At 44.1% G+C, this 142,403-nt stretch overlaps 3 protein-coding genes and 2 long non-coding RNA genes across 6 annotated transcripts; 3 read left to right on the top strand and 2 right to left on the bottom strand.

Annotated features, from left to right (window-relative positions):
- The first annotated feature begins 23,412 nt into the window (after nucleotides 1-23,412).
- PARD6G (par-6 family cell polarity regulator gamma) lies at nucleotides 23,413-84,405 on the top strand. Its single transcript, XM_048073542.2, has 3 exons — nucleotides 23,413-23,597; nucleotides 33,519-33,741; nucleotides 81,554-84,405. Exons 1-3 carry the CDS (start codon nucleotides 23,526-23,528, stop codon nucleotides 82,411-82,413), a joined length of 1,155 nt encoding a protein of 384 aa, XP_047929499.1. The 5' UTR covers nucleotides 23,413-23,525; the 3' UTR covers nucleotides 82,414-84,405.
- Nucleotides 57,230-68,628, bottom strand: LOC136790149 (uncharacterized). Its single transcript, XR_010829573.1, has 3 exons — nucleotides 68,499-68,628; nucleotides 57,970-58,090; nucleotides 57,230-57,366 (listed from the first exon to the last, which is right to left on the bottom strand). It is a non-coding gene; the product is annotated as an uncharacterized lncRNA (long non-coding RNA).
- Nucleotides 84,215-85,411, bottom strand: LOC125183969 (uncharacterized). The gene is made up of 2 exons (XR_007166883.2): nucleotides 85,170-85,411; nucleotides 84,215-84,820 (listed from the first exon to the last, which is right to left on the bottom strand). It is a non-coding gene; the product is annotated as an uncharacterized lncRNA (long non-coding RNA).
- A 60-nt stretch (nucleotides 85,412-85,471) lies between these two features.
- On the top strand, nucleotides 85,472-95,756 carry BLOC1S4 (biogenesis of lysosomal organelles complex 1 subunit 4). Of its 2 annotated transcripts, XR_007166882.2 has the most exons (6): nucleotides 85,472-85,747; nucleotides 85,940-86,011; nucleotides 87,071-87,172; nucleotides 87,907-88,041; nucleotides 91,475-91,725; nucleotides 94,800-95,756. XR_007166882.2 is itself a non-coding variant. In XM_048073543.2 (5 exons), the coding sequence occupies exons 1-5, from the start codon at nucleotides 85,493-85,495 to the stop codon at nucleotides 91,568-91,570; spliced, it is 660 nt and encodes a 219-aa protein (XP_047929500.2). In that variant the 5' UTR covers nucleotides 85,472-85,492; the 3' UTR covers nucleotides 91,571-92,416. The 2 variants fall into 2 exon arrangements, 1 of the variants encoding a protein (XP_047929500.2); XM_048073543.2 differs by lacking the exon at nucleotides 94,800-95,756 and having other exon boundaries at nucleotides 91,475-92,416.
- Nucleotides 95,757-102,330: 6,574 nt separating this feature from the next.
- On the top strand, nucleotides 102,331-126,036 carry GLIPR2 (GLI pathogenesis related 2). The gene is made up of 5 exons (XM_013181199.3): nucleotides 102,331-102,515; nucleotides 114,086-114,194; nucleotides 116,306-116,409; nucleotides 124,756-124,833; nucleotides 125,866-126,036. Exons 1-5 carry the CDS (start codon nucleotides 102,503-102,505, stop codon nucleotides 126,024-126,026), a joined length of 465 nt encoding a protein of 154 aa, XP_013036653.1. The 5' UTR covers nucleotides 102,331-102,502; the 3' UTR covers nucleotides 126,027-126,036.
- Nucleotides 126,037-142,403: the final 16,367 nt, after the last annotated feature.

Genomic DNA, 142,403 nt, shown 5'->3' with positions numbered 1-142,403 from the left:
TGAACAGACTAGACCAAAGTAAGGGAAGAGTATTTTCACTGGAAAGATGATGAATTCTTCTAACTTTCAACCATATAAGTGGTAGAAGAAAAATAATGCATGGTACAAAGCTCATTCTCTGAAAAGGTCGCTACTGTTTGGAGAGAAAAAAAAAAAACAAAACAAAAAACTAATGCAAAGTCTTGGGATTTGAGTTTTTCTATTCATCTAATTCAGTGGAGCATTTTTCCTCTTTTAAAAAATTATTAATATTCTGACTGACGGAAGAAAATGCACCTCAAAGTGCATTTCTCAAATTGTATTGTACGCTTTCTCAAAATATATTATCTTTACATATATTTGTATATGCACATATACTCAAATGCCCAGTAAGTGCACTTTATAACACACACATATATATACACTTCAGCATGCTTCTAGAGGCACAACCACAAGGAAAAGCCTCTCGTTTCCTCACCAGCAATTTATGCCTTTGACGTGCTTCTAATAAAGCCAAATGGTCCAGAAGGTTAAACGCCAGTTCTGTTGGAGTCAATGCTGCTTCTGCCATTAATTTCTTGCAAGGCCAGATCTGTGCTCTACAGACTGGAATAATGGAAAAGGCTTCAGCGGCGTTCCAGTGTGGGCTGATACCAAGCAATCTGTGAATCTTCCCCTCCACCAACCCTTTCTGAGTACTCCTATGACTTAACAGCTTGAAAGGATCATCTGTTATTAGAAAAAAAAAATATTGAACTAATAATGTAAATTGCCACTGCTTGTGCCTTTGTCTTGCATTTTCTGCTAGCGCAATATATCAAAATTAGATATTTTCCTTATTTGCATATCATGTTAATTGGACACTTTCATGTAATGTATTAAATATGACACACTAGCTTTATCTCTAGGGGCCAGAGCAAACATCCCCAGACTGAGGGCAACACAGGGCACTTTGCAAACTGCCTGAATCCAGGAGTAGTTTGGAAAAATGCTGCCATGTACCCAAGAGTGTTAATCTAGTTCTGCCTGTTTTTACCTTCCCTCCTTAGATAGGAACATTTTGGGATGTGTGGGGGCGTTGTTAGAAATATTTTTGCTGCACATCCTAATTCCTGAGATGTCTCCCGTTAGCTTTTACGCAGAACCAGGAGAGTTTCCCTCCTCGCTGTTTTCTGAGAGGCCTCGGTGTTGTGTTTGCCTGTGGAATGCAGGGTACATCTGCTCCACATCAAAGCTGATTAGGCATTTCTCTACCCTCTGTCATCCTGTATTTTCAACTCACTCCCCTCTCTTTCCGTAGTTTTCCTTTCTTTTTTTCCCCATTCTTGGCAAGTTTCAAGGACACTGAAAAAGTCACCATTGCATGTGTTACAAAAACAAAGAAGAATAAGTCTTTGTTATTTGAGGATCATTGGAACAATTTCTGATGACTGCTCGGCACCCTTGCACGTGGCCTGCTTTACTATTACTGTTATTGAGATAATTTCCAATATAAATTCTCTTCATCCACTGTTTATTTTATCAGCTTTTGGTGAGCTTTGCTGCAGATCTCCAGATGGATCACAGTTTAGATTATGAAGGTACCTCTAACCCTGCAACAGCAAACTTTGGCCTGTGAAAAGTAATTTTTTCTTCTGTTTACAGTTCAGAAGGTGCCAAAATCCACAAAAACGTGCAACAATCCTCAACAAAAGTTGACTCATCAGCATACCACGGGGTTACTAAAATGACATGCCGCTGAGCCCTCCCCTCACACATCACACAGCATCTTCTCTGAAGAAGCGTGTCCGCTGATTTTTGCTGTATTATTTTTTTCAGGGATGGAGACAAAGGGCTATTCAGACTCTAGCCTAACCAGCCTATGCAGCAGCAAGTGGCATGGAGTACATTTAAAACGTCAGATACATTTGTCACTGGGTCTGGTCCTGGGTTGTGGCCACCCAGCCGTCTGCCTGGGCATGGGGGATCACACCCTGCTGTAGGTGCTGCTGGGGCTGCGCTTGTGTATCTGGGGGCACTGATATCTGTCCCACCAGGGATGCCAGCGAGCATTGTTCCTTCCTATGGTACAGCAAAATGTGTAACAGCTTTGAGCATCGTTTTTGCTGAGCTAGGAATGATTTGGCTTCTGTGATTGGCACACAGGTAATTAGAAAAGCTCTGAGCATCCTCCCTAACGGGTCGTCCCTGCTGAAAGCTGCGGTGTGCTGGCTTGTGTTGTTCTCTGTGTTTTCATACGAGCCTTTCAGTAACAGAACTCAACACTGATGGTCACAGCAGGCCCATATTTTGGTCTGCTTGTAAAATGCTCTAAAAAGCACAATGTCTCTTTCTTCTTCTCTTCATGCAAACCAGCATGCTCATCCTTAACAAAGTCCCAAAGGACTTCACTATTTATCCAAAACTCCCTTACCCTTTATATGGATTCTGGCTACCCCTGCTGGCTCACACAAATTCTCAATACCTGAATTTCTCTTGGTCAACAGCCAGATCTTTCAGGCGTTGGCATTTTGCTGTGCTCAGAGGATGCCTTTGGAAGAAATTTGCTGTGTAAGGTGACAACGTCAGTAAATATCTTGAAGAGGTGAGAGAGGAAGACACAACTTTAGTTTTATGCAATGTCTTGGATTAGATTTTAGTACAGGAAGCTCAAGACAAAATGCCCAGAAGGGTCAAAGCTGGACAATACTTTGTCTTGCCCACCTTGTATCTTATTCAGACTTTCTGATTGCTAGCTCAGCAAATGGACTTGAACCCTGGTCCATTCTCTTTCCCTACTGTTGTCCTCTTGCCTGGGAATGCCACCCACCAGTGTGACATTTGAAAAGCCTTTAAAAGCTGACCCAGTGTGGCAAGTACCATTGCAGTGCTGTACAGCTGCCATGGAGCAGATTTCTTTTTCCTTCAGGATTCATCTGTGGTGTGCTTTTTTGTGATTCCCACCTGCATTACATTTTGTACCTCATTTTTCAGCCTGCTTTTGTTTTTGAGAAAACATAAATGCTTTGTGCCATCGCCTTGCTTTTCCTGTCTATCATTAGAGCAGCAGTAGCAGGTGGGATTCTACCATGGGCATTCCCTGAATCTCCTCTGCAGTCCTCACTGCTCTGCCTCTGGGCTTGGGGAAAGTAAACCCTCCTGTTCTCCTTTGCCCATGAAAAAAACATTTCAGTTTTAATTTGCTTTTTAGGTTGTTCTGCTCTCCATCCACTGCTGGCTTTGCAGAGCACAAATAGTTAGAATATGCCATCTATGGGCCTGAGGAAGGCTTGCAAGCTTTAATAATTGGTTATATAAGGCAGTTCTGTTCTTTAAAGAGGGAGTCAAACGATATATTTCGTTAAGAAAGCAATGGTAATTATTTGGAGGCAACTCCCAGGCCTCATCTCAAAACACTCCCATTCTAAACATAAAACTACACAAATGCTTCCTGCTAAAAAGCAGATACTGATTGTGTCCTGTTCAATAGCACTTCACAGCAGGAAAAGACAGAGGGAAACAAAGCTCACCTGATGAGATTTTTTTTGTTCGTTTGTTTTGTAAAGCATCAGTATGTCATCTATATGGATTAGCAGTTGATTTCACCCAGCTGCCGCCAACAACCTGGCTGCTGAGCCACCCTAAGCTTGTCTCAGACCACAGCTGTCCTCTCTGTCACTCTTCTTAAAGTCATGTTCAGGGATAAATGGGGCTCATTCAGCTGGTAGCACTGTTTAAGCTGAATAGCATTGTGTTTGGTATGAGGGTGCCAGAGGAAGGCCTTGGGTACAGCTAGCAGGTGTCCCGTGTGAGCCAAGCTTTTCCTGAAAGTGCCCTGCAGGATGAGCAGTGAGAAATCTCGGTAAGGGTATTTAGCCAAATCTGGGTAGCAGTGAAGTGTTTAGGAGGGGACGTGGCCGGATTCATATCACACAGACACAGAATCACACAGAATCGTCTAGGTTGGAAGAGACCTCCAAGATCACCCAGTCCAACCTCTGACCTAACACTAACAAGTCCTCCACTAAACCATATCACTAAGTTCAACGTTTAAACGTCTTTTAAAAACCTCCAGGGATGGTGACTCAATCACTTCCCTGGGCAGCCCATTCCAATGCCTAACAACCCTTTTGGTAAAGAAGTTTTTCCCCAATATCCAATATTCATGATGTTTCATGCTGGCGCTTCCCAGGAGAGCAGGTTCCAGCCTTGTGCCAAGGCATGTGCTGGAGCAGCAGGCCGGGCTCCAGGCACGCGAACCGGTCAGCGCTCCATGTGGCTCATCAGCCATGTGTGTGCTTTTAGCCCGAGGTAATCGGAGTCAAAATGAGTAACTCCAGTTGGCCCTCGATGAGGAACGGTTAGCTCACCAACTGAAATTACATGAAATTCGTCTTGGGCTTCGAGCAGGCAGAGGGAGGCTCGCCCCGTAGGGTCAGGGGCTGTGGTGAGCTGGTATCGCCTCCAGGCAAGCCATTTCCCTCACCGCCTGGTGGCCCAGCTCTGCCCTCAGCCATACATGCCCCTCAAAAGGGACACAGCATGGACTGTGAGAGTGCTTTTTGTCCCATTTTGTGTAGCAGCCCACGGGATCGGACCCTGCGAGACAGCAACTACTTCGGCCAAATTTGGAGCCTTCAGGGCAGGCTCTGAAATTTATATTTAGCACCTTCTGACAAGAGAAGGGACATTGTCTGTCCAGCACCTCTCAATAGAAGCAACTTACTTAGGTTTTTAAACATCCTAGGCATTCAATTCAAAGACGACAGCTGTTACTGCCTCCTCGGAGGTTGTCTATCAACAGCATGTCAAGCAAAGCATTTCCAGGAAAGGGGTTGTTGCTTTGCTTTATAGCTTGCCTTAAGCCTATGCAGTGTGTTCACCGAGGCCAGAAAAGTCATTCCCAGAACAAAAGCACACACAGAAGTCCCCAGATCCTCACGTGGAGCCAAAATTCTGAAAATGCACACCCTAAAAAACATTACACAGCCACACAGTAGAAAATGCAAATAAGTCATGAGATAACCGATAGCAGGTGCTTTACTATGGACACAAGACACCAAGAATAAGCAAAGGAAGGGGCCCCAGGCCATAGACACTCAGCCTGACCATGTCACAGGCATGAGCATCCTCTGAATTAAATCTGCAGCCACTTTCTTGACTAAGGCTCACTTTCTCTGACATACTGATGTGGCTCATCAGGTGATCTCTCAGAGCAGAGGTGGTGCAAAGCCCCGGTGTCCTCCACAAGGCTCTACATTATCCTTTGTAGTGATGCTGTCTTTGGGTCAGTGACCTGGAGAAATACTGACTCACTCAGTTATAGTGATTAAAGAGAGAAACGAGACAGAAAGGTGGAGGTTTTAAGGTATGTGAGAGGTTTCTATAAACAGTGAGCTAATCTGCAGGGGGCAGCCACTCTGCACTCTCATTTAATGATTTCTGAATAAACATGTTCTGCAGCAAGGTGTGATACTGATTCTCCCAGAGTCGCCCCTGGTACCTGCTCACTTGCTTGCCACAGACACCAGTGCCATTCAGCTCATCCCATAAGCTTACAGCTTCTCCACCACCTTTGGTGTGCTGCTCCCTCCTTTTGTGTCCTCAGATGCTGGCAGTGTCTAATTCACACTGACTTTCTGCACAGCCTTTTACTCAGCTCATATGCATATCCAAATATTCAGCTTTGTCTAAGCTCCTAGCAGCTCCCCTCTGGGCTCATATTACTTTCTTTGCATCCCTGTCATGGTTCCCACTTCTCAACAGCATCAAATACATACTTTTCCAAAGCCCTTTCGTAAATAAATAAAGAATTTATTTTAATTATATATATATAATTATGTATATAATTATATATATATAATTATAGAGGGATAAGTCTCCCTCTCTGGCTACCTTTAGGACTCTTGAAGATCCTCAGTGCTGGACTCTGAAGCCTTTTGCAGAGCCACCGAGAGGACTATGTGTGTCTACTGCTTGCAAATTAAAACTGAAAAGACTAAAATGCTAGTTACTAGCTATACTAAAATCAGTGCCAGTGCTGACCCACCAGCTTCCTCCTCATGGTATTTTGTTCATCCCTGCAAGGACTGTTAGCATCATGTGTAAGAGCAAGCTGCAGCTCAAGGAGCTCCAGGAATAACCACAGGGAGATTCTGAGCTGCGTGTGTTCCCCCTTCTTGGCTTTCCCCAATGGTAACTCACAAAAGGAGGAAAGAGGGTCCAGGGAAGATCTCAGGATCTATTCACAGCAGTCACTAACAACTGTTTGCTCAGACCTGGGACTCAAGAGCCATGCATTTGGCTTGAAACAACATTGAAACACCCCCAGTGGTGGAGCTGCAAGGGATGAACATCATGCTGTCGCTGTGTTATGTGGTTTATGCACCAGTTTAGCACCAGACTGTGCTCCTGCAGAAGCCAGAAGTAACTGGCTAAAAGGGATTCCCCATGTGTCAGCAACAGTTTCCCCTTCTTTATCCCAAATTTGTCAGATTGTGTAGTTTACTGCAAAACTCTACTTTTTAAATCTGCAGTTGCTAGAGGTCATGGCTAGAGTACTCCTGTTTTTTTCTATTATTCCAGGTGCATAGTAATATTTGGATTTCATTCACGGATAAACATAATTCTGGCACATGTGTTTGAAGTAAACATCCCAGCATTTAGGTTTTCTTATGCTTAATTCTAGTATTTTTCCTGTGGGTTGTTTTAAGAACACTGAGGAGGGCAAAGTCATAGTTTAATAGTTACTGTAACCTTTCCAGGGACAGAAATTAGGTAGGACCCTACACGTGTGCTTTTAGGTGGGGTACAGGAAAGAAAAAACAAACAAACAAATAAATAAATAAATAAAAGAAAAAGCTAATGTTTGAGACACTGAAGATTTTTCCCCAACAGCCCACCTGTATCCACTCTACATGCATCCTTCCAGATGTATGCCCTGAGTCTGATGCATGTAAAGCATAAATCTAAACCATATGCTGCAAACTGTTGGGCCTGGCAGTCTAAAATATCCAAGAGACCACAGGACAGAAATCTCATTACAGCCTGATGGCTGTTGTGCAAATGCTTTAAGTTCATATTTTATCCTGACTCTAACAATCAGGGACGTCAAATTGGGAGCAGAGCGCTCGTGTTTCATCCACTTGGCAGGAGATGGCTGTGCATCACGGCGCGTTCGGCTCTCGTGTGTTTTGCTGCTTGATTTGTGGCTCGCTCCCTTCTCCCATCCCATTGTGGCAAACGCGAGAGAAATCCAGCATTTCCAGCTGGCCGAGAAATATCACACAGCTGATGAAACTGCAGTTGATTAAAAGAGCAGTCCTTGGGCGTGCAAAGCAATTAATGCATTCGGGAGGGCAAAGGAGGAGTAACAGCAGCTGGGACATGGCGAGCCCCCAGGGTGATGGCTGGGCAGGGCAATGCTGCTCGCGGCTCTCCCCTCCTGCAATCCCAAATCAGCTGGATCTGGGACGTGGAAATGGAGACACAAAACTGGGGGGGGGGGGGGGGGGGGGGTTAGGGCACTACCACAAATGAGGATTTAATTTCATCTATTTTGACATGCAGCCTGCCTCAATTCAGAAATTTTACAATTACAGCCTTTTACAATTCGGAAATGTGGACTTTGGTCAGACAGTGCTTGCCACCTAACTCCGGGCAAGCTCTGACTCCTTTTGTTATTTCTAGATGAATAAAACAGTGGAAATACCGGTGTATGTGGAGGGATTACACACAACCTGTGATTTCAGAAGAGCTATGTCTTCGTCTGGTCTTTGTGGAGAAGTTTTGCTGCTTTGGAAGCTCTTGGATATCTTCTGCTCAGGGTTCAGTGGATCCAGGCGATACTCAGGGTCTCCCAGCTCCTGTGCTGCGTTCTCCATTCGCTCAGTAAGTTTTACCAGGTGTCAGAAACTCCAAAATTGTCTTTTATCCTTACGCACAAGGACAGGCATCACCTGCAACACGTGCACCTTCTTCTGAGTAGGAAACGTCCCACTTCCCTAGGCTTCTGCCCACCCTTTCTTCCCACGCTGTGCTGCCTGAGCTGGAGCTGCCCCACGGAGCCCGGTTCACAAACCTGCAGTGTGCTCGGTGGTGGGTGACTCCAAGCCCCTTTGACACATCGGTGCAAGGCCATCACCGGGCAAAGGATGAAGCCTTTTGCCTCAGGCGTGCAATAAAGCTCCGCTCAGCAGAGGCTGGATGTCCCAACACAGTCAAGGAGAGATGGGCTGAGAGTTAGTTACGTGCTTGCATACGTCTACAGAGCAAAACACCAGCCTTTGCCAACATGTAACAAAGGGCATTAAAGAATTTCATGAACACAGCTTCAGTGAGAGCACGCATAGAAAGTACTGGAGTAGGCGAAATTGGGTAACGTCAATCTCAGAAAAAAAAAATATTAGTCCAAGTGCCCATTTGAAATTAACAGCAATGTTGGTCAAAAAAAGATCTCCTTAAATCCTCTGGAGTCAACAGAAAAGAGGCTCTGGCACTGAAATGTCTGCCAGATCAGATTTCACCGCAGAACGGGAAGGTTGCTTTTGGATTTAAAAGGGTGGCCCATACCAAAGCAGGGTAACCCAAAAGCCCTTTTAAAACGTAGAGCTTCTTTTTCCCTATGCTCCCAGTCTTGGAAAAATAAAAAATAAAAAATATTTGGTGGGTGGGAACCTTTGTGCAAATCGTGCCTGGTGCTCTCCTCCCTCGGGCCGCCGGTGCAGGGAGGCAGGAATTCCTCTGGCACGTCTGCGCCGCGAGGCTCCGGGAATTCGCATCCTCCCCGAGCCTGCTTTAGCTCACTGCCCCGGCGTCTTGGCACCCGCCGCCTGTCCGGGAGATAAGAGCGCCTTCACAGAACCGCTTTTGCAATTACCCACCTTCTAGGTTTGCTTCCCCTGACCTTTGGAGGGATGCGCGGGCTACGTGCCTTTGTGCAGGAGGCAGGCTTTCTGCGAGGTGGCTGTTTCAAGGGAGCAAATACGGCCTTTTGGTAAATACCGCGTCAGGCCCGCGTAACTCGCAATTTATTTCTAACAGTCCTGATGCACACCGTGGAGGCCAGGGCTCGTGTTGCACAAGAACATGAATCTAAAGCATTTCAGAGCTGTGAGTGAGGTGGATAGCCACATTTTTAGCAAGCTGCAGAGCAGTTGTTGACTTCAGCTTTCTCTTAAGTTTCATGAAACATTTTAAACTGTTCAGTGCTTAGAAGAAAATGATAAATCACAGCAGATGAGCAGCCTGTGAATTATTCATTAAGCATCTGGCTTTGGCACTCGAGACCCAGACTGGACGCCTAGGAACGAGGACAGAAAACTGCTTTGTGATGTTGAGCGTATCAGTTTGTCCCCACATGCACTTAGACAAGTACTTGAAGCCTCCTTCAAATACTTCAAAGCCTTCTCATTTCACATGTCCCCACAGGGCTCACCTGGACTGGACGGAAAAAAATTTCTGCTCTGGAATCTTAGAGTGCAGCTTGCATTAACAGATTAAAGCTGAATATTTTATACTTAAAAGCAAAGAAACCAGCTCATTCTTTTTTAAGTCCTATTGGGTGTTTCCTGGCATTTTTACAGGCCCGAATGCTTCTTGAAAATCTGGCCCTAAGACCTTTGGTGGAAGCAATAGAGACTCCTGCTCTGTGTGCTTAAGACGTGGAAATGATCAAGGTCCTTTCTGTCTGCTGTAGTCCCAGACAAAGCCAGCAGCATTTACTACATCCTGAGGCAAAAGCTGGTATACTAATACCAAACACACGAGTTAAAAACAGTTGATGACCAAGCTGTAGAGTACTTGCTTCACTCTGTGCTTTATGGATAAAGAGACATAGCCAGGTCTTAGCCTAAAAAGCTCTAATGTAGCACAGACTGCTGATGGGGCTGGGAGCACAAGCTTCATCTGACCTGGCTGGATTTAAACATCGATTCTTCTTGGTGGTGGACGTGTTTTAAAAGCGGCAGCTCCCCCAAGAAGTTTCCCATGGTTGGAGAGCCAGCTTTCCTGAGAGCAAGCGTAACAGCATTGTGAAAATCTGCTTTTCCTCTTCACTTTTCGGAAGGGCAGAATAAATCAGAACCACCAAAGGGGTGTTACAGAGCCAGTGCACACGAGTGCACGGCCAGACTCATTTAACATTTAGCCATCACTGAGCTGTTCCTCCTTTCTCTGAGCAAGTAAAGTGCTTTGCAGCACTGTATCGACCCTCCCACGAATAATCCAGAAAGCTGCACTCTCTGCTGAGCCCGGGGGTAACTTCATCAGCACTCACGACGTCTTATTTGAATTACACGTAAGGCCGGGTGTTTAAATTACAGGAAGACTTTGTGTTTAAGAGTTTCCGCATCGTGCTGAGGCTTGGGAAAAAAAAGTAAGGTTTGACACATAATAAGGATTGATGTGCTACTTCAAATGCTGGTGTTACTGGAAAGGAAGGAACTTCCACAGGAAGAGCAAGGGAAATTATACAGGAATCAATAAAGGCTGCTAAAAATAGCGTTTGACTTATCTTCCGTGTGAGTCAAAATACCCTACTCAAGGGATGCATATGCTATATCTTGGCTGGTACATCCAGACTGCTCTTAATGGGGCACGTGCTGTCAGGATTTCCTCAGAGTCAATGGATAGAGACCAGCGTCTCTAGAGGACTGTTCATCACACTTACCTAAGGAACTGCCAGCCAAAAAAAAAAAAAAAGAGAGAGAGAGTGCCGTAGAGCCTACCTTTTCCCTAATTACCATCAGTTTCACATGCTTAAAATCAAGCATGTGCTTAATTACTTTCCCGGAGAGAGCACGGAGAGCTGAGTGCCTGGCGGGACTGAACTGCTAGCTCGGAGGAAAGCAAAGAAATAAGCAAATATTCTGGATGAACCTGACAAGCAAAACAGGGAAACGGGGAGAGCTCGCCCGCAAGGATGACTAAGTTGCAGGCTCGGAAGTGTAATAGGTCCCAGGAGAGAGAACATGATTAGTCAGGCAATTTACAGGTAATATGCTTTCATCATTTTCTCTTTAGCATTAATTTTCTCCAACGTCGGGCGGGAGCTTGCTCAGGAGGGAGGCAGCGGATGGGGCTGGGGTGGCGTGGGGTGGGGAGTGGAGCTCAGCCCCAGGGTCCTGGTACCCCAGCATCGCTGCTGTTAGCAAGGGGCTAGCGAGGCATGGAGCAAATGTCAGGGACAGTGACGGGCGTGCGGCTGTCATTTGAGAGAGGGAAGGGTGTCAGACCACTTGCTTCACATTGGGGAGGCTCTTGGCGTTTCTACACCATGGTTGTTACATCTGACTAGCCAACTCGATCAATTAGATCCGTTTTGAGCCTGTATTTATGTGAACACTGCTAAAGAACAGCAGATTACCCGACTGGAGAATACATTAGTACCCAAGGTCGTCCTGCAAAATGTGAGAAAAGATGGCTTGGGCACAATTAAGGAGGTTTTTGCTTCTAAGGCTCCATTAAAGCCTACTACACAAACTCTCCTCAGGGCTCTCTACACTCCTTAACAGGGTTTGTGTGAATAGATTGAGAGCAGTACAAGGCCCTAAATTTGAAGATTATAGCCTGTAACAAGTCACAGAGAGTTTTTAGCATCGCCCCTGTTAATCAGCAGCAGGCAAACATGTGCAAGAAATAATACCCTCCCTGCGTGCCCCCACCTCCAGCTTCCCCATCTTGCAAACAAAAAACTGCGAGAGCCAACAGATCTGTTCTGGCTTGTTTTATTTCACTTGATGTTTATTAAAATGCTGTGTTTGCAGTTTATATTTCTTGGCACGCTGTTGTTTCAACGACAGTTAAACAAGAACAGCAGATAGACCGAGAGGGTAGCTAGTTCCATTCAAAGTTTTGGAATGATCCTTTCAGTCTTATAGTCATCGGTTGCATTATCTTTGTTATTTATTTGCTTTTGTTTTACTCGCTTTGGACGGCAAAAACGAGCTCAGCTGTTTCCCTTTGTTCTCTGCTCATTTCCGCTTTCAGTTTCTCAAGTACCAGCAGGACGAATACAGCAACATCCACGTTAATCTACCAGAAACAAATGTCCGCAACCCAAAGGAATTGTCTACGTGAATGTTTTAATTCAATAGCAAAAGAAAAAAAAAAAAAATCCTGGCATTCAGCACCCCACATCCCTGTATTGAACCTCTCCCACCCACCACAGAGTGAGCCCTTACCCAAACTGCCTCCCAGGGAAGGTCCCTGGCCCAGGACCTCTTTGGCAGATGCTCTGTGGCCTCAACAAAACCCGTGCCAGGAGCTATGTGAACAGTTTAGCAATGCTTTGCAGTTGTTCGGCAATCGGAACAAAATTGTTTAACAACAGCATAATCGAGAGCTGTCTCCTGGGAATGGTCGCTGGCATTGTTCGTGGCTGGGTGCCTATATTGGCAAATTAGCGTCTGCCTGTGCCTCTCCTTCCTGCAGCCTGTGTTGAAGCTCAGTCTGTGTCTCCTGCCCTGGGTCCCAGCCTCATCCTCCTTGGTCCTAGCGCTGGGTGTTCATAGCCAGGCACCACAAACTTGGTGTCATCTGCAAACTGCGTGAACTGCATAAACCTCATCCCCATGCTCTGTCTTTCAGATGATCTGATTAAAGCATTGACTACAATCTGCTCATCCGCTCACTTTGAGTGTTCTTGATAAAAGAGCCCTTTTTATGAAGAGCTGAGCACACACCATTCCCAGGCAAACCATAAAACCTTTTCCTGAACTCAGGACCCAAAGTTCAATTGACTTCAGGGGTACACAGCTGGGATCACAGCCGTGTGGCTGCTTTGCCTCCCTGAATACAGGGGTGCCATCCCGTGGTCACGATTCGGGCCCCAGTTGGGAAACATCAGATATAAGACAGGCTAATTCATCCTCTGTGAGCCATGCAAGGCTGCTTCTGCTCTGCCTACCTGCTGGAACCAAGCTGAGATGAGAAGGCAGAAAGCTTAGAAGGCTTCCTTCCCCGTATCCCAGCAATGATAGCATGTTTCGCATCAGGTTTCTTATCGGAAAAATATACTATACCTGTGTATTTTATTTGGATGGAAGATTATTTTTTCTGACTATTTCATCTTCATATTTTCTTCCCTCACTTGTCAGCTTCTTTGTTTTTTTTTTTTGGTCGGCTCTGGGAAATGAAGAGTTCTTCCCTCTGTATCACTGGAAATGAATTAACAACTATTCCACATGAGCTTTCTCTGTTCTGTCAAAGGTGGAATCAGTAGGCAGATACCTGACAAAGGTCAGTGAAATTTTTAATCCTGTTGTATATAAAACTGGGTGTACTTCCAGAGCAGGCTCTACTGCCTGTCAAGAGCTCCCTCATCCTCGCTGGGAGCCCTGGTTATCTTTCTGGTTCTCTGCTGGGAAATGCAGGCTGCCCATCTTCTTAGCAGCTCTTCTGACAGTAATGGAAGTTGCACGGAGAGTTAATCACTCCTTGGTAGACCTAATATAGGCTAATATAAATATGCTAAAATAAGGCAACATGTTAACCACAGGAGAGCTTTCCCTTCCCCTTAAAAACAGAATTGGGAATGTTCTATACCACACTGCCCCAACAGGTAGGGACATGGGAAAAACGGTCAGGAATTACTAGAACTTGGCAGAACAAACAGAAAGCATTTGGAAAGTGGCCTGTGACCTGAAGGAACGAAAACCTTGGATTCAGGCAGTGACAAAATGATGTGCAAATGCAGATGGAGAAGAGAAGGTGAAGTCTGAGGTGATATGATCTTAAATGCAAGAGGAAGTCTTCTCATGGAGTGGGGCCTGGCTTTGAGAGCTCAGTGTAAAACCTGAGGAGGTGAATAGGGTCCGGTCTGACGTCCTACCACTGATGCTGAGGATGACATGAAAGAGCTGAACGACAGGTTGCACTCAGTCATGAACAAAATGCCAACACAGGTGCACTACTCATAACAGAAGAGCTCAGTCCAAAACGGGAAGCCCAATGCTTTTGATCCGAAACTTAACACATACCATGAATGAAACGGGCGAGGGGGAAATGCCTATGGCTTCCTTTTCTGGGAAGCGTACTCATATCACAAAGCTGAGTTATTCCCAGCTGGGGAAAGAATGAGGTGAGTTGAAATCGCCCACACTGAATGTGGAGAAGAGCGACTGTGGGGAATGCCGAGGAAAATGCAAGGGGCCACGCAGGTACCCATCCCCACTGGGACACAGGTCTGAAGTTTTCTGTTCAAAAGGGTGAAACTGGGTGAAATCTGAAGCAGTCAGGGAGAAGTGTCTGAAGCACAAATTCCTGTAAGGGAAAAAAAAAAAAGAGAGAGAGAGAGAGAGAGAGAGAGAGAGAGAGAGAGAAGGACTCTTGGCCTGAATTTGATGTTCTTTCTACACACAGGTTCATTAGCAGACAAAATTGTCCTGCAGGCAGTGGAGGCTCTACTGCTTCACATTGCTTTTCCAGCTTCTTTGACAGGAGATAATGACTTGCCAATTGTCTTAGGCTTGTTAGCAGTGTAATTTCATACATTTTAACTTTGCTATTGCTATGTCTGAGGCCCAAATCCTGGCTCACTAGTCCATGTGAACTAACTCTTCCTGTTGTAAGAAAACATTTGGCAGTGTATTAAAGGGAAAAGATACCTTTGGAGATTTTTTTTTTAATTTTTTTCCAGGAACTTTCTTCAGTCATTCACCTTGAAGCTGATTTGAATGGGGAGGCTTGCTCCTGCAACCTGGCAGCTGCCTTAAAAGCTAACAGGTTGTAGGGTAGTGCTTATCTTCTCAGGAGCATTCAAGTCACGCACGACGAGCTCAGTGACGCAGAGTTCACTGTTCTTGTTTTATATTTATGCCTGTCACATACTCCTTCATTTCATCTATTTCCAGAACACCTACACTTGGTAGCGCATTTTCTGAAAATAATTTGGAATAGCAAAACCAGACTTTTCCCATGAGACTCCCAAGGAAGAAAAATGTAGGTTTTATCACCATTAATTCTTAGCTGGCACGATTTTCTAAGAATTATCGTTTGCCTATGAAGTGGTTTTGAGGCAACTTTACAATGCTACTTAAAGCATGCTGCACGTTACACCAGACCTCACACCTTTTTTATGAAAAGAGAACAGTAGAATCCAAATGAAGGATATTTTGTACTTGTGTTGAAAACTCCATCTTATGCTTCCCAGTTCTTGTATCATGATAAAGCGTTAATTATTACCCCTTGTTCACCTTCTTGATTGACTTAACAGCTATATAACCTCTCCAGCTTCTCCTCTATATTTTCCATGGTGTGGTACAGAACCTGGATCATACCTCTGACCACTTTTGGTGCCTTTTTCTGCACCTTTTCTTGTTCTGCTGTGCCATCTTTGAGAGATGGGACTGGAACCACGCACCTGATATTCCAGACAGATGTTCCCTGGGGGTTTATACAACGATGTTAGTGGAGCTTCGCTCTTCCCCTCCTAATAAACCCAAGAGTCAATTTGTCTTTTCAACTGCTGCTGGATGCTGAACCAATGTCCCCCAGGAGATGGCTGCTTTAGAAAACAGGCACTATGTCTCTGCAGGGTAATTACCCAAACTGCCTTATGTCGTCCTTGCAGCATTACGTATTTCATACTGCTTTGCATTAAAAATATTTATTTATTTATTTATTTATTTAGTACAAGCTTGCCAGCAGAAACTAACAGAGACCACCTGCAAAACCCAGCCAATGCACCTGAAATGGGGCACTGAGTGTCCAGGGCAGCTGCAGTTAACAGCCTGCCTCATGCTCCTGGCCTTTGCTGGCATAAGATCTTGTCTTCACTTTCTTACAGCACTGCCAGAAGTAAGTGTTCGAGCTGAAATCTTTCCCGGGTGCCTACCTCAGGCTAGTTTAGTCTTGCTAGGAGTTGATTTCATTTGGGGATTTTTGTGGTTTGGAGGGGGTTGTTTGGTATTTTTTTCTTTTTCATTTTTTGACTCAGGCAAAACAGCTTACCCATTGCCAAGGAGGAGGCTAGGGAATGTACCTCTTATCCATATTTGAAGAAAATAAATTATTTGCCCTTTCTTTTGGAAATTATTTATGACAGTGGGATTTGCGAAAAAGACTGTATTTTTGCGTATAATTGTGCAGTGTTTTGTTGAGGAGGAGACTTCTGGCATCCCCACTGGCATGCATCTCTTTTTTTTTTTTTTTTTGTCCAAACTCTTAGCCTCTGAGGAGTCCTAGTTTGCACAAGCTTCTCAGTTTTGAATGGTTAAATTTGTAGAAAACCCTCCCTGAGTTAGGCATGCTTAGCTCCTCGCAGGTCATGCTGGGCACAGACACCTGAATGGGGTAGGAGACCTATCACACATGTGAACCCCAGCTAGACCCAGCCTTGACAGAAAAAATCTCCAAGGGTTGCACTGGAAGAAACAACCATCAGGGTGAGGAGGAGGAATGAAGAAAAGCAGAGGAAATGGGGCAACTCCAGGGAAACGGCAGGAAAACCAAGGTTCACCTTGATGCAAAGGACTGATCTGTGCTTTGATGAGGGGAGCTGTTGTTTATAGGGTCCTGTGTTGTTCAGTCCTTCAGCAGGACCTGAGCACATCAGTGCCTGGCTCCAGCCAAGTGAGTTTCCAGCCCTTACCGAGAGCACCCAGGCCGGGCTCCCTCCTGCCTGCCAGCGTTACCACCTCCAGCGCCTCAGATCGCAGCAAGCTGGATCCCTGCTCTGCAGGTAGGAGTTTTCCTAACCAGTTACGAGTCTGAAATATGGAGCAGGTCAAAACCAAATACCGTCATTCCTCCTCCGACACACACACAAGAAAACAGCAACCAAAATCAGTCAGCATTTTGCTGACTCCTCACAATCACCCGGTCTCCGGAGACTGTTTTCTTTTGGCACCCAACATCAAGAATAACGTCAGATCCTAGCCAGTCATGTGGCGCCAGTGTAGAGTGAACAAAAGCCAAGGCAGTTATGGGAAAAAGGCCATTGTTCCAAAAAAAAATTTAAATGATGTCACTCTCCCCCTTAACAGCATCAATAAAATATCCTTTCCAATGGCGAGTGCTTCTTTCCGCAGTTGCCTGTGGTGAGTGTACAAGGCAAGGACTGGATTAGTGTGCTTCACAGAGGCTAGATATTTATCACAAAACACCACATTTCAGTAAAAAAAATCCCTTCCCCCTTCAATACTGAGACGACCAGCACCGTCCCTTGAAGTTGGCGTGAGACGTGAGGGCCTAGGGACAGCAGTGAAGGCTGGAGCAGAGTGTGCATCTTCTAGGAGGGAGGAGAATCAGTTGTGCGCCTCGTTACTGTACTTCCACTTGTTAGGAGTCACCATTTGCATTATGACATCTGCTAGAAATCTTAATTATGGGTTGCGGCCCCACTGGAGTAGGCCCGAACAGATGTAAGAGTTATGTTTCTAATTATCTTAACACCTTTCCAGCAGGGTGTCATAAGCACAAGTTAATTAAGCCCCGTGCTAGCCCTGTGATGCAGAGATAGAAGTATTTTTTTTCATTCTGATTTACAAAAGAAGAAGCTGAAGGACCAGCTCACACCCACCACCCTGTCCTGAAGCCCAAACCCTCTCCAGGTCCTTCTGCCTTAACCACTAGGTGCCTGCTCACCTGGCAGAAGATTTTTACCTCTTGTTGATAAAATTAGCAAACCACGTCCTATGCCCCTGCTGAATCTTAAGAGGATTTTCTTATGAAGATGAAAAACATGAGGAATTTCAACATTGCCCACATTTCTCCCTACCATGGTGACCAAGAAATGTCTCCAGACCAGGCTGCCCCCGTTCAAGAGCTCAAGAGCCAGCCATTGCCTTGCAATGGATGCACTCCCTCGTGCCCCTGTACCTATATAAGTCATTAGTCAGTTTATCAAAGCTTACTAGATATCTCACTCTCCCTCCAAACCTTCACAGGAAAGGAGAAAACTTCATCCCCTGTCTTGGAAGACATCACCCTTCCAGCCCTCTTGCCACCCACCTGTGAGCTGGGTCCTTCAAGAGCCACACAAGTATTCCCTGGCTCCTCTAACTGTGGGGAAAGGGCTGCCAACAGCGAGTTCTGGGGCAAAACAGGCTTGGGGGGCGTCTGCTCCTTGCCTCTAGGCAAAGTATGCACACCAGCAAGGGCAGCGAAAGGTGCTACAGCTTCCCAGCCAAATAGTGATCTCTTTCCACTGGCAAGCATCCGCTGAAATTGCATTTCATTTTTCAGATCAGTTTCTGGAAGTAAAAATGCAAGAGCAAAACTTTAGACTTTCCAGAGCTGTTGAGGGGATCTTGAGCAATAGGATGGAGACGTCATGAAAAGGTCTTTAGGGTGACCCAAAGCAGACACACTGAAATTCAGATAAGCAGAATTAAGCAATGAAAAACCTTTGCCTTGAGTTCCCAGAAGTCTTTGTTAAGCATAACTTGCTGGTGGTGATAGTGATGATAAAAATCCGAGGCACCAGCCCTCAGTTTGGAGGAATCTCATAAATTAAATTCTCCCTATTTCACAGTCTTCTTATTGTAAAGTCTCTCTGGTAAACTGACCTATACCTACAGTGCTGAATGCAAGCACCTTTTGTTTAGAAGTCTTCAAGCTATCAGGGGAAAAAAACTAGGAAGTCTGTTTCAGTCAAATTTTGATTTTGAGCTTAATATTTTTATAGTATATTAATTTATGGTGGATTTAGAGGAATTGGCAAAATTGATCTCAAAGACACCTAAGTTTAGGAACAAGTGCTGTAGCACCATACTGCTCTGTAGCCGCTGTACCAGTCAAAATAATATCTAAGAAAATACACCTTGACAAACGTGTGAATTATTATGAAGCCTTTTTTACTAATGTCTTGTATTTTGAAGAAAAACTTGCCATGGAAAACTGAGGCTTCTTTGTTGAACTGCTCACCCTGGTGAGCTAGAGGCAGACCCGTACTTAGGGGGAATGCTGTTGAACAGATGGGATCACTGTTTTGCACATGATTCTGGAATGCAATAAAATTGTTTGGTTCTGGGAAAGAGTTTTTCCTCCCATTATACCACCAAAATGGCCAAAAGGCCTGATTCTGAAAGCCATACCCCCGCAAGTAATCCTCATTCATGCTTCAGGAAAACGTGAATTATGAAGGAAAAAAGAAAAAGCATAGGAACATCACTTCTGCAGAGACTTTTTTTTTTTTTTGTATTAAGAAGGTGCAAAGGGGAGCCTGCTCTGGAGGAAAACAGATACAAAGAGCCTAAATGCATGGCTAACAGCAGAAACACAGCAAGGAAAGTAGGTGAATGCCTCACAGCTGACAGCCTGTGATGAATTCAGCAAACTGGGCTGGAGAAACAGTTTCAGGGATGTTCTGTGAGATTTCCCTCTTCAGCATCGTGACCCAGCAGTCCTTAATACTTCACATCCCTTTTCGCCTCGCAGCGGATGGTAGTGCAGGATGAAGGTTAGGACCAGAGATTACAAAATCGGGCCCTTTATCCACAGAGGTCAGGGAAAGCCACTTGGACGAAAGGCTTACAGACAGATTCCTGGCTGGTATAATTCGTCCCAGCCCCAAAAAAGTCGCAGCGAGGCTCTGCTGCTTTGCACCCACTGAACATCTGGCCCTCAGCCTGTGGGAAGAAGGATAAAATGTGCCTCATGCTTCATGCATTTCTAAGCAGCTGCTTTGAAGGACTCCTCACATGGGACTGTGTGCTGTTGCTGAAAGCTCTGGAAAGGATCGATTGTGCACAAACATTTCAAAACTTCAGCGTTTACAGGGCATGAATGCAGGCTGGAAGAAATCTCTAATGTAGTAAGCCGCTTCTTGGTAAATCTCTCTGCAAATCAGGTGGGTGAGGAAGAGATTATGTCCAGTCCCAGACGATTAAGAGCTTCATGATGCCTTTCCATGCAGGATCTGCTTCACTAGTTCTGACAAGATCAGGTGGTTCCTGCCTGGTACAGCTATGTGCAGTGGTCTGGCAAACATTGGATGGATTTTGATGTGTGAATATGTGTGACCTCTCCCTCTAATTGTTTTTTTTTTAATCATTTTTAATAATCAGGAACCTAATCTTTCAGTGTCTGTCTTTATCTTAACATGGTAACTGCTCTGGCAGCTCTGCCAAAGAAATCTTGCAAAGAACAGACTTAAGAAGTCATCTGGTAATATTTTTTTGGTAAGAAGTTTTCAGCTGCAGTTACATATTTTAGGGATTCAAATCAGTAAGCGAAAGTCAAAATTTGTATGCTGTAGGACTCCCATAGCTACAACAGTTCCTTGTTATTTTTCCTTACTGTCGGGTGATACCTCTTCTGAGAAGGCTTGACCTAATAGCTAGACATGATACCTTATACATTTCTTAAAGACGAAATTCAGGAATATAGGGTTAGTTTATTTATTTGTTTCTTTATCTTTAAGTCACTTTCCAAATGGAAGTTTTCAGAAATTATACTCTCATTAAGGTTTTGGTTGTTCCTTCCAGCTAACTGCATCCCGTGCCGGGCTGAAAACCTCTGTGTTTTTATGAGGAACTGAGACTGAGCTAAGGTTGTACTCTCCTACCTTGTTACCAAAACCCAGCTTCAGCTTCCAGGACTAAAAAATATGCCAGACAGCATTCCTATGAGTTAAACGGTTACCCAAAATAGAATAAACACAGTTTGTGACTGAGAAGAATTGCAGAAGGATGCCACAGGGCTGGTTTCTCTGTTCACCAAGCATGTTAGATAAGCACTTGGACCATAAGCAGAAGGAATTGCATCCTTAGCCGTTTTCTCATACTGGCATTAAATTTTAAAATTAACAGTGCTGCTTTTCCTTCGATTTATTTAATTTATGAAGATCTGGTCAGCTTATGTCCTTTAGGAAAATACAGCAGAAAAGTTACTCCAGTATCATTGTGTTTTTACAGCCTATTCTAACTTAAATCACAGCTTTCACAGAGGAAAGGTGCTTGGGAAGATAAAGATGATGTCATCTACATAAATTATTTGATAGTACAGGACTAATTAGAAGATGTATCCTGTGCCAACTTATAATTATGCTTCAATTTACTGGAGAAGTAGGACCAACTATAAGAAGGGACAAAGTGAAGCATAGCATTATCTTGGGGGAAGAGAATCAGGCAGACACTCCTGCACACCAGGCCTGTGATAAGTAGTGTCTTTAAATCAATTATTAATTTGGGAGATTACAAACAATTGGGGATTAGTGTTCAGGAGAAGAAATGAAAAGATGTTGATAGCGCAGAGCAGCGTCCCGGAGAAATGCTGGGAGCTGTAAAGGCAAACATCCATCTCCACCCTCCCCGGTGGGTGCTGCAGTGCAGCTCAGCAGGTGAAGTCTCCTCAGCTACAGCTCTGACCTCTCATCTTGGAGTATGTAATAGCACTCAAACCTCATGCAAAAGGTTTCCTCGGCTTATTTTATAGCAAAGTCATGTAAGAGGTTTCCTTGATGCTTCACCGTCCTGGTAGAGAAGAAGTGTGGGTTTTCCCCACCCCTGAGAGCAAACAGCCACCTCTCTTTGCTCTTTTTCCTATTAAATGAACACAAGGCTCTGCAAGGCCTGAAGGCAAAAGTTCTTAAAAGGGAAGAAAAAGAAGACGTTCCACCAAGAGGGCAGGGACGGTGGAACAGCAGTGGTCTCCCATCCTGGTGTGGCCATCGCTGCCCCATGGGCAGCCTCCTGTGCCATGATGCCCCCCGCCATCGTCTTCTGCAGCTGATAAAGTAAAAGCCATCCCTGCTGTGGCAGGGATGCCGCTCCATGCACAAAAAGCAACAGTTTTCATCCCCACTCTTCTCCACTTGGTGCTGTGCTGGGGTTTGCTTTGCATTTAGAGAAACCAGAACCAGTCTGGCACTGCAGCAGTTCCCCCAAGCCCTCAGGACTTGCTGTTCATAACTCCTGCAAATACAGTGCGGGGAGAGGGGGGAGATGAATCCTCAGATGTGAGCCTGGGGTATTTTTTACCTCTCAGAGCACGTAGATGACTGTTGTTAGCACTGACAAGGCATGCAGCGAGTCAGTGAAGTCCCTTGCACACTGAAAAACACAATTTAATCCCTTTAGGTCAGAAACAGGGCAAACAAATTACTGGTTACCAAAACAGATGAAGATTTAAAGAAATAGTTAAGGGAACGTGATGCCTTTGGCTGGTGACGACAAAAAAAAAAAAAAAAAAAGGTGCCTGAGTAACAGCAGTTAAATTAAAACCATCTCGGTGGCTGAAACGTGGCAGGAGTTCGAGGAGGAAAACAGCTGGTAGGAGCAGCAGCTCCCACCGTGATGTGGGGCCGGGCAGCCCCGGAGCACACACATTTTTGGGTTCCTGCTCGTCGGTGGAGACGAAGTCACCGCTCGTTTCTGAAGCTGTCCTCGTCGGGCCTGAGCTCTGCTCGGGAGGTAAGGGTTTAAGCCTGAAAGTAATTTGGAAAAGTAAAAAAAACTGCGTGTCTCAGCAAATTTTAAGAAATAGACTGAACTGAAGCTTGGATCAAACCTAATATATTCTGTTAACTTATAACATTAATGTGTTTTTCTACTAATTAAAGCATACAGTCAGGTTTTCATAGTCTGGCCTTCTACCCACCTACTTTAGCCTCACCAGTGAGCTATCCAGAGACCAGTCATTATCTGGACCAGACTGGGGAAAAACTGCTCATCTTAATTTTACATACTAATGGGTATTTAACTCAAATTGGATTTCATTTGACTAAGACACTTGTATTTCAAAAGTCTGTTCATTTTACGTTTGAAGTCACGGAGATCTGAACAAAAAATAATTGAAATTAAAATGTTACTCGGGCTCGTTGACACATTTTCTTTCAGGAGGAAAAAGCGATCAGCTGAGAAAAAGCAAAAGAGAGGGAATTTTGTTGAAGTAGCTTCAAAGACAGGGCAGATGAGGAGAGGGCCGCGTATTCATGTGGTGGGAATTGACGGGGCAGGGCGAGTGGAAGTCCTCTCAGTTCTCTGTGTCGTGCTTTGGAAAACGGGTCTTTATTCTTTATGAACCCAGCGTGGCTTTTATGTCATCACGAATATTTGTTTTTTGGTTCACTTTTTGGGATTCCCCCTGTGGTCACAGACAGCTCGGTAGGCATTATTAGTTTCAAAGGTGTTTATTAATCTGGAAGGGATGGTAAAGAAGCTTTTGCGCTCTCAGGAAGGAGCATAAAATATCCAAATAAACTTCATAAGCACCAAAATTTACTTCAATTGACGTCAAAATTTATTGAAAAATCGTCGAAACTTTATTTTATTTATTGAAACTACAAAGTCCAACCCCACAGCGACGGGGCCCGTCCCCCCGTCGCGGCTGCCATTTTGAGGGAGCCGCAGCCCCTGACGGGGGCACAGCCACTGGGGGGGGGCGGGAGGGGGCGACACGGGGGGCGGGGCCAAGACTTTGGGGGCGGGGCTAAGAAGCAAGGGGGCGTGGCCTGTCGGCACGGGGGGCGTGGCCTAGCCGCCGGGGGCGTGGCCTGCCCGTCCCCGCCGCCCGCCCCGCCGTTGTCCGCCGGCCGCGCGCGCGGGGCGGGAGGGCTCGGGGCTGGCGGCGGCGGCGGCGGCGGCCCCGGGAGGCGATCGCGGTGCGGCCGCGGCGTCGGGAAGATGAACCGGAGCTTCAACAAGTCCCAGACTCTGCGCTACCTGGAGTGCAGCGCGGTGGAAGTGAAGAGCAAGGTGAGCGCCGCCGCCGCGGCGGCGGCAGCGGGGACGGGAGCGGGGCGGGCGGGCGCCACAAGCGCCGCCGCTCGATCTTTTGTTTCACCGCCCGCACCCCCGGCGCTCGGCGTGCCCGGGCGGTCGGGAAAGCGCCCCCCCCCCCCGTGCTACCTCGGCACCACCGTGGTGGGCAGCCCTGTTTTACAGCCGCCGTGCTCCCGGGGGGGGGAAAAAAAACCCCAAACGTGGCCGGCTGGGTGGGAAGGGGGCGTCCCCAGCTTGTGGGGTGCCCCCACGGGTGGCACTGGGGTCTCCAGCCCCAAGCTGGGAGCGAGCTTCGAAATGGAGGGTGGGCTCCAGGTGCGGGGAGGTCGGCGGGGGCTGGTTTTAGGGGGTTTAAGGGGGTCCAGGGGAAGGCTGATGGCAAGGGGCCACGCAAAGGCACCGTACCTGTAGGAGCGTCGTGCCCTGGTGGGGCTGGTGACCCTACAGCCACCTCGCCTCGCACCGGTGGTCTTGGTGCAAGCCCCTGGAAACGGCGACCGCTTTTACAGATCGGATGGACCCGGGGAAACAAACAAACAAACAGGAGGAAAAAAAAAAAAAAAACAACAAAACAAAATCAAAAATAAAATCAGAAATAAACCCTACAAACCGTCGTGCCGCCTTCGGTAGCCAGCCTCCCCAGCCCTGGGCTGCCGCTGTTTTGTAAGCGCCAGGCCTGTCCCGGCCTGCCCCAGAACGAGAAAGTTGAGTCCCAGAGCTCGCGGCTGGCTGGGCACCCACCCGCGGCCAAGCCCGGCCCCAGAGCCACGCTGGGCAGCCCCTGGGGCTGGGGGATTGGCGTCTGGGGGCATGGGGAGCCCCCGAAGGGCCGAGGACCCCCTCAAGGTGAGAGGGTGCAGCTTTGGAGCGGCCCCTTCCCATCTGCACAGGCTTGGGTCAGACATAAGGGAACCCCGTGAGAAGGTATCAGTGGGCAGTCCGGTGGGTGATGGCCTGAAAACGTGACTTTTTAAAGTATTTATGTGTTTTTGACGGGCTTGCCCATCTTACGGTAGCCTGGTGGTTCCCCCCGTAAGGGTGAGCAGCCCGCCAGCTAGTGCAGTGCGTTGGTCACCAGTCAGATGTGGCGCCTGTGAAAACTGGCTGAACTTTTTCCAGGCTAGTTGAGGATTAGCTGTACCTGAATTTTATTTCTCTCCTCCAAAGGAAAGTTCTTGAAAGTGCCCTTAGTTACTGGAAGGAGAGAGATTGTGAGGTTCTCAGTACCAGCCCGGATGAGACACTTCTTTGGCAGTCCCCAGTATCCTTAAATCTCATGATTTCTGATGCGTGTCAGGGGATTACTTTAAAACGTAAATGAATAAAAAGGGAAGGAGCATCCTGGCAGCCAACTCTTTATTTATCAGATTTATCATTTCTTGCACGGCGTGAACGTGTGAGCTTCGAGGGTGATGGGATTACAGCTGGTCCGAACTGACTTGTACCCCTCCTGGACCAAGCCTGACCCATCACCCCAGCTGGAAATGGGGCCCCAAAGGATGTGGCTGCTTCCGATGCCTGTGTCCATAGATATTTTGATGCCTTGTGATTCTTCCAGCAGGGAAGTTCAGAGTGATGTGTTCCCTGGCTACAGATCTTTGCCAAACGACTAGTTTTGTGGCTCTGTGCAGTGCTTCTTGGTGTATGTCAGGTCAACTTTTTTCTCTGGGCAAACGGAAGGTGCTTCACAAGTCTCCTGGTCACTGTGCTGCAGTAGGTACTGAAGGTGAAGTTGGAGCACGAGCCCTCCGTGCGCATTTGTTCTCAAACATGGCAGTAATTGCAACAGTCTTCTGCTTTAAGAAGTCATCTTCCTTCAGGCCCTGTGCTTTCTCCCTGCCTGTCTCCTCCCCTGAAAGCTGGCCTTATAATCAAAACACTTAAGAGCTTATTGCTGGATGGGAGAGCGGAAGGAGAAGGAGAAACCTGCTTAGAAATTGGCACATGTCATAGGAAAATAATAATTGAATCGTAATTATATCTTATCCCTTTTCTCTTCTTGAGTCTTTCTCAACAGAGTAAATTAGAAGCTCGGTTGTTATCTAGGTGTTGTCTGCATAGCTCAGAATAAATGTTTCAGCCCTTTTAGGCAGGATCTGAAGACACATTATCTTGCTGGCTTAAAACAACTGTGTATTCTCATGTGTCTAGTGCTCCGTGGCTCCCTTCCTCAGCCTGGTGACAAGAGGAGTGAGTGTCTGTTCCCTTTGAAGAAATTACCTCTGATCTCTGAAAAAAGTTTCCAGATGACTCTTTCTCTCCTCTTTACCAAGATCTCCAGAGCAAGCAGTGTGTGGGGATTTTTGTTTGTTTTACTAAGAATCTTGCAAGTTGGCATGAGATTGCAACCCTCTTTTCATTTTTCTCTCTCTAGCTTTGCAGAGAGGTTGAAGGCCTCTCTTTCCATGAGTAACCTACCAGAAGAACAAAAACTTATAAAATGGGAAATACTATACGTTAATGCTGAGACTTCCTCTTTAATTAGTTCCATGCAGTCAATTTTATCTCACCCTCCTCCGATCAAGTGAAAAATAGAGAGATGATTTTCTAAATTGCACGTATAGCTTTTCAAATGGGAGGGTGTCTATCAGCTGAAGTGTACATTTCTTTTCCAGTCACCTGGATGTTCTGGAATGGTAGAGGTGTAAGATTCCCTCAGGCCTTTAAATGGTAGCTCTCTGACTTGGTTGTGCGAGAGTGTTTTTGCATTTTAAAGCTGACAGTGTTATGTTTCTGGCTTAAAAGCAGTGTAGAATTATTATTTTCTCCTTCTCCTACTACATTATTCCCTGTAAGGTGTATATACCAGTATGAATTTGTTTTCAGATTTTCAAAGGGACTCTTGGTTCCCTCCAAAAACGGTCCTTTAAATAAACCCTCTTGTTTAGCTAAACCCGTTTAAAGAATGAAAACTTTCAGTAATAGCTGAGGATTATAGAAGCACAGCTACCTGACTCAAGTTCTGTTTTGGATTCTCGGTGGTAGATTGTGACATTTCTGCCATATTAATAGTGTCATATTTTCTTGTATTAACAACTGATTTACAAGTTAACAATGTGACTAACATCTTTTTACTATAAACAAACCCATTAAGATAAATATATCCAGTTAACTATAACCATATTTCTTTTGCTCTCTCCTCCCATCCTGTTTCTTCTCTGTTCCAGTAAATGGTGGTGTTCAGCTGAATGGGTCCAGAGTATAGACATGATAGTGATATGGTCCTCGAAGACAGAGGGCATGCTTGGGGTCAGCTGTGCTCTGTGCTTTTAGAAGTGCCTTCAGATAAAACGGTGTCTTTGGGTCTTGGACACGTGCATGAGTAAGGTGATGCTTCAGCAAGTCTCTTCCCACGTGCTGGGTTGGAGTAACAGCCAAACACCTTGTGGGTGCCTTGTCTGGTGTGCATGTCATCTTGCTTCGTATCAGAAGTGTACCTCTGGCTGTTACGTTAAAAATAGCTGTTTTAACCTGCAATGCCTTTTTTTTCCCCTCCAGAAGTTGCTGATACAGTTCAGATAACCTTAGCGATATTGCACATACACGTGACACTTCAGCTCTTACCTTGCATATCTGAAATTTATAACACCAAGCGGTGTTTTACTTTTATCGGTAGTGGTAAGAGCAAACTTGCCTTTACCAGTCCCCTATAAAGAGATTGTAAAGGTCTGCTTCTCCTCTGTCTGGTGTTAACCAAGTGAGGGAAGTCTACAGATCGTCTTTTCCAGCCTCTTGTACTTTGTGTGATTTCACTCTAACCCTGAAAGTCATGCAGGCCTTCTGGAGTTCAAGAAATGTTTTCCATGTGTTGCACTCTTCAAAACTGCTGAAGAAGCATCGCTCTGTTTTGACATCCTCTAGGTTTAAAAAGATGTAGTCTACTTTAAGTTTTGAAGCAGTACTTTAGTTTCTTCCAAGTTAGGATCATACTTGTCATACCTAGAACACAATGAAAATAATTGCAGTGAAAAGCCCTGTGACCAGCTGGTTTTGAGCTTCAGAACAGTTGATTATATGCAAACCAAATGTGGCACGGACTGAGAAAACCGCAGTGCTTCCCCTCTCAAATGAAGACAGCATGCCACAGCAATATCAACTTGAGTCAGTCTGGATTTTTGCAAAACATGTCAAGAGGAAGATCTTGGGCTGTAAACATTAACCTCTTCAGAAGTCTTGTGCTTGCTCCGTTCCCTCCCTGTTTGCTGAGCTGCTGATGGCAGGTACCGTGATTATCCCGACGTACTAACTAGCATCTGCTGAGCTGCTGGTTCCTCTGTTATTGCAGCTCTTCGCTTTTCATGGCAGGGTGACTTTCTGAAGTGGTCACGCAGGTAACCGGAGGTCTGTCATTGAATTCATTTGAGAGAAAGTGACCACAGCGTGGTAGGCTGCTATACATCAGGCTCGGGTGGTGCCAGCCGTGTTATGCAGGTGGCTGGCACTGGCCAGAAGGCTAGCCCTTGTCACACCGTCCTCTGCTGGATCCCACCTCCAGCTTCTCGCCCTTGCTTTCGTAGCCACGCTTATCCTAGTGGCTCGTGAGTTTCTAATCTGCTCAAAACTTCATCCAACAAGTCTGTCTTTTGGAGTCGGCTTCTGAATTTTAGCCCGGGCACACTGAAACAGCCCTAAAGGGCACAGAGCAAGGGGCCTTTAATTTGCTGAGGTGCCCTGTGAAGCTGAAAAGCTGTTTACAGCTGGGGTCAGAAAGGAGTGTCTCCTCTCGGAGGTTAAAATACCTGTGGAGACTTTGCAGTCCGGCAGCCTGCAGGACCAGCCACCTCTAAGGAGTTCTTCAGGGGGCAGTTAATAGTGCTGTCCTCAGTAGTCCCTTATCACGCCTCTGTAAGAGGCTTTGTGGGTGCTTAATCTGGGCTTTTAGTAGCCAAGAAGCACTTCCATGGACGGCTTGCTTGTCCCTAATTACATTTACAATGCAGGCCAGAAGTTAACCATGAAGCTTACCTTCTGAGCCATTCCCTCCCTCTGAGGGCAGGCAAAATCTCCCCGCGCAGTTAGTCCCGCTCCCATTGGAAATTCCTGAAGCTAATTGAGGCAGGAATGTCAGGGGCAGGGCGCGGTGCGCCAGCCCCAGGGCCACCCAGCCTGCGGCCATCCCTCTCCCTTCATCCCCGTGCAGGCGGCTCCCGGTCCCCCGTCAGGTCTGGCCAGGTGTGCCTGCGCATCAGATCCCTTCTCTGCGGCTCTGGTTGGCCCCGGGCTCGTGTGAAAGCTCTGGCAGAAACTAAAAGGGTCGTAAAGTCGAGTTTGCAGCCAGCAAAGCGTTACACGTGTCTTGTAACCGTGTGGATGCATCTCAGGAAATGGTCAGCAAATGGTTTGCTCTGGCTAGAGACCTGTGCTAGTGCAGGGCTGCCCATTAGGCTCATGGGTTTGTGTGCTGTTGGCAGTGTGTAATACCAGGCCTCCTGAATCCGTGCTCCTTTGTCCCACTGGGTGGCAAGGGGACAAATGTTCCTTTCCCCCTCATGCTAATGGGATGTGCCGTGGATGTACGGAAGGGTGATGCTGGAGTCACAGGTGCCAGGGGAAGCTGTGTAATGTCCTCGTGCCCAGGGGTCAAGAACACAGGTGAGGCAGGGAAAAGGGTAAGCTTCGTTCTGTTCAGGTTGCCCTTGGATAGTTGAGTTTCTGTGAAGAGATCTGTAAGGGACGGCAAGGGAGGGGGGAGGCACATCTCATGAGGAGAAATTGATCCGAGAGCAGCGTGGACAGAAGTTTTTGCCCAGGCCTTGCAGGCCCCTGGGGAAGGTTGAAGGGGTTGCAAAGACGGTCGTGCAAATGAAAGGCAGAGAGGCCCGAATCGTGTTGGGGTACTGTGACAATGAAGGGGAACCATCGGTGATGGGGGGCAGAATGAGAACTGAAGGTACTGGGGCACGGCTGTGTTTTGTGGGGCAGCGGAAGGGGAGACTACGAGGCGGAGAAGGGCAGGGGTTGAAACGATGCCAATTGGGGCAAGAATATTGAGGGAGATGGTGGCGGAAAGTGTCTGTGATGGGGTTCCTGTGAGGACTTGCCACTAGAGACAGCCGCTGTGGGACTGGGAGCAGCACGAAGGAGAGCTGGGTGAGCTGGGGAAGACGTGGAGAGGGGAGAAAGGGAACAGAAAGGTTCAGACAGAGATGTTGCAGCAGAGCTCAAGTCCCACCTGAAAACACCCCGTACAAAACCATTTACCTTTTGTCTTTGCTCCTATTTCTTCGCCTCTGCTCCTTCTCACCAATAAAGCAGCCCTGATCGGGTCTTCCTCATTCTGAAAAGCTCGCAGGTAAGCAGAAATTACAGTCTGCAAGGCTGAGAGTGTTTGTTTTTCTTTCTGTCCCCGATACTCCATGGGAGAAGTAGGTGGCTAATGTAATTCATGTTTATTGCTAAATGTTGCTCTTTGATGTTTTCTTATTACAATAGCCTAAACTTGAAGCTAGCAATGAGCTAGAGGGATGGCACCTCATAAACATAGCACTTCTATTTTTCACCCTGTAACATTTTTGAAACTTACCTTTTTTAAAAAAGAATAAAAAGTCTGTTTTGCTTGCAGAGAACTCTTCCATTTCATTCCTACAGAACAGCAACCCTCCAAACAAACCTCAAAATCCTGCTCCCTCCTCTACCCCATCCTCTCTTCTGCCCTCGCTGCTGCACCCCAATTTAAAAAAAAAAAGAAAAGTTGGATGCTGTTGGTCAGCCTGTGTAAGCTTTGCCCAGTGACTTTAGCAGTGACTTTCTTCTTCTTTAGAGCAACTTACCAGAACACGTTGCCTTCTCTAGTAATTATTTTCTTGGCATCTCTTTTTGCTCGGGGCTCCTGCTTGCTGTATTGCATTTTGTTTGGATGCTTTCGGTCATTTAGTTGCAGACAGTGAGTGTAGTGGCTGGCAGATACTTCGGAGGAACTTGGAACAGAGTGTATTCTTTGCGAAGCAAAATTTACATTTCTTTCTGAATTTCTTTTCCTTTCAGTCATAATTAGCTCTGTCAGACTAAAGTCACTTAAGTTTCCTTGGAGCCTCCTGTCCTCTGACTCCTGCAATAAGTGGGTGCCGTATTCGCGTTAGATAAATAGGTCAAAATGATTTACTTCATGATGGAGAACTAATCTGCTTGTTAAAGCTGTTAGTTGGTCAAACAGTGTCATACAGTATTGTTCTGGCAGAGACTGCTGGCAGACGCCAGTCCTTGTGTCTCTTTCTTTGGAGTGATACGCTAAGGATGAACTTTGTTTGTAGCTTAGGAAAGCAGACAGTCATCTTGGCTGTCTTTGCAAAGCCCTCAGAATTTGTAGTTTCTGGAAGATACGTGGTGGGTGTTATCTAGAAATCCTGGCTGAATACAATGCGGAGCCCCCGGTCCCCGAGCCGTGTGGCACTGCAAAACCTATTATTACTGCGATACTCTCTATCAGCCTCATTAGGGATGATGAATGAATGGTCACCGCTGAAGCATTTTTTTCCTGTTCTGAAAAGCCCCCCTGACAATGGTTGCTGCCTGTGTATATGCCCAGGGTAAACTCATCAGCTAAACCACGGCTACAGCAGTACTGGCCTTTAAACAACACGGCATCATCTGAGCTATCTGCTTAAATCCCTTTTGAAGGGGCTCTGTGTTTTCCTTCCCTTCCCCTGCGGGATCGCTGCCCTGCTCCCTTGCATCCTGCGAAGGCACACGTGAAAGAAATGCGCTTGTTTATCGCTGTCCCGTTCCTACGTGATGGAAGGCTGTCCGTGGGCCTTCCCGAGGCTGAACGAGTGGGTCTGACTACACAGCGTTCACATCAGACCTCGGTGCCCCAAGCCTGAAGATGGAGCCCCACCAGTGGACTGTTACCCACGCGTCGCCTTCCTCTGATACCATCGTCTCGAGCGTGCCTGAGGCCGTGCCTGCAGGGCTTATGCTGGCAGGCCTGGCCTCGACACCGGTGTCAGCAGGCCCGATGGGCCTGGGTGGCATCATAGGCTCGCTGTCGTACTGGCTGGGGTGAGTCTCCACAGCACCTGCTTCCTTGTGAGCACCGTGCCCGCTAATGGTTCTGAGTGAGCCTCTACAAACGAGCATTTACCGGGGCCAGCAGCCAAGCACATAGCCTGGCACGATGCTGCGGTGGCTAAAGGAACCCCACGTTCCCGCTGAGGCGTGCCGAACGGGAGGTGCAGCCTCGGCAAAGCCTCCAGAGATCATGTTCCTGCCTCTTGGGTTAGCCGTGTAGGCGCTACGCTTGTCATGGGCAGATGGCTTCTTCTCTTCTGAATCCACGAGAAAGCAAGCTTTAAGATACTTTTCAAACAGCAATACGTCAGCTTTCTTTTGGTTTAAAAAGTTGTCGCTCAGATTTTTTTTGGAGAGGAGCAGGGGGTGGAGGACAAAGAGGGACTGTTTTTCCTCCATTGGAACCAGCTGTGGGTTGCTCGGCTTTTGTGCGTTTGGATGGGCATTCTGAATTGAAATCCAAACTGGAACCAGCAGTTAATATTACAAACAAGCGGCACAATTTGACTAAACAAGCTTTCAGACGAGCACAACTAGGCTTTGATGCTGAAGAGTGGGATTTTCGTAACTGCGGAAGTAATCTGAGAACATGCTTGCACCCAAAGCCAGTAGGGCTTTGCTTTTTTTTTTTTTTTTTTTTTGCTCGAAGATGATTATGGTGATGATTCAGACTTTTGTTGGTCTCAGCAGAAGAGTGGCTTGCATATGTAAGTTGATTTAACAACTGTGAATCTCTAAGTGAGTTACTCTCCATTTTGAGGAAAAACTTATCTACAGAAAAGTCTCAGTTTTCTTTAATTGTTTTTGTTTGTTTTCTCTGTGGTTTCTTGCCCTGGTATTGACTGACTTCGCAAATGAGAACTTCCATGAGGTCCTAGTCACAGCCTGCCTTGTTTGTGGATTTAAGGATATGGTTCCTTGCTTTCGGGAATGAGTTAGCATGATGTAGAGCTTCAGCTGGTGAACAGTAGATTACTAGCACTAAACAATATAAGCTATGGAAAGAAGTGTACCAGAAGGATGATTTAAACTACACAGTTTAACTGTCTGATTACTTTTAGATGCCTAAAAAAAATGATTGGAGAATCTAATTGTTTCCTCCTGCTCTTAATAGCATACTTGGTTTCTGATATCAGCAATAAGGCTAACTGAAGTCTTTTCCGCAATCATGTCCTTACTTAAATACATTAAGTTATTTTAAATAAAACATTTTCAATTATCTTATGCCACCCCCCTCCTTTTTTTAACAGTCACTTACGAAGCTTCAGGAATAAAAACTGGTGCAGTGACAGAAGATTTAAACCTGTAAAAACTCGTTTAAAATAAGAACTTCCCTCATCCTACATGGATACCAGGAAATTCTGGGGGCATGTAGAGGGAGTGTAATTTGCTAATAGCAGTCTGTGCACTCGCATACCACACTTCTTTAAAGGTCTTGTGGTTGGGATCCCAGTGGTATTGATAGAAAACGTGTAAAGAATTTTTATTAAGGTTGTTTGAATAGCTGAGTAATTTCTTTTGAAAGCAGTAGGGTGAACACTTCTGCTTCAAAGAATAGTTCTGCGGATGCCCAAGATGATGGTAGTGAATGATGGAGCTTCAAAGCTAAATCCTGCAAATCCTCTGGGATGGAAACTTGAAAGGAAGCATATCCTTTAAATATTAAGGTGGCACATGTGAGCATACCTATTGTCAAGCAGGGTGGTGTCTTGGTAGCCACGGTTTTATTCTAATGGGAGGACTTAAAAGGGTTTTTGTAGACTTGAAGGCACTCATATATGGCTGTATTTCTCGTAGAAAGAGATGTATACCACGACCAAATGTCAAACTAGAGCGTTGGGCTGTGAAGATGTGTGAAAGCAGACACTTTGTTGTTTTCTCTTACAGTTTGGGGCAGAGTTCAGAAGGTTCTCCCTGGACCGCTACAAGCCGGGAAAGTTTGAAGACTTCTATAAACTAATTCTTCACATTCATCACATAGCCAACCTGGAAGTGATGATCGGATATGCTGATGTGCATGGAGACCTCCTCCCTATTAACAACGATGACAACTTCTTCAAGGCCGTTTCAAGTGCTCATCCGCTGCTCAGGGTTTTTATACAAAGGCAAGGTAAGACGCAGTTTTCATTTCAGCGCCTTGACCGTTGGTGGGACAAGGTGAAGAGCGGATCTGTGGCCCTTGTATAAAGGCTGAGACGACGCAAGAGGAATGTGGGACCCCTTCCACTCTTCTTCTCAGGGTCACAGGCTGTTCTTTCACACACCTCAGTACAACATGCAGAAATGACGTGACTTCAGGGCCAGTAGAGGTCCGGCATTGCTGCCCGTAAGGCATTTGAGGGATAGCATGCTGCTTGTCACCGTGAGACCCTTCTTTTCCTAGGGGAATGTGCCTTGTGCTGCCCGTGCTCTGTCATCACCCGAGCATGCCAACCGCACTGCTCTGCCTGTTGGAGGGAGCTGTGAGGAGGGAGGGGATCCTAGTTTGTACTACTAGTTCATATTTAGAAATACTATCTATCGATCTATCCATTATAATCAGTGTCATATCTAAATGATTCATGGCTGTATAGTATATCAATGCACACAGATATGTAGTTATTTAAAAATAATAATAATAATGTCACAAATGGGTTCTTGTTTCACTCTGACCTGGCACGCAAACAGATGATGATTTCTCCTCTGTCCTTAAATAAAGAAGTGCTGATTCTTCCCTTTTTGAAATCATCAACCAAGTGTTGGGCAGAGTTGCCTGAATGTCAAGGTGACTTCAGATTTAAGTGGCTGTGTTGTTCTTGTCAAGCCTTTATTGCAGATATCTGGAAGTATACCCTACCTTCCCCCTAAAGGCTCTGTCTGACAGTTGCTTCAGACAAGGGTTGCTTTTTATAATGAGTTGTCTTCCTGCAAAACTCCTTAAATCCCAGAGGAACCCAGCACTGTGTTAACACTGCCTCCGCAGTGTTTTCAGTCATGTAGTGATTTATAGCACAGGGTTTGGAATTAAAATCTGGTCAGTAGCAGAGTCAGAAATGAGACTTGATCTATGGCTTTGAACAGTCATGTAGCTTTTTGGGGCTGGGCTCTTTGCTCTGTGGGTTTTTGTATTGATGAGGATTTAGCAAGAGGCTCCAGCCTGCTCCCTGATGTGAGCTTGTATAGCGTGTGGTTTGATTCTGTGTCATCAGATACAGACAGAGCTGTGTGGCCCTCCCCATCCAGAACATGTTGTTTGCCTCCTTCTTTTGGATGAAAATAAATGCTTGAGGGGGCAGTGGAGAAGTGGATCCAGACCAGTTTCTTTTGTTTGTGTGTGTGTCAGAGGAGTGGGAACGTCTGTGAAAGAGGACTTGGGTTGTTAGCTCTCCTTTCTGGTGCAGGAAACGCCGGGTTGGATGACAAGTCCTATTACATCTCCTTCCTGCAACGCCTGTTAGGGCTTGTGAGTGTTCATGGTGGGTCAGGTCATGAGAAATTGCTTGCATGACTGTCATGCCTGCATCAGTTCAAGTTTATTCATGTGTCTCTGGATCAGTCCTGTTCCAAACGCAGCAGTCCGTGCTCCGAGCAGACCACTAGAAGCCTTGAATATCCCTAGTGGCACTGGGAGAGGATTTGCCACCGAACTGCTGGTCACACAAATAAGAGAATACTGTTGGCTACATGTGGGAAAGATGCTCCCTCCTCTTCTTCAGCAGGAAATTGTATGCTAGTCAGGGAGGTTTCTAGCTTGTAACCTTAATGGAAAAGTGCAGTGTTTCATTCCTTAAAAATCTTTTCTTTTACTTGCTGTTCAGTGGAAGGAATCATGGTCACACAAAAGGAAGCTCGCATACAAGGGAAGACCAGTCCGTGCCTCCCCACACGTGGCAATGCCTGAAAGCTTTCCCAACACGTGTTCTCTCGTGCTGCCTCTAAAGCTGAAGGGAACAGTGAATTCTGGCCTGTCCCTTTGACTAATGGCACCTTTAACATGGGACTCTTGTGGCTAATGCTTGAGACTCGTGCTTGTGGATGCTTCCAAACCACCTCATACATTTTCTTTTATGAGAACAGACTTTGAGAAATCATTCCCTTCCAAAATAGCAGGAGTTCCTGAAATCTTGTTTGTCTCTTCCTCCTTTGCTCCATCATAACCCTCCCATGCGCACACATGCAGTTTTCCCTTTCTTCAGACTGAGGTGCTGGAGCAACGCTGGTCCTTCTGCTGGAGAACAAGGTGACCAGCCCCTTTCCCAGCAAGCAGGAAACCATTGTGCCACCCTGGGGAATGTGGTGTGTCCGCTGTGCTTCGGCTCACACCCTAAACGCGGGCTGCGGAGGCGGGAAATTAAGTTGACAGGGATGCCAGTAAAATATGAGACCGGTCCCCTGACTTTAATGGAGACTGCAGAGCATGGGCTGTACAGCTTGTTGGGTCGTGGATCGCTGTTCTTCGGCAGGAGAAGTCCTGGGAGGTGACTGCCAGAGGTTGTTCCCGCAGTGCTGTTGAGTAGGGAGGAAACTGGGCAGAAGTACGTAGACGTGGAACAACTGAGTAGTTGAAGTTCAGGTCTTTTTCTAGCCGAGCGGACTGTTTATCAACTGCGTGATTAGTCATTTTGTCTGTTTTCACAGTTTATAGCTGGGTTATCCTTTCTCTTGTGAAGTGGGTTATATAACGATGATAAACCAGCTTAACTGTTTGTTACCAGAGGGACAAAACTGGTGACAATAATCAAGCAACAATTTGCTAGTTTGATTTTTGTTTGCCTTTTTTTTTTTTCTTTTAAATCTGAGCTTAGTCTTGCACTTAAATTCAAAAGCACTTCCCTCATTTGTCCTGAGGCTAGCTATGTGCGTGCCAGGCTGGTGTCCAGGTATGGGATAGCTGTTTTAGTCTATGTCCTCGTTTTTTTTTCCCCACACCTGAGCCCCAACATTTTCAGGATCACAGTAGCTGTTCTCTCTTCAGGCAGGGAAATGTCAGTGCTTATAAGCCAGCCTTTTTATTAAGAACTGGATTGCCGTTCCCAGTGTGCCTGTTACAATTACTGCAGATGCTTTTTGGGGTCTTGAGGTCTCTAGGACATCTGACGGTTACATTTGAGTACACTCAGCTGTGTCAAGTTTTTATAGCTCGTAGTGATCCATCTGCTGAAAATATGTGTTGCTCTTCCTTCCCCCTCCCCTCCAACACCAAATTACAATGCAGATAAAAATCCTAATTAGACAACCAGGCTATAAAAAGAAAAACAAGCCAGTTTTCTTTTGACTTGCTTTCCCAGGCTACAGTATGGGCTGTGTCCTCAGCTGTTGTAAACTGATGTGGCTCTTGACTTCATTAGCACAATAGCGATTTATATCAGCTGATGCTTCCAGCCCAAGAATTTACTCACTTGGCTGTGACTGATGTCAAACATATCCAGAACCCGACATGGAAGATGCCTACTGGTGGGGAAAGGACGGATGTACCAACGACCTTAGAACAATGCAAGGAATTATGGATGTGTTTGACTTACTCCACAATAACTGAACTCTTGTACTCTAGCCAAGACCTGCATGAAGGAAAGGCTTATCTGTTGATGCAGTTCTTCATCATTTTTCAAGACTTCATTTGTTCTTTGTCTGTTTTAAACTGTAGCTCTTGAGAGATGCAGTATTGTGAATACAGCAGAAATTAAAAAAAAAAGTGTAAGCTGTGAATTCAAGTAGAAACAAAGAACTAAAAAACCCAAATGGGTCAGTATTACATACTGTGACTGCGTTGCATTTTTCCTTGTATGATTAAATGGAATGACATTACTATCGAATCTTGTTTTAATGCCTGTCTCCTAGAGGCAGAGTGTGTTCAAACCAGGCTGTTTTGGAGGCTCTGAAACAGAACGGAGTGACCAACAGCAGAAGTATAATGACTCCCTCGCCATAAACCTGCCCGAAGCGACTCCTCAGACTTTGCAAGCAGGGCATCAGGATTTAAGTGAAGGTCTACGAGACAACAGTTTCCAAGGTTTCCCCTCTTTTGCTCAAATTATCTGCTATGGTGTGTTTAACCTAGTAAGGTTAGGAACTCTGGGAGTAGTAGGATTGTGTGTAGGGACTGAGATTGTGCTTGTGGCTGTTGCATGAGTACAGCTGCTGATAGTCTGAATCATCAGGTGTATTACTATAGTTCTTAAGCAACTTCCATAAACACAACAGTAAACTACGGATGTTGGGGAGCCGAAAACAGAATCTAGATCAAATTCACACTCTTTCCATTAATACAATGAATTTTAAAGCTTCCTAAAGGTTTGAATGGTTACATAAGTATCCTACAGGTAGGGGACGGGTGAAGTGCTGGAGTGTCAGATGCTGGATCTGTATTTCTGCATGTTTTCGAGTATCAGGCTTCCTACAGGAACATAAAAGAAAAAAAAAAAGCCTTAAGAAGCTGAAGAGCATTCTGACAGAGCAACTAAACCTAAAACACTCTATAAAGCTAACCAGAACAAGGCCTAACATAATAATTTAGTTAATGCCACAAATGAACTACAGCTGTTAATTGAGGTGGCCTGAAGCTAGAGAAGGCTGATGTCTTGTAGTACCTTTATTGTCTTGTATTTTGCAGTCTGGAAAACTGATAGTGTGTAAAAAGCCATTAAGTACCATCTTCAGAGACTCGCTATTTGGTGTCTGTTCTTCTGTAGTTATATTTTAATAGCCTATTACTGTAACAGTAAACCAGCACATTGAACACCAGACCTTGCTTTTCTCCTTGAGTGGTTAGCGCTGCTGTCTACCATCAGTTCTCACTTAAAGCTCAGTCCAAAATCAACAGGGAGAAATGTGCGTTTACCAGGCTGGCTTTTGGATCTGGCCTTGAATATGGCTTGTTTTAATGAGTTTGGAAGAAGCTAATTTTCCTCAGCAGCATGCAGTGACTATAAGGTGTTTAAACTGCTGTACCATGCAACAAAGTTTCTTCTTTATGTGCAGAAGCAGATAAATAGCTCTGCAGTTTTTTTTACCTGGCAAAGTTCTGTTCTGCTTGAGGTACCAACATCTGTGCTTAGCTTTCTCGTTTTATAAAATCATAGCAATCACAGTGAGTTTTAAAACAAAAATGTGCTAATGGGAATCGTGCCCGGGTCTGACTGAAAAACTGATGGTGGGTTGTTTTATTGTCTTTCATACTCTGAGCAGATAATCCTCAGGAATGGTGGTTGGCTGTCTAACCACATGTGTTAAACATGAGAACTGGCTTTGAGGCAGCAACTAAAATTAAACCTATTTTCAGCTATCTAAAACGCTTAACTCTCGGCTTAGACTTCCAGAGGAAAAGTTGAAGTCTTTCACATCTTTTTGGTTCTTCAGTAACCTTCCTGTTTATTTTACAGCACAGGCGTTAACTTTATCACCTCAAAAGGCTGTCCTTCTGAACAAGAGCAGGGTGATTTTACTGCTCTCAGAGGCACCTGATATATTAAATAATAAAGCAGGTAGCAGCACATGTTGAGGGGAATCCTGAACTGCTTCTGTTCTTGCTCCTGGTTGGGCTGTGCAGATTTTCAAAATGTTCTTTTACAAATCCGAGGGAATAAAATTAAAGCTAAGGGTGCAGAGAAGGTGACTTGAGACTTACATGTTCTTGTAGAGGAGGAGGGAGGAGAAGCCACTGCTCTGGCACTTGGTGTAGTTCATTGATGCAGTAGAAGACGCAGCTCAGCTGCTCTCCAGACTGTCCTAGGGCTACCACCATGGCTCCTCTGCCCTGGCATGGGTGTGATCCAGTGTCTGAGCTCTCTGAGAGAGCTCTTTGGCAGAAAACCAGTTGTTCTTGTGAGGCATCAGCACGGGATGGGCAGGACAACTGATTGATGTTGCCATGAAGCCTCAGCTTCCTGGGAGGAAGCAGTTTGCTTGCAGACTTTGGAAACAGGCAAGGCTCCTGCATTGAAGAAGGAGGAAAAGGCATCTTGCCTTAGCTTTGACGAGATTAGGGAATGGTGGTAGATTTCATGCTACTATAATAGGAATTGCTGCTAGGCTTAAATCCTTTCATGATTTTTCTCAGAAACATCTCTGTGTTTGAGCTGGAGGGGTCTTTGAATGCTTGTTAAGCCAAGTAATCTTTGTCCCACTCGAGTCCTTTGATATCTGAAGATAAGTAAAATGCAGCTGTTTGTTTCACTGAAGTCTGGCAACAAATTACTGTAGCTCCATTGCCCCACCTTTCATGTGCAAATGATGAGACTGGGTAATCTTTCAACTACTTTATTAAGCATCTTTGAAAACATTACGTTTTATCTGGCTTGTCAGACATAAACACAAAACAGCCTTGGATTTTGTCTTTGGCAGGGGTAGTAATACCTGGTCGCTGAGCAGAGCCAGCACAAGGCTGCTTCTCTCCTTCTTGAAAACTCATTTTTTAGAGCATGCGGATATTTGGTTTTCATCTGCAGTTATTTTAATTGCAGCCAGAAGAGTTTGTAGGCAAGAATTATAGGTGATAGGCGAGGAGAGCACGTGGAAATAGTGTTGCCTGCAAATTGGGTTTCTAGAGTAAATCTGAAACTGTTGTTTTACAGTAGTTTTCACTGGGCACTGTATGAATGTTAGTAGCTGCACCATACGCTAGGGATGGAGCAAAAGCCTTGCGAAAATGCTGCTGCGCTCTAATTGGCAGAAAAAACTTGTGGTACTTCTGTATTAAAGCTACATGGGGCTTGCATTTAGTTGCAAAGTTTAGTAACTTAATAATGAAAACATTAATAAATAAAAATTATACTATAACTGCTACAGCTGATTGCATTTAAATTCCATTTAGCTGGCACTGGCACCACAAGCTCAGCTGAATTTAGACTAGAGGAACTAATTTACGGGGGAAGCTCATGCAGCTTTTAATAAGAGACTCTACTCAACTCCATGCTTGGCTTTCACTGGTGAGCCACGTGAGAACAAGTAAATAACCATTCTTTTCTTTCATTCCTCACTCCCGTGTGTTGTCTTACAGTTGTAGATTGCTGCTGTGACGGTGCTTAGAAAAACAAGTCAGAAGGACTCCCCCAGTTATTCCCAATTATGTCTACATAAAGACAGTCTCCAATAAAATTTTTATCTTGTTTGTACTGTTATAATCTTATTTTCTTCTTTGGTCTGGCCCTTTTAATTTAAGATAGTGAAGCTGCTCTAACAGGTGGCTTGACCATACAAAAACAGTGGAGAGGAAGGTTTGACAAACGATCCTCTCCCGCTAAGGTCTCTGCGAGGGAATTTTCCACTATTTATATTTCCCTACCTTAGCAGTCAAAATACAAGATTCTGTTTCCTGCACATGGCTCAGGTTTTTTCCTGTGCTGCCTAGCTGTCATTTCCGTTCTTAAATGATGGAAACAAGTACAGCGTGCAGATAATAATGAAAGGCACTTGACAATCTCCTCTTGACACATGTTGTGGATTTCACCTGGAGAGACCTCACACGCTCAAAGTCACTTTCATGTGGCGAGGGAGGATAGATAGCACAATAAAAAGGCATATGTTAACTCAAGATTCAGGCCTTTGGGAATAGGCTTTCTGTTGAATTTCTTAAGTACTCTAAAGGGCTTCTGACAACTTAATGGGTGTACTCTTGCACGGAAAGCAAGTGTGCAATGTTGGATGCTTCTGCTAGCTGTTCGTAGTTAAGTTAGTTTTTTCAATGCCTACTAACTGAAAATATAACTCTAAAAACCTTAAAAATGTATGCTTTTTAAAAGTGAAAGCTCCTCTTTCGTCTTCTCGCTGCCTGTGTTGTTAGGGGTGCACTTCCCAAATGTGACTGTCGGCTTTAATAATACTGCACAAGAACTCAGGATATTCAGTTCCAAGAGGGAAGGCGGTGTGGGGACGGTTGAAAGACCTCTTTCTTGAGCCTGTCCCTAATGAAGATCTGTTTGAATCTTATTTTTTCCTCTGTGCTATGTTTAGAGTAGCAAAGAATCCTGTGGGAATATTGAGGAAACTATTAACCTAGAAAACTTCACTGTTGTTCTTGCTCTTCAGTCCCCTGCTATATACTGACACTAAGTAACCTCTAAAAACTTCATATGAACAACTTCCACACCACTCGTCTCCTCCTCCTTTCTCCCTCCTTCATTTTCCAGTATTTCTTCTGTCTCTCTGGTTTCTCCCCCTTACTGTTTTTTTTTTTCTTTCTTTCAGCTCTCTGCTTTCTGCTCCTTGTCTTAGTTTTGAATTGTTCTGCAAGGCCAGTGTGTTTGTTGGGCAAAAACACACAGGTGCTGGTGCCTGGTATTCCAAGCGTTAGAAGAAAGCTGGGAGAGTGTTAATAGCAGTGGAGTGGCAGTGACAGAGCAGGTAAGGAAATAAGAATTAGTGAGGAAAAACTGCCTGCAGTCAGGATCTTAAGTGAATTTATTGTCTGTTTGGATTAGAAATAATAGAGAAGTTGGGGATTTAAAAATAAGCAGCGTGAAACTTTGAAGGAGAACACTTATCTATGTTTATTTCACTAACGAAGAAGAAATACTGTAGTGCCTGGTCACTGTGGAAGTTGGAGAGTTGGGATCCAGCAGAGTCGGTGGAAGGCAGTGTCCCAGCACAAAGAAGTCATGAAAAGTCTCTCCTAGCCTCCAGCAGCAGTGGGCTCTGAGACTGAGTTTCTGCTGCCTCCTCCACTGCAGGTGACCGCAGCTGTTTCTGTTGAAGTGGAGGTACCAGCTGAGGATTTGAGAAGGCTTAAACCTGTTTTAGTCCTCCACAGGTACCAGGGAGGTGTGATAAGAGGAGGTCTGTCACTTCTGACATCTGGTTGAACACTGATGACAACCGGTCTGTTCGCTTTGTTAGCCTGGGTAATGCCTTACTGCTTTGTTTTCATTCTGCCAGGCAATCTGGTACTTTTAGTGTGTATCCAGCAGATGCAGTGGTTTTATTTACAGAATAATGTCATCTTCAAGTCTTTGTGTACTCACTACAGTCTAGTTTTAAATGCAGTTGGCATGAGTGAAGGGGAGAAAAAAACACACTCTTGACCAGAAAGCCATGGAGTTTCAGAAAGAATTCCCTCCAAACTGTAAGAATCTGAATGAATGCTCTATAATAGATCCTACAAGTCCAGGGGGTTGGGTGTCTTCTTTGCTTGCAACAAAGAAAAACGAAAGAGTTCCCAAAGCTTACATTTTATGAAACTGCAAAAATTCTAACATATCTTTTTTTTTCCTCTCTAAAGGATATCTGTAACACACTTGAAGTACAATATGGAGCTAAGTATATATATTATATATATATATATATATTAGCTGAGACAGAGTATCAACAGGAGATGTGACAGTTTTCTTGTGCCTGCATTACTTTTTGCTCACTTAAAAGTGCACTGGGAACTTGTGTAATGTAATCATTGATTTTCTGTACTCACTTCTGGCTGAGTATTAGAGATGATAGGGTAGCTTACAAGGAACCGACTTAACACGCATCAAGCTCTTGGGACATGCCCTCTCCTCAAGCTTGAATCATCTTTACAGCTACAGAAGACCTCTTTATGGTGTATTTGACCTATGCCTCTCACGAAATGTGAGATTCTCGTTTCCAGTGTTAAACTAGCTTGGATCCTACAGTGCTGTGGTTGAAAGGCTGCTTCTTCATCCGTTAGGTTGCTTCACGAGGGAGTTACTTTTCCATGTGGGTAACCACACCATGTCTTCTTTTATCGGGCTGTTGTACCTCAAAGGTTGTGTCCTAAGGGTTGCCCCTAGATAATAACGGAGGCGCAAAGAGTGCTGATGACCTGCTAGTGAGCTTTACATTTGCAAGGGTAACTGAGCTAATTCTGGTCATGATTTCCATTAGGTCTGCCTAACACCTCTTCTTGTGTAAATAGGACAAGCCTAGAGGCACGTCAGATTCTTCTTTGTTTTAGTTGACTTTAGTAGTGGTGTGGCTGGTGCCTTTGTGACCTCTTCAAGGTATCTGTCCTTGCACTGGGCCATCATGATGAAAAACAGGAAACTTTGTGTTTAGCTTCACTCTTCTGTTCAGGTCTCCTGTCTTTTGCTGTTGAAAGCAAAGGTGCTGGTGAGAGTATTGCAAAATTTCCCCTTCCCCTTTTTTTGGCTGATTTCAAAAAACAGAGAGGGCTTCAAAGGTTATGTGACAGCATTACCTGGCAGCTCTTGTCAAACCGTAGTGTTTGGGACCTTAACTTTTCTTGCATTAAACCTGTCTTCAGGTTGTTCTGAGGGCTCCCAGCCTGTCCCCTAGAAGAGCACTGCCCTGTGCTATATTTTGCTTTACTCAGGATTTACTTCGTCCTTCCCAGATCTATTTGACTCCCTTCTACTGGTTACAGGGATCTGTTACTGGCATGCTCCATTTGGAATGGAACTTCAAGCAACTTGTATGTTGAAGGCCTTGCATGCTGTCTTCACTGTACCTCAGAGGTATCCGATGTGTACGTGTAAGCTGCTGTTTTGGTAGCTCTCAGACATTGCTTTGCACTCACAAGATCTATGCCATTTCTTGGGGCAGAATGTACTGAATTGGAGTCTCCCCACATGACATAGCAATGGAGTAAGGAGAGGAGGGAAGAGCAGCGTGTCTTTTAACATCCCTTAAAGCATGGACGTTTTTGGAAGAGGATGTGTTAGGCAGCTAGTTCAGAGCCCGGGGGGAAGAGCAAGAAAGTTATTGACAACATATGACCTTAGGAAAAACAAACAAAAACAAAAGCACCCAAAACGTACCCTCTTGTTCTTTCCTACCGTGCCATCGCATATGTCCTCCTGCCACACACACATTTGAATCACTTGACAGGGGACAGACATGCCGTGTAATAAAGAGATGCAGGAACTGGGGCATTATCCAGGTTCTGTGCTCGAGGCTGTCGCCATACATCGCTGCGCGCTGATCTCTGTGCTGCAGAGCACTCCGAGGTGGGGGGGTGGAATGGGGGTGGTATTGAAGCTCATCTCAGGCTTGCCATGTCATCCAGAGGGGGATGGAGAGCAGAGGGGGAGCACTGAGAGAAGCCTTGGCTGGCTATCCGTTGTGGCTTAGCATATGCTGCTGTGGGCAAAGAGGTTTGGCCGTGCCCCAAAACCCATGTCCCCTCCCTGAAACGTTCCCAGAAGCAGCTGGCCACAGGAGCCAGCTCATGGGCTGCAGATCACAGGAAACAGCTTGCTGCAACAGACGTGTCTTCCTTTGCTCAGATGACCCTCAGCAAGGGTATGTGTCACCTGCATCATCGCTGGGAAGCGTGTAGTGTTGGCAAGCAGCAGGAGGGATGTTGCTGGTGTGCACAAAAACCTGTCTGACAGTGGGCTTCCACCAGCATTGAACCCCAGACAACGCAGAGATGGCATTTGAGCATCCCTGCAACTAATTTGCAAGTCCTACCTCTGGATGCCTGGAGTAAAGCTGTGCAGCAATATCTTCCTGAGTGTGTGGGTTGGGATTTTTGTTTGTGTTGTCTTTTGTTTGCTTGTTTGTTCCCAGTGCTGTACCTCAGTCGGTAAGTGGTGGCTGTGTCCCACACCCTTCTTCTCACGAGTTGCATCCCGAATTCCCAGAGCCGTGTTGCATCATGAGGAAGTACCGGGGCTGCAGTGCGGTGTGGGTGCCTTTCTGCCCTGATGAGTGTCACACGGTGTGTGGGTAGCACGCTCCGGAGTCCTGTTGGTCTGGTTTGTGGGTGTGTGTGCTTATCTTGGAGGATCAGAGTTACTAGCTCCATCTGTCTTCAGAAATGTTATTGTGTCTGTCTCAGCCTTTCCATCAGTTCCATGTGGACGTCCCAAGAGAGCTGAAAGAGGTGTGAGGAAGGTGCTTCTGTGTGTGCATTGGCAGCAACAGGGAGAAAATTTTCCTTGCTCACTTAAACCCGGTTAGCTACCTTGCTCGCTAGCACTTGCCAAATGGTACGCTGCCGTGGTGGCTCTCTTGCAACGGGTATGGGCTAAGCAGTTCTGGCAAACCAGGTGTCCCTGCCTCAGAGACCTCCTGGCATGACAAATGCTGCCTGCGTTGGCAATGGGTGCTGCTGGAGAGCTGCTTGTGCATAGAAATAGCAAGGGGGAAGTTACATCCCTGCTGAGGAGGACTCACTGCGGCAGGGATAGAGGTATTTCTAGACGTGTGGAGACTCCTAGATCCACAGATTCATCTGTAGGGTGCCCAGTGGCTCTGGCACGACCTCAGATCCCTTTCACATGGCCAGGCTGTGTCAGCTTATGCAGCCCCGTGTGCCTTGCGGAGCTGAGCATGTTCGTGCTCTGTGCCGTGTGGCGGTGAAGTCTGTTACTCAGATTTTGCTTCCTGTGTTCTTGCTGAGACATGGTACCTGACTCAGAGCGGTTGTACTGTTTCAGGGAAAAACATAGGATTTGCTTATGATGCTAGCTTTGACACTGCCCAGAATGTCATGGATATTGTTCCATGCAGCGAAGGAATCCCTCTCCTCTTCAACATGGTGCCGGTCTACAGTGCATGCAGATAGCCCTGGGAGCGAGTCCAATGTACAGGTGCCAGAAGTGGCACGCTTGGTTCAGAGCAGCAGGGATGAAGAGTTCAGGAGGTCTTGTCACCATGCAACTGTTTGTATTCACCCACTCTGCACTTGGCTGCTTCCTTAGTTTACAGGTGGAAATCTAATGGTTATGGGACTGTGCTTTTCATAACACTGAGGCTTCTTCCAGACCTTACCTACCCACAAGCAGACAGTTTAAAAAAAAATAAAAAAGAAGAGGAAGAGAGAATGCACGGGAAATGACAAATATCTATAGGAGAGATGGGGAGAGAACTGACAAAATAGCAAAATCTCTCACACTTTTAAAAAGGAGCTCAGTAAGGACTCGAGTTCCAAATTCACATGCTCTTTGTAATCTAGCTTCCTAGATCGTTTGCCACAATACGTTTTTATATGGTTAAAACACGAATAATTTTAAAACAAAGGTGTGACTCTGATGATTACCAAGTTACCAGCTCATACAAGTGGTGTGTGTGCCTGCCACTGGTGGCACAGTCACTGCCACTAGCCGCTCCTTCGTAGCGTGGTCACCTCTGTGATAATGCATGCCAGCTTTTGCAACATGCAGAATTCTGCCTTCCCAACAGCCTGAGGCAGGTAGACTTTATTTTTCTTTCTTTTTTTCCCCCTATTTTCTCTTTTATGGTGGGCAAGTTACATGCCTAACTTCTTATCATCCCACTGAAAGGTAGGTGAACAACTTTTGCACTGGCCTGATAAACTTTTTTTTTTGTGATATTTTTGGGGTCTTAAAGACACTTCAGATCCAATGAGTCTCCTTATCCGTTAAAATTGTGGTGCCAGGTTCAATTCAAACCCTATAAAAACCCGAAGGAGCAAAATAGTTCTGACAGCTTTATTTAGAGGATTCTGAATCCTCATTTATGAAGGCAGTTGTGTGACAGCTCAGAGGATTTGACCTGACCATTGCAAGATATATTCTGTGCAAGCTCCTCTAAAGAGCACTTGCCCAGTGGATGTGTAAACTGGAAGCTGGTAAACAGCTTCTTTTCTTCAGACATAATGTGGTTGTCTGTGTTTTCAAGGCAAAAGATGGTGTTTTAAGGGAAGTCTGCAACCACAGCTGTCTTTCTCATGGTCATCTCTGTGTGCATCTCTCTAGAAATGCTGAATATGCTACCTTGTGCAGGAAATTTAAATACAGATTTATAGGAAGAAAAGGAGTAATATTTTGACTCTGGAAACTAGATTTCTGCCTTCTTTAATAGAGAAATATGCACAAGAAGTCTAGGGTAAATGCATTACCCCCTGTTGCTCTGTGGGGTAAAATTGGAGAGAAATGTCACTGTCCATAGCCATTCAGTAAGTTTTTCAGCCAGTCCCTCTCTGAAGTGAAGAACTTTAATTTTAAATGGTCTTCATTCATTTAAAAACACAACAAACAAAAAAAAAACCACGCAAGCTTTTTTGCACGTTCACTAGCTTCTGCTGGGAGGTGTTGTGTCCAGCTGTATTATCTCAGCAGAAGATGTGTAGACAACTCCAGTACTAGCATGACATACTTAAAAAAGTCAAAGAAAAGCTGATTTTCTGCCAGCCATGTCATGATTTAGGTAAAGAGAGGAGCTAAGTTCTGTGTGTGTTGTCTTACGTACCTTTATTTGTGTGGCAGGTGAGATACCAGCACCTCAAATAACAACCGTGGTCTTAAGCAAGCATTTCATAATGAAGTCACTTGACTCATCAACTAGTGGGAACAGCAGCCTAGATCCACTTTACTTGCAGGGAAAGGGCTCCCTGGGAGAGACTTTACAAAGGCTTAACAAAATTCTCTGGATTTTCACTAGTCTGCATTTTCTCCAGTGGCTGGGATGTAATGTGCTAGTGAATTGGTTAAATCTGGGGCTTGAGGTCCTCTCCTAAAGTGCTCTGTGCAGCTCTGTGGTCCTTCCTCAGAAAGGAGAGAGAGACCTTATGTTGGAGTGTTGCCACCGTGTCTGCTGAATCACGACCATGGAAACCGCTGAAGGGGGTCTGTGCTAAATAACAGGTGTTGTATGCCAATGGTTATTTTTGGTGGTTTCAATTACAGTCCTCCTTTCTCCAACGACCGCACTGGTGTTTGTGTAAGTGGATGCTGAATTGCAACAGCGGAGCCGCTGAGTACCTAAGCCAAATCCGAAAAAGAGTGGACACGTTTGCAGCAATGTGCCTGTTCTTCTCTGCTATTCCAGCCCGTGACCCTGAACCTCTTCCTTGTATAAACATGGATGTAAGCAGTCAGGATATTTTTGTTTAGGAGCAACATCAGGAGGTTTAACTGGGAAGAGGCAGCACAGAGGATGGAGCAGTGGTTAGGCTTTTGAGTCTTTGTCTCAGTGGGAAAGTATGAATGCGTTTAATACTGTATTTGCACTCTTGACTGGCAGGGACCCAGCCCTGACCACAGCGCCTGCTGATGCTGCAGGGATTGCTTTGGCATTTAGCATCTGGACGAAGAAAAGGCACTTTGGGGAGCTTATTAGTAGGCTGAGAAGAGCAACCGTGACTTTTTTTTTTGCATCCTTTCACTCTTATCCTTTTTTTCCCCTCCCCTTTCAGCAAACTCAATGTTTAGACGTCTTGTGAATGAATGGCGGAAAGTCTTTGACTTCTGTTTTGAGGGGAAGCCAGGAGTGACTAACATTCCATAATCTGATTTTATTGCACATTCTTGTCTTGGATATGTTTTCTCTTTCCCTCAACCAAAAGAAGAAAACAATTCCTGATGCAAGTGGTTTCTAAGCTCTGTCTTCCTGTAGCTCCACATGTGGCTTTCTGTATCCATTTGGGAACTGACTTTGCGTATTGTTTAGTTTTCATGCAAAAGATCTTTCTCCAAATTCTGACTTGAATAAAAGCAGGAGGGAGTTCAGATTCTCAAGTCCATGATGCCAGCTGTGGCAGACAGCAGATAAATGCTGTTCCGCTTGGTACGTTCATTAGCATTCTAGAAATACCTGACTTGTCTGTTTCCTGATTAGGAGGTCTCTAGACAAATGCTTGTGTTTTTCCTTTTTTTTTTTTCCCTTTTTTTTTTTTTTCACAGGAAACAAAGTGTTCAGAACTTCTCTGGAAAAAATTAGGGATGCCTTTCCATCTACATAACTGTGGCATTCTTTCATTTGCACGTGTTGCTGGCCCCTGTTTGGTGGGGACCTCTGTGCATGCTGGTAGAGCATTTGGCACAGAAACAAAGCGCCCTAGCTCCCTCCCTGCACCCCCAGCAACTCTCATTTCTGCCTCTTCCTTCAATCGGCAGATGTAGGAGATGGGTTTGACAGGAGTTGAGTTGAAAATGGTTTCAAGGGGGGGCTAGTCTCATGAAACTTGATCAAAGCCTGCTGTTATCACTGAAATACGGGTGTTGTTATTGATGCTTGGTTGTAGCTCGTGAAGTCTTAGGTGCTTGTACAGTTTCATTTTGTAGGCAGATGGCTTTTAGGTAAAATAATGACTTCTCAGTGTGCTCTCCTGAAGTGAAACACCGCTTCCTTCCTTCCCCCCCACCCCACCAAAGTAAAGCTTTAAGTCTTCAGTGACCAGGAGTGTTCGATTCCACCGAAGACAAAATGTATCCTGTTTGTTTAATAAATAATCAGCTGGCTTTGATTTTTTTGGCTTAATTTAGTCCGAGTGCTTGGGGGCGGATAGATGGGAATGCAGCCTTGGGGGTGGAGACTTTCAAGGAAAAATTCAAGGAGTAGAAAATTAAAGTAGCAGAGGATATATCCTTCAGCCAGGCTCTGGGAGACAGCATTGTGGCACGTGTTGTTGCTCATAGCTTCAAAAAAAAAAACAGTGATTCTCGAGAAACTATAATGTAGTAACATGCTCCCAGTTAGGTAAAGCTTCACTTGCTTTATTTAGCTCTGGCAATGCCGTACGCTTTTATTCGCAAAGGCCTTGTTTCTAGAGCCTGTGGTTGACTGCTGATGTGGGCCTGCAAGCCTTCTAGTTCTCCCAGTTACCAAGGAAAATCTTAGACCTGAAAACCCAAGCGGAGTATCTGTGGGTCTAGCTGCACAGATACTGGTACAGGCAATTGCATTTTGGCTCCCTCTGTGCTCTCTTGGCAGGACATGAACCACTTTTGCTCCAGAAGCCACATAGTTGTGTTAGCACGGTGCCAAGCTCAGATTCCTGTGCCTGGTGTCTGGAGCAGGGTGGGCGCGTCTGCAGTGGATGGGATAGCCCTGGGCCTTGGTGCTCCAGGGGTAAGCTAACAGAGCTCTGTGTGTGTGTATAAATATTTTATATATGTATATATATATATTTTTTTTCCTATGCTATGCCCTTTTTTGGGGGAAGAGGCGGAAGAGGGGAATTACACAGGGCTAGCATCAGATACTCACAGATACTATAAGCAGGTACTCACTGCGTACTACACCTAAATTTCTTTGGCATATGTACTATGAATGGTTCTTTAGCGGTATTATTACAGATATCTGTGCACCACACGGGGTCTTCAGGTGACAGCTAGCAAATGCATGCCCTCCAGGGTCACTTTTCTGACCACCTGGGGACAATGGTACAGGTAGTTGCCATCAGCCTTGAGACATGCCAGAAGAGCATCAGCGACTGGGGTGAAGGAGGGAGGAGGTGAAATGCCAGTGTGTTGAGGTAAAACTCCCTCTGAAAAGGAAGAAAACTTATTTGCTGAAGCTTTTCTTAGACCCCAGTTTTCTACAGCAGTTCTTTGCTTGGAAATGTCTTGTGCTTCGTTGTTGCACTAAAGCTCATAAGCCTTTGAATTACAGTATGCATGCTAATAAGAATTTATTGTTTTTGTGCCCTTGAAATGAACAAAAACACTCCCACTCAGTATTAGCAGTCAGAAGGAAAGCACACAGTTCCCCTTGTGCCTTGCTCTCCCCTTTCCCAGCCACCCTCCCGTGCTGTGAGGGCTTGCTGCAGATCTGCTATGTTGTAGTTTGTGCCAGAAGCATGGTCCCTGCCTGCCTTCACACTGCCAAAGGTGGGCTTATGGCAAACTGGGGAGGATGTGCGTGTGGGAAGGAGAAGGTGTATGGGTCTGTTAAGCTGAGACTGCAAATAAAAGTCTCGGGAGTGTTTTGACTAATGCTTGCAGCTCTTAGAGGCACATAAAAGCGGAGGGGGGGGAAGGGGGAGGAATCTGCATTCTCTGCCAAAGCTTCCCACAAGTTGCATCCCTTTTTGAAAGGGAGTTTGCAATGAAGGGCCAAAGTGTGCTTTTAGACCCTGAGACCTAGCAAAGCACCCAGCTTTTCTTCTTCTGTGGCCCTGCACAGCAATGTAAGGCGATAAGGCCTGCTTTTGGGGGGCGGCTGGGCAGCCATGTCCCCTCACGCTCCACCAGGAAGAGGCCTCGGCTGGACCCCTCGTGCCAGCGTCCTCGCCATGGCTCCTGCTCTCCAGGCTGTCCCCTTGGTGGTGGACATCTCCGTGTGGTGTCCTCTTCCTCCTTTACCTCTGAGCCCCTGTATTGAGGGGCAGGCCACTGCTGTGAAAGCTGCTGCTCGGGTCAGTAGTTTGGTCCCGCGTTGTCGCTGACAGACCTAGAGAACATCTTGGAAAAAAGCGCTGCAAAGACTGACGTGGTGGGGTGCATTCATCAATAAAATCAGCACGCGGGCGTCTGAAAAGCAATCTGGCAGAGGGGGAGCCTCTGTTCAATGTGTTGTGTCCTTTTGTGGCTGCTGACGCTTTGTCTCAGGAAAGAGAGGCTTGGAAAAGTCCAGAGGTGAGCAGTGAGAGGAAGAGGCTTATGAAACTTTTCCTTTGGATTTTCCTCATATTAAATGGACAAATTGAGGCAGGAAGAAAGGTCTGACGCTGTTGCAGGGTATAACTGCTGGGAGTTGTTAGGTACGTCTGTCCTTGTGCCTTGGTTCGGGTCAGGAGGGCACTTGTGAAGTGTCAGAGCACGCAAGCCGGATTCCTTCTGCATAAAACCAGGAGCTGCTTACCTAAAGCCCACCCGATGTGCCGTGGCAGGAGACCAGGCCTCGTCTGAAGCAAAAACCTTGCCAGCTTTAGCTCTGGCTGTCGGCACCCTCAGTACCGTTGCCTTACGGAGAGCCCTGATGGGTTGGCCCACCTGGGGCCAGCTCCAGCGTGGTGGTGCAGCCGGACAGACTGCCCCGGCCAGAGGCTGTGATGGCAAACCTCAGCCCTCCATGGCTGCAGGCACAGCATGCTTTCCAGTGGAGATGTGTGGCAGACCTTTACGCTCTCTGACAGCAGGTTTGGTGATACATGTTATGTATATGTATTCTTAAACAGCTGCCTTTCACGCTGTCATGGAAAGTTGCCAGGGGCCCTTTTCTCATCATCTCGCTGCTCTCCCTTCTGGGAGATAATTGGTTTGTGTCTCACTGTGGAGAATTGCACTAAATGGTCTCTCGAGGTCCATGCATATCCAACTCCTATACAAGTGGTATGTGGCAGGTTTCCTCAGCTGCTGTGTGCTCCCACAGAGTTACTTAGAAATGCGTGCACACCTTTCACAGTAAGTGTATGCTTTTGCTGCAATCTTAGAACGTTTTGCCCAGATTTAAGTGGTTTGAAAGGCGTGTAAGAGAAAATTAAATGTGAAGTGGGGGAGGGGGGTGGGAAAGAGGCTTGCTTTTTTCCAGACACGGGTAAGAGAGGGGGTAGTGTGAGAAAGATTGGAGCCACCAGAAGCAAAATGCTAGCTTTCCTCATGGGCAGTGCTTCCTTTATGTCAGTGAGGTGCAGGAGGAGTTAGTGTGGTACATCCGTTGTATGCTGAAGTTTGTCAGTTTCAGTCTGACCAAATTTCTTACCTGTATGCGAGCAGGTGAAGCAAAATAACAAGTCAGCTTCTTTCTCCTCTATTCAGTCCCACTGGCAATTTTTGTTCCAAAACAGCCCAGTTTAGATAAACAGCAGAGCTCCCATGGTGAAGTCTGCTGTGTTCTTGGAAACGGATCTCCTGACCCTTTGCCCTCCATGTGTCTGGGTGACTTTGTTTTCAAACACGCTTGATCTAAGTACGTGTGTTATTCTGGCCCTCTGAAGTCCAAATGTACTGTTTGCTTCATGTAGCAAATGAATGGCAAGTTGGAAAATGCAAGTAAACTTGTGCAATGCTGTTGCCCTTAGATGATGAACTCCCAGGAACAGTTCCCAACACCAACTGTGTAAGTATTTGCTTGCTGTTAAAGCTGCAACCGCAAAGCTGTAAATCCCTTTTTTCCCCCCTTTTTTTAGGAGATGGGAAGAAAGGAGAGTGTATTACTTCCTCTCTTCCCCACCCACCCTTGTTTGAAATTTCCGAAGATGGGAGAGGAGGGAGCGTTTTTGACTTATGTGAATAGTCAATACGAAAACCTTATCCAAATTAGGGGTGCAGTGTCGTAAATGGTTCTCATCTCTCATACACTCATAAGACTGCGTGCTTGGCTTTCTTGGCAAGCTCGGGAAGCAATTCTGACTATTAACCAGCCATTAATTATCTGTGTCCGTGTGGCTGGGATGCGCAGGCATTCCTGACGTAGGAGAGAGCAATGCGTTACAGGCTGGCCGGCCGTCTTGTTCTGCAGCTCCAAGGCGCATGTGTGTCCGCGCTCCTGCAGCCCTTGGGCACATTGGCGATGTGGCGCAGTCGCACAGCTCGGTGACATGTTTTTCCACAGGGCTCTCCCATTACTGAATCCCTAACTTGTGTTCTTTATCTCACCTCTCCCTAGGGGTCTTGCTGCTTGCAGTGGTTGTTGGCCGTCCTCTCCTCCATTCAGGCACTGTGAAGTAGCTGACTGGGAGAAAAGCCTCTGTCTTTGGTGGCTAGACTGGTTTTTGCGCTGGCGATGACTTCATCTTTTGACTATGCAATGTGTCTGAGACTAGGTCTGCTGGAGACACACCTGAGTAACTTTGGTTGTAGAGATTATTAAAGAAAAATGCTCCCCCTCTAGTTATAATAAAACTTCTGCCATCCATTTCCTGAGTCCTAGCACAAAGGTAGTCTCCGAGTGAACTATCATGTTACACTTGTTTTTTTTTTTTAAATTGATTTTTCCTTTGTTGTTTGACCTGCACTCTATGCCAGCGTTGCTGGACCAAGTTAAGTTCAGAAGACCTAGTTTTGCTGCCTGTATTTCAGGGAAGGAAATCATATGCTACTCTGTCCTAGAAAAGGAAATCCTCCCTGGATCGAAGCATGAATACTTATTTCATTTTAACATGGCACATTTTAGCAGGAAAGGGCTGGAGTGCCTTGAACCTGCTTGGTTTTAGACTTTAGTTGTCCCGCCCAGTTTGCATTAACTTCTTAAAATGTTTTCTGCTGGAGTTCAGTCATGTTGGAAGCTCCCATTCCCCTCCTTGATCTTTGTATTTAAATCAGCTATTGTACAGTTTAAGGAATTCACATCAGACTCTCAATTTACTTTAGGAAGCAGAAGAGACCTCAACAACATGTGAATCTCTGGGTTAAGGATTAAATTAATCCTAAATTAAGGTTACTTTGCATTACAACCTTGTGGCCATCTGCATTGGGTTTTATAGCAGATGCTTCTACCCCTCCTTTGAAGGAAGTATTTCCTGGCTGTCGCCTCCATCTTCAAGCCTGTGAGATCTGGCATCAGACATTGTTTGTGTTCATCTATGGGGATGGAAAGGGAAAGGTGTGGAGCTCATCCTGCTTAGCAGCATCTCTGTTTCTGCTCCTGAGCCAGATGTTTTTGCATGTGGCCTTGGGTGCAAAATCATGTTTCAGCAGGTTGGATGGAAGGATTAGTGAGAACCAGCTGTTGGCAGGAAGGCTTCTTACTGTCAGTGTCGTGGCGTGAAATCGATTGGATAAGTACAGCTCTCATGTCTTACCAGGGGACTTTTAAAAACTCTGCTAATCACTGTGGGAAATCTAGAATCAAATACTTTTTTTTTTTCTTTTTTTCTTTTTCTTCCCTAAACTGAGGCTATAATCCCAGGGAGTTTTGGTTTTGTTTTTGATGACTGCCAAATAGGATAAGTAAGAATGTTGCCCTAAACAATGCAGTGGGCTCTGTCCTGGTGTGTCTTGACCAGGGCTAACTAAAGTTTGCTCATTCGGACCCTGAAATTAAATTGCAATCTTGCTGCGGAGAAATCAAGCACCTCACGGACAGGAAGATTTTTCAGGAGCCTGAGATGTCCCCAGGAAACTGCTTACGGTTAGAAAACTTACCTTCCTTGCTCACTCACCTGGTATATGCCAGCTTTTACCCCAGGTGTTGTGGGGTGGCTGCTGGCACACGTGAGGAGTTCTGCCTTTCTCACGTCTGATAAAAATCAGCATGGCAGCGTGTTGCAGAACTCTTGACCTTAGCTAGCAGGCAACACGACTGCGATTCATTCTTCACTGGCAAGTTTTCTCAAGATAAGACATTAAAGGACTTTGAAGATCGCTTTTCAGATGCCATTTCAATAGAGCAGGTAATGGTCGTTTGTCTGGGTGCTTCTCGAGTACAAATCTGGCGGCGCGCTTTCCAGGGTAACTTGTTAAGTTGTGCATGCTCTATAAGCAAAATATTTTTATATGCTGCACAGGAGTAAAATGAGCTAGAACAGGCTGATGCCAGGCTATGACTATGGCAGAGGCAGTGACTAAGGTGGAAAAGGAATGGGTCATTACCGTGTGGGCTCTCTTTAAAAGAGCATATTTTTTTTAAAAGTTCTCGCATTGTGCACACTGTGGTGTTTATCTTGGTTTGCAGTTATCAGTGATTTTCTTCTTAGATAAGTGACCAGTAGCTGAGCTGTCGGGCAAATGAGTTCATGTGTGCACGGCCCAGGCCGAGCACCTAAAAGAAAACCAAAAACACAAACCTAGGGCTGAATGTTCTGGGGCTGCTGCATTTCAAAACTGCCATAAAACAATCGCAGTGGGGCTTTTCCTTTCCAAAATATCAAGACAATAGAAAAAATTCTTCTAAAGAAAGAACAAATGGAGGAGGAAGGCTCTAATTGCCCTTTAAAAACAAAATCCCTATCTTGCTGAGCTGCTTCTGGTCCAAACTTAAAACATGAGATTAATCTTTGAAGCAAAGCAAGAATCTCCAAGTGGTTTTCCTCCCTCCACCCAACACGTGCCTGGGTTTCCCACCCGCTTTAGGAGCAAACCCTTTTCCTAGGGGTGAGCTGAACTTTGTTCGTTGTTGCCAGGAGCAATGAGATGGAGTCAGAATTGGGGAGGCGAGGGGAGCAGCCCATTAATCTCCTTCCTCCTCCTCCAGAACAAATAAGGGTTGGATTTTTATTAAAACCATGACTAAGTTTTGTTTCTTAAATGAAAACATACGCTTTATTGACTTTTTTTTTTTTCAAGTCCAGGAAAGCCCTTCCAGTCATGCTCTGTTATTAAGCGTACCCTTCTCCCAGTCTCCCTGAAATCGCTTGCAAGTGGAGTTTTGTAATAATGAGTTTTTGTAGTAAAGGGGGGGGAGGTCGGGCTCTAGTTGCTCTGCTGATGAGACTCCTCAAGGAAATCTATCCCTGGTGCTCATCTCTGGTTCAGTTAGTTGTACGATAGCTCGCCTTTCTCTGTGCTTGTGCCTTGGCACAAGGGGATGAGACAAGGCAGGAGATGAGGCCAGTTTGAGATGAGGCAGGAGATTGAGGCTGTGCTGATGTTTGCGTTGCTGATTTTGGCAATAATGCTCCTTTTGCCCCGGACAGCCCTCTGCTGAACGAGGAGAGCAACTTTCCCCTATCCTACCAAGTATGAAGAAGGGAGAATTCTTTATTAGCTTTTATCTTACTTCTGGCTTCACTGAAAATGCTTTTGCAACATGATGGTGGAGTAGGAATTGAACAGGTTTGGGTACTTGAGGCATCCCAAATGAACGGGCTCCTGTCCTTGCTGTAGGACTTGATTATATCCTGGCTGCGCCTTTGAAAAGCTGTTTGCTGGAACCTCGCTTGCTTGCGGGTCTGACCTTGAGCCGCGGGTGTTCCCACTGCTCTCCCTCTGACGTTAATGCCACTGGGTTTGCTGGCATTATGAAAGTCTCCTCAGCACATTCGGTCAAGCTGTGACTTCCACAGGTGTGTGTGGCCACACGGTGGGCTCCTCAAGCAGCTCTTAATTTCTTCACATCTGTGCTGGCACGATGCAAGCTGGCTGTGGCAGTGGTCTCATGGGAGCCTGCCTGTATGGGACAGCAGATTTCTTCCCCACGGACTAAGGGGCTTCCTGAGAGAGACTTCAGGGAAGCTTCTGGTGCAAGTGGCAGGTGTGGTGAAACGTCTTCTCCCCACTGCCTGCAGTAGAAGAAAGGTGGGAAGCTGTGACTCGCGTTCCTCCTGTGCCTGGAGTGGCAGCAGACCCTCCTTGCTGGGGGTCCACCGAGAAGTGAGTGGATGGAAGGCGTTACTACCTTCTGAAAATGTGACAGTTGCGTGAGCTCTGCTCCTTCCCCAGGTGTGGCCCGTACAAGGAATATTTCCACCTGGGGTGTGGGAGGGCAGACCGGGTGAGGGGTGGCAGCGCTCATTTGGCACGCTTGAAACTGCTCGAGCAGAGTCTTGGAGCCTTTCATGACCAGGTCTGGCGTGCCAAGAGATATCAGGAGGGCCAAGGGGGAGAAATGGATGCTAAGGCCTGGGGGCTTTTTTGGAGGTGTTTGTTTCTTTACTCCCCTTCTTCTCCTCATGCCCTACCTCCAGAAAAGGTCCTAAGAAACACAGTAAAGGACTTAATTATCTTCTGTTAGTTCCTGTGAAAGCGCAAGAGGAAGTTTTAAATCTAAATGAGACAACATTCGTATTTTCTGTACTTTACTGTTCTTTTTCTTCCTGCTTGCCATAGCCCTCCACTCATCTTTTCAAGCCCCAACTTGTCAGAGCACACATGCCCATTCTTACTCTTGCTGTAAACTCCTGACTCTGCCATAGGTGAAATAATGGGATGTCGGCGATCAAATGCAGCCTCTTGCAGGCAGATGCCTCGAGATGCCTTGTTCTTCAGGGTTTTCTCATCCAGAGACTGAAAAACAGAAAAAGGGAGCTCATTAGATGGCGGAGACCTGGCTGTACCAGTCCAAAGATACAGCTCCTGTTGAGAGAGCCGTGTAATGAGGAGTTGTACAGGTATCAATATGTGGAGCACTGATGGGTGAGGTGAGACTGTGGAAAGAGGCGAAGGAGCTGAAGGCTTGTTTTGGCATAAGAAAAACTGTCTGAGTGAGCCTCCGAGGATGTAAAGTAGATGAAAGGATCTCATGGGCTTTGGGGGACCGCTCCAGCGTTGTGGCAGTGGGGGACCGGACACATGCGCTCAGCGGATTTCCTTCCAAACCCGAAGGCTTGCAGATACCTTACTCTGTGCTTCCAGCGCTGCTGCTGCTGCTGAAGAGGAGCTGTGTGAGAGGGGCTTTTGCTGCTACTAGGTGTTCTGGGCTTGTCTGGAGAGTTGGCTGAGAATTACAGGTGCAAACAGGACTGAACTACAACAAGCACCACACCAGTTTAGCTGCTTGTATGCTTTTTTTAAGCTTCCTGCACCACTGAGCACTGACAAAGCTGCAGCTCCATCTTTACAGACGTTCTTCTGTGCAAGTGTTGGACTTGTAATGCGTGAGAAATCGTGCTGTGGTGAGGACAGAGCAGTCTGGGCCAGAAAAAAGAGCTGGAGTGTGTACTTGCGGAATAACGTGGCTGGGATTGCACAGGCACGCTGCTGGAGGTAGGTCAGCCTGGTGGTGCTGAGTTAGGAAAGGCCCGTTGGGAGTCCTAAGTCACGTCCATATTTATCATGGGACAAAGTTTTATAAAATTAGAGACTTTTAGAGTAAGTGCTTTCAGCCCCCGGCTACAAGGATGGTGGGAGAGGAGCAAAATGGCTGATTAATGCTAATCAGCCAGCTGTTAATGAAGTGCATGTTCAATTTTTCAAATTATACAGAAGAATTTTTAAGTGGGTTGAATCCCAGACTTGAACGGGCATGTTTTGAGGCTAAGTGTTGGGTACAGTTGTACTGGAATACCTTATAGCAAAGGTAGGGTGGAAGATCTTTTGTCTTAATTACCTAAACAAGCTTAGGCTGGAATATGTTTTCGCAAGGCGGTGTTGATTTTTCGCAGGATTAAGTCTGTAACTTAGCAGGCTTGCTTCCTTCCCTGGGAAGTAAGTTGACCACCTACTCTGGATTGTTACCCCCTGCGTGGATTGTTACCCACTCTGGGGAAAAAGCGGATCCGAAGGTGCACGGAAAACTAATGTGATAGTTCAGCGTGCCTGTATGCATCTAATTCTTCTTCTCCCCTTTCACAGAGAATGTGAATTCTTGTCTTTTGACTGAGTTGCATGATTTGTAAGTCAGCTGAAGGCTCGGTGCTGCCTTCCTCCAGCAGCTGCTTGTTTCGTATGCTGTAGCCTCGCAGTCACCACTGCTGAAGAAGAAAGGATGCTTTGGGAGAGTCTGATGTAAGTGGGAATAGAAAGGCACTGGTTATGCAAAGGGAGATAGGAATCGTTCCAGGCAGCAGCATGGCTTACGGGCATTTTGTATGCCTCGGCTTTTCCCAAACCTGGTGTTGGCACCTCTTCTGTGTTGTCCTTTCTGCGCGTATCAGCTTTCCTCTTCTGAGACTGGGAGCCTGTCTGAGTCATCCTTTGATTCTTGTCTTCTACATTTTTTTCTTCAGGGGTTCAGTAACATACACGAGCAATCGATAAGCCAAGTGCCTCCAGTTGCAGAACTGCTTTTAATTCCACTGCTCCCAGGAGGCTGCAGTGCGGTTTTGGGCCAGCCCTGTTCGTGTTCAGACACCTCTCGACATGTCTGTCAGGTGTGCTGTCTTTCCTCTCCCTCCCTCCTGTTTTTCTTGATAGCTGCATGAGATCATCCTTTACCAACACCACCCCCTTAGCCCTCCTCCCAACACCTAACATTGCTGTGCAGACTTTTGGAGATTTTTTTCTCCGTGGTCCCAGCTCTTGATCCCTGCACAGACCTCTGCTGGGTGCAGCACAGCTGCTGGCCCAGTCTCCTGTCCCTGCTGCCTTTAGTAGTGCTTCTGTGCTTTCCTGTAGAAGTGGAGCGGTACAAGTCAAGTGATTTAAGTGGCTGAGAGAAGCGTGGGGAACAGACGAGGAATGGCTGTAGGGTAGGATCAGAGATTATTTTGCATAGCGCCTTGCCGGGTTGGAGATGCCATGTCTTTTCCTGGTTTCAGGCTATTCCCCTGTGTTGCAGCAGTACCTAAGAGGGGTGATGTATTTCCTGCGCTTTTAAGCTATTCTTAGTCTTCGTACAGAAGCCGCCCAGATGCGATGTGATAGATTGGTACCTGTAGGCTAAAGAGCTTACAAAGTGCCATTCCTTGAGCGCATGCACAGACTTCGGGCCTTGTGATACCTACCTGTCTGCGTGTTGCCAGGAGTAAATCTTCATTATGGGCACTGCTGCTAGGCAGTGCTGGGGATCCTGGCACTTCTTCTGCAAAGAGTAAAACACTGTAAAGTTGCAAGGGGTGGCTAGCAGCAAATTCTGGACAGCTCAGCTGGGCTCTGCCTTTGCAAGCCTCCAGATCTGATTAAAACAACAGCACTGCAGAGCCCTGAGATACTTTCTCTGAAGGTAAAAAGGAAGGTGGCTTGCAGAGTTCTGGGCCGTCCTGGTTTCCTCAAGTAACCCGTTTTCATGGAGTGGGTGAGCTTGAAGTAAGTGTTTTTTGGAAGTGAATGTCCCTAATGTTTAAGAAGCTGATGGAGGGAGAAAGGAGAAAGAATTGTGAAATCCAGTGAGATTAATTACATTGTGAAATGCCATCGTCAAACTGCAGCCTAGTGGAATTCCACTGCGAATCCGAGTGCTGTAGGTCAGACCTGGCTTAATCAAAGTCCCACCACTCCCTTAACGCATGCTGAGGGACAAATTAGGAAGAAGATCGCAAGACTAGACCTTGACATTGAAGACTTGACCACAAACAAAAGCCAGGATCCACTGTCTCAATGGAAAACAGATAAATCTCTGAAAAATAGGTAATATTTTTTTTTTCTGCAGCTTGGCAGCACATCAGCTGATGCTTAAACTGTGAAGCTTATGAAGCAGATCAGGGTGCAGCCCCACTGGCTTCAGTGCACTGGCTGTGATACGTGACAGCTGACGATGTGGCCCTGCAGCTCAAGTCACAGCAGACAAATGCCTTGCAAACTAGCTGTTGATGTGTCATTTGAAGATGAAGACCAAGGTTTCCTTTTTCTAGGGGAGGAAAAGAGAAAAGGTTTTGTCATCAGATAGGTTGGGATGGGATTTTCTGCCTGAATCCTATCTTCGGCAGAAAAAGAGGAGGATAGGAATAAATTAGCAAGGTGTGTCCATGTGTTGTGAATTGTGAACTTCATCTGCTTCCTGCAGTCTGCATCAAGAAAAGCACATCTCAGACTGACACGGGATGATTGAGAAATCTTACTCAGGCCTATTTATAGAGGCTCTCAGGTTTTAGCTATGGTTTCCACTCCTTCCTCTCTCAAAGAATGAATTTCAGCTTCCTTCAGTGCAGGTAGGAGAGCACTTTTTCTACACCATGATCTGTCATTCTTGTTTTCTTACCCTCCTTCCCCTGTGGCCAACTTTTCTAGTACTCTACAGACTAGAACAAGCAGTTTCTTGCACCTGATTTTTCTGGAGAAGACTTGTTTTCTTTTACTTAAGTAGCTATAGTTTTAGTGGGATCAACAGATGTTTTCTGCTCCCTCCACCGGAGCACTTAGTGCTGCTCTCATCTTCTGGCACAACACCGTGGCTCTGCTGGCTTCCGTCAGTGATGCTGGCTGGGACATTGCTGTAAGCTCCTGTCAGATCCCCCTAGGACAAATAACCCTGTTGTTTTTTTTTTTTCCTTTTCTTACTCCAAATCTCACTTGATGTCAGATGTGAGCTTTTCCTTTCTTTAGAAGATGCCACTTCAAAATTTGACCAGATTGCCCAAGTGAGCTGTGGTACTGTCCCCTCTCCAGGTCCCTCTGCTCCTGTCTAAGTAACTGGCTTTCAGTTCTCTGCAGATGGGGCAAGGGGAAGGTCTCCCACACTTAGAGCACAATCTGTGCTATTGCCTGCGTGTGGATCCTTCAGGTTATATCTGCAAGGGCTAAATCCACAGGTTGCTTCCCTTTAGCCCGAGACTAGAAGGCTGTGAGCAGCCGTACAGACAGCAGCCAGCCTTTTGAAGCAAGTTGCCGTTCAGTAACATTAGAAGCTGTGCACGTCACGCAGTCAGCGGTTTTTACCTTTAAAGCTTTTTTTCTATGCAGATGCACTCACGTGGAGTTTACCGTCCCTCTGATGTTAGCCACATGGCCTGGCTTCAAGACTTACTCCGCAGAGCTTTTCATTATCTGTGCCCTGACGTGTGTGTGTACGTGTATGTTTCTTTTCCCAGGAGGAGCTTGCTGAGGGCAGAGCTTCTTCGCCGTCCTTTTGATCTTGGGCTCCTTTGGGATTGAAAGGGAGGCTTAAAAGGTTTATTCTGAAGCCAGGATAGATGGACAGCCACTTGCTAGCTCACTATCATTGGGATTTTTGTTAATGATCCTTCAAGTGTTTCTCCTTGAGTCCCTTATCTCCAAAGCAAAAATTGTGACTCGATTTCCTGCCTGCTTTAGTCAGTCGGTCCTTTAGATGTGGTGCCCATATTGTCAGGTGATAGCATCCGTGAGATGGGTGATTACTATAAAGCCATACCGAATATTAATGGTTGATATAGGGCGATCTCACGCATTTGTCCTTATTTAACAGAACCCTTTCCAAAGCAAAGTCTGCAGAATTGGGCTCTTGGAGCAGGCGAGGCCCAAGCTGTTGAGCTAAGACCACGTTTATCTCTGAGGACCAACATTTTCAGCCTGTGCTATAACTTGTTGGTCCTGAATTCGTAGCTTTCTGCTATAAACTTGACCCTCTGATTATCCAGGCACATAACCTGCATGAATAATCGTGTATTCCCAGGCTATTTCTGTGCTTTTATTTTTTTATTTTGTACTCCCAGAAACTTCTTAGGAAGGGAGCAGGAGGACAGTGAACTAGGGGCTTTATAATTTCATTAGTAATTTTGAGAGAGGTCTGGCTCAGTTGGCTTGGCCTGGAAACTTCTCCGTATTTAGCTTGGAGAACTGAAAAGTGCTTGTTAATGTGTTTGGCATCCTGTAGTTAAAGACAGGTTAGGATGAAAATAATGTTGTTAATATTGGTCTGTGGCACTGCTGGTAGCCTTACTGTTGTTTCATTAACCGGATGAATCCCAAACCTCTAAGCTACCACAGGGAGAGGCAAAAAGCCATAGTCAGTGACCTACAGGAACTAGCAGTGACTTCCAATTGCTCAGAGGCTCCCGAGGAGGATTTTACTTGGCCACAGAAACCACCAGCCTCACTGGAGAAAGATATAGCAGTGGGTTCGCATTGCTGCAGCAATGCTGAGATCAAGCTAGGGTCACGCAGTGGCATGGCTCACCGCAGCCCTGAGCACATAGTGTCAGGGACTGGCTGATTTGGACGCAAAGAATTGACCAGAAGTCTACCCAAATCCACGCTTAGGTAGAGCAGGTAACTGGACGTGTGAAGGTTTCAGTCTGGAAGCCCGACTTGAAGCACAGGGCATGGAGATGCTGGTGGATAGGATCTGCCCTCCAGCAAAACTGCCGGCAGGCTGGATGTGGTCCTTGTAATTCACACATCTGCTTTGTAGCTCTTCTTCAGAACTTAAGTGCATCGATAGTTCTTTCCTGCTGTGTCTCAGGAGTGTTTTCCATACTGCTTTTTCTATCCTTGGTGTTAGAAGCAGCAAAGATTTCATACCAAACGTTTCTTTGTGGTCAAAGTGAAACATAAAGCTGAGGTGGGCCTTCCTTCAGCTGCCTCTTCGCAAGCAAGACCAACAATAAAGTTCAGTCAAGGCAAAGTTGCTTTTTGAATTAAATCCAGATTAATTTTTTTTGTTGGTTTTTGTTTTTAATTCCCTAGGCCTTTTTTGCCTAGATTTGGAAAGTGTGAAATGTTTGATACTGTGTGGCTGTCTCCTAGACCACAACGGGCTGAAATAAATGAAAAGGCGTGATCCATTCCTCTCTTGGGGGTGTAACACAAATTATTTCAGTTTAGGCTAGAAAATCTTGTATATCAGAGACTGAAATTTAAGTACTTCAGTGTTGTTTTATTTTTTTTTTGGGAAAGGGAACCAGGGACTCTGTTCTGCCTGTTTTCTGTGGGGAGGAAGGCTTTTAAAAAGGTGTTTTATCCCGAATCTGATATGGATCCTAAACTTTGAAAGCTGTGAGCTCCACCTTTTTGTATACATATACATATGTATATACTAGTCCTTTGCAGGTATTCCCAAGCTTGAATCTCTGTATTTAGAATTTGAAGACCGAGTGGACCAAAAAACGTGGACGCAAGAGGATGTCTGTGGAAAGAGACTAGAACAGAAAGGGCAGCTGTATTAGCAGGGTGAATCAGGTCAGTAGCTGGCAAAATATTTGGTACCCCAGGTGGTTCACCGACCCACGGCCCTGCTTTTTATTGGTGTTTATTATTTTTTCCTTCAACTTTTCTGTGGTGTGTGGAGCCGGCCGCTGAAGGGCTGCTTGCATCAGTATGATCAGCAGCGCTGGGATGCTCCAGGCTGATAAGCAAGCTCCTTTTGGACAACGTAGTCGCTTGTCAGGATGAAAGAGCGGAGGGTGGAGTTTGGTTAGCAAAGATCAGGTATGTCCATGGGAAGCCGGCGGTGTCAGAAGGTGCAAACCCAGCCTGTTGGGTGGGTTTGGCACAGCTCTGTTATCTGCATGAAATGGCTGTCCGTGCACAACCAGGACTCAAACCTGGTCTGTGAGTGCAGTACAGCTCTTTAATGAGCCAATTACTGCTCTGAGGGCTGTACGGCCCTTGCCCATGAAAGGTGCCGTGGCAATCCGAGTGGGTGTGTTGATCTCTCCCAGCGCTGGGTGGGTGCCCGGCTTGTATTTGGGGGTGGGAGTGTGCCCACAGTGTGCCTAGCTCGTGCTTGCCCTCGCCTCGTTCTGCAGTGGTAGATCGGCTGGCAATAGGGCAGGGCTGTTAACAGCATCTGGAAGCCACGTGTGCATGCTGTAGGGTGTCAGGTATGGCCTCCTCGCAGCGGAGGCTTCAGCTTTGCCGGCAGTGTTTGACTCTAGCACTTGGAAATGGTAGGGACTCGTTACCTACGTTTGCATGCGGTCAGGTTTGAGTTGCACGCCCAAGGTACCTGTTGGTTAACAAACAGCTCAGTGACTTGGCTGGAAGGACAGGGGGCCCTTAGGAATAGTAAAGCCTGTCTAAGACATAGCACACAACAAATATCAAGACTGTCCTGAAAAAAAGAGCTTGTGGCTTTTGTAAGCTGCAGTCTCTGCATTCCTGGCAGCTCAGGATCAGGATCTGTACAGCAATCGGAGGCCTGACAGGACGTTTGGGAGTGCAGTAACAGCATACACCTTTCTGCAGGGGTGTCTTCTGAGAGGACAGGACCACATCTTTCCTCTGATATCACTTCCTACCCTAAGCAAACATTGAGCAACGCCTTCCTGCTCGTTCCATTCCTCTCACGTTAGTTGCTGCCCAGCTTCTGCAATGGTTCTTAATCAACAAACTTCAGGTTAGCCTTCTAGATAAACACGAGTTAATGACTCAAAAAGTGGTGGGGTATTTCAGGTGTTAGCTTTTAATTGGAAGTCCCCTCCCAAGTAAGTTTTCAAGTCTAAGAGTAAACAGGAATTCCTCCATTTTCTCCACCCTGCTGACAGCATGACTTCCTCTGATGGAAATTATCTAAGGAGTGCAATCCGGATTGTTTTTTTATACATCAGGGGTGTTGACAGGTTATAACATAGTCTGTAAATTTTAGAGCTGGAATCTGTTGACCGTGTTGCTGGTACAGAGCACGTGGGATAGAGAAACAGTTTTTATGGCCCATTAGAAATGCAAAGAGTGCAAATATTGATGGAGGAGGGAAGAAGCCCGAAACAGTCATTTTATTTTATTTTACGTCTATTGTAAATGTTTTTTTAGGGAGACGGTCCCTTAAATCCATTCGTTTCCATTGTAATAGGAATGATTTCTTCAAATGGGGATAGTGAGAGCGCTATTGTACAAGGGCAGGCTTTATTTGAAGAGTCTGCAAATAGTTGTGGTTGGTGATATGTGTGTGCTGACAGCTGTAATATCTGCACGAGCAATTAGCACAATCTGCAAAAACTGCAAATGCCAGCTCGGGACACTATCTAAGTGCTGCCCTGTGCACTGAAATGCTGGAAGTGGGAATTTTAAAGCTAATTTAAGAAAGCTGTTTCCTCGTGGGAAGAAAACAGGTTTCGTAATGATGACTTGTGTTTGCAAAGACACATTTTCTGTCTACTGAGAAAATAAGGTCATTTGTAAATGACCTATGATGTATGCAGCAGAGACCTAGTGTTTTATTAAAAGAAAGTGAGACTCTTGCAAGTCTTTTATTTTGTGTTTTTTGGGGCTGGGGTGTTAAAAACGTAAGCCACCTTTGTTTCTGCCTGTTAACCATTATCAGCAGATAAAGCACGGACTGTACACTGTGAAGGAGGAAACACAAGGATTGAAGTGTCTTAGTCAAGCTGTTCTACCTTATTTTAATGCCTTCTTAAGGCATCTATAAATTCCAGAAGAGAAAGGGAGGACTGTGGGCTGATGGTTATCTTCTTCTATTGAGGCCTCAAGGAAAACAACCTAGAGACTTGCAAGAATAGAATTAAAAAGTCTAGGAAGGATGCTTACAGAGTTTTAAAATGAACTGAGGACAGACAACTTAGGATGGGGCAAAAGAAAGTGACAGGATTATGTCTCCTGCTTTCTGAATCAATATAGTAGAAAGGGTTTGTGTCCTTGTTTTTTTTTTCTGCAAGTCGGTTGTTTAAAGACATGCAGTCGTTGCATGTGATCCTCATGCAAATGTCCAGCTTTTACCATTTATAAAGCATTTTTGGTAACGAAGGCAGTTTGCATACTCTGGAAAGAATAAATCCTCTGGGGATAATAGATCTGTTAGAAGTAGGCAGAGGAAAACCAGCTTAAGGACCCTGCTCCATTAATAAACTTTCTCTCAAGTGGCTGCTCGGTGGTATTCTCACAGCTTCGTAGCCAGCCTTCTGTCTGACACTTGTCCTAACTCCACTCTGCATGCCAAAAGTCTGGTTCTGGGCCGTCCCCTTCATGTCTGCTTCAAAGGTGAAGTTAATGCGTGTCCATTAGCCATTCTGGAAAGTAAACTTTGAGCTCAAAACGTAAGGCATATTAGAGTTTTTCTTTGAAGTGAAGTAAGGAAGACTTCCCTAAGCGCACCGTGCTCCTTTAGCACTTCTCACCAGACAGGCAGCAAGTAGACAAGTTGCTAGAGGTTATGCATTACACGGGTATGCTGAAAGCCCTTAATTCCTCAGTTTGTTCTTAGCTTTACCTGGTGAGTAGTTGTCATCTGGTACAGTGTCAAGCATCTTGCCTGACACATAAGCAGTCCTTTTAATTTTTCACTGCCTCATTTATTGATACCTCCTTCAAAACTTGGTTTGTGGTTTCACCAGTATAGAGAAGGGCTCTGGGTGGTTTTTTGTTTGTTTGTTTGTCTGTTTCTCCCCCCTTCTTTCCAGCTAGCTCGCTCGCACCTTGGAAATTCTTGCCAACAGCCAGCTTTAGCTCCAGAAAGCAAAGTCCTCCCGAGGCTGTCGAAGCTGCTCAGGCTGGCAGCTCCCCACCCTGCTCCTGCCTGCTCAGCTGCTCTGCTTCTGGTCCCTGTGGGTGCCCAGTGCCACCCTCCGGCTCCTGTTTGTGAAGGCTTCCTTCGGCCAGCTCTTCCCCGTGCGCAGAGAGGATCCGAGGAGGCAGCAGGCCTGGCCTCGCTCCCAACACGTCCCCGGAGTCTGAGCCTCCCTCTCTGCCAGGGACCTTGCAGAGATGAGTAAAGGGCAGTAAGAGAGTTCGAAAGAAGCTCAGTGCTGATCCTGAGGTAGTGTTTTTCTCCAGCAGTTGGGACAGCTTTTGAAAATGCCTAGTTTTCAGGCATATTTACTTGTAAATGACTTCTGAATTGAAGGTTTTACGGCCTCTGAACCGGAGATTTGCTGTTGGCCATGCGTAACTATAAGTACTGAGACACAAACTTGTTTGAGCTGGTAAACATAGCTGCTGCCTCACCAGTTGGTGACATTATTTCCTTCTGGATATTCCCTGTTGCCTGGCGAGCCACTGCCAAGGTATATAGAGTGACTCACTTCTTGTAGTGCTTCCAAGGTGGAATTTCTTAAATCTGAGCTCGGGGATGACAATAGGGATGTTTTTGCCTACTTGCTAGGTCAGGCGTTTGTCTTTGTTGGGGCGAGCCCAAAGGTGACACATCCCCTACCCAGTAACTCACCAGCCAGCAGCTGCCTCTTGTTGATGGAGCGGATCTCGTTTGGGAAACTCGCTCAGAGGGCTCTAGTTCTGGGGAGGTTTTTACGTTGCTGTCCTGCAGAAAGCTCCCATTGTGCAGGAGCTCGGGCTGACTCTGCACAACGTGACGAGTCTCCTACGCAGGCAGCATCCTCCCACAGCCTGCCAAGCCGAGAGAGCCGCGCTCGCTCCGTACGTCGCTGCGGTGAGAGCGCTGGGAGCTATTGCCTGCCATTATTACAGAGCTAGGAATCTCCTCCTTGCTTCCTGTGGGCTGCGTAACACCAGAGCAAGGCTTTTTAATTAACGCAACCGTCTGAAGCTAGCTAAAGAGCAGAGCTCAGCTAAAACGGCTTCCCCGGTTGTTTGGGCAAGCAGCTGATGTGAAATCTGGCACGGGAACTTTACGTTGGCCTTTGACTGATCTGACATGAGAGGCATAAAAGCAAACAGGACGGTGGTGCTTTTCCAGGAGAGACACGTTACAAGCAAAACTCTCACTTCTATGGACTGGCTTTTTGATATCCACAATGCCCAGCTGCTCCTGAGTGCCTTGCCACCCCTTCAGTATATTTCAGTTACTGTTAGGATCAGGATTTTCCAGATTTCTTCCTTGCCCAGACAAGCAGGTGATTCATAGCTACTGCCTTTTTTTCTTTTTCCCCATTTCCTTTCTTAAACTTTCAGCAATGTGCATTAAAAGGTGGAGGCTAAAGCATTGACATTATTCCTTTCAACTAACCTGTCATTTGACTTGCTGTGGCCAAGGGCTTGACTCGTGTAAAATGAGCTGATACAGACAAAACCGAGGTGAGTTGTCTTGTTTAGTTCCAGCCTAGGGGTCTGGATGTTACACTGCATCCACCCAGAAGGAAAAACTGGAGCTGAGCAGCTGATAAATACGATCAGGAAGGGTGAAGGGAAAAGAAGCCCAGGTATCTTTTTTTTTTCATACCTCTGTGTCATATAAATTTTTTCCCCTACTGTAGCTCCCTGGATTAATGTGGTGTTAGCTGCTAAGCCAAGGGCAGGTGCCATTAGCTCCGAAACCTGTTCAGCCTGTCTCCTGGGTGCTCCATCCGCTCCTCGGAATGGGAGAAGTGCTCTGATTTTTGTGCAGGAGGTGTGCTGCATTGCTGCTGCGTCCGTGAGTACTGTACAAAACACAAAGGTTCTGCATTGCACGTTTTTGGCTGTCTTTTTAAGCGTGTTCAGTGGGCTGAACACGAGCCCAAAGCAAACGTTCGTTCTTAATGTCAGCCTCTACAGTGCAGCCACAAAACTTTGTAGAGTTGATGGACTTCGAATAAGGTGTTTCATTAGCCGATGTGTTAATGAATGCATACTGAAATACAGCACAACTTAGTGCTGAGCATTTGTGTGCCTCCCTCTACCCTCCCCGCCATCTGCCCAGGAGCACCTTAGCAAAAACGTGCGTTGATCAACCTGCGAGGCAGTGTTTTTCTTTTATGTAACTATTTGTCTTCACTCTCCGTGTCCCTGGAACTGTTTTTTTTCCTGAAGATGAGATGCATCATCAAATAAAAATGGTCTTGGTCACCACTTGGCTCGTGCTGTGGGAATTTAGTATGGATTTAGTAATGCTGCCTGATCTTATTATTAAAGGGCTTGCCAATTCCTGATGCTGTCTAGCAATTTAAGAGAGTGAGGTGAGGAAAGACTTGAAAAGGAACACTGGGCTCTTGTCAGGAGAAAACAGAGGGGTTTTATTCATTCTTCTTTTATATGGAGGGTGAAGATGAGATCTGTCTGCTCGCAGTTAGTAACCCAGAGGAGGCTGAAGGCAGAGGAAGGTGTGATGATTAGAGGTGAGAAGTAAGTGGTGAGCTGAAGTTACTGGTAGCAGCTCAGTGTCTCTGGGCAAGGACACAGCTTGTACTGAAGCTTGCCCGAGTCGGCTTATTGTACTGGGGGATACTTCTGCTGAAAGCATTCTTGGAAACGAGTTATGTAGTGTAATGAAAATAAGCCCTAACGTACTGCATCTGTTCTTTCCTGCCTTTGAACAGTACAAATCCCTCCTCCTTCCTTTAAAGCCGCTGGGCTTTGCGTAACCTCTGATGTATTCTCCAGGTTTTTAGCTTAACCAGCGCAATGGGAGCGAGGTCTCTCGTGAACAGTGCGTTTTTATTTTTAGTTCTTCGGGATCCACCGATTAGAAGTGCTTCTTGTAATTAGGCTTCTTGTGTGGGATGCCTTTCCTTGAGGTGACTTTTCTGGAATTTACAGTGGTGGTAAATCATTCGGTGCACACTAACGAAAGAGCTGCACGTCTGGTCTGGCCACAGCTTCATTTTTTTTCAGGCACGGGAAAAAAGCCCAGCACTGCCCGTGCACTTCACCCAGAGGGATCAGGCTGGGAATAGTGTATCTTCTTTTAGATATATGCCTGCTCCCCCACCCCAGCGATATTTAGCCAGCAAACGCGGCAGTGACTCAGTGTTATCTCCTGTGTAACAGGAAAACTGAGCTGGTGAAGGGAATTCCCAGTGGCAGGAATACCGGGCGGCGTACCCGAGCGTGGCGCTGGCAACCTGCTCCCTGTTTGTAGCAACAGGAGATGGCATTTCGAGCGGAGAGCGGCTCACTGCCTGCGCTTGCTCGGCGCTTCTGGAGCATCCGTGCCAGCCAGACCCGGAGCAGCTTGCTGCTGCTGCTGCTGCTGCTGGCAGAGCTGCGCTTCTCTTTGACAAACGTGCCTGGCTAGAAGCAGGAGGTCTGTACTGCAGCGGGTGGTATGGCTCCGCTGATGAAATGCAAGGAGTAACCTGCGCTCCTCTGCAGGCGTGTCGCAGCTGCCAACACCGATCTTCATTAAGGGGGCAAAACGTGAGCCCCGAGTTGGGTTTGGTAACTACAGAAAACGTTTCCGTGCCTTTGAACCAGTAAATGTCAGCTTCACTTGCTGTGCTTCGTGTTGTGTTCTGATGCCGTGGAAGCTGATCTAATTCTTTAATTTTTGAACAATCGCTTCCTGCCTGCCACTCCCTTGTTTGTGTCATGTGCTCGTAGGAAGAAACTCCTTTTTAAAGGAAAAAGTACCGCATCCACTAGTTCACTATGCTTAAATAACGAGGCGGCATCTCAAAAATTGTTTGGACAAAGGAGCAAAGTTTTAAAGTGGTATAAACGTCTCTGTATTTATTTTATTTTATTGCTTGCTGTCCAGTTTTACAGACCAGTGCTTGATATTCTGGAAAAAGAGAAGCTTCACAGTCAGGTTAGTGGTGGCCTGAGGGCTGGACCCCTCAAGCAGGCAGGTTCTGCTGATGCCCGCTGGCATTGGGATGATTCAACAGCTCCCTGTTCTGCTTTGCTTTCAAGAGTCCCCTCAGCTGTAAAGTTTGCCCAAGCTGCAGCCTTTAATTGGTGTGTGTACACGGTTGGGCTTGGAGCCCTGGCCTGTCATGGAGAAAGGGATACAGCATTATAAAAATAAAGTTGGAGCAGTCATTTAGCCAATAGCTCCACACAGCTGATCCTCCTGCTGGAATCACAGTGATTCTTTAAGCTGCTTTTAAATAAAATGGTCATTTTTTACTGACACCAAAGGATGAAAGTTCAGTGCTGCTTGCGTTCTGGTGACGGTCAGGGTGGGACATGGCTAATCTAACGTTAAAAGTGACAAATTCATTTTGGAGAGGACATGCAAGTTGAATATGAGGAAGGCTTCATTTCTATTTTGAGGAAGAAGGGTGAGGAAACTGCCTTGACCCTGTCGCCCCGGGGTCCTAAGGCCTCTAAGGAAACAAGGCAGTAGCCTGCCGCCCTCGCCCAGGTAAGTGCCGCTGGTCAGGAGGCTGCAGGTGGAGGCCAGAGCAGGGCAGGCGAGGCTGGGCTCCCAGAGGTCACGACTTGATGGGCAAGTGTTGTAATAAATCTCGTGTGCCACGCGTGTTTTGAAACCTTCTCAATTCCGCGATAAGCGGCGGAATCTGGACTTTGTTGACAGCCTGCTGACTCGGAGGCAGGAACCATAAAAGCGCTTTGTAAAGCACTGTGTGTGTTTTTCTCTGCCTCCCCTCCAGTGCAGGATGTATGTGGTATTATCACACCACCGCAGTTAAGCTATAAAAACATGATGTGTCCATTTTGTTTTTTTTTTAAAAAAGAGAAACGCATCCTAGAAGAATTTGAGCTGTGTAAAAACGTGCTCTTCTCCATCAAGGTGTGCTGACAACTTCTGAAAACCATCAGGATAATGACTGCAGAGGACTGCCATTTATTCCTCCGAGTCTTAAATCTTCATTGCATATGAACTTCTCCACAGTTTGGGGATTTTTTTTTTCCATTTATTTTTGATGGGAACTCAGAAGTGTAACCGAAAAGGTTAGGCAGGCTTCCTAGCTTGCCTGTCTGAACTAGCTTGGGATGAATAAGGTGTTACTCAGCAAAAGAATGCATGAGAAAGAGGCTGTTTTCTGTGCTGCAGTCATTCTTTTCGGTAGTACCCTTGGATCTCACAGACCTAATGCTTGCGACAGTTGAATGACCCCATTGCCATGGCTGTGAGATACCTCGTTTTTTTTAAGGGGCTCGTCCTGGCAACGCTGCATTTTTGATTGAAAGTAGCAAGAGTCATAGGTAGGAAAGAATCACGGGGGGGCAGGGAAGGAGGTAAAGCCCGGTGAATGTAGTAGCTGAGCCACGGTCACCAGGGAGGTCTGCAGGTATAGTGCCTCTAAAGATAATGGATGATTTTTCCTTCTGAACAGAAAAAGCACTCGCATGCTGCAGAAACGTGATCAGCAGCTACCTGCATGCAGGACAGCAGACAACCTTGCTTGCTGTCAGTTTTGCTTTTAGCCATGGAGGGAGGGTCACTCTGGACTGAAGAGGAGGAGAGCACTAGGGTATGTGGCAGAAAGCGGCAGGAGGGAGAGCCAAATGCGATGCTAAATTCGGTTTCCCTTGGGCAAGCTGCAGGCTGTATCAGCCGGGTGCCACAGGTCCTGCCTTCCCTGTGCGACACAGCCCTGAAGTGGCCTTCACTGCCAGCCAGGGTACTCCCAAAGGAGGAACAGGCTCCGTTTTAGGGTCTGTGTCGACAGGGTGGTGGTTCTCAGCAGGTTCAGTACTGCAGCTCCCCCAAAGCTTTCCCTTGGACCCATGGCTGTGTAAATAGTACAAATATACTAGCTTTATTTTGTGCCCCTTAGCGTGGTGCCTTTCCAAGCTCCGTCTGCAGCTTCTTCTGAGACTACTGTGAAACAGCATGTTTTTTTTCTTGTCAGAGGTATAAAGTTCATATTCTGAATGAATATGATCCTTAGGTGAATTTTTTTTTCATTACTTGCAGTGCTTTTACAAATATCACCCTGTGAAAAACAGAATGGTATTCACCCAGATTTGCTCTTTGGTTTGATCTGTTTACCTTTCTTATCTTCCAAACTTTAGACTTGTACAAAAAGTAACTTTTTTCTCATACCAAAACAGTACTCACAGCAAAAAATATCCACTGCGTTTTGTTTGTCATTAATAGGATTTTTACTGTATCTGCTGAGCTTGGTAAGAGTTGTTGTAGTTTGGTCTGTCATTTTCCTTCATTGCATTTCACTTTGTATGACATGTTGACATTTTCTTTTGGAAAGAACAGATTCCCTTTGTTGCCTGTGTAGGGAGCAAGTGGTAGAGCTGTGAGTTGCTCGATCTTCTGAGTGAATAGAGGAGAAATTGTGTGTTTGTTACAGGTCAGAAATTGAGTGAAATAAAATAATTAAAGGGTGGCATTTTAATAACTTCAAATGGTACGGTTCTTAATGCTGAGTAGCCAAAGATACGGTATGTAATTACAGGCTGGAGAGTGGTGGTGGTTGTTTTTTTGGGGTGATATTTTTCCCTAAGCATCTTAGAAAAGGATCAATGGCTCTCTCACTCTGATAGCACCAGCTGAGCGAAAACAGTTTTTTTTTGTGGCCGCTGGGTGTTACTGGGTGCACAGGGATACAAGGCTAAATCTGTCAGGCTCTGCGAGTAGGAAAAGTGCTTACAGGTGCCCAGTGAGGGAAGCCCCACGGATAACACCTCCACAGCAGCACCGTGTGTCCTCCCTGCTGCCTTGGGATGAACGTGATGGTGGCTGAGATGCACAAGGGAAACGCCATTTCCCACCCAGCCCCCCTGCAGGGAAAGGGAAATGTTAACTAATACTTGAAAAAATAAAAGGACGACAAGGCCGCAGCTCAAAACCTGCAAATTTCTATTGCTGCGATAATGTATCCCTGGCATAATGGGGTTTGTGGAAGGAAACAAGGAGAGAGGGGCCCTTTCTGTCGCATTTTAGAGTGGAAGTTGCACGTGAAGCTTAAGTAGAAAGAAGACCCTGACGCTTTTTTCCCTTTAAATGAAGATTTGTACCGGGGACATTGCCCCAAGAAGGAAAAGGCAACCCAGATAAGTCACTCTGGTAAAGATAAATGTCTTACCTGAGGAGAATGCATCTCGGACATGAAGACAGCAGACTTGATGAAACAACTTAAAATCCTCACAACCAAGTGGCTGACCAGTAGTGATACACTTCACAACTAACTACACACGTAAAATTCGGAGCCTGAGAGCTGGTTTTTGGCTGCCTAAGGGAGCTGTCTGCTGGGTTTGAATGTTGTGAGGGTGAGGATCGCTCTGGGAGGTACAGGCCTGGACACTTGCTTACATTTGGCAGCATCCTCATCCTCCTGAGGTCTCTCTTGTGTCATGGGGCAAGCTCGTAGGTCAAGGAACAGCTCCTGCTCCTTTGGAGCTGTGCAGCTAGTCAAAAATAGGGAGCCTCCTCCTGAGGAGGAAGGAGGTTCAGCAAGGGAACAGTGGCCTCTGATGACAAGCAGAGGGAAGTGCAGGAGGCCACGCCAGCAGTGCAGATCAAATTCCCAAGGGGCTGTCCTCATCCTTCAGGCAAGTGGCCTAAAAATGTTTCTCACACGTGTCTGACACTGTAAAGAGAGCCTGAATCTAACGCAATGGTTTTTTTGCTTGCTATAACACGTAAGATCCAGGAACAAACAACGTTCACCTTCTTGAAAGAGAGCAGAATATTCTGAGCTTATAAACAAATTGGGAAGAGAGACACATTTGTGTTCCTCAGATTTTAATCCTGATCAGATAACAAATGCTTCCTCCATAGGAAAGCAAATTTATCTTTTTAGTACTGAATCACAGTAGAAGATTGCCTTTTGAAAAACTGCACCTCACTTTATTTAGTAGGACCTATACTAGGGTAGGATGTTCTCAAGTTTTCTTTCTAGCAAAGTTATTTGGTGAAATTTGTTTTGAGAAGTGTCATTGAGTTTACAGTCTGCGAAGTCCTTGGAAGGCTTTGTTTTAGAAACTCATGCATTAAGATAACATGCTCTCATGTTAATGTGAACTCGTCCCTTTTGATCTTGTTTGTGCTTCCGAAGCACTGCTGATTGTCATAGATTACCTAAATGTTACGGTTTATAGTTTGTCTTCTGAAGGGTGATGAGATTATGTCCGGCTCCTTGTGATACAGTGGTAGAGAGAGGAATGAGTGGGGGGTGTGTGTGTGTGTGTGTGCATACACGGCGTGCTTCTGTTCCTTGACTTCTAAGGGCATGCCAGCTACAACTGTTTTACCTGCAGCGTGTGTTTTGGATTGGCTCACCACCCAGAGGTTGCTGGCAGCAGCTAGATTTTTTTCAATGCTCCCGTAACACACAAAACGCAACGTTAGCATTCAGACACCCTTATTTCCCCCCCCCCCCCCCCCATTAAACGCTCCTCGCTGAGTGATGTTGGCAGGAGGACCCCCTCCGCCCCCCCGCCCCAAGCCATAGTTCACTTCGTGTCTGTTTCCTCCTGACTCCCTCTGCATGCGGTCAGCCTTGCAGGTCGCGAACGCGAGACTGCCAGCTGATGTGTTGTCCGATGGCTTTCGCAAGCGCTTCTGGTTTTGATCTTTCTGAGGAAGGAGACACCGAAAGCAACTCGTGTAAAGTACGGAGGGTGTTTGTAGCAGAGACATGGAAAGGTAGAAGGGTTAAATGTGACACGTTCCCTCGAAACGGTTTTGTGCTGCTAATTTGAATGCTCAGTAATAGAGATCTGCTGGATTGAGGGGTTACCCTTCACTAATAATGACTCATTGGCCTCCTTCCCAAGCTGCCTGAAGTGCTGCTCTCCCTAGTGGAAGTAATTTTGTCTTTGAAGTACTTTCCAGAGCTGTCAACTAATGTTCCACAGTTCCCAGAGGAAATAATAAGCCATGAGTGCATGTACACTGAAAAAGTAGAGGCTGAAATGAACTGTTCCTATAGGAGCCTGGCAGTCTGCTTCTCTGTGGAATTTAGCTTGTTTATACAATCTTATCTGGCTAAGCTTTGGTATTTCATCTGGCAGGCAATTCCTATGAAAAGCAGCTGTCCAAGCAATGGGAGTGGTGCTCCTGGTGGCTTTTTCAGAAGGTCTATAATTTCTTGTTTCATGTAAATTAAAGAAACACAATACTCTTTTGGCTGCAACCAGATGCTCTGAGCAGTTTGCTTTCCCTTATGAATAGTCCTTTAGGTATGCTGTGCTGTGGTGTGCTCTGTGACTTAACGACAGGATTCACGATGCCCACCAGGAAGGTATCATGTATTTTGGAAAGTCACAGGCTGACTACTGAATTGTCGAAGGGTATTTTCCTCAAAGATGTTAGCATCTATAACTCTGTAGATATGTTTTTAAAAGAAATTCTGATAGTAAAACATCCGTGCCTGGAAGTGAAAACCTCCTTCAATGAGTTTTACTGCTTCTGGACAAGTGGAGGTAGTTCCACCAATTAAAACAAAACAAAAAAAACCCCAGTGGTATCAAGAAATGAAGACAGCTGTAGCATGAATCTTCTCTAACAGAAAGGTTCTGATGGGTAAGTAGGTAGTGACAACTATTTATAAGAAAAGGGGGGAAATAAAAAAGCACAAATATTAAACAGGAAGGATGCAGCCGGAATACTTAAGGTTTTATATAACTTACTGTCAGAAAATAAAATGTACTGAAAAATGAAGCTTCTAGGGAGAAGAGGTGGAATCATCCTCCAGAAGAAGTGGAGGTGTTTTTTTGTGCAGCCTTGGGTTGTGGTTTCATGTATGACAGAACCGGAGGGCTGAGGATTCCTCCAGTTGTGGTAAATGTTCTTGTTTGCTTCTTCCTACAGGAACAGTATTTTCAGCAGGAAGCAAATTACGGACATAAGTAAAATTCAGGTCCAAGTCTTCCAGAGTTCGGTAGTTATCCATGATTATCCATCCAGTTCATAGCACATCTTGGTGTGAAAGCACTGCATTTTCTGTGAGGAAGTGCTCCATGCAGTCTGCCCCGTTCTAAGAAACGAAGACCATATTCAGCAACTAAAAGGCTAACTCTTCTGGTTGTTTTTTTTTTCTGTTTTTACTCTGACCTCATTCAAGACACAGGAATACATGACACCCTGTAAAATGGAAGGCTTTAAGTTCTTTCTGTTCAGATGCGCCATTTGATGGCACATCTCCTGCCAGTATGCGTACAGATTTATGTGGGCTTTTTGCTCTGCAGCAGCAGGAGAATTTGATACTGCAACAAGTGAAACATGAAAAACGAGCTCTGTCTGGTTCATATAGTTTATACTTGTCTTCGCTGAGATCAAACGGACCATTTTATTAGGGAAAAATGGCACTCCTGCCTGGAATCCTACGTGGCGAGGAAACTCAAAACCTAGTAACTGACCTTCATTAGAAGTGTGTCACTGTAAATTATGCTATGATACGGTTCCGTTTCGGTCTTACACATACCACCTGAATGGTTCATAACTAGAAAAAGGTGATAGACCACTGTGTGACCACCCTGTAGCTGTTAGAAGGCAGTGATGCTGGCTGACTTCTCCCAGTTCCCTGGGGAGCAAGGACATTTTTCTTTCGTTGTGCTTGGCATTGACGACGACTTTCTGCTGCCACAGCAACAGCTGATGTTAAACTTCGGTAGAGATGCTTGGCTTTACAGCATGGCAGCATGGAGAGGGGCAGTTTTGTTCCAGCAGGTCATCTTGAATGCAAGTAATGCAACAATACCTGTACTGTCAGGGAGCATGCATTCCGTACTTAAACTTCTAGAAAACAATTGGTATGTTTTCTTAAAAGCTCTCCACGTTAAGTACCATTTCTCCAATTGATAGTAGGTTTTAACAGTTCTACCTGTTAAAACTGGGCCTTCATCTTTTTATATGTAATCCTGTTTAGGATCAGAGCTGGAAACTAATGACTGACGATGTTCTAAAAACAAAAAAAAAAACGATCATCAACCGGACATAAACATAACTTTTTAACCTGCTCCAGACCTGAAAAACTGAATCCAAAAAATGGTCAGTGGTCCAACGCTGAAATTAGCCCATATGACTTGCAGTCTCTGCTTCTGCCTGGTTCGTGTTTGGAGGAAAAAGATAACATTTTTGTGGTAAGCTGGGCTCTTTCTTATTAAAGGAGGTGGCTGTTTTGAAGCTGCTCAGAGGTTAGGAATGCTGGCAGTCATCTGGGGAGACAGATTAGTGGGCTGAGCGCAGGTGAGGAGGTCACAGAAGCAAAACAAGGACCTCTTTTGTGCCATTGCCCTCGTGATTGTTCAGCCAAAGGAAGCTGCTTCAGAGATGAGCCACCTGTGTGTGTCAGGAGGACCATCGTGCCTCTCTGGCTTACCTGTGACATCCATTCTTTGTCACGACAAACCTGCATGCTGTGAGAATCAACACGCTGGGTAGTTCTTGTTAGTTTAAGGGGAACAAACCTGACAACAAGACCTTCCCAGGTGAACTATTTGATAAAACGTTTGCAAGTCAGTCTTAAGAGTCATCCAGTATTAATAGTCTAACATAAACAGAGTGGGAGAGAAGAGCAACCTAGGTACTTTCAGGGGAGAGACGGATCACTAGGGCTTTTTACTTGCAGTGCAATGAACTGCACTCGCTGATCTAATTTGCTGAGCCTTAAACACTTGCAGCTTTTGTTTTGAGTTTAGTTTTCTGTTACTGCAAGAGACAGTGTGAAACGCAAATTCACATGTAATTTTAATTCTACCATCTTAAGCTAAAAGTCTTAGGGCAAAGGCTGCCTCTGTTTTCAAGGTACAGAGCTACTGTTCAACAGTGCAATATGTATTTCAGGTGAAGAAGAATTTCAGTTCTAAATGTGAGCCCTTAAGTTGTTTTCATAGCCTTGTCACAGAAACCTGTCAGTGAGCTGTGAGAACACAGGGTGCAGTGTTGGAGGCAACGGTGATGAAAGACATCTCAGGCGGACCCATACTTTGTAAGAAAAAATGTTTGTTGCCAGCCTTCAAAATCGTCCGTCAAAACTTAATTGAAGTTTCACCTCCAGACGAATGTGGATGGTGGCCCTGTTGGTGAGGGGGTAGGAATACTGCCTGGCTCTGGCTGCTGTAGGTGGGCTGTACGTTCAAAAGAACTGGTGCTACGCTGATGAGGGTTAGCTGCAAGGACACAGGGAGCACAGCAGGGCCCGCACGCTTGGTAGAGCTCTGAACAATCTTTAGAGCAGAGGGGAGAGGTAGGTGTGTCCCTGAACGCTACAAAGTCATCCAGGAAGCTTTTCCTTCAGGATGACCTTCTAGAGGCCTTTTGGTGTCTTCAACATTGGTGTAGCCAGTGCAAAGAAGTTCCGGGAGAATGCAGAGATGGTCTTTCTGCAGTCTTTAAACATTTTTTCCATCCCAAAGGACTACTGTAGGATCACAGAATGATTTAGTCTGGAAGGGACCTCTAGAGGCCAGTCGATCCAACACCCTGCTGAAAGCAGGCTCGGTTAGATCAGGCTGTGGTTTAGCCCTTTTTTTTCTGTGTTCTGTAAGAGGGTGCAACGTGATGCCACATAATTGAGAACTGTCAATGATACGCCTCGAAAGCTGACTTGAAGATGAGACCTTGCAAGAAGAATGTAATTATAGGCTTGTTTTTTGCTAACACGTTTTTTTCAACCTTTATCGGATAGAGAGATTATTTGACTTTCTCAAACATTGTTATGCAGGGTTAACTTGAAGGAGAGAAATTTCTTAGCGGCACTTTTGTAAGCTGATTGTACTTCTGTATTTTACTGCTTTCTTCAACGGCAGAATAAACTGAAAGTCTTCATTTTTGTCTGAAGAGTGTTAGCATGTTTAAACTCCTGGTGAAATGTTTTTCCAGCTAGTGCATGCTTCATGTTTAAAATATGCACAGTATTTTTAATGTGAACTGCAGTGACACATTTTGTACACTAGCTACTTCATAACCATTTTAAGTGTTTTTCATGCAAAGTGCAACTTGAGTTTCTTCTTTCAATCCTTAGCGTATGGGCGAGGCAACAGAGCAGTCTCCTTCTCCCTGCTTTTATTTCTACCACGCCACTTCCACAAAACTTTTTGGAACTTGGCACTTAAGCACTTTTTATTTCTGTGAAATTCATGTGAAATAAATTAAAATATTCCAAGGAGAAGAGTGCAGTACTGAGAGACACATATTAACCTAAATCCCTTAGTGAAACAGGGTAGGCTAAAAGCACACATCCAACTACTCTCTCATACCCTGCTTTCTTGTTTGTACCTAAGGTCTGCTATCAGTTAAGCCTGTGCTGGTTATTGAAATATTCTTTGATTCAGACTTCCAGGTTAGGAATGTGTATAACGCTTTTTTTTTTTTTTGCACATTTGACAAGTATAAAATTACAATCTAACTCTGAAAGTCTGGTGTCATATAAGATGGTGTATCAAGCCTGCAGCTGCAAGTAATTGCATTCTGTACGGGAGTATGGAATCAAAAGTCTCTTCCCTCAAAATGTGGAAGAAATGCGGGTAATTTATTGAAAACAGCTAATTCATTCTGAATGGTGTGCTGATGGACATAGAATAAAACAAAGGTTAGGGTAAGCAGAAGAATTCATTTGCTTTCTTCCGTATTATTAGGAATGTGGCTTCACTGAACCAGACTTCAGTGGAAAACACCCTGTAGATTGAGTTATTCTGTGTTTGATTGATATGGTGTTGCTATTTCTCTTTCAGATGAAGTGGACTACAGTAATTTTGGGACCAACACGCTATCAAGGAAGAAGAAGGCTCTGGTGACTCTCCGCAACGACAATCTCCGCCGGCGCCCTCACATTAACATTAGCATGCCTCATGATTTTAGACCGGTGTCTTCCATAATCGATGTGGACATCCTTCCCGAAACACACAGGAGAGTGAGGCTGTATCGACACGGGTGTGAGAAACCCTTAGGATTTTACATTCGCGATGGCACCAGCGTAAGGGTTACTCCTCACGGACTGGAAAAAGTACCCGGCATCTTCATCTCTCGTATGGTTCCTGGAGGATTAGCGGAGAGCACGGGCTTGCTGGCTGTCAACGACGAAGTCCTGGAAGTTAACGGCATTGAAGTAGCAGGAAAGACTCTTGACCAAGTCACAGACATGATGATTGCCAACAGCCATAATCTTATTATCACGGTCAAGCCAGCAAACCAGAGGAACAATATTATTCGAAGCAGTAGGATGTCTGGTAGCTCTGGCCAGTCTACAGACAGCACTGCTAGTCACCATAGCTTGCCTACATCCCACGTGCTGCAGAACTTCCACCCCGATGAAATGGAGAGTGACGAAGAGGCTGACATTGTCATCGAGGGCGGTCTGGAGCCACAGCACATTCCCAAACTGCACAGCCTTACTTCCAGTAGCCTCTCTCGAATCAATGGCAGCAGCCTTAGCCACAGACTTCAAAGGGACCTGGTGCTCAACAACAACTCTGGCCGAGAAAGCAATGGCAACATCCACAAATTACTCAGTTCCTTAAAAACTGATCCCCGGCACAGTCTGGTTATCCCTAGAGGAGGCATCGAGGAGGACGGGACAGTCATTACACTTTAGTAGCAATTCCTGCAACTCTCTTTTCAGTCTTAAGTGCCAATGAGGACAATTAACTCTTGCAATATGTTATGCACAAAACAGAGAGCTGATATTCTCATAGACCTCAGAGGTGCAGAAAATTGTTGCTGTCTAGGAAACATGGCATCTGGAGTTAGACATAAGACTGTCATGCACTGCAGAATTTGTCAGGAGAATACCAGGGTGTAAAACCTGGTCTACATCCCAGCCCTAAAATGAGAAGGCAAATTAGTTTTAGTTCGTATAAATCTAAGCAGTCTTATAGGCCACCACTGGCAGTGCTACGTACTTGGGTTTGAATGCATGGGTGGATGTATTTATACATGCATGTATATGAATTAGGTTTTAATAGTAATAACAGACATGTCTATTTGAAGTGGAATCTGTTTTTCTTCTAATAGGAGTTTAAAAAGAGCGCTTCTTAATAGCTATCCGTTCTTTTAGCATCACAGACAGACCTTCCACTAATTTGTTTATACCATATTTGCAATGTTATGTCTAATCCAGACACGCTCTATAAAAGGAGCGGTTTCCTGCTCTGGTGGTAACAGCGGTAGGGAGATGCTGCAAATCCATTTTCCAAACGAAAGTATATATGTATTTTTAAAAAGTCTAGGGTGGGGAGGTTGGAGGACGTTGACGTTATTGCTTTGAGATCAGCACCACCTGCTGGTCAGAGGCAGGCCTGCCTGCAACACGATTTTGTCCTGTCCTGGAACAGAAAACCATGATACTGAGGGCTTCAAACCAGGTTCAGCAACATTATGTGTAAAATGTATTCCTTTTCTTTTTCGATATTTATTAGATAATACCTCTTTTTCAGTTGGTTTTTTTTTTTTTCATGCTCTGTTTTTTTCAATATTATGGTTCATGTGAATTTTAGGGATACATGCGAGAAGGCAAAAGTGGAAGAGTGTGCTAGGACTGTCCCCTTCGCCACAGAAACAGGTTCTTGCTACATGTTTGGGGCAACCAAAATCCCACAAGGTCTTTCCTTACAAAAGATTGGCCAATTGCTATACAAACGAGGGATGTTGACTGCCTTTCAAACCTAACCTTAGAGTAGTTCTATTATTTTTGGACTCTTCTAGTAATCATAAAGCTTAATGTCTACACATGATTTCTAGAAACTTAGAGTATACTGGGTGTTTGCGATGGCTGGACATCTCTACTGGATGCTGGTTAAGGGGTAACCAGCGACTGCTGAGTCGATAACCGTTCACTTCTGAAAACGCCATGAATTTATTAAAGTGGTCAAATCTAAAATATTTTGTTATATCTTGATCAGTGTAAGGAACAAAATATAAATGTTTTACAATGTATTTTTCTACTTTTAGCTTGTGTCACTTTCTTTTTGTTTTTAACTTTGTAGTACATTAAAGCTTTTTTATATGGTGAACTAGACATTTCTTAAATATTGTATGGATATGAAAATTCAGAAGTCTTGGTTTGAAAAAAATTACATTCCATTTTGGAATTTGTAATGGCTGGACAAAGGATGTTTGGACTAATTCATTATCGCTGATTTAGAATACCTGTGGAACAGCCAGTCTTCTGCTCGTTGTTAAATGTTTTGGACGCTGAACTTAGTGTGTTTCTTTTAGATTTGCTTTAAAAGTTTATTTTAAAATACTTTCACTTACTCTAATTCTCTTCTAGGTGTCACAGCAGCTATACTTATTTTTCCCAGCACAATAAGAATATTGATCCTGTTTGTCTTAAAAATGTTTGTACTTTACCAAAGGTTTTCATTTTTTAAAAAAATCTGACTATATTGGTGCAGTAAAAAAAAAAAAAAAAAAAAGAGCTGGATATGCTTCAGTCAATCAGACCATCTTATCAAGAGGAGTGTGTTACATCTTATTTAAGACAACTTCTTTAAATAAGTGGATTTGTCTGGCTGAAGTTACTCATTTTGCCTTATTTAACTGATGAAATTGTGACCTGTCTGCAATAAAACGTGCACTAATCTTACATCTATGCTATATCCTTTCCCCTATCCTGAAGCACATCTTTCTGCAGAAGTATCTCACCTCCTTGTTGAAACGAGACGTGTTTTTTTGGCAACTCTTCAACTACCTAAACATTTTGGTGATGCTTTTTTCTGTACCAGTAAAGACTTAGCACAGGTAACAGGCAGAAGAGTGAAAATTTCCTCCCCATACTGCCTTTATTAAAGGGTACTGCTACATGGATTTGTATGGGAACCAAGTAACTTGCTCTGCTCTTCATAGCATGATTTCTTCAGGTCTCTTGTCTTCTTTGAGTACCTCAGGTACCTCCAGAGCTTCAGAATAAGCTGAAGATAACACTGTCTTGATATGCTGCAGCGTCTTGCTTGGAAGAAGGCTCTGTGGCTGTCCAAATGAAGCAGACAAGGCCCTTCATCCTAGGAAGGGGGAAACACGAGTTGCATTTCACACCTCAGAGCTCTAAGGGGGACGAATAAAAGCATTTTACCCCAGCTTTCAGTCACAAGTTGAGAAGGGCAGATCATTGACAGAACCAACTTTGGAGCTAACACTTTGTACCATAACACTTAAGGCTTGCAAACTTAGTGCCCTCGCTTGCATCAGGTTAAAAAAAAAAAAAAAAGCTTTTATTTTTGCATGCACAATTCTGAAAAGTCCCGTATATATATATATACACACATACATTAGTTCTCTCTTTAGGATTAACTCCTTCCCCTTTTTGGTCTGTCACCTCCTCGCCCTGCCCACCGCCTGGTACTGCTGTACCTGGAGAAACCAGGTGGGAGAAGTTCAGGCAGAAATCGGGGAACCTCTGGGCGCAGTGGGAGGCGTCCCTGCCCATGGCAGGGGGTTGGAATTAGATGGTCTTTAAGGTCCCTTCCTGCCCAAACCATTCTGTGGTTCTAAGATTAAGCAAGCGGGTGGCTGAGGGCACACAGCCAAGAGCGAGGAGCGGGCTCACCCCCAGCGGGCACCCTCCGCCCCCCGCTGTGGTGAGGGCGGGCGGGCGGCGCCAGGCGCGGGCACGGCCCCCCGGGAGCGCGCCTGCGCCCGCCCTCACGTGATGGCGGCGCCTCCTCCCTCACGTAATGGCGGCGCCGGCTGACGGGCCGGGCGGCGGCGGCATGGCGGCCGCACCGGGGGACGGCGACGGGGCCGGGGCCGGGCCCTGCCCCAGCGGGGACAGCGGGGACAGCGGGCACGTCTCCCAGAGCCACAGCAACGCCTCCGGGCTCGGCGAGCAGGAGGACGAGGAGGGGGACGCCCTGGAGGCGTCGCTCAGCGCCACCGCCGCCGCGTACGCCGCCTACCTGCTCGTCGACCGCAGCGCCTTCAGCGAGCAGGTGAGCGGCCGCGACCCGCAGCGTCTTTATTTTATTTATTTATTTATTTATTTCTGTGGGGAGGCTCGACCCGTTGCGTCGTCCCAACGCCTCTTTTTTGCTTCTTTCTGGGCCAGGCGGGACGTAGCCGTGTGCCCGGCCACCCGCTCGCTTTTCTCGTACCGCCGCGGCGCTTAAAATGTGTTTTCGCAGGTGGAGAGCCTGGAGAAGAGCCTGGACGACCTGCTGACCAGGGTGGATGAGTTCGTGGGGATGCTGGACATGGTGCGTGTAAGCGGCGCGTCGGTCCGGTTTCGAAGTCGGTGTGTGTTTTGGTAGGGGGTTGCGCTGTGAAACGGGGCGGAGGGGGGCAGCGGGCTTTGGTCCTGGCCTGCGGGTTCCCGTACGATGATACGCTGAAAAGGAAACTCGTTTTGGTCGATAATTCATGGATGAGAACTACTGAGCTTCCATGATAATACGCTGGAGAGAGAACTCGTTCTGGTCAACAATTCATGGATGAAAACTACTGAGCTTCCACGTAGGAGCAAAGTGGTATTCACATATAGGTATAGAGCTGCATAATTGCATATGTATACGTTTGTACATGCCCATACATGGAATCTCATTTTTGGATAGCACAGACATTTAAAAGGATGATACGATATTCATCGCCCTTTAGTATACGTACAGACATCCTACGTGGTTTTAATGATTAAAGCATCTCGCTGGAATTGCCAGACTCCCAAAACTAGATAAGAGTTTAGGGCAGACCCGTTCTTACCATGTTGTCAGAAAGACAGCTTTGTTTTCACGTTCTCATGAGAGGAAAAGGGGGAACTCCATGAAACGCCCATGTAAGCGGTCATTGGTATACAGGCCACCTCTGAAAGCAAAGTACACTTGGTCCTGCAGCAGTAATCTAAGGGCAACCTAAGTGTGTTTTTTATTATATCAATAAAAGTCAGGCCACAAAATCTTGCTTTTTTTTTTTTTTTCAGTAAAGATGAGGAAATGCGCAAGTAGTAAAACTGAAGTCAGAACTTCAGTTTAATACGTTTGATTCTCCACTGTGTCTTATGTCTTAGTTCTGATAATGTTATAGCAGCCTGTTTTTAATACAACTATAAAATTAAATGTTAGCCTCTGCAAAATAAATTTTGTTCAAAGGTACTTGCTAAACTATACAAAGAAGCTAGTTAGTTAGTTTTGATTGAGTATTTTTAATCTATTAGTGTTAATTTGTGTAATTGGAACACAATTCTAGTTTCAGAAATGAAATCTAGTACTTAATATTTTGTTCTATTAATCTCTTTCTGTATTATCTGTTGGAATCATCTTTAGATTAGAAGCGATTCCTCCCAAGTCATCAATGAAAGCATACCCGAAATTTACGCAAAAGCTACAGAAATGAGACAGGTATACAAGAAGATTGACAACCTAGAGGTATGTGCTTGCCATCTTCTACATGCATTCTCTTTCTCAGCAGGGGGGAAGAATCAATGATACGCTATAATCGTGTGTGTGTGTGTGAACATGGAGTGGACTCAGATCCCTTTTGCTCTTCCGTGTCCAATCCAGATCTCTTACCTCAGCATTGACGAAGAGAACACAATTTATGAGGAATTTCCAGAGACTGCTGACAATCTAAAACAAAATGCCTTTTTGTTCCTAAAGCTACTGCTTGAAGCAAGGCAACTGTCCTCTTTTCAGAAAGCAATAGTTCCACTTTTTCTTCTTTTTGTTTTTTGATAGCGTCTTTCACGGTTACTCTCTTGAAAGCTATTTTTAGACTAAAAGAAGGAGGGAGCTATTGATTTCTGGTAAAGCTTCAAAATTCTAAGCGATCCAGATTCTTGATCCCACTTCTGGGTAGAAAGGCAGATAAAAATCTAAATCCTAATAAGTCTAAATTATTTATGTGAAAAACAAGTAGGAAGAGGAACAATAACTGTTTTGTTAGATTTAACCTGTTTTTGCAGGCTGCTGAGTGTCTCATAAATATTTTTTACCAATAAATTGGACTTGTAGGTGGAAGGAAATAAAGTATGGAGTTGTTTTGTTTTGTTTTTACTTCTCATTTTAGTAATAGTACTGTTACCGCTGTCGTGTAATACAAAATCCTGTTTCTATCTATTAGTGAAAAAGTTGTGCTTATTTATCTATTTATTTTCAAATAGGCTTTTGTGAAGATGATTGGAAACTGTGTGGCTGGAATGGAAGAACGGGTCATAAAAGCAGAAACGGACCTCGGAGCATTTCCAAGCACATTCAAGAAAATCTTGCACACAATCAGCATGCCATCCTTCCTTAACGTAAGTAAGCTTTTGTTATCATGTGTCCACCTTAGTTCTGTTTACCAGAGAGGATTATTAAAATAACAGTAAATTTGTTACACATATAACTGTATTTAAATGTAAACCTTACGTAAGTTATTAACACTATTGTGAAGTTCTCAGACTTAATTTAAAAAAAAAAACACCACACTCAAAAATCACAAATTCTTACAAGGATTTGAGTTGCATTCCAAAGTTAGTTTGTGTCTGTGTAGAAGGGAATGTGAAGGGCACAAAACAAGTAAAGAATGAACAAGCCTTTATTAAAGCATATCTGATAGTATGGAAAGCAACTAGGAAGAGCGTGTACAGACTGCTAGAGGAGTATACTGCATTAATATAATCACTGACAAAATATTATATTTAAAAAAAAGGAAGCAAAAAATGTGCTACACAATATTTTTTTAAAATAAAGGTTCTATTTATGTATAATCTATGCAGTTCAGTAATTGTGTTACCACCTTCTTAAAACTCGGTAAAAGGGGTGTGATTTTCTCTACCTTTCCTCGTGACTATGTGTGGACTGTTTTTCCTCTTCAGATGACTTGAAGTGCTTTCTCTAGTATGTTTCAAGGAGATGCCATATCCAGTCTTAAAAACTGACACTGTGCACTAGTTTTAAAATAACTTTTGGATTAAAAAAAAAAATCTTCTGGCCCTCGTATGAATACCTGATGCTTCTTTGCATCACCTGCTAATACACCACATGCAAGTGCTCCTCCTTGCGTTTTGTCAGCACCCAGTATTGCTGTACTAGCTCAGGTCTCCATCTCATAACGCTGGGGAGAATGCTGAAATAAAGTAGGTTTGCGGAGGGGGAGAGGAAGGTGTTTGTGACTGTTTAAGTATTTGTGTTCCTGCATATTGTAACTGCGTGGTAGCAGAGAAAAATAGATCTAAAAAGAATACGTATTGTCTGGTTAAGACTTGGTTCAGGAAAACTATTTTTCACTGCTATTTTCTATGTAATCTTCAAGTTAATTAACTTCAATTTCTTCCATTTTTTGTGTGTGTGTGTGTAAGTTCAGGGTGATGTTGCTTTTTTCCTTCTTTTAGAAAAACAGCCCCCCCACCCCCTTAAAAAAAAAAAAAAAAAGCAACACTCAAAGCTGCTATTTATAGGGCAATTACAGAAACAAAAACTATGGCAGTTGTAGCTAGGAGCCTAGTGGCCTTAAACTTCAGCCTTGAAAAATATTCAACATTATTTTCCATAAAATTAAAATCTGCAATCGAGAAGTCTGAGAGTTCTAATAGTGTTTTCTTACTGTTGTGTAGGAAGGCTTCGTCAGCTTAATTTTTTCCACAATTAATAGGATAGAGTCTTTGAAAGAGTCAGCAAGCAGAACCTGTCATATCCAATGGTTTTGTGGTTTGGGAATGGATAGGAATATAATCAACACTCAGAACTGACTGGTATTAATTGATAAAGTAAATAAAAGCTAGGTGACTGTTGCACAGTGAGCTGAGTATCACATAGTGGAATATTTATTTTCATTAATAAACACATTTCCGCATGAACGAAAATGCATGTAGAGATTTCTCCTCATGCCCGACGTTTAACTAGCTTACGCAATACACACGCCCTTTGGAAAAGGAGGCTGTACCGATGTCATGATTTTCACCGTAGCTGTTAGTTCACAGTTTCCTGCAAAATTTTTCATTAGATCAAGTGCCCTCACACTCTTCCCGTTTGAATGTCTGTTTCTTTGCAGAAAGGGTATATTTTGTATTTCTTAAGCTGTGTATTTGTAATCTCACTTTCAGATTTTGCCCCAAGTTCCTCCCTTGTGAATACCAGGCAATGTAAAGTACAGTACTCTAAGGCTTCTAGTATCAGTAAGGATGTAGACTCTCTCAAAAGGTAAAAATGTCTGCTAAGCAGCTGCAAAAATTTGTATATGTGTTCTTAGGCAACTGTGGGTACTGTGCCTGCCTGTGAGTTTCTTCACCAGATTTAAATTAGCCCCTCCCTGCACACATGCAAATACAGTCCATCTTAAATCAGAGTCGTGAGCTGCAGAACACCTGTGACGCTAGTTTTTCTTGCTTACAAGGTGTTTTCTTGTAGACCAGTACAGGATAGGAAATGTTATTTTAAAAGGGAAGTTTGATTTCAAAGATTGTTTTTACATTTGGCAAAGTTTCTGATATAGAAAACTTTGATAATATCTCCTATTCATAGCTTTAACCTTGGTTTATATATATATGTTTTTTTCCGTATATGCTCTTGCTGTATGAATGGCAAAACAAAGCTTGTTACAGAGAAATTAGTGACATCATAAAGTTATAGACAAATATAATTTAAATACCCTAAATCAATGATTTATAAAATACAAACTTCTTGTTAATTGATTTGCATATAAACAGGATAATAGGTAATGTTTTCATATTGAGTACAAGTATACACTTTAACTGAATAGTGGATAAAATCTAGTTAACTGTTTCATGGGTACACTTAGTTACATCCTCATTTGGTGCATCCCAAAGTCCAGGTATACTACTGGTTTGCTTTTCACTTTATTATTGGTGAGGATTTTCTAATTTCCCCACTTCAGACAGGCAGAAAAGTGCCTTCAGAACTCTGCAGACAAACCGACTGAGAGCTCTGCAAAACAGTTTATCAAAAACTCTTCATGAGTCCATAGGAATTTTTAATGAATGAAATCTTGACTTCAAGCCTTCTGTTTAAGAGCACATACTGAAATCATACAATGGCTCTGTGTTGCAGTGCAATATTATTTATTATTTAAGTGCAGGAATGCTGACGTGTTAGTCAGTAGTGGTCCCTGCTGTTTTCTACTTACGGGAGACATTTGGTGTAGCAAAACAATGTACAAATAATATTTAGAAGGAATGTATACACTTCTGAAAAAACTCCAAATTTACTACTGTATTATTTTAGCAGTATGTCATAGTACGTATATTCTAACATATATGCTTGATGAAGAAGCTCAGAAGGAGCAGCGACCTTGAAAGAAACATCTGCTGGCTTTGTTTCCAAGTAAAGACTTTTTTAACTAAGTAAATGAGAACACAGGCTAGGGTTAACGCAAAGGAAGTGGCTGAGGAGAACTCAGAAGGCTGGAGGAGGAAAGGTACAGGTTTGTGGGTTTGGGCGGACAAAGATTACAATGACTTGACCCTCATGTGTTTGTCTCCTGCAAAGCTGGCGTATTTACACTTTTCCAAGACTGAGTCTGTTCAGGTGATCGAATGGCAAAAGCCAAAGCCAGTTTTCTTCGGTAACATAAAGAATATGCTAGACCCATCTGAGCTGTGGTTTAAAGTTCACCTGAGGAAGGGGATGTGCCATTAAAACTCCTTTTGCTTTGCATTTTAGCTTTGTAGGTTTTGTTCTGAAACTTGGGTTTTTAAGGAGGCAAAAAATAAACTTCTATCTAATTTGCAGAAATCGTCTTCCTCACGACAACAGACCCCCTATGAACCTCCAGTCCTCTTCAAGACTGAAGACTATTTTCCATGTCTTAATGAAGCACCTTATTGACAATTTTTGTTTTGGGATTGGAATCGATCAGCCAGAATAGAGAAAGCCAAGTGAACAAAAGAAATGCTAACCTCAAAACAGCTGCATTTCTGAGCGTTATTAATGGCATATTGCCATTCCGATTCTCATTGTCTTCCTTCAGGCAGTGTTTTCAGGTAATCTTTGTTTATGAATATTATTTGAAAAGTCTTCCTAAAACACAGTATACATTCTCAGATTATACTGGGGAATGAACTTCTGCAGCAGGTTTGTGTTTTTTTTTAGGGAAATAATAGGAAACATACTTTTATATAATATATCTTTTAACACTTCAATATCTGTGCTGCTGCAAATGTAAATAGCTGTACCTCAAGGATGTCTTTTTTTTTTTTTTTAATATACTGACTGAGGTGAAAGAAAAGCTCTATGCATAAAATCACTGTAAGTTTTGGAACTTGGTCCCTGCGCTGTGTGTAGACAAGCGCACCACATCAGGATGTGCAGGTGGCAAGGGGAGGACTCAGAAGATTGTCGAGGAGTCAAGGACGTGGCTTGGCGCTTGCGATCCTGTCCCGGTTCACAACACAACATCCTGCCCTTTCTGATGTCCAACAGGTCACTGTGGCCATACCTTCTAATTACCGCAGCATTGTGGTGTTTGATGTGGAACCAGGTGGGCATGATATATATAATCTGCTGTCAAAAAGAAAAGCATGTAAACTGAGGCAGAGCCATCCCTGGGCTGAGCCTCTGTAGGACACCCGACCTGACCTTACGCTTCTCCCTTTCAAACCTCTGTGCAGTGACTGGGGCTGCTTGTGCTGACTGGAGTGGGAGTAAAATGTCAATAAACTAATGGCTATGTAACACCTGCTGTATTCTTGCATCACACATGAGGGTATCGAACTGCACAGTTATTTCTGAGAACAATTTTGCTGACAGCCCCCTGTAATATCTAGCAGTTGTTAATCATTACTTGTTATATTCTTAAAAACCACCACTGTTCTATTGCCAGTGTAACTCACTGCAAGTACCCAAAATTCACCTTTCAGAAGAATAAGGAATGCGTGAGGGAAACAACGTAATGCCTATCGGTTTTATGTTGCAAGCAAAGAAAAAGATACCTAGATGTGATAATAGGTACTGTTTTCAAAACCATGTGGTCTTGTGTCCCAGCAACAGCAGGGGACCAGGTTCTAAACAGAATATCTGAGGTGCCATTTAGTAGAAGTGTTAAAGATAGTGAACAAAGTCAAAATCATTAGGATCTAAAAACAGTTTTAATATAAAACCAATACATGAACTTCAACATGGAGTCTAGAACATACACTTACATGGAAACACACAGGAAAGAGCAGACGTATTTCTGTGAAGAGAACCACCACACACTCTCACACACTCCTTACTTTCATCAGTACCTAAGCATTTCACTCTAGATGTTCTGCTGTGGCAACAGTTGTATTCCCAAAAGGCAGGGTACCTTTCCATTTATGTCAGAATAATAAAGGCTTATTAGCCCTTCTCAGTGAAATCTAATGAAATGGCATGCCTGTAACTTAGTGTAACAACATAAGGCTACAGTCAAATATCCTTAAGCACACCAAATACTCTTAAGCACACTGACGGTACAAAAGCCCTTAATTTTAGAACAGCTTTCTAACTAACGGATCAACTGCTCAAATAACTTTTCCCATTAGTGAATGGAGCTGAATGAATTCATTGACAATTGTAAGGAGGAAAAACTCACATCTTCCGAAGTGGGCTTTTATGGTAAAACAGTTCCATGGAAAACATAACTTATTTTCAAAGAATGCCATAAACAAATGCAATTCCTATGATTCATATAGTTGTATGTTGTAAATGCTCCAGACTATTTCTAATCCTGACAATAATGGACAGAGCATCGAAGATTCATTAAAGAAATGCCATAACATACAATGCTCCCAGGTTGGATGAGGCCCTGGGCAACCTGGCCTGGTGGGAGGTGTCCCTGCCTATGGCAGGGGGGTTAGAACTGTGTGGTCTTTAAGGTCCCTTCCAACACAAACCATTCTGTGATTCTATAAAAGTATTGATGATACATAAACTGTGGCTTTTTTATATATATGGTAGAGAATAAAAAGGTCACAGCTGATCTGAGGACATAGTATTAGAAAGTTTATTAAATCGATGCATTCTTATAATACTAACAAGATCCATATGTTCACTCTGGTATTGAGTGGGCTGATGTGTACTACCTTGCCTGTCTCTGTTCGTGGTAATTCTCATCACGCAGGAATAATGCAAAAAAAATCCCAAGAGCTCACACTCAGTAAAGAAAGTTTATAGTTGCAAATCCTTTGTTCTGTCTGCCATTGTTACCTTGTATTAGTGTGAAACCAGTATTCGCTATGTTATGAATTAAGCTTGATATTTATAATTTTCTGTACACTTTATCTTTCTCCTGTTGCTTGGGTTTCAAGATATGAAGCCCATAACAATGGCAATATATTACCTATTTTTAACATGAAGAGTTCTTCATATAGCACTGATGAAAAGCAACACGTTTAATGAGCTGAGTTGCTAAAAGTTGGTTATCAAGTGTATGAAACAAGCTGATGTTAAATAGCAACAGAATAGTCTACACACAAATCTTACTTTTCCTCCCTAACACAAAACATGAAGCTGTTCCAGAAAAGAGAATGCTAAAAGTTTTTATATCTTTATAGTTAGGTATGTTTTGGGTTTCTATTTGAAAGTAGTGCGGTGGCTTGTTAACGTATATCTGCATGCTGTAAGAGGCAGTTCAGATATAATAAAAGCTTCATTCACAAGATACACAGGATGGGTTGAATGTCAGAGCTCCGCATTTCTCATAGCTCTTGGACAAAAATCAACACAATCTGCCTTAACTAAATATTTACTTACATGATAAACTGTGCCTGAAGAAGGCAGATAAAGACTGACACTGGTAATTCATTATCTTTGGACATACACATTTTGTTCCACACTTGAGCAACGCCACTGCAGGTGCTATAAAGTCTAGGGAAATTATAGAAGGATGCACATTACTGCCATGAAAAGAAACAGATTTGATGATTTATCTGAACAATTAATAAATTGAATTTAAAGATGCATTGGATTACACTGATGTTATCAAAACTGATAGCAGTTCATGGCTTCTGCTGACAATAACCTTCAAGCTTAAGTAGTTTTACCTACAACAGTAAGAAATTAGTAGGAAGTTTAATTTGGATTCTGTCATGCACAGGAACTGTATCCAAATGCTCAGATCCTGAGATTCAGAGGGTGATCCTGTGTGAAAACACCATCCAGAATTAGAAAGAAGATAACTTGCATCTACGTCTATGAAGAGAACTTTACGTCTGAAATTTTGTAAATGTCTCCAGTTTACCTTACAAGAAAAATAAATAAATTGTGAGACTTTTATACTTTCTCATTCTTTGTGGAAGAGAAAAAAATCTAGTCTTGGAACTGCTACCAAGAATTTCCCACGTACCCTGCCTTGAAAAACCAAGATCCCTGTTGGGTTTGGCTATGGTCAAAGAGGCTGGTGCTTCCGTGGCTTGGGTCGGTAATCTCTCTTAGCCACTGCAGCTAAATCATCAGGAATGAGAGGTCTTCGGCTGCAGGGACCCACAGGCTTGTAGAAGCGCAGAGGGGATGGAGGAGTTCATTGAATGTGGCGGGCTCTGCTGTGACAGGTATCTGAGTGCGCAGCGCCGCGCTGCTGGTTCGGCTCTAAGCTGATGGGTGTTCGTTAGTACGGCTTCCAGGCGGTGCTGCAGCACCCAGCCCGTCTCGGAGAGGTACGGCGTTTTCTTTACCTTCCCGCTTGAGGGGAGCTCCTCACAAACTTCTAATGTTAGTCGTTTTTATGGTTTTGCAATACAAAGAGTATAAGTAGTATTCAAATTATGCATTATGATCAATGTATTAAAATTGCCAGCTAACAAGCACAGAAGAAGAAATGGAAAAAACAAAACAAAACATAAAACAACAACAAAAAACCACAGTGCTACAGTTTGAAAAACTGAAATAATGTCTCTATAGAAGATGAATGGATACATAAGGAAACCATAGTATCCTGTCTAAAATTCACATTAAAGACTAAAAACATCTTTTAATTTTGGTCAACTTTAATACTGGCTGTACATCATTTAATGGATTATTTAATAGAATAAAAAGACATTAAAATGACAAATAATCATGTATGTCTTCAGTGAAACATGTTACCTGTACAGGAGCTTGAATACTATCTTTATAAAAAGGATATGTGGAAAATAGGATATATAAATGAAGAAAAAAGAAAAGGGGAAGGGAGGGGAAAGGAGGGGATAAGAAAAGTATAAGAAAAAGAAGAAAAAAAGTAGTAGCCAAAATCCCCACAATACTGTGACTGTAAATCAGAGCGCGCAACAACTGATGTGCACCTGAAATGTTTCTCTGAACATGAGTCCACGTGAAAGGTTTGCAGAGAGCTGCAAACTGGCAGAAAAGCTAGTTCAGCCTGATTCATATGAAAACAAGAAAAAAAAAAACAGAATGGTAAGACCGTTCTGTAGAAGTGGACGAAGCAGAAAACAGCGTACTGAGTAGCGCAGCCCAGGCAAATGCCAAGAGGTAAAGCTGTGGGCCAGAGCGTCCGAAAGCATAAACAGCCGAGGGCAAGGTCCCTGAGCTGGGGAGCAAATGAAAATCCAGAGTGGACCTGAAATACACACATGGTTTTGCTACTTGTTTGCAGTTTAGGAGCTTTATTACCTTTTTTTTTTCTTTTTTTTTCTTTTTTTTTTTCCCTCAGGGCCTGTTGCTGCCAGTCTCACAGCAGCATGAGCTCTTTGGGGAGGGGAGGTAGCAGCAGGAAGAACGATTTAAAAAATGCTCTAAACAGTGTCATGAAACAACTATCTTGTGTCGTGTTTTCCTCCGGGATTTATTAGCCTGACTTTTCCTGGGTTTAGCTGTGTTTCTGCAGCCAAGGGACGGGGAGCACAAGGCAGGCATGCCAGGGAAGCGTTGCCTCAGGAAAATCATCTGGGATGTGGTTAGCGCGCAGTGGGTGCGCAGAGCAGCTGCAAGCTCTTTGCACGAAGCGGTGAGGTGATGGTGAGCGCCCTGCTCGGTGAGTTGGACGAAATTATGGGAAGGAAGGAGTGTCAGCAACAGATGGAGGTGAGGGAAAGCAGGGCTAAATGGTGACCCAGTCAGTCCGTACCGCTCCGGCACTGGCACCGTGGAACCGTCACTGCCAGCACTGGCCTGAACATGAATCTGCAAGGGATGTGAAGGGTAGCAAGAAGGGACTCTACGGGTGCATCAACAGCACAGGGAAGACCGGGGAGAGCCTGGGTCTACTGCCGAATGAAGCAGAGACCTGGTGACGTGGGACACAGGACAGGACAAGGTACTCAGTGCCTTCTTTGCCTCATGGTAAGTTTTTACTGGGCTCCCCAGTACAAAAATGATGAGGATATACTGGAGTGAGTCCAGTGCAGGACCAGAAAGATTTTGGAGCATTTCATGAGGAGAGGCTGAGGGAACTGGGACTGTTCAGTCTGGGGAACAGGAGGATCGGGGGGACCATATCACTCTGTATAAATACCAGATGCGAGGGAGTGAAAAAGAGAGACACTTCAGCAGTGTCCACTGGTAGGGCAAGATGCAATGGGAACAAAATAAAAACAAATGAAATTCTGTCTGAACATGAGAAAACACTTTTTTTTCACTGAGAGTAGTAGATACTCATAATATGGCAATTAATAAAATCTAATAGTTATAAATTTTCTATTAAAGATAAAATATTAAATATTATAATTAATTATATTTAATATGGTGAATCCTATATTATTATTTTTCTGAACGCTTCCTTTAATATCCTCTAATCTTTGTATTGGAGGACACAATGAACAATTAGTACCCATCTGTGCTGATCATCTCATAAATGTCTAACTTCCCTTTGCATGACCTCTTCCCCAGCTGAAGAGGCCTAGCTTGGTGGGTTTGTGTATGGAGCTTCCACGCCCTTTGTTGCCTGTCTCTGATCTTTTTTTCCACTTCTGCTCTATCCTTTTGAGATAAGTAAACCAGCGCTGTCCATGTAATTTGAGGCACAAGCAAATCAAAGGTTTAAACAGTACCACAATAACATTCTCTGCTCTGTTGTTTGTTTCTCCTCTACCTCTGCCCAGTATTGGATGTGCTTTCTTATCTGATTCTGAACTTTTAAACCGATGTTTTCAGGACCTATCATAATTGCATGATCTCGTTCATGAGTAACTGCTCAAATTGGCTTTCTGACTCATAAAGCGGTTCGAATACAAGGGTATTTTAATGTAACAGCTAAATATATGGACGTTAAGCAGGTGATTCCAGTTGGTAGAATGACGGTTTTGCCAAAACAAAGGTTACTGTGTAAGTGGATCTGATACGAAAAGGAGTAGGTGGCAAAACCAAGACAAGGAGGCAAAAGCACAGATGCTGCGAAGTCAGTGGGCTGGCTGTGAGTGCTGACTGCGCGTTTGTTGTGGCTCTGTGCGTATACATACGGATGTACTGTTACAGGAGGCCAGGAGCCGGCCTAGTCGACCAATCCCTATGTGAGTTTGTGCTCACCGGGGCTGACACTCGGCTTTTATCCCAGTCACAGAGCAGCAGTCCTAAAAACGAGTTCAGTTTTACCTACCCTGAGGTACAGTGATGAAGCAGAAAGCCCATAAAGCACCGTCCAGGCACTGTGCAGGCCACATGAGCCTTGGAGGGGAGAGGTAACACTTTGCAGCACTGACAGAAACCCTCTTCCTTCTGAATGTCCTCAGACCAATTGTGGTGCCAGAGCTCTTTCAGGGCACCGTCTCCTCTGCCTCTGCACCATAACCCCTCTGTATCCCGCTCCCTGAGGATGAGCTCTCCCCTGCTCTCCCCTCACAGAGCAGCAGGCCTCCATGTCCTTCTCCGTGGCACTGTGCAGGGGAAGGACACCAAGCACCTGCGGAGGTGGGAAGTGACGTTTCTTACAGAGGTTGTGCTATGTCATCTTTCTCCTCCTGCCTGGAGCTAGTTGAAAACTACAGTGGTGAGTGTTTTCCTCAAGTTGGTAACTCAACCGTTCTCTGATTCTGTAATATTCTGGGGCTGAAGTGGGCACTTCACTGCCTGGCTCTGGTGAGATTTGTGTGCAGTCATGCTCACAGACATCTAGATGGTCAAGGATTGAGCCTGAAGAGTATCAGCCACGGCTGGTGCTAACACCCTAGAGAAAGGCAATGCCTGTGCCACACTCCCCACTGGACAACGGTATTCCCACATTTTGTCTCCAAAACCTTTGCTTTGAATCCAGCCCTTAAGACTGTTGTTGGTGATTAATCATGCGCTGCTTTTGTCTTGCTATGTGTAGGAAGATATTAAAGTGACTGACTACTCTGCAGTGAGTCTCCAGTTTTCTGTGAGGGTTTTATGGATGCGGCCACCCGATAACAGCACAGTGCCGAGAAAAGAGTAATGGCTTTGCTTTTTGTGCTGTTGCTCTTTTCTGCTCATTTCTTTCCATTTTCTTCAGAACTGTGGCCAAACTATAAAACAGAGGTGAACGTCTCTCCTTGCAAGAAAAATAACGCCTCCAGCTGTGCTGAAGTTGATTTTTTGTGACCTGCCACACAGCCTGGATCACTGCGTTCAGTTCAGTTGAAATGGCAACGCCAGTTTGGGTTTCATAAGCAAAGTCTGGCAAAACTGGGACAGGAAGGATGTTTTCAAATCCTCTACCATCATTTTTGCCCCATTTTCCTTTTACCTCAATATGCATTTTTCTATTTTCATTGGTAGCCTGGTGCATTATTCTAGTGCTCACTTGTGGTTCTTGTCACCATATATGATGTTATTCACAGGTGATGTCTTCATATTGATATGAATACTGCTGGCCCTTAGGATCCCTTGTTCAGAGTCTCTGGGGAGAACAGATTTGTTATATTTAGTACTGCTCACAAGCTTTTTGTATGTGTGGCTTGACTTGCTGAGAAACTGCTTGGTGTTGTGTTAATAGAAGACTGAGAGGCACACACGTCTTGGCAGGGCTTACACATGACAACATCATCATATGTCTGTCCCCATCTGTGCAAACACCTAATTGTACCTAACTCGTACCAATTCATGCACTGAATTAATGATTCACAGCGTTAACAATGACTGGCATTTGCATCAGCTGGACCCATCAGAGCATGAACAGGTAAAAAGGTTCATCTCAGGCCTTCCTTGCTGTGTCTGAATGTGCCTACAAGCGGCTGGAGACCTGCACAGGCTGGACGCCTGTTTCTTCATCATTTGCACCCCAAAATCCTCAGGCTGAACACCACAGTGGAGATGGGTCCTCGGCTGTGTTCCCGAGATGTGTGCGCACACCTCTGGGAAGTGTGCCCCCACACTTTTTCCGTTTAGCAAAAAGAGGGAACAATTAAAAATGACTCAATCCACTTTGATTATGCTTTTTCTCCGCGTCTTTTCCAGAAACATCTAGGAGGTGTTGCTATAGGAGCCAGAATGCTGGACCTGTGTCTGATTGTGTCCGGGTATTTCTGGTTCTGGAAAATAGTTCCTAGTGCCCACTAGTGGATAATATCAATGCCAACATACTATTTTCTTTGTATAAAGGAATCATTCAGTAATTAAACAAGAACACAGTTGGGGTTGTTCAGATATATCATCAAGCAAATGGGAAATCCCATTTATTTCCACTCAGCTTTCAGTATGTTTGATACTACCTGAAACTGGCATGGGGATATTATTGACTTACAGTTGGCAATTCTCCCTGGCAGTGGCTTTTATTTAATCACTGCCATTATTTTCAAAGATTTGATTACATTCTTAGTTATTAGTGTACGTACTTCCTCCAAATTGCCATCTGATAAGGTCAGCAATAATTTTTAGTCTGGAAATTTCAACAGGTCATGTTAAAATGCTAAAAAGCCCTGCTCCGCACTTCCTCTTTGTTGTTTGTATCTCAGCTTACATTGCTTTCTAGCCTCTGATGAGTCACCCCACTTGTTTTGTACTGATTCTTTAAACACTTCATGTCCAAGCAGTGATTTCTATCCTTTCTGGACAGAAAAAGCGCCAGTTTTGCCTGTAGGTAGCATTGGATTTTTCCCAGATTGGAGGAACCCTCTTTCCCAAGTTATGATAGCACAGCATATTCTGAAAACCACATGCAGGTGACTGTGCTAGGTTTGGAGATCTTTATGCCATCTGGGTCACGAGTGCACATTGCTTTGTAATGCAGCTGGGTATTATGAAGACTTAAAGCATGGACAGCATAAAATATAACAGCCAATTATGAGGATATAAATGAAAATTTTAAATACCAGAGACTCACAGCTATGCAAATTTGAGTTCCCTTCTATTTGTCAAGGCTGTGGGATGGCACAGAATATTACCGAGTGTTGATGTCCATCCTAGGGGTAGAATAATGCAGCGTTTCAGGTTTAGCAGAGCATTTTTAGAGGCTGGGGTTCACAGACTGGCCCACAGTTTGCTGATTTCTGCAAACAAATCCAACAAATCCCTTTACATCTCCGTGTAGAGGGCTCTGCTAGTGCCTCCTGCAGCTCCCCCTCCTCAGCCAGTGACTGCCGCTCTCATGGCAGGAGGAGCAGAAGAGATTTCCTTGTTCACCTTCTCTGACGTCTCCACTCTGCTCGAGCTTGCCACCAGCTTCAGAAAGTGTCAGGCAGTTGTGAAGATGGCTTTGACCTTGCAGCCTGCAGTGTTCTCCTCTGCCTGGTGATCATTCACCCCCTTATCTCTTCCTAGTGATCAGGTCAGCTCGTAGATAACGACACACGCTCAGCATGTGCTGCAGCATCACCAGTGAAGCAATCTCAAGAGGGATATGTTGGTGAAGGGACGATGTCTTCCTCATCTGCTCCTGCTATTTATTTTATTTAAAAATAAAATAAAAACAATCATTTTATTCCTTTTTTTTTTTTTTGAGGTAAAACCTCCAATTTTTGAAAGGTATCGTAAAGAGAAAAAAAAAAAAAAAAAAAAAGGAAGTATTGACCTCAGACATTTTTCTGTGATGAAGAAAAGAAGGAAGTAGGAAGCACATAACTGACTTATTACTTGGAGAGATGCAGCACTTCTGAATTAAAAAAAAATAAATAAATCGAAGTAACATCTCCACACCCAGCAGTTGAAATGATAGTTAATATTTGTCAGATTAGTGTGAGACGTTTAGATGTAATATGAAGGTATCAGTGGTACAGCCTGTAGTGTGCTTGCACGGATGAAATAAGGCATACGAACATCCAACTCTTTTCACAGAAATAAATAAACCATCATCACGATTCCTGCTTACCCTGAAGAATCCTATGCTGCATCTTACTAATATCTTCTACAGATTGTTTTAGCAGTGCAGAGAGTTCTTTTCATAGTCATAAAATGTAGTTAAACTCCCGTGTCGCTTGTCTATTTTAACTTTACATGCAATAACTTAGTAAAACTTTAACGAGTAATCAGCTGTATGAATTAACCCCGTGGGTTATGCCTGCTGTGCCAGCATAATTATTTGTCAGCAGATTATTTTTTTTTTCCACAGCATACTCTTATCAGGAAATAGTCCCTATTACTAAACTAAATCGGTATGTGAAACCATATGGTGTTTTTGAGCTGCATGGTTACTGTGGAGGCTACGCAGCTCCTGACCCTAAACAGAATCTTTTTAAGAAAAAAAAAAAAAAAAAGCAGTGTCCCCGTTCCTTATAAGGCAGGGGCAGGCTTCAGAGGGGCGGTAACGGGTTATTTCAGCGGAGCTCCTCCAGCAGAAGTCGCAGCAGAGTGAAGTTGCATTGAAATTACGAGCCCTTCATCCCCGGCGCCGAGCAGAAAAACTCCATCAAGAGAGGAGACATCAGGTGAAATAAAAAAAAAAACAAAAACAACTCATCACACAACTTGATCATGGGAAAATCAGGTGAGCAAATGCTTCTGTGCAGTTGGCTGCATGTTCTTACAATGGCATCGCTCGGTTTTGTGCTGCGAAAGCGTTCCCGAAGCATTAGTGGCTTTTCTCTGAGCAGGCTGCTTTCATTTGTGCGTGTTGCAGGCTGGGAGGAGCATTCTCTATGACACAGTGAAATGGGACCGTTACATTTAAAAAAAAAAAAAAAAAGGTAAAAAAGAAAAAGCAACCCCCCCAAACCTGCAAAATGTAGAGGTTGTATTATAAGCCTGATAGCATTAATAATGCTTTGTGTATAGCTGCCTGACAAAACTTCCTGTGCTGCAGACAGTCCGCAGACTTGCTGGCTTGGAGAGAGAAGCTTTTTTATTGCCCTTTCTTTCAGGAGGATTTAGATTTAAGCTCTGGTTACACTTTCACCAAGTATAGGCTGGCTGGGCTCAAAAGTTCTTCCCCAGCTGTGCAGATTTCTGTGAAGATTTTTTGTTTCTGCTGGCTGTTGGTTGCATTATCGCCTGCTCATCGTTGTCTGTGGGCCTGGGTCCTGCGTTCTGTGTTGGAGAAAACCCCTCTGAGGCTGCCTTAGAAGCTGGAGACCTTAAAAAGAGAGAGCTCACGCCCCAGGGCTTGGTCCACCCTTGTCCCGTTAGAGCCACGAGCAGTTCCCCTCCAACAGAGGCGTGCCTAGAGCCTGGAAATCTGTGCTGATCTTTTGAAACTGCTATGAAACTGGACGGTTTATTCTTGTTCTTGTGGTTAGGATGTTATTTCTGTAACTAGTCAGAGCCTGGCGGCATGTTATCTACCTGTCCTTTCATAAAGAGTACGTGTGGGACATGCTCGGTAAAATCCACTTAAAAAAGTCTCAGAAAATTCACTTAAAAACACAGGGAAACTTGAGGAAAATCTGTGTGAGGGTAACATTCTGATGGGCCCCAGCATGGGTGTGTTGAGGTTTCTTTCTCTTTCCTTTTTAAAGGTCAGCAGCCGTATGAAGTCTGAGCCCTCTGAAAACGTGGCTGTTGCAGGGCTTGCTCTTACTGCCCGGCATGCGGCGGCAGCCTGACAGCCAGCCCAGGCTTAGCACCACATAGCTGCCAGTGTGCGGGCTCGGCCCCATGGCCTGCAGTCTGCGTGTTTTCAAGTGGGTTAGGATTAGCAAAATTACCTTACAACCTTTTAAATAACACAAGTCGCTCAGAAGTACCGCGTTCAGAAGTTCCTTGCTAGTGGCATAAAAGGTACAAGTGCCAGATACGCCTAGCATCCCTGTGCTACGTTAGCAAAGTTGGTTGGGCAAAGCCAGTAGAGACTTGATGTGCCCCTCACAATCCCAAACAGATCATAATCTCTTAATTTTAATGCTCAGTCTCTGCAAATTGCTAATACAGTTGTAAGGCAATTGCTATCTTTAGCCCTGCACACCAGCTCTTTGTTTCAAAATTAGGAGCAAAGGCAAACCAGAAATTTCTTTCACGGAGGCTTGGGTATTGTTTCCTTCTCCGAGAAGTTATACAAATAGAGCTTAAGATCTAAGTACATCTTATTTTTTTTTTTCCTCACTTGTGTCATGCTTTTCAAATCAATGGCAAGCTGGGTCCGGGTTGCTGCCTTTGAACTGTATGAGGTATTTTTTGGATGGACCACAATCAGAGATCCTGTCCTGACAATTGGTTCATTGACTAAATCTGCCCTTTTCACCGCCATGAAGTCTCTAAATTCCTGTCTGAGATTGTTCGGTGTTGTTTGCCTTTGAATGGGTGAAAGCAGCTATTAGGAAGAGTACAGCGTCCTCTGTGTTTTGGGTAAAACATTGCGTGTTCCAGCCGTGGTACTACTGAGGACACACAGCTGGCTTAGGAGATGTGGGTGGGTTTCTCTGTACTGGGATGTGTGGAAACGTAACAGCTTGGGACCGGTCTGACCTCTTGGTGACATCCAAAGAGTGCATGCTCCTCTCCTGGATCAGAAAGACTACAGCAGAGATTACCTGAAGGCATAAATTTAGTGAATAATTCATGATTTGTGAATTAGAGCACCCCTAATTCACATAAACTGGGGGCTCTCTATTTTAGAATAAATGTCTTCAGAGCAGTTTCTTTACCTTTGTATCTTTGGTGAATTTATCTTGAGATCCTAAGCGTCCCCAGGCAGATAAATCCTGCTGCTTATAATCGCAGTTCCTTGCAGGAATTTTGATAATTCTTTGTAAGTATTACAGACGTAGCAGTGTTTTTGCTTCACTTAATAAGACTGAGCACTGGAAGACATCAGTACCTCTGACTCAGCTTCCTTGGAAGCTGCAGGCTGCTAAAACCAAGTGCATACTGAAACTTCCCCATCAGACTCAGAAAAATGCCTCCCATGGAGACAACTTTTGCAAACACTGAAGCAAAACACGGGGACCCCCCTCTGTCCTCCCACTGGTCTTCTCTTTTTACGCAGCATTTGGGCTAGCAGGTGGTGCGGGCTCCCCTCCCGTGAGATCTCAACCCCCTCCCAAAAAGTACGGGTGAGCGTTTTCAGCAGGAAACGAGCCGATGGTGAGCTGGCTGCTCTTTTTGTTGGCGTGCTGCTACGAGCCTCGTCGCGGCACAGCTCTGACCCCCGTGCAGCTGTGTGCGGAGGCCGGGGTCCCGGAGCAGCCATCGGCCCGGAGGGGTTATCCACAGCAGCAGCTGCCAGCCCTGCTCAGGAAGGCAGCTGGCTGCCAGCGCCACTCCTCCGCACTGGGATGGCTGGGGAGCTGGCCGAGAGAGGCTGTGGAAAGTCTCACTTCTTCCATTTCCCCTCCGGGAAAGGGCTCTCGCCCCCTTCGCCCTCTGAAATCCCAGCAGAGGTGATGGGGAGGGAATCGAGTGCTCTTTGACTCCTGGCTGCGGGGTGCAGGTCACTCAGACAAAGAGAAGAATGGGCTCAGTAAATATTGGGTATCTTTTTTACAGCGTTTGGCTTCCTTATTTTCTTTCCTTCCCCCCCCTCCTGCCACTGCAAATGTGGGTGGGTCTCCAAAGAGGTGGCTGGGAGTTACCCACTGTGCCGTGCGTTGAGTCAGTGAAAAAATAAGCAAGGGCCACGAAGGGGTTCCAATAACAAGAAGAGAGATATGAATCAAACTCAGTGCAGTTTTTCCTCGTTGCCTTTAGGCTTCCCGAGAAGCATGTGCTGGTTTTCAGCTTTGAAGATGCATATTTGGAGCAGGGTAGAAAAGGGATGTTCGGCTGATCTGAAGGGAAAGCTTGCACTCGGCATCTCGGGAGGAGACAGCTGCAGCAGCTCTTAACAAAAGCTCAAGGATCCTGGAGAAATGACCTGTTTGCTTTCTGAGAAATGTGATACTTGCAGACTGACAAAATGATGATGCGTTTTGTGTCGGCTGGTTTTGCAGGACCCGTGGGGATAGAGGAAATAAATGCCTAAACTGCAAGTAACCAAGCATGCACGTTTGGCAACACTGGGGCATTTGCAGAACTTGTGATTAATGCAAGTTACTGGCAGTTTCTTTTTACATCCCAGCTGATTTGGAGGAGTAGTAGGAAAAGGGCCCTTCAAAAATCAACCTGATTCAATTTAAAAAGTCATACTTCTCCAGTTTTTGTGTGTAGATGATGCTAATTACTCAGTTCAAGTTCGGTGAATGGGAAATAGAGGAAAATCTGCCAGGAAGGCATCAGGCTTTAGCAAACAATATTCAGGGCCTAATTTTTATAATCATATTTTAGGCAGAGGAGAAGGCCGACAACTGGCCAGTGGCGCAGCAGCCGTCCCTTGTAGGAGTGGTTACTCCTGTTTGCTGCTAGATTAGTCGCCTTAGCTCCTGGTGGTCAAGGCAGATAAGCACCAAAACAAGCATGAAGTGGCTCACAAGGAATGAGACAGAATAGGATGGTCTCTGTTAACAAAGATACCTGCCGAGGTTTCCCATGCCATGCTGCTGCACATCAAAAAGCATCAACCCTCCTTCCTGGATCCCTCAAGAAATCATTCTCAAAAATAATTAGGCGTGAAGAAAAATTTTATTACTGAAAATTAGTGAAAACATTCAACATAAGACCTCATTTTCTTTAAACAGTACAACTGTTAGTTTCTATCTTGTTTGAATTTGAATTTGCCTTGGTTGCTGCTCTGTGTACAGGAACCAAAAGTAAGAGAAAATGAGTCTCTTGATTGTAACTGCTGAGTCGTTCATTGCCTATCTCCACAGGCCAGCAGAATATTTCAGATAGCTGTTTTGGTAAAGGCCATTCTGTTCTCCAAAAGATTAGCTGAAGCATATCAACGGTGTGTTTTTACAGGCAGACATAAGCAAGTTCTGGCCAGTCTTTGAAGGTCTGGACAGAAACTGTGTCTGAGTCAGGCTGTGTGGCCCTGTGAGGAGGAGGAGGCAAGGCCAAGCCCGTGGCTGATAATTCTCATTCAGAACTGGCCCACATGCAAGCAGGCATGAGCCTGTAAGAGATGGCAGTGGCTGTGGGTGTTTTGGGGGAAGACAACATGGGCCTAGTTAAGGCCACCACAAATATTAATTAGTATTATTCTGTGTTGACTGAACTGAAGTTACCAAAGTGAACCTTGGCTTGCAACAGAAATCATGTGGGCTTTGCCTGGTCTCGGCTTTAATTATATTTGTTACAGAGCTGTATGAAGTGGTTAAGTTAACTGTCCTTCTGAAGGTTTGCAATGCCACCATTGTAGTGCAGGGGTTTGGAAGCCATCTTCTAATTTACACTGTGAGGGCCACGTCCAGGCGGCTTCTGGAGATCTCCAAGGAGGAGACCCCACAGCCTCTCTGGGCAGCCTGTGCCAGTGCTCCGTCCCTGCACAATGAAATCGTGTTTCTTGGTGTTCAGACCACAACTGTTCTTCTATATCTTCTATATCACAGCTGTATGACGACTTATGACCATGGGGGGTATCTTCTCTCAAACTGCTCTCATGTAGCGCATTCAAATGAGTTAGGGGCTTAAGAGTGTTGTTTATTGCTGAGGAGCTGGGGATCATGTTGCAGTCATGCAAACCCAGTGGCTGAAGCTCAGATTAGGTAGTAGGGAAGCCTGATTTCTGGTATTGCTCACTAGTGAATACAATCACACCTTATTTCTTCAGAAAGTACTGTAATTAATAACTCTCAATAAATAGGACGTCGGGAGAGAAGAAGAGAAGAAATGAATAAGATTGCTTCACTTCGTCCTCCTGCATAGTGTGATCAGTAGGTTGCTTGGGGATTTGGTTTTCAAACCATGTGTACCCTAGGAATTATGTCCAATTAGATTTAAGAATATAAGGCCTTATTAATGAGAGGGTCTCAGCCTTTTTAAAGGGTTAGCAGTTTACTCACTAACCGTCTCTCAAGGGTTGTGCATGTGTGTCATGATTACAATATTAGTGGTCCTCTATAGCAGAATAGTGGTAAAAATAATGCTCTCTGATTATCTCTCATGCAAAGCCAACACTGGCTTCTCTAGATTTGATGAGCAGTCATTTACAGTCTTAGGCATGATGACCACTCCATGATTGCAGCTACTTGGTTGTTGAAAGGTTTGCTGGTCTCGTTATTTGGAGGGGAGAGGGGCTCCAAGCAAAGCACTTCTCCTCCCGCGTCACTCTCCCCCACAAAAAATGAAAGAGAGCTTTGTTTTGTCGGTGTTCAAGACTGATTAGCTTTTTTTTTTAATATCTCAGAAGGCTCCACTGCTTCTCTGTGCTGTGAAGTTTCCCATTTTACCAGGTGTTCCTTTTTAATCAGTGGAGTCAATTGCCTAACAGTTTATAAAAGGCCTTAAGTGAGGAAGTAATCAGCACTGTCTATTATGGCAAGAATAGGATTTGCAATCAAACAGTGACATGACTAATGTCATTGAAACATTATTACAGCAGTGGTTTCATATTCTCAGGCAATATGCCTCAAATTGGGAATGGGGGAGAGGGGGAACAATGTGTTACATCACATGGCACAGGTAATGCAAGGTTATTAAGCTGCCAGTTTGCTGTAGAGGAAACGTGGATAATAAAATGAGTGGGGAGTGTGTCCGTCAGATTCAATTTACTTGAGCATCTTACTGTTGTCCTGAAGCTCATCCCAGTGATAGGCAGGGGTGTAGCAAAACTTAAGTCATAACTGAGTGCTAAGGGGCATCAGAGAATCTTCTCCCTGAAGTGGGATCTCCTGAACTGAGGGGAAAGCTATTTTGAGCAGACTGATTAAACACAATGAAGTTCCAGGAAACTACTCTCATTCAAACCTGTGTCTAATTATAAACCCCAGTTCTTTGCAAGCCCTTAAGCAGTATTTTCTCTGCTAACTCGAAATAGGATAATTCAGGTTGGAAGGGAAATAGGTTACCAACAACTATGGTATCCCCCATAAAGGCCCATTGTATGGGATGGAGGTGTTGCCTCTTTATTGTATTCTTGGTTAAAAGGTATAAAAGAAAACAAAGAAACCCCACCCAGGATATAATGGTTTTTGAATATGGTATCATTTTATCTTTCCTTCCCTTCAAAATGTGTATATGATTTCATTTCCTCTGTGTTTCTAAGCAATCAGACAGTTCTGTTAGAGTATAGGGGAGTTTGGCACAGGAGAACGTCAGTTTTTTTTGGTTGGAAGTGATGCATGAATTGGCATGTCAGATCCATGCTCCCGAATGATGTATTTAGGAATAGCTTTAAGGACCGGTCTGTGAAAACACTTTTATCCCAGATGGGGAGCAAGAAAGTGCAGTCAAACACATGGAGTAAGAGACATGAAATATTTGGTCTTTGTGGCTTTGCAGAGGTGAACCAGCATAAAAACACTATGGAGCATTTGTGTCCTCAAATCAAAGCAGAGAGTCAAAATGCAACAGGTGCAACTGTCTTCATTTAACCTTTCTCATGTTAATTAAATAGCCATCATTTCTCCATTGAGAAGCAGTATGCTTGTTGTGTGAGAGACTCAGCTGTGGCTAGTTTCTAGAGAATGATTTCAAGTGAGGACAAAAATTTCTGATAATAAATATACCAGGTCTCTTAGGTCTAGGTGAGAATGTGGTCATTGGCTGAGGTGGTTTTTACTTAACAATTTTGTTTGTTTGCTTCCAATCTGTTAATATACTTTGAGAAGTTTGTCAAAATAGAGTTATCCTTACATATCTGGGAGGGTAATAAAGGAATTCTTCATATAAATACTTTGTAGTTCCTAAAGCTTCTAAGAAATTTTCTCACAAAGCCGCTGGGCATATTAAAAACTGTATTTGCTGCACGATCTTTCCATGCTCCATTTCTTCTGTTAGAGTAGAGCAGTTCTGTACAGCCAAGGGGGACTGAATAGATTTCATTCTTAAAGATGAGATATACTCGGTCTGTAAACAGTTAAATTTTATGTTTGTTTGTTTTTTTTGTCCACTTTGTGTGTACTCCATGTATTCTGACACTTGACTTCTTTCCGCCTGGATCATTAATGTTCCTCCCTGTGCTCTGGGCAGGAAGGAGTGTCGAAATAATGTGCAGTATCCTGGGTAATATGAGTCACATCACCAAAGTTGTTGGTATCAGTTTCTTTGCATTTACCTCTTCCCAAAAGAATGGGTTCTTTGAAGCGCTTTTTTCATCTGCCTTCAGAAATGTGGTTCTAGCTGCTACATGATTACCCTTCTAATTAGTTATTTTGGGGCAAAACTGAAAGGTGAGGTCACTGTCTTCGTTTACCTGCAGTGCACACACAGAGTGGAAAGGTGAGGTCTATGTCATGGTTCAAAGATATATTGAGATACGCATTTTGGTACGCTTCTGGGGAGGATTCTACAGGAGGTCCATTTCTTGTTGACTCTGTTATGTGTTAATTATCTGAAGGCAAAAAGAAAAACTTAGTATCTACGCAAAGTACAAAATTGCCGGTGAAGATTAACCCATAAACAATAGGGCAAAGAGCATTGAGAAGACAATGACACTTCTAGAAATTGACACCATGCTCTTCCTTGAATCACTGCGGTGGATACTTAGCCATTAAAAACATGTGTCTTTTTTACTACTCAGGTGTATGTTTGGCATAATGCTCTGGGCCCTGAATTGTGACATAAGGGCTACCCACAGCATATCTATTGTGTAGGTATTGGGTGGAGCAGTTTTGTGTTTGTATTTTGTGAAATATTTTACTGTTAACTTTTCCCCATGTCATGCAAGACCAGTGGAGTAGGTCCAGCTGATGGCTGCAGAGGTGATACAGAGCAGCCAGTATCACGGAGGACGTGTTCAGATAACTCGCTTCTGTTCTGGTGGCCAAACAAAGGGGAGAGCAGAGCAGGAGAAGACAAGGTTAAGAGAAAAGGCAGGAAGGACTCAGGCATGAAGAGCACTTCACCTGAGAGAGGTAGAGTAGGTTGGCACTGCTTGGAGGAAGGAAAAGAATGGTGAAATATAATACTCGGGGAAATAAATCTGATGGGAAAAGTCAACCTAGATGCCTCTGCATACTTTTTCAAACAAAGCTGATCAATGAACCTGAAAGTCCAAAAAGCCTGCAAGGTGTGCTATACTACAAGGCGGTCTATACTACATCATAGCCTGTAAATTCGTTGTCATGTGCTGTCATATCTTAGGCAACGCTCCAGGGGAATCTAAAACAGGTAAATGTTTGAATAACGAGAAACAAACAACTGTAGCTAATAGCTTTAATTGTTTTATCTATTAAGCCGTGTAATGATTCATGTCCAAAAACAACTTCCTGGCAGTAGGAAATATTTTTTTCTAGCAGTTTAAGCAGCCTATGTGAAGGGGGAAAAAAAAATACATCTCCAGAGCTGCTTGGGAAGCTATTCGCATTTGGGTGGGAGTCTGAAAACTCCCATTAACTCTCACTTTTAATATCTGGCTTCTCAGTGTATGGAACATTGATTAAAATGGAAAAACTTAACATGTCTTCCAGAACAAATCTGAAATGTATTTGGCAGTTGGGCGTCCCTCTCCACGCTTCGGAGCACAGAGGAGAGGCAGTGGAGAGAGGGAGGTGGTTAGCACATGAGCTTGAGTCACTGTAGTTAAGTGTTTATATAGCAGCCACCTTTGGGGAAGGGAAGGGAAGGGAAAGGCCCCCAGGCACCGCAGAGTGGTGTCTGCTATAGCTGGAAGAAACTGTCTTTTTTTTTTTTCATGTCTTGTTGGCCTTTTGTAGATCAAAATGTCAGCACAGAGCTGGGTTGTGCAATGTCTGTTAATAGATGGACTGACAATTGAAAAAGGCTGCATTTCAGTTAATTTCAAGCTTTTTTTTCCTAGAGTTTGAAATTTTTTATTGCAATCAAAAACAAATCACTTGAATAAAAACATTCATACTTGCAGGTCAGATTGTTTATCTGCTATTTAATGCTGAGCAGATGAGAAATTAAGTCCAGGCAATAACAGCCACAAACTCTAAGATGGTTTTTTGCAGAAAAAAAGGCAGCCTGGATGCAACTGTGATGCATGAGATGCAACTTCCAGTGCTGTGCATTTCAAATTCTCTGATTTGTGGGCTATCTTAAAATGTCCCTGCTAGAAGGACGGACCCCTGCATCAGTGAAGTTAAGTCAACTGTAGGCTTGCTTTCCTCAGTAACCTGGGGTAGATGCGTTAGAAATGGGCCATGATGCAGCAGATAAGAGGTTTAAGATCCTGGCTCAATAGCATCAGCGAGCTGTGAGCAGTGGCAATAAGGATGATGGAGGAGTTTTTTTTGCAAGGGGTGTGTGGGTGCTTACCCACTGAAGTGGGTGTGCCTGTTTTATTTGAGGGTATGCAATTTGTGACACAAAAGTGAAGGCAGACCTAAGAGGAGGAATGTGGTGGGCAGACCTCATCTCACTCAACAAGATTCCTATTGCTGAATTCTCAGCTGTCTTATGCCAACAAATTTTTTTTGCCAAAAAAAAAAATAAATCTAGCCCGCAAGCGTGTTGATGCAGAATATATTAGGTCTATGCCCACAGCACCACTTTGATCCAGAGAAATGGACCAACTCAACTCCATATTCTGTTCAAAAGTTAAAAGGCACTGAGTGAGACAGTAATGGCTTTCTATGTGCATTTGGACACTGAGATTACCTTAGGTCACCATATTATCTTGAAGCTGTTTTTAAAACTAGCGAGAACTCTGGCAACAGCTAAAAGTGTGAGTGTGGGTTGGATAATTACCTTAGAAAAGCATTGCAAGAGCAGTATATGCACGCTGACAGCTACACTGTGGGAGAATGCATCACTACAAACAAGAGAACAGAGTACAAGCTAATAAAGGAGGGGATGAGTGATTATAGTTGTTAAAATCGAGCAATGAGGGAAACTTGAGAAATCTAAGGTTAATAACAGGAACAGCTTTCTAGTCATGAGATCTATTTGGGCTTTGAATATATCTTACAAGGAAAATGATGGGAGTCCTTCTAATTAGGACTTATGATTATTAAGATTTATAGAATAGAATATAGAATTATAAAACTGATACTAAATATGTCAGAAATTATGTCACAAGTTGCATTAATAAATGTAGAAAACTATTACAGTAAAAATGGAGTAAATACTAAAATATCTCTTGGTCTGTTCAGAAGCTTCAGCAGTACATAAAAGTGAAAAAATACTTCTCTCTCTGTCCTGATACCCTACTTCAGGTTCCAAATCTCTCTTGATGAAGGAAATTCCACCGGGTGACCAATTCCAGGGAAGATTATTAGATACTTTTTTTCCTGAAACTTGAAAAAATATTCAGGAAGGCAAAAAAAAAAAACAACAACAAAAAAAAACCCACAAACCACAAAAAAAAAAAGAGAGAGAACATTGCCATCAAAGTGAATCACACCTGGTTTGCCGCTGTGAGTTAGCACTTGTCCTCTGCCTGCTGCTGCTGAAATTCCCAGGTTTACCAACGGTACGAAAATTTTTTTTTTTTTTTTAAAGCTTTGTAATAAATTCAGAATTCAGATATTTACTAAATACACTCTAGCACAGGGGATTAAAAAAAGAAAAATCCTCCCCAGCAGTCATTTCCTTCGTTACCACCTGCTGTTTGTGACAATTATTCGTCCTGAGCCAAACACAGGTGCATCTGGAGTGTTCTGTGAATTTGTGCTATGTAGTGCCTACAAAGAATGCTGTGTGTTTCAAAGCCTTTGCATACTTCTACACATTTTAATATCTCCATTTTATTTTGGGAGTGTCTTGACTGATACAAAAAATTCTTGCATACCGAGATAATAATTTGCATATTTAGTGTATCTCCTGAAAGGACTTAATCCTTGCTTACTCTAATTTCTTTGAAATGGCCATGCAGCGCATAGAGATCTTGAAATGAGAGTCAGTCAAACTAACTTTAAATCACCTTGCTGTTGCAGAAGGGAATGAGGTTCATGTTTTCTTCAACCTTTAGTGTATCTGTACCATCCCACTGGGAGTGTCTCTTAGAGTTCCTGGACAGAAGGCATTAATGGTTCGCTTCATCCTACTCGTAGGTAATGAGCATGGTATGCTCCTGTTTTTCAGTCCAGCCTTCTCCAGGATCTTAGTCTACAGGGTATGTTTTTGTGTCTTCTCTGATGTCTGTATTTGACAGACCTTTCCAATTTTTTGATGTGATTTCAGCTTCCAAACAATTTGCTGAAGAGGTCTTGAAAGCACACAATGACTACAGGAAGAAACACGGAGTGCCCCCATTAAAACTCTGCAAGAAGTTAAACAGAGGAGCCCAACAGTGAGTTCAGTCCTTTCTTTTCTTTAATGAGATTTCTGTCACTTTTACTGGCTAGGCTTGCCTGTGCATACTGCAAAAATACTTGCCTTTTGATATGCTGATATTCAATGAAAGCTTACTGGGTGGGAAGTGAAGGATCCTACTCTTTTTGTCTCCCTACCCAAATCTTTTCTTCCTTTCTTTCTCTCACATAACACTGGCTAGTCACACAGGCACTTCTTTGGCCACAAGTGTGTGAATCTTCCTTGCACCCTCTTCGAGACATGGGCTGCACCTTTCTACACTCATGTGTCTCCTTTGCAGAGGGTAGTTGCCTAAAACATGCTTCACCACCATCTCTGTCAGATGATGCACTGTTATCTGCAAAAGAACCTCTGCTGCTGCTGAAATAGTGCAGAAAATAAGTCTTTCATGATAGGAACTGATGACTGGTGTAAGATCAATGAAATCAAAGAGAAGTAATTTCAGATCAAATTCTGTCTTCCTTCCACAAAAGCAAAGTCAGTATAACATTGTTCCCTAGTCTGTCAGGAGGGACGCACCTTACCTCTTCTCCAGTGCTGAAGACTGTACAAACTCCCTAATGTACAGTCCTAAGATCCAACTTCCTACTGTCTGATTTAAGCCTTCCTTGCAGAAATTTTAGTCCACTACCACTTCTACTCTTTCCTGTAGATGTGAAAACCAGATTATTTCCTTTCCCTTTACAGCAACATTTTTTCAAAGTAGTTTTCATGGAATCACAGAACAGTTGAAGTTGGAAGGGACCTCTGGACATCACCTGGTCATCATTTTTTTTTTTCAGGCTGAGGAATAGATCTTCACAATACAAAGGAAATACTTGAAGGGGAAAATGATGACTAAACTATTCAGAATATAAATGTCTTCACATAATAGCTAAAGACTGGTCAGCTTGATCCCTGCAAATGTGACGTCTCTTCTCCCATTAGGCTTTCTACCATAACTTTGCAGAGTTCTCCATGCTGGCTGGCCGGGAGCCAGAGAAGCTGTAGTGTTTCCAGAACCCAGTTTATTGTCTCAGCATAGTGTCACGCTCTGTCATGCAGATGCTACAGTCCCCTCATGCCCAGACCAGAAATCCCTACCAGGTGATGTGCTGTACAGCGCACCATGTACATGGCTTGTTGATGTGCCCTCTGGCAGCAATCAAAATCTAATTCTGTCATTTTTTTCTAGTTTTTGAGACACCACGATAACTAGATGCAGTATTTCTGGAATGCCAGTGACGCATCTGCATACCTATGTAATCTTCTGAGTTTTTCTTCCTGTTCTTCAGAGGTTTGCTTTGTTCCCATTTTACGTGGTGCCTCACAGCGAGGAAGAGATTTCACTGACTTGTCAGCCACACTTCTTGTCTCTTCAAACTTTTACCGATGGTTTGAACGAATCAATTTATATGAATAGTTCAGATTATTTCTGCCAAACAGGCATTGCTCCGCATTTATCTCTAAGTGTGCTGTTGCCCTTCCTGGGTATTTTTAGGTCCTTCTGGAATTCCTCACAATCCTCTCCAGTCTCAGCTGACTTTCCTCACTGTAGCGAGCAGCAGTAGGAAACCTTTGTTTGTTTGCTGCCTGTAACTTACTTTTAAGTATTAAAAGCATGTTTGGAAACTGGTGTAACTGGTTGGTGGCAAGAACCAGAAATGTTTTGTTCTGAATAGCAGACATGAAATATCAGAAATCTCATATTTGTCAAGACAGATTGTGCATAATCTTAAATTCAAGGAAGAGCCTCACCTTTACTTTTGGATATATCTTGTATCTTTGTTGGTAATTATCTGGTCTATCTCTGGTTAATTTGCTCTGTTTCTCTGCTTGTGTTGAAAATGGCCTATTTTCTACTACTTTCAGTCCCAAGAATAGAGGCAGGCTAAATAAATTGACTATTGGATCCCCGTTTTAGGATGACTGAGTCACCCTCAGCAGGTGTCTGTTTATCTCTGACTGTAATGAAGCATAGGGTGATGATTTCAGACACAAGTCTCATGCTTCCAACTGCCTGATCTAGAGTGAATTAATCACCATCACCCTTTCTCTTGAAGCAACTTGGCTGTGGTCTGTGGCATGATGTGTGGATTCCTTTGCTAGGTATGCGGAAGAGCTGGCTACCACGAGGGTCCTCAAACACAGCTCCGAGTCTGCTAATGGAAAATGCGGAGAAAACCTGGCATGGGCATCCTATGATCAACCAGGTAAACTTTCTTCTTCTCGTGCTGTCTCACAGACACTAGATAAATGGCCTGTTTCATGTACTTTGGGCTCAGGGCATGAACGAGCTGGATGCCTCGGCTGGTTGCAAGGGCACCCCCATTTCCTCTGCTCTGAAAAAGCAGCCACCGCAGCCCAGCCCATGCTGCATGGGGGCAGGATGCTGGTGTGCAGTCACCTGCGCGTGCGGAGAGCAAGAAACGCACATAGGCACCAAAGGGGTAATGAACTCCTGTAGTGCTCTATGTCCCCTTGGGATGTAGGGCTTGGTGGCTGGGCTGCTCTGTTTGTCCCAGACATGGCGTTACTTGGAGTGCTACTTCTCTGTCCCTGGCAGGAGAGAGGGAAGCTGTCGGTGCCCTGTTCTTCACCTTTATCCTTAGTTTGCCCTCGCCTAAGAAAGGGCTGACCACAGGCCAGCTGTGGTGAGGAAGATGGAAATGTGGCAATTGCATACAACACAGCAGTTCCTGTTCGTGGGGGCAAAAAGGTGAGGGGAAGCCAGAGAGGGAGAGGCAAGGGTATCGGGCAGCAGCATCTGGTCTCTTCTGCTCTGTCAGTAGGCCCTGAACCTTTTTCCCTGCCTTTGTTTCTGAAGACAAAGTGCTCCATGCATTTTCTGATCATAAACGTAACACGCAATTGACAGCTTTCGGTTTGAGTGCCCTAGGAGCTGAGATTTGGCCGTGCTGGCAGCCTGTGGTGAGCACTTAGAGTTACGTTCAGCAGGCTCTTCCCTCTTTCCTCCTCCAGCGTGCAGGGTTAACGCCCCGGCCTGCCGAGAGAGCAGGTGGTGTGTATTAAAAGTCACCACTTGCCTTCTTTATTCCCATCCGCCCCTGGAATTCCCAGCACAGTCTAGAGGAGATTGAAGCTCGTTTCTGCAGACTGTAGGTCCCATTTTAAGGGCCTGGCAATTTTAGGAACTGAGTTTCAGACCCAGGTCCCTGGGTCTAAAAGTTCCAAAAAAAAAAAAGGAACCGCTAGGTTCCTTTGCAAGTGCCAGCTCTAGGCCCTAGTGGATATGTTTTCATATTGAAAAAGAAAAGTGGGGTGGAAAAATACAACTGGATCTACTAACATTTGGCATTGTGTCCATTGCGAGAGTCTGAGGCAAGACTTCAGAATAGCATGGGAAAACACAGATGTATGGCAAAATTTGCACAGTGCCTATGACTCACTGGCTGAGCTTACTTCTTCCTTCTTGTTTGCGTTAATGGCCTGAGCTCCTTCCCCCAAGGTTAAAGAAACAGGATTCACTTTCAGAGAGCTGGAAGAAAAACACACGAATCCTTCCATAAATTTTATAATGCCAGTCCTGTTCTGGATCGCATTTGTTTTCTTCTATGCACTGTTTCCATGCATAACTTGCCAATTTTGAACAATTTCATTGCTATTTGTTATCCATGGGGTTGAGTGCCTTGCTAAGAAAATGAAGCTACATCCTCTTTTGTTCTGTTCTCCATTTCCTATGTAGCAGGATCATTCAGAGTATCAGAATGAGAAAACTAGTTCTTCAAAGGAAGTTGTTCCCCTCTCTGGGCTTAGTCTTCACCTCTGTGGAGCTGGTTCATTCTTTGTCTTTTTCTCATATAGTTCCCTTTGGATAGTTAATTTGTAGCCTGCTCAGTGAGGCTGAAATTTGTATTAGGCATCTATTCAAGGACTTAACAAAGGGAGTCTGTGTCTTCCAGTTTCCTTCCCAGATAAAGCAAAACTCAATAAACCTCCAGCATACTGTGTATTGTCTGTAAAAAAGCGATCCTGTTGTTTGTTTTGACTCTTAAGGAGTTCCGTAATAATGCCAGAAGATGTATATCCTGTTTCAGAAAAGATTTAAGCTTTACATTATAAGGGCATTCTAGTCTGACCCTCTCCTGGCACAAGAATCTCTGACATTGTATTCAGGATTTTGGAGTTACATAGCCTAAAGCTGTAGCTGGAAATATGTTTATCCCTGTAATCCAAGAAATAGTTGACAGCTGTTTCCTCCCTCCAAGTCCTGCAGGAACTGCTCCGTGGCAGGCTTCTCTTTATCTGCGTTCAAGTAAGTGAGCTGTCATCTGCCACTGATGCGAGAGACCACAGCCTGCCTTGGCAGCTGTAGTGTGTCAGGCTTCTTAGGATGACTCGCGCCATTGCTCGCGTACCGGCAGGCTGGAGGCAGGCGCTGAATGATTAAATTCTGGTTGGGATGAACGGTGCCATGAAGAGTGCGATGTGCTGCCCCTGAAAACACTACAGCTGATGGGGGAGTTCGCAAGAGAAATTAACAGGTTTGGGTGATATCATGCAGTGATGGGAGGACCCCAGGTTTGGGGACAGATTTGGTCTAGAGTGCAGGTACCTTCTGCACCGGCCCTGAAGGCACATGCTTTGAGTCAGAACTGTTTCTGAGCATACCTTGAGGCATCTGTGGCTCTCCATTGCTCTCCAACACCATGTTTATGCAGTACTGCTAATAAACAGACCCTCATGAACAATGCTGGGAGTAGCGGATTACTCCCTAAAGCTATTTATCTAGTATCTAGATTCCCATCCAGATAGTTACTTTACTTCTGAGTGAAACTAAAACCCACATCTCCTGCTTTCCACTCAGACTGGTGGAAGGGAGATTGTGGTAACGAAACCTAGAAAAATGATAAAAGAAAGATATGAGGTTTGGGGTACCTGGTTTTTAAATAGATCTTGAATGTGACCTGTATGCTGTAATTTTATTAGAACGTTTTTAACAACTTACTCTGTGAGTTGTCTTGAAGATTTAAGGTTTCTTTGGTATAACAAGAGACAGTAAGTCTGGCCCCAGAGCAATTAAATGTTAATGAAGCCGAATACAGTTGTTGGGCTGCCACAGCCTTGTGCCTTAATTCCAACTGGTAGTGAGGATGAGAGCGTGTTCCCAGGTGTGCACACACAGACACGCATACACAGCATGCACATATGTATGCAGGTGGCCACACAGATAGGTGCAGTCAGATTTACGTGTACAGCACCAGTGGCCTCGTCCTGTCCCCCTTTCTGGCTGGTCATGATGAAGGTCCACTATAATATATAGTGTCCACTATAATATTTATATATATATAATTATACATGCATATAAAATATATATTCTAAGAATGGATTTTTTAATATATATATAATAAAACAATATATTTTTGCTGACATAAAATAATATATTTGAAATAGATATATTCCAGTAATGGAAATTGAACTCCCATTTGTGTCCCTCCAGCAGCTGGGCTCAGACACCCAGTCTGCCCAGTAACTGCCCCTGGATCCCAGTCTCCCCAGTTGCTGGCACCGTGACATACAAACCCCTGAGGCTGCAGTCCCCCTGCAGCAGCTGGTACAGCCCGTCTCACCCATGCACCCACAGCTCCCCGGAGTCCTCTTGTCCCCGTGGTGGCCACATGCTTCTGCAGTGAATCCTCCACAAAGATGTGGCTTCCAGGCCACTTCAGCTACACACCAGCTAGTCCTCCAGTGCTAGTGCTTGCACACCTGCAGCTGCACTTGCTCTAGTTGCTGGCACCACAGACACACGGTCCCCTCTGCCCTTGGTCTTTTACCAGTTGTTGGCACTTGACCCCCATACACATGCACATAGAATACAACTCCTCACCCAGAAAAACAGATATAAATGAAATTTAATACGGCAACGAGACAGCTTGCCCTGATAATGTGCAGGGCATGGCCAGGCAAGAATACTGACCAGCAGCCTGTTTCCATGGGGTGGTCCCCTTTTCTCTCTCTCTCCTTCTGTGGAACTTACACCAGGACTGATAGTCCTATGTGTGCCTCCAACCACCTGGGGCAGCTTGGGGAGCAGGCAGATCGGCCATATTACTGGCTCTTAGCTTGGGTAAATGCTAAATGAACACTACTATGCTTATTCTGTACCTAGTATTGATCAGAACTATACTTGGGTACGAATTCAAGGATCTTTGCACCAAACTTTGTGTGATGTAGCTGTGCCCAGAGAGTCATGGTACTGACAAAACTCATCAGAGTAAGACTCAGCCTGTTCCAAAGTGAGCAGCTGGTAAGTCTATCTGAGCAGGTCATCAGTTGGCTATCATTAGGAGGAGGGTGGAGTTGAGCCACGTTTCCATTGAAAAAATGTTGAAACTGTAAATGTGGTTAACAGCGATGAAAACAGGAAGGATATTTAAAGAAAGAGCAATAGACTCATTGGTTCTGCAAGTGGAGCAACGGAAGAGAAGCTGCAGCACTGACTATAGGACAGATCTGGATGTTTTTGATAGAATTAAACTTCTGTCATTTCTGCTATAATCTGCAATGATGGGTGGGAGTGTGATTTCTTTTCTGTGTTTTTTTTTTTTTTCCTTCTTGAAACGCATTTCAAACAATCATCAGCCCATGTTCGGGGGGCGAAGAAATGGGAGTTGTTTTCAATGAAACATTCAAATGCAAGGTCAATCAATGGGCACTGAATATAACTGCATCACGTATCTTGTAATAACTTGAAATGGAAATACTGGGGTCAGTTCTCCAAACCAGCATGTCTGAGGATGCAAGTTGCTATCCAAGGGGCTAGGCTGAGCACTCTGCTCTCCTGTGTTCTCTTTCTGTTCATTTTCACCACTGGGCTCATGGCAGTTTTCACACAGTGACCTGTGTATCAGCTGTCATTTTCAAAGGTGGTTTATTGCTTACTGCTCCCCAGGGGACAAAAAATCAGAAGAAAAGTACATTTAATCAATAGGTACCTGCCTGTCTTCTCATATGGTAGGAACTTTCACACAGGTACCCCTCATCTCCTGCAGAATCTGACAAATACAGTTCATCCCCTTCACTTCTGAGCCATGTCTTCAGCTTGATTTCAGGGCAGAGTCTTTCACATGTTGCCTAGTCCTTTGGTCACCCTTCCTCTTGCCAGGAACAAGTCAGTCTTTAATTTCTCACAGCCTCTGATGCAATGACTCTTTCATTCAAGGACAACTGCAATACTGTGCAATGATAACCCGATCCTTCACATTTGAACAGAGAGCATAGCTATCAGCCTCTAGACTTTCACTGCCTGCCTGCAGTAAGTTAGTTGCAAGCTTAACTGCTAAGGCTGAGAATTAACACATCATAACTTACCTTGCATAACTGTGCTCATTATCTTTCATGTGCAGGGGGGTACTCTTACCTGATGTCACTGCCACCTTCCTTGAATTAAGGCATTACCAGATTTTCACACAGTGGTATTCTTTACATTTAAAAAAAAAAAAAGAAAAAAAAAGAAAGGAAAAAAAACACAAAACAAATAAACAAGGCAGACGAAAAACATGGAGAGGTACTCAATCAGAACTTTCATGTGTCTTGCAACCTTTCCATTATGCTGAGTTTCAGTTCTTGTTGCATGGAAACTAGATACACTTCTTAGAGCTACAGTAGAGAGAGTGGTGTTGCCTTTCTCTTGATCTACTCTTTTTGCTCTGTATTAATGGATGGAGTGAAGTGCTGATAGCAGTGGAAATGCAGTGCTACATCTGTAAAAATTCATTTATGTAGTGTAGTTATTTAAGCACTTGTACGTACAAAGTACATATGCTTTATAGGGTCTGATATGTCTGCTGTCACACTCCGTGCTTCTGTTTCACCCAGCTTGCCACAAACACATCTACATTCTTCATAGCTGTGAAGTCTGGTGTGGGACAGGATGATTGTTTGTTTTTTATCCTGTGTGTTTTTTATTTTCCCCTTGAATTGCACATTGATTGGTCTTTGCAAGATTTTCAGCCTTCATTTTAGCTTTAGTGTGAGTAACAGATGAACAGATATTTTATTTGCACTAGGGACTTCAGCCATAAAACAGGTCTACAGGATTTGTTGTTTGGTGCAGGGAGAACAGGGAGAGTAGGAACCTGTTATTATTTCCAAAACATTTACTTTGGGAATCAAGAGAGGTTTTGCTACATTTTTATGTAGAAAATGTAAATAGACTTAGTAAGAGAACGCCATTCCTAACAAGCTGTGTGGTGTGGATAAGTTCATCGTGCTTCCACAAAGCTTTCAGAGATGGCAGTTCATTCAATATTTTCTTTTCAGTGACAGCTCTGACAGCCAGATTGCCAGGTTAACGACGCCATCAGTTTAGCAGATTGCACTCATAAGCATCTGAAGTCTAAAGAGGTTAACAACTCAATGCCTGACTTCTTAAACAGTGCAAGCGTATGACTTTTTTGCTGCAAAATAGCAGAACATGAGTCATTGTGGTTCTGCAGCCAGTAGTCCACCAGGGACCAGCATTCTTCGTGGCAGTAGTTTTAACATCTTTGGCAGTTACGAGATGAACTGTCTTTGTGTCATACTTCCTGGAATGCTAAGCAGAAATTTCATTATTGATGTAGCTCAAGGAAAAACCTGTCCCTTCTTCCCCCCCCCCCCCCCCCTCCATGTTCGACACAAGAATTTCCTAAGAAACAGTAATGGAAAAGAAGTAATGTCTGACCTTTGAGTGCACAGCATCTGCAAGTTATGCTCTGAGCTTCTGCCCTCTGTGCTGTCAGTTTGACCAGATTCATTGTGGATTATCAGAATCTGCTCTTGTCTATCAGATTCCATAATGTTTCAGCACAAAACAAGGGAGGATTGTTTTTTGAGCAAATGTCACAATTAGAGACCTATAGACAGTGCTATGCCACTGACCACAGTTGTGATCCCTAAATAACTGTGGTCAGTGAATGCCTCTGAGGACACGTGCCAGTGCTGGACATAAGGATTTCCATGCAGTACCAGCTCCTAAACAAGTATATTTAATGTGTCTGTCTGTAGTACCCTGAGTTAGAGCACCTCAAAGTGGAAATCCCCCATGGCTCAAGTGCTGAGTGAAAACCATTAAGAATAAATGCATTTAGAAATTCAAAATATTAAATGCTGATGAAAACACAGAAAACTAAGGGATGTCAGGAGGGTCATTTTTCTTGGGTTTGCTTGGAGCTCTAAGGGCTTGGAACTCTTCAAACACCTGGATCCACAGGTCAAAGGCCTCCTTTTTTTTGCTCAGAAAACCTGGCAAGGTTTTCACTGAAGTCTTTTCAAATGTGTCCCAAGAGGGAGTATCTGCTGAAAGTTGTATGTAGAAACCTAATGACAGGAGCACTCTTCTAATACAGGGGAGGTGTGCCTTCACTACCTTCCGGGCTTAAAGTTACAGACAGTTCTTGGCAGGAAAAAAAAAAAAAAAAAGTATTAAAAACCCAATGTGTTAAATTGCCAGACAGTTAAACATTTTGTTAAGGGCAAAACGGACTTCTTAGCCCACCAGATCCAAATGCTACGCCACACTGGTCTCTGTCGTCTGTAGGTTTTTCTAACTTCTACCCTGCAAAGTTTTAACTGCAGCCAAGAATTGGTGGTAGTATAGTGCTCTTCATTCATTTCACTTCCTTCTTCCTTCCATGAGGATGACCAGAGGGCTGGAGCACCTCTTCTGTGAAGACGGGCTGAGGGAGTTGGGGCTGTTCAGCCTGGAGAAGAGAAGGCTCTGGGGAGACCTTATGGCAGCCTTCCAGTACCTACAGGGGGCCTGCAGGAAAGCTGGGGAGGGACTCTGTGTCAGGGAGTGTAGGGATAGGACAAGGGGTAATGGCTTTACAGTAAAAAAGTCGGCAGATTTAGATCACCTACAAGGAAGAAATTCTTTGCTCTGAGGATGCTGAGGCACTGGCACAGGTTGCCCAGAGGAGCTGTGGATGCCCCATCCCTGGAGGTGCTCAAGGCCAGGCTGGATGGGGCTTTGGGCAGCCTGGTCTGGTGGGAGGTGTCCCTGCCCATGGCAGGGGGTTGGAACTGGGTGGGCTTTAAGGTCCCTTCCAACCGAAACCAATCTGTGATTCATCAGCCCCATCCTACCTGAGGAGCATCTCACGACAGAGATCTCCCCGGACTGGGATGAGCTGTTCTGCAGCTGTCTCATGAATTGCCTGCCCGAGCTTTGAGCCAGACTGTGCTGGCCACATAGTCCCTAGCACTTCAGTGAAGAAACTGATGGACTGTGTTTGTGTCTAGAAGCTGAGAAGAACTCAAGTAACTGATGGCAGGAGGTGGTTCACAAAAAACATTGGACTAATTAGTAACCGTATAGCAACAGCTGGTGCAAAACAATAGATACTTGGTAAGTAACATGTGCTACCATGTTACCTGTATTTCAAAAACTTTGCTTCAGTAGAGGCTGTTTCTTCGTGTTTCCAGAAGTCCTGCCTTCAGTTGCACAGTTCTCACCAGCTGTTAACAGAAGATCTTGCTGGTCATGCTGTAAGTGAGCTACTTTCTTGTGTTTATGTGACCTGTCATGATTCCACATTTCTTTTGTGTTTCAGGGAAGGATGTGGCTGACAGATGGTACAGTGAAATAAAAAATTACAGCTTTCAAAACCCTGGTTTTTCTTCAGGGACAGGTAAGTTCAGACCGAGCACTTTCTCTTCAAAAGCAAAGCTTTTATTTTAAGAAATTGGCTGCTTTGCTTGTTTTGATATTTTTCAAAAATCTACCTTATTCTTAGGAAAAAAAATAATAATAGAATTTCCCCTATTTTTTAAGTTAGAAACTGACAGAAAGGTAAAAGAAAACTGAGAAATAAGGAAGTAAGCGAAACCTGTTTGTTTTTTTTTTTAATATATTGTATTTTTTCTCCAACTTCAAAGTTCTTAAAAAGCAACTTATTTTTAAGGCAAATTAATTTGTAAATGCCACTGAACTGAAATCAAGTAGATGTCTTACTAAATGGACTGTGCTGTTGTTTACATTGACACATCTTCTACCAAGCTGCATCACTGCAATCACAGAGATTACTTCAGCTATAGTTTGAAGAGCAGCCACAGGTCATTAACTGCATATTGACAATCTGGTGCTGAATGAACATTGTCCCTTGAATCAAACAAGAGATATGCCCAAGCTTGTCTGAGATGAAGAAAATCTTGGTTTTCGCCCATGGTACTTGTCCATGCACAGGGGGAATGACTGATAACAGCTTGGGGGTGACTAGTAGAGCTAGGCACAAGAAGCCACAAAAGACAGTACTAGTTTCAACAGTTGCACATGCAGGCAGGATGAGGGAAGATGAGGTGGTAGAACTGCTGTTCATACTGCAGGAAGTAAAAAACATGACGTCTTTGTGGAGTTTTATGTCAGATATTCATCAAACTATGTCTTTCATGATTCTCTTACTAGGTATTCTTGTTTGGGAATAGGGTATGCAACTGGGAACACTAGAGTGGAACCAGATGAAAGCAGGCTTTTTTCAAGACAAAATGCTAGATGTAGAGGTTCTGTTTTGTTTTGTTTTGTTTTTCACACCTTCAGTTTTCTCTCCTGTTCGAGAAAAAAACAGTTTCATATGTCTCTTTCTCCCCACCCCCCTCCACACGTTTAAAGGAATAGTAAAGATTTAGCACCTAAAATGTGTGCATGTATTTCTCTCTTTCTTCAGGCCACTTCACAGCAATGGTTTGGAAGAACACAAAAAAGATGGGAGTCGGAAAAGCGTCTGCTAGTGATGGTTCTACATTTGTGGTAGCTAGGTACGATCCAGCTGGAAATGTGGTAAATCCAGGCTACTATGAAGAAAATGTCCTTCCTCCAAGAAAATAACTTTTTTTTTTTTTTTAAAAAAAAAAAGGTAGTGTATTGTTTAGTGACAAATGAACCTAGGTTTGGACTTGACAGTGTTTGAAATGAAGTACAATTCAATGACATTTCCTGTTTGATACTGCTGTTCACCTCTCATTACAGAGGAAGCAATTACATGTTGCTTGAGTCAATCTACACATTAGGTCCCTGTTTTTTCTGAGGGGGCTGCAGTTTGTCTGAGGATGAAGTATACGCAGTATTTCTGAAGGGTAACAGTTTATAAGTTTTTCTTTTTACCTCTTTTTTTTAAAAAAATATTTTGCATGAACTCTGTGTCAGCATGTGAAGTAAGCACATGTTGAATGTCTTTTTCTTAACAAGCAAATTTGTAGCTTTGTGTAAACTGAAGATACCAGCTTGTAATTATATCATGTATTTCAAGTTTTCCAGTATTCGTTAATAACTGTAAATTCTTTGCTCTCTCTGTACTTCCTGCTACTGTGGGGTCAGCTCTCTGCAGATGAGATGGAACATATGCAAAGCCTCCCATATGAAAAGTACATGTATAAAACGTAGGGCAATTCAGACCTGTATGTTTTCATTAAAAGGATCTCAGAGAACACTAAAATATTGCTGGCAAAATTGTATCCATCAAGCTAGCTATAACTAATGTGTGACCAGAAAGCTACTAGAAATGTTTAAATCCTAGCTTTATATTTTAGGTGCTAATATTTAAAATTTGTTTCAGATGAAGTATATTTCAAGCTCAAACCCATCCTACAGTTTACAGTATGTACATTGTCTTATAATCAAATTGTTTACTTCCCTTACAGAAAAGCAAGGTAGTGCCTTTTTTCTTAGATGCATAAAATAATTTTCTTTTGGAGAGCATCTAGGATTTTATTTCTCAGTAACTTATTTTTATTTCCTAGGGAATATCTCCTGCAGGTATCATACTGTACAGACAATAACATTCCCAAATCATAATTAAGAAACATTTGTTCTTAGTTCATATCATTCAATAATAGCAGACATATGTCATGCTGGATAGATGCCTTGAAAAAAAAAAAAAGCATATTTAATTTCTTTAAAAGAAAGCAAACAAAAATTCTAAGGACACATTCTTTTCTTTAAAAATGTGGATTGGACACTTTGGCCAGATTCATATATTCTACTTTAATTTGGGGTTTTCTTTTCTATGTAAATGTTTCATTTGACTTCTTCTGAGATTCTGTATGCCAGAATTTGGTTCATGAAGAGTGCCATTGCAGAAATACTTTTTGTTTACACAGTTGTAATAAACTGCACTGTTACGGCTTGATTATATGTCACTGTGATGCTGTATATTATAAACTTTTTGCTGTAACCAAGAATTTAACACATACAATGAACATCTGAAAATTAAATATTTTTGAATATGAATTACTGAAGTCTTTGCTGTTACCTGAATCTTCGTTGAATAATCTTTAGATTTTGTTTCCAGGATGTTAACATATGACTTTATTACTTATGTAATGACATGCAAATAAACAAACAAACAAACAAAAAACAGCAAGTAGTCTAGTGCAGGAAAGAAAAAAGAGAGACATTCAAAGAAATGATAAATCATAAAGCAGATAAAAAATGGCCATCACCTCTTTACAGAAAGTTTGCACTAAAAATCCAAAGCTCAAGAGTTACATCTTTCTCTGTTGAAATCCTACTTTGTATTTTGTTCAATTTCTGCCATTCCCTCTCTCGGTTGCCATGTTCTCAGTAAAGAACAGTCATTTTACTTCCACATATACGTGTCTATTTAAGTGACTGTTGTCTTGAGGCCTTCCCATCTTCAACCTTCATTTGAGAAATGTTAAATAAATTAATGGTATAAAAATGATTTTTTTTTTAATAACATTGCTGCTATTGGCTTTATAATTACTTGAATAGTTGATGCATGTATCTATTTGAGTGAATCAAGTCAGAATTTTTCTGTGCTGCCACGCAGTAGATTTTTAATGTCAGAACTGGTAATGTAGGTAAAGGGAGGACAAAACAAAACCAACTTAGTCATTATCTTTATTTAGAATGCTAGTAGAAAGTGAGCTTTCTGAGCCTTTTAGAAAGACCATGGTGTGGTGGTGTCAGAGAGAATCTGACATGGAAGGAACACAAGCCACTCAAATAGACCCAATACACACTTCATACACCCTACAGAGTCTTCATGCAAGCAAGCACAAGTATAGTAATTAAAAATAAAATTAAAAAAAAATCAAAAACACCCCCAAACAACAACAACAAAAAACAACAACAACAGTCTGTCGATTTAGTTCTTCATGAACCAAGCTTATGATGTTGATGCCTTGTCTGAATGAACTATCTGCTCAGTAAGTCACGGCATAGATAGGAGTCCAAACGCAAAGAAAAAGGTAATGTTGCTTATGTTGCTCATCCAAAAGCCATAGAATTTTGGGGAAAAGTACTCTGAAACCTGATTTACCAGCAATCTGTATGGAAAGACCCCACGTAGGTGTAGGTGTGTGGCTCTACTCTCCACCACGTCCTGGAGAGCTGTGGTGACTGGGAGGTGGGAAAGAAAGGTTATCTACTATCATGTAAAGACAGAACAAGATGTTCAAGTACATATAGAAGCCACCTTTCCCCCAGGAATGAAGAGAAAGTCTGAACTGACAGCTCTGATACCAGTCAAAAATATCTGTCTTGAGAGGCCTAGAGATGGTTTCTACGTTCTTTTTGCAGAAGGAGGAGGAAGAAGAATTCTACATTGTCTGGCATTTCATTTCCAGTCTTCTGGTTTAAATAATAAAAAAGCACGTAGGCAAGAAATGGGATTGGTCTTCAAAAAGTGACAAAAGGGAAGCCTGCCTTACACATTTTAATTTGACAACTTCACTCCTTCATCTTCCTAAAAAACAGGAAATCCCCCCTCCAAAAACTGGAAGATGAAATTGTGAAGTGGTAGAAATACTGTTAGAAGACCACAGACTTGTTTTTACCTGAAGCCATCCAAGTTTGTTATGGTACAAAATAATTCCCCGGAACATCACTTCTGAAAGCATAGGTAACAAGCATGATGTGAACCTCCTGAAGGAAGGGGAGGAAAAGGACTTGGAAACGAAGCTGCAAACTTCATGGCTGGACAAGCACTGCAAGAGGACTGAGCACTGCAGTACTGGTAGCAGGAGGGCTCTGCAACAGCACGAGGACACAGGCAGAGGCATTCGGTGAAGATTTGGGTGGCACATTTTTGTTTGTATTCAACCCTGAGAGGCCTTGCGGACCACTGGTACTCCCGTGTAGTTCTCTGAGATAAAGTGATGAAGCCTGCCTTGCTTGCAGCATGTGTTCCTATAATCATTTTTGTAAACTGACTTGGGCTCTGCAAGGATGTAACAATTGTTTAGCCACCTGAAACAGGTAAAGTGATTTCATCTTGTAGCACATGAAGCCAAATTACCAGCTGAGTTTTCAAATCTCTTCCATAGTAGAGGTTGAAACCCTGCATGCCAGTTATATTTTGTGATTGCATTTTTATTGTTAGAGTTGTCTAGAAGACTTTTAAGTTCTGAATCATTGCATAGTTTTTCTGTTCAAATCCTGATTTGAGCTCTAGGCATAATGTAATTATTTCATAGTAGGTGTATGTATAGGTTGGTCCATATCTATTTTTTTTTTTATGGAAAAGCTGATTCAAAGATCAGCTGGGAACAAAAAGGTCTAGATAAAATCAGCCTACCCAAAGAAGAAAGACAAAAAGCCTCATCACATGAATAATAATAAAAAGAACATGAGCAAAAAAAAAATATGTGAGCACTTGGCTGAAGTCTTAGAAACTCCACTTGGAAACACTTTCCTTCTTATGAGCTCAGGCACTCTACTTCTCTCTGGCTTTAGTTTTTCAGGCGGATTTGCTTCTAGCAAAGTGTTTAACTTAGTGGTGTGGACTGCAGAGGAGTTATGTCAGGCTGGTGGACTGCTGAACTGCACGCCTTTGCACAGGGTCAGACAGTGCCCTAAGAATACCTTTTAGCTTTTGTGAATCTCTCTTACTTTGTTAGCCTTTTTTTCTTTTGTCTAATTCAGTATTTAAAGATACTTTTTCATTTGACCAGTTTTAATGCTCATTTGACCTGTCTTTTCAGCATCACTACAACATCCGAGCAGCTGATTGGAAAAATAAATAAATAAAAATCAGACAGCTGAGGTGTAAGACATCTTAAGTACAAGAAAGAAAAGAAAATGCTTTAAAGAAAACAGTGTGTTCACTACCATTTAGTTTGCTCCTGTCTCTGATAGTTGTTTTGGGGAAAAAAAAAAAAAAAAAAAGTTGTATTAGAAAGCCAATAACATGAGAAAGTGAGCAAAGCCTCCTGGTCTGTTGGTTACAAACATCAGTGCTGCTGGTTTTGTGGTCAGAATACGACATTGCTATATCCTCTCAACCAGAGGCTTGGTGAGGAAAGGGCCATCTGTAGGATGCCACCTGGAGGCTGTTTGATGGCAAACAGAGTGGAAAAAGGGCTTGAGATGGCACTAAGAAAGTCAGTGAGTCAAAGCCACCTCCTCCCCCTTTTCCCAGCCTCAGAAAGCTGCATTGCTAGAGAGAACACAGGAGAAAGTCAGGGATTAGGCTGCTACAATTTTTCTATGGTAGGAAAATGAAATGTGAAAGTGGCATCGTTATTTCTCTTTCCTTCATACAGCCTAAGGACCAGGATAACTGTCTACACTTCCAGCTCCACCATGAGCTGTCGCATCTTTGCACCATCTTTTCCAAACCATAACGGGATTGAATTTTAGTGCCGTTCAGCTCTCAGTTTGCTTCTCTGGGGGAAAGCATGGTTTAATTTCTACTGACTAAAGCTCCGTGCACCAGACTATGGGATTTCACTTCTTGTCGTGGTAGGAAAACAAGGTAAGATTTGCACCAGGCCTGAGTTTTTCTATACGAGCAGCCTTAAGCAAGTCACAATCTGGAAGATAATCTGCATCTTCAAGCCATTAAGGATGCCCTTGGTTAAGTGCATGTAATACTGAAACCAAGGGGGGCTGAGAGTCTCGAGCAGTGCCTGGGTTTGGCCTCCCTCTGCCATCTCTCCAGAGGCATGCTCTGAGGGTGGGGACCCCACACAGCCCCAGCAGTAGCCTGGGGGGCTGAGCAATGATCTCTGCTGTGGTCCTCCCCATGCACTTCAGATTTTCTTTGCTCCTTCAAGGGAAGAGTGGCCCTTCTAGCTTACTATTGTAGTGGGTTTACGTGGCAAGGTTTTGGTAGCAGGGAGGCCATGGGGGTGGCTTCTGTGAGAAGAATCCAGAAGCTGCCCCATGTTAGATAAGGGCCCCGCTGCTGGCCAGAACCGGGCCAATAAGCTATGTTGTTTGTGCCTCTGTGAGAGCATATTTAAGACAGGGGGGAAAAAAAAAAAGAAAGAAAAAAAAAAACTTCTTCAGCAGCTGGGAGAGAGGAGTGAGAAGCAGCCCTGCAGACCCCCAGGTCAGTGCAGGAGCAGGGCAGGAGGTGCTCCAGGCAGGCAGCAGCAGTTCCCCTGCGGCCTGTGCAGAGGCCCCTGGCGGAGCAGGCTGTCCCCCTGCAGCCCACGGGTCCCACACGGAGCAGATCTCCACGCTGCAGCCCGTGGAGGAGCCCCCGGTGGAGCAGGTGGATGTGGCCTGGAGGAGGCTGCGGCCCATGGAGAGCCCCCGCAGGAGCAGGCCCCGGGCCGGAGCTGCAGCCCGTGGAGAGGAGCCCACGCAGGAGCAGGTGGACTTGCACTGACGGGTGAACTGGAAAGAAATAATACAGAAAAAAGCAGACATGGGCTGTACAGATAGTATGCAGACAAGGATTTAACAGAAAACTAGGAAAAGCTGCAAAGAGGTCTGCAGAAAGCAAGAGCCTGCTGATCTGCCCTCTGGATGGGGTGCCTGGGGCAGTCTGCATGGGCAAGGCTCTGCTGAGAGGTTCCCAAAATTCAGAATAAGCTCTGTGTCCCAAACGGCTGTGAACTGGCAGAGCTCCCCTTATTGCTCATGTACTGACGAGCCAGGATGGGGGTCCAGCTGCTGCCCACGTTGTCTTGGGGTGTGCAAAGACGCGGGCCAAGCAGGGGCAGCAATGGCCACACAGGCAGGGTCCGTGCTGATCCTCTGGCAGGTTTTGTCGAGGTTTTTCCTCCACTTCTGCTTCACGCCGACACCGTGCACATTTTGCCAGTCTCTCTTTGTTTTTGATGAACAGCTGCAGAAGCCTTTTGAACGGGTGGATGCTTGCAGTCTTTGTCCCTGCTTTAGCCTGAACACAAGACTGCGGCAGGTGGAGCGGTTTTGCTCTCTCGAAAACTGTGATCAAAATCCCAGTAGAAAATAGGAAAACCCGGCTGGGGTTGAAGCCCTGGCAGGTGACCGAAGTGTCCTGGCTTATGTGCGGTAGGTGGCAGCGTTGCTCTTCGCTTTCCAGCCGATCTGGGTTGAAAAACGCACAGACAGGCGGCTGAGCATCCTTTTTTTTGGGGCTGGGATGCCGCCGACCTCCGTACAGTGTAATGCAATTTATGCGGCGCTAGTTTTTCCTCTAAGCGTCATTTTTAATATTCTTAAGCCCGTGGCTCCGTTATTGAATATATTAAAAATAATTACAGCGGTGTGTGGAATAAAGACTTTTTTTTTTTTTTTTTTTGAGCCGTATGAATTCAACTGAAAATGTAATTTGTAAGGGATTTAGCTGAGCCCACGTAAATTTAAAAATAGAGTTAGGTAAAGTGAGTGGACCTGTGAGCAGGTTTATGTTCTCTCCTGTCCTCAGTGAGCCCAGAGTTTACACCAAATGTGCGTCAGACGGTGCAGATTTGGGAAAGAAATGCCCTGCAGGAGTTGGTGGGGTATTGCTAACAAAGGGTTCATGCCTGTGGCAAATCACTACATAGGGTATCAGTCACATATATCTCCTCCAGGAAACAAGTAATATACAGCATCTTGCTTTCTTTGTGTCCTGCTGTGTGCAGGCTGAGTGTCCTCTCAGAAGCACCAACAGAAAAGTCATCCTAGTGTAAGAAGCATGGGCAGGATTTTCCCCCTTTCCTTCAATCCCTGGTGCATTACCAAATGCCTCGCTCTGGTCAGAGCCACGTTTTGAAAACATGGTTTTGCCGAACCCTGCCAAGGCTAATAGCACCTATGCTAGGAAGTACAGACAAAGCTTTGCGTGAAATGTTTCTCCAACAAGCAAGCGGTTTCTCTCCTCTATTTGATAATTAGTGATATATCGTGTCCCTTTTGGCTGCTTGCCCGTTTCCCTTGGCAAGTGCAGAGCTTGCATATAAAGCTCAAAGAATTTTATTCAATTATTTTGGTTTGTCCTCTTTCTCCCTTTCTTGGTTGCAAATTGCCAGTGAACAAAGTGCCTTCGGGCTGTAATTTCCTGTTGCATATTTTCTGAAACAACGTGAGGGATTGTTCCTGATGAGCTTTCCAGGAGCCTGCTACAAGTGAACCTGTCTCATTGCCAGCCAGATAATACCCTTCAGCTTCTTGCCACTCTTTTCCCCTTGCAGTCCAGGATTGTTTTATTTCCCCTTCCTAGGATTTAAATACTTATATAGGTCACGAAGTCTCCGAAGGTAACTGGCACAAGATCTTCTGGGCCAGCACAGAAGAGAGGGCTCTGGGCACTGTGGGTGCTTCGTAAAGACTTTACATCGTGCTTATATGCTAGGCCATGGCTGAGGCAATTCCCAAGCTGTACCCAAACCGGGGGAAAGACTCTAACTTAGGGTCAGAAGCAGCATTCAATAACATGGAATTGATTTGCCCACCACTGCTCAGACAGCTGCAAGGCACATTGTTCTGGGGAACACCAGTATAATTTCTGGCATCTGCCTTACACCTGGGCTGACTCTGCGTGAAGCAGTCTTTGAAGGTGCATTTCTAGGAGCTTTTGTCTTAGCAGGGTCGGCTGCTTATTCTCCCGTCCTCCCAGGTGTGGTGCTTCAAGCACCTGTGGGGCTTTGCTCCAGCCTGTAAAAGGTCTCACTAAGGGGGTGATGCTTTCCTTCTTTTCAGAGGATTAGGCTAGAAAAAAAGAAATTATGATACTATTTGTGGAGCTGGGTGGCTATCCAGAGGGTAATGATGAGATCCTTCCTGGTGCAGGCAGTCCAGGTAAGAAGAAGAATTGTCATGAGTTATCACAAGCACTGTGGTCTCCTGGACGCTCTTGGGGCAGTTGTGGCATTTACAGCTGTGAGAGATCAAAGGCAGCTTGAAACCTCGTCCTTCTTTCCTTCAGCCCTTGGACTACTAACTTTCTGTTGTCACAAGGCACTGCTTAATATTGCTGTGCCTTTCTGAGCTAAAATAAGTTCTGTTGGCTGGTATGCTACATTTCACACATCATCTCTGTCCCTCTCCTCTTTCAAATAATAGGATTAATGAGCAGAACTGAGTAATTGTATTTATGTATAAAATCTACCATGTATTTAGCAAGGATGTGTCCAAAAGCTTTACAAAGAGAACACTAAAAGAAAAGAAAATAAAAGAAAAGAAAAGAAAAGAAAAGAAAAGAAAAGAAAAGAAAATAAAAGAAAAGAAAAGAAAAGAAAAGAAAAGAAAAGAAAAGAAAAGAAAAGAAAAGAAAAGAAAAGAAAAGAAAAGAAAAGAAAAGAAAAGAAAAGAAAAGAAAAGAAAAGAAAAGAAAAGAAAAGAAAAGAAAAGAAAAGAAATAATTTTGCCTCTCTCTGTCTTGTAAACTTCCATACTATTGAATGCAAGGAAAACACAGTGACTGTTTCTATCTAACTGTAACTAGCATCGCAGTATGCCACTGTACTGAGTGAAACCATTATAAATGTTAGTGATTGTTTCTCCATGCCCATCACAAAAGCCGAAGAGTTAAAATTGCTAATGATCTTTCCAACAGCCCAGCTATTTTTTCAGCTGCTCACCGGGGCCATTAATCAACGTAACCAAGATGCTTGAGCAACATTTACTAGCAATTAACCTATGGTTGTGGGAATATTTTTCCCTATTATGTTTCTATTCTAGTCTGCACATCAAATAAAAGATGTATCCTAACACTGCTTTTGCTAATTGAAAAGGCTCTGAAAGAAAAGTTCTGAGACCTACATGGACCAGAAAAAAGAAGGCATCCGACACACTGAAGATGTCTTGCACTGAATCCTTCCCCAGGCTGCTGAATATTAACTGAGCTCTTCCTTTTCATTTGCTCTTCCTGAGGTCATGTAGATGACAGAACAGACATTTGAGGTGCAGTTGGTAATGTTTATTTTTAAAAAAAAATTATTCAAAGACTCACCTGGGAAGAAAAGGAAACATGTATGAGTTCCCTGATCTTCACACTACACCACTTTTTCTCTATTTTCATTCCTCAGACACTGACTTAATCGTATCACCTCATTTTTTCCTAGCGAAATGCAGGACTGAAATATTTCTAATGTTACTTCAGTGGTGTCAGCAAAGTTTCATCTTGGGTAGTCTTCAACTCTGATGTTTTCTACTGTCTGTAAAGTTGGTTTGACTGGTCAGCATTGCTGTGTGCTCTATGAGAGCTTCTTTACTTTGCAGAAGAAATGAAATAAGAAAGTTTCTAATTTTCTTTGGCATCGAAGACAGGAAGATTATAATAACCCTATTGCTGAAGTATCAGCAGCAACGTTGCTTTCTTTGCTTGTGACCCCAAAGTTTCGTGTTTGCCGTCCAATTTCCTTCACCCCAGACTCTGCAGTGAATGCCTTCATGCTCTCTCTCAGGTTGGACTGAAATTCAGCATTGCTAATTTTTGCAGCGTTCGTCATTCAACTATGTAATTCTAATATGCAGGACCGTAAGAGAAGCCTAAATATAGTGATAATCTTGGCCCTCACTTCTGTAAGAGACAATGCCAGATTCTAGCCCACACAGCCGTGGGGGAAGGAGCCTTCAACGTGTGGCACAAAAGCAAACAGGAAAGATGTCTCCAAAAACACTTAACAAAACTCTCTTGCTTTCTTTTGGAGTATGACTCACGGTTTCTAAGTGATTAGCAGAGCCACAGCTTCACTAAAACCCCGATCAAAACCATCCTTCTACCTCTGATGAGAGAGGAGGAGGCGACTTCATTGCCGGCGGTGGCCCCTCCTCATCCACGCTGCTGTGAAAAAGCAGGAGAAAAATGAGCAGGCCCAGGGTGTCAGAAAGGGGCAGTTTCGTTCCCTTTTTCACAACTTCTGAGCTCATTCAGCATCCCCAGTTTGGGCAAGGGGGATCTTTGAAGGCGTTTGTAGCAGGGCTGGTGATTGCAGGCTGAGGGGCAGGCCTCTCGGCGCAGGACGAGCTGAGCTACAGAAACCGAAGCTGACACCGGGCCTGAACGTAATGCAACCTAATTAAAATTAAGAACGGTTGAAAACGTGCTTGGCTAGATTCTGCGGGCAATGAAAGGCTATTTTTCCTAAAAAATGCTCTCTCGGTGATTTGCCCCATTTATATTCTTGTCTTTTCATTTATTAGTTACCTAAACCTTATAAAGCAGAGCTTTCTCCGTCCTCATGAGGCAGGTGTGTATACAAATGGCAGGTACTGATGAAATGTTTACTGAAAAGATTAGCTTGTCAATGAGGCAAAGGATGGATATTGATCCCCCTTCTATGTTTGTCAACCCGTAACCTGTTTAAGAAATGGCCTACAGCAATGAAATCCAATCAAGCACTCTCTGCAGCTCCAGTTTTCTTGTAATATAGGGAGGGGATTCAATCACAATAAAGGAAATGAACCACTTATCATATAAATGAGGATAAGGCAATTAGCAGGTTACAGGTTCCAAGTGAGGGGAGTTCAGACTGCAATACAGGATTGCAGGACGGATATCCTGGGCACCTGAGCCTTTCCGTGGTCCTTCTTGCTGCATGGCAAAATATGCCGCGACGCTGGGTTGACGAGGTCAATAGCACTACGTCCAGTAGGTGCCTCTCCTGGCCAAACCCCTGCTTGATGACTTCATAACAGAAAGGTTCTCAGAGAGGTGGTCAAAGTAGTTATCTGAGCAACTAATACCGCTTCTCAGTCCTGTTGGGAAAATATTAAATACAGTATTTTTTTCCACTAAAATGTTAGGTCTTGGTACATTGGTGTTTTCCAGCTTAAAAAGGGATGTCACTTATAAGCATCTGAGCAGTGCTTAAGCATCACCAAACCTGCATCTCCAGTGCATTTTTTCTCCTTTTCTAAACTTTATTCTGCCTAATGGGTTCCCTTATTTTTTCAAATGTGCATTGAAATAGACTTCATTAGATAAGCAGCCTTCAGAGAAGAGCTCAGTGTAAGATTATGCGTGACACACAATAAAAAGTGAGAATTTGGTGAACTAACTGACTTGGGACAGGCAGAGAGATAAACAGCCCTCAGTCCGCACTCCCTATGTGAGCTGGACCACCCGTGAAAGCGGCAGTCTGTCCTGCCTGGTGTCTGTCCTGTTTATCCTCACTGGGTCTCCAAGTTCAAACCAGCAGCCTGGCAGTGCTGAGGGGCAGAGCAAATCCTGCTCTGGGCAGGGCTTGCGGCAGCCCTTCAAGAGCGGAGGGTTAGTTCTTCTTTCAATAAATTCTGTTTTGGTGGTGGGTATTCTCGCTTTGCTAAATTGTGACCTAGTGACTCATCTTTCAGAAACCGTAAGTACAATATCTATGCACAAAAATTAGTGTAAACATTGAAATATCTGAGATGGAGCCAAATGCAGAAACTGTAAGTACAACAGCTATGCACAAAAAAAAAAAAAAAAAAGTATAAACATTGAAATAAAGCCAAACCCTTGAAAGGTGTTACAGCGTGCTCTTGCTGTGTAGATACCGTGCTGGTACCAGTACCATCTGGTCCAGTGTTCCCAGTTGGAGGTGCCTGCCACTCATCTGTAGAACGGAGGGGCATCCTTCTCCTCTCTGGTTCCTTCTCTCCTGCTGATAACATATCCCCCAGAGACTTCCTGTCTGCTTTGTTAATGATGAAGAGCTAACTACAGAAGGGCACGTACCAAGTATGGACATATTATATTGTGTCAGAATTGAGGAGGAAGCCTCAGGCTTGTGTCCCCTGTGCCTCTCTCCAGTATTAATCTTCTCAGTACATGAAACATTTTTCACCAATACATAACCTCACTTATTACTTCCTGCCATTAAGTGCAGCAAATACTCAGACACTCTTCTGGAACATTTCCAAATGAAATCTCAGAGTCATTACATTAACCTTTTCCATTACAGAGCAGAAGGAAATTAGCTACCGGCACACACAGAAACCCATAGAAAGTGGTACGATATTTCACATAATTGCATTTTTATGCTTTTCGACAATGCAAAGAGTTAAACAAAAATGTTAAAAATCCTGCATGCTTCATTAAAAACTCTCAATTTCTCTATTTTCAGCAAAATAAGCCATCAGTGTTAGATTCTATAATTGACACCATTGCTTAGGGAACAAACCTATGAATCTTATTAGAGACAAATTCATTACTTTAAGTCCACCCTTAGGATGCAGAGCTCATAAAAGAAACCTCTGGAGGGTTCAGCTTAGGGGATGAGATGATTTCAGGCTGCAAATCTACAGATTTGCTGTAATTAACCTGAACTAATTATTGTCAGGCGATGGGTCAGACATCCTGGATAAAAGCCCCTGACTGGTTTTATGGTCTGCTGGGTTTTCAGTAAGAGAGCTTCTTGTTAAACAAAGAAAAAGTACTGAAAGCACAGTCCTATATATTCTTAAAGTAAAATAAATCTTTCCACTGGGAGAGTGTAGCAGAGTCTATTTAAAATGCACTGTCGATAGGCACAACTGAAATACATTAATGTTTAATACTTTTGCTAGCTGGCTCACTACAGGTAACGATCAGTAGCAGTGTTCAAAAGCAACTCCTGGGTGGGCTAAACTTGTCTCCATAGGAAGTGAAGGACCGCTTGCTTGCTAGCTTTTGCAAATATCGTAAGAAGGGATCCATTTAAACACATTTATGCACTGCAGATACACCGTTACACACAATAAGCCTGCAGTGGAGGCTCTCCTCTCACTATTCTTCAGTTGCTTATGAGGGACAAGACAGATGCACAGGAGCACCTACAGAAGCTTATACTGCTCACACTGGGAAGAAGGTATAAGCTAGCCTGCGCAAAATAAGCAACACAAGATACCCTAGTAATACAGATTAAGTTTAATTATCAGGGGTTCAAAGAGCAGTGACCTTTTTTACCACTAGTGGAAGAACTGTTTAGCCTTATGTTTGAGACACAGATTTTTGTATGTGTTTAGACTTCCAAATTCTGTTGAAATCAGTGGCAATGCATGAAAGCATCTCAAGATACCCCCATCCTTCAAGGGTTTCAAGACTCACCTGTACAAAGTTCACATGCTCTATATGTGTAAGCAAGAGTCCTACTTTGAGTGGGAGATGGTCTCCAGAGGCTGGAGGTGGAGAACTGTGTCCTCTTTACCCTCTCAGATAGAGAAGCTTACAGCTGCTCCTTGTGATTTATTTTTTTTCAGTCCAGAGATTCACTGTCATTGCTTTTTCCTTCATAAACATGAACCCTACCTTCCCTTTCAACTCTTCTCCACTTCATATTGCTGGTGTTTGGTTTCGACAGGGATTATCTATGGACTTTAGTGGGTTAGCAAAGGGGAGAGAAGTGGGGATAGTCAGTGAGCTTTGTCATGTGAGTGACTTAAAAGTTATATTTTGAGCTTCTGTGACTCCCTAGGGATAAACATAAATAAATTATTATTAATAATAATAACAATAATAATAATAATAATAATAATGAAAACAACAACAGAGGGGTACCGCAAGTGTAAAGTAGTCTCCCACATACTGATCTAATGGGGTTCATTGAACTAGAAAGATATTGAAATTGAGAAATTGCTGACTAGACCCTAATTAATTTTTTTTTATCTTCTATATATTATATCAATACATTTGTTATAGACCTTCCCTCTTTGAGTCATTACCTTTTTTCCTTCATTAACCCTTTTCCTACTAGTATAAAGACCATCTTTATACTAGTATAAAGTATACTAGTATACTTCATCTAGTATAAAGACCCTAGCAAGTAGAGGAGTCAAAATTACCATGTAAAAATAGCTAGAAATCTGAACAGCTGAACATAACGGAGGCATGGGAGGGATTATTAGTGAGCATAACACAACTTTTAGGAGGATGCACTACATGAGATCCTCTGTGGACCTGAATTTTTTAGGTGAACAGAACTTTCTAATCAAAATGCAGATGTTGGTTCAAAACTCCACGTTACCTGAAAGGCAGATTTTAAAATGCACAAACATTAGGCATTTTAATCTTACTGACTTTCTGTGGGAGTCAGGCCTTGACTGCCACTTCTGTACGTCAGATCCTTAACCTTTGTGCTTTGTGGGGACATCCTGAAAGCCGAGATTATTGAGATATCTCCTCTCGAACAGTTCTGAAGACATATATTTGTATGTTGGGCGAGCAGGAAGAGCACTGCCAGGTACCAAGTTCCTTTTCGCCATCCTCCCCAGATTGCGACAGGACAAGCCGGCTCTATGTTGGCCATATTGAAGCATGGCCTTTTGCTCTGGATGCCATCACCACCTTCTTCAGCAATTATGAGCTTGCCTGCTGATGTCTATGCCCTGTTTATAAATAAAAGCTGGTCTTGTGGTCTTTGCCCTCTTGTTCTGGTTTACCTTTATGCGTAAAGATTTCCACTTGCACTCCAGTCATGCTAGCCTCAATATTTCTGTTACAAATTCCTCAAAGTAGGAGTGAAATATCCACAACCTTCACTTTACTGCCCTGATTACCTGTGACTGGTATTTCAGGTGTGGCATGGTTTGGTCAGGCTGCAGGGAACGCTAATATACACCAACAACTGCCTGCAAACTTAAAGCGAAAACATGGAATAATAGAATCACAGAGTCACAGAATGGTTTGGGTTGGACAGGACCTTAAAGCCCACCCAGTTCCAACCCCCTGCCATGGGCAGGGACACCTCCCACCAGACCAGGTTGCCCAAAGCCCCATCCAGCCTGGCCTTGGGCACCTCCAGGGATGGAGCGTTAACAGCTGCTCTGGGCAGCCTGTGCCAGGGCCTCACCGCCCTCTGAGTGAAGAATTTCTTCCTTGTATCTAATCTAAACCTCACTCTGGCCAGCACAGTACCCATTCACCCTGACAACCCTTGGCTACAACAGCTCTCCTAAAGAGACTGCAATATAGCCAGTCCTGCAGTATAGCAGACATGAAACCAGCTATTTTTCATAATTCTGCTATGTGGAAGAAAAGCAAGCAAACCTTTGCTAGCACATTTGGACCAGCATGGTGTCCTTTGAGAACTGGTGTCTCCCTAACCAGCTTACAGCAAAAGCAAACTCACTCTGTGCCAGTTTATGACTGGTATCACAAACAAAAACCCGTTACCTGTGGATGGAAAACCCTCACTGTAGCAAGAAAAAACTGCAGTTATCATGTATCACCACTGTATGCCACTGCAGACTAATTACTCCGGTGCATCCCAGCAATGAGGCAGTGCTATAGCAGACCCCCCCCCAAGAAACACTTAGTTAATATTAAATTGTAATCCTATTATGTTTAGTTGTTTTCAGTGCTATTAATCTCACATTTTCCAAATCAACAGTTTAAAAACAGATTATCTGAAAATCATAATGCTATTTACCTCTTTGTATGTATACCATTTTTTAAGCACAGAAGGCAAGAAGAATCAAATTAATAACATATTTGTATTTTCAGTGTCTCACATCTTAACAATAATCCATACGTAATTTAAAATTCATCAGAAAAGCACCAGCCATCTAACAGACTATTTTCATAAACTATTTATGCTAAAGATAAAATAAACACAAATAATCAGAAATGAATGATCTCATTCACTGTCTTTTATAAGTCCTCCATTGGACTGGTGCAAAATTACTGTCCAATTTATACCCTTGGGTCAGAAGAAATAAATAAATTGCACTACAGAAGAATTATTATTTCTATATCTTGAAATAGTTTTCTAGAGGTAATTTACGTCCTAATAAAATTTTTGTTAGAAATTCACTAGGCAAAAGATCTTTGCAACACAAACTACCAGACACAAGTAAAAAACTTCATGCTGACAGAATATGAAGAACTTCTCAAGTATTTGTATATAAATGCTTAAGTGTTTACATGTTTTTTAGCACGTAACCTTAGTTAGTTGTCCACTTCTATTGCTTGCTCCTACAGGGATGAAATCTGCAAAAATATTTTTGGTTTTGGTCTCTTTTTTTTTTCCCGATTATTCTCATTGGTTGAGTCTGTTTCTGGTTATTAACAGATTTAAGCAACTGCTCATTTCTTTTCACTTTATACTGCTGTTCTGTTGCTTTGTTCAGTTTTTATTCTGT

This window comes from Anser cygnoides, chromosome 2, assembly GCF_040182565.1.
Source record: "Anser cygnoides isolate HZ-2024a breed goose chromosome 2, Taihu_goose_T2T_genome, whole genome shotgun sequence".
NCBI lineage: Eukaryota > Metazoa > Chordata > Aves > Anseriformes > Anatidae > Anser > Anser cygnoides.
The sequence above is the reverse complement of the archived record's forward strand: the minus strand, read 5'-3'. Positions and strand labels throughout refer to the sequence as shown.

Coding starts and splice junctions, on each gene's coding strand:
- BLOC1S4 (XM_048073543.2), top strand. CDS start 85,493: ATGGCGGCGCCGGCTGACGGGCCGGGCGGCGGCGGCATGGCGGCCGCA. Junction 85,748..85,939: donor GCAGCGCCTTCAGCGAGCAG/GTGAGCGGCCGC, acceptor GTGTTTTCGCAG/GTGGAGAGCCTGGAGAAGAG. Junction 88,042..91,474: donor GCATGCCATCCTTCCTTAAC/GTAAGTAAGCTT, acceptor TCTAATTTGCAG/AAATCGTCTTCCTCACGACA.
- GLIPR2 (XM_013181199.3), top strand. Junction 114,195..116,305: donor TTAAACAGAGGAGCCCAACA/GTGAGTTCAGTC, acceptor TTCCTTTGCTAG/GTATGCGGAAGAGCTGGCTA. Junction 124,834..125,865: donor TGGTTTTTCTTCAGGGACAG/GTAAGTTCAGAC, acceptor CTCTTTCTTCAG/GCCACTTCACAGCAATGGTT.
- PARD6G (XM_048073542.2), top strand. CDS start 23,526: ATGAACCGGAGCTTCAACAAGTCCCAGACTCTGCGCTACCTGGAGTGC. Junction 23,598..33,518: donor CGGTGGAAGTGAAGAGCAAG/GTGAGCGCCGCC, acceptor TTTCTCTTACAG/TTTGGGGCAGAGTTCAGAAG. Junction 33,742..81,553: donor GGTTTTTATACAAAGGCAAG/GTAAGACGCAGT, acceptor TTTCTCTTTCAG/ATGAAGTGGACTACAGTAAT.